This window comes from Salvia hispanica, chromosome 2 (assembly GCF_029641045.1).
Source record: "Salvia hispanica isolate PSC_SH4W2 chromosome 2, Shi_PSC_v1, whole genome shotgun sequence".
Classification (NCBI taxonomy): domain Eukaryota; kingdom Viridiplantae; phylum Streptophyta; class Magnoliopsida; order Lamiales; family Lamiaceae; genus Salvia; species Salvia hispanica.
This window is the reverse complement of record NC_142693.1, coordinates 31,173,070-31,278,218: the sequence shown is the minus strand read 5'-3', so window position 1 is coordinate 31,278,218 and position 105,149 is coordinate 31,173,070. Positions and strand designations below refer to the sequence as shown.

General features: G+C 35.8%; 16 protein-coding genes, 1 non-coding gene and 2 pseudogenes across 19 annotated transcripts; 8 read left to right on the top strand and 11 right to left on the bottom strand.

Annotated features, from left to right (window-relative positions):
• Nucleotides 1-4,329: 4,329 nt before the first annotated feature.
• LOC148932173 (uncharacterized) lies at nt 4,330-6,387 on the bottom strand. The gene is made up of 2 exons (XM_089065018.1): nt 6,309-6,387; nt 4,330-4,968 (listed from the first exon to the last, which is right to left on the bottom strand). The coding sequence occupies exon 2, from the start codon at nt 4,966-4,968 to the stop codon at nt 4,330-4,332; it is 639 nt and encodes a 212-aa protein (XP_088921144.1). The 5' UTR covers nt 6,309-6,387.
• Nucleotides 6,388-22,470: 16,083 nt separating this feature from the next.
• LOC125211682 (Basic-leucine zipper (bZIP) transcription factor family protein) lies at nt 22,471-25,226 on the top strand. Its single transcript, XM_048111578.2, has 4 exons — nt 22,471-22,995; nt 23,990-24,122; nt 24,200-24,284; nt 24,515-25,226. The coding sequence occupies exons 1-4, from the start codon at nt 22,610-22,612 to the stop codon at nt 24,889-24,891; spliced, it is 981 nt and encodes a 326-aa protein (XP_047967535.1). The 5' UTR covers nt 22,471-22,609; the 3' UTR covers nt 24,892-25,226.
• An 8,463-nt stretch (nt 25,227-33,689) lies between these two features.
• On the top strand, nt 33,690-35,304 carry LOC125220155 (expansin-A10-like). Its single transcript, XM_048122299.2, has 3 exons — nt 33,690-33,908; nt 34,108-34,423; nt 34,562-35,304. Exons 1-3 carry the CDS (start codon nt 33,758-33,760, stop codon nt 34,863-34,865), a joined length of 771 nt encoding a protein of 256 aa, XP_047978256.1. The 5' UTR covers nt 33,690-33,757; the 3' UTR covers nt 34,866-35,304.
• Nucleotides 35,305-35,756: 452 nt separating this feature from the next.
• Nucleotides 35,757-35,828, bottom strand: TRNAM-CAU (transfer RNA methionine (anticodon CAU)). Its single transcript has one exon. It is a non-coding gene; the product is annotated as a tRNA-Met (tRNA).
• Nucleotides 35,829-35,894: 66 nt separating this feature from the next.
• LOC125220150 (appr-1-p processing enzyme family protein) lies at nt 35,895-38,706 on the top strand. The gene is made up of 7 exons (XM_048122292.2): nt 35,895-36,254; nt 36,646-36,694; nt 36,798-36,900; nt 36,985-37,080; nt 37,180-37,254; nt 37,994-38,063; nt 38,440-38,706. The coding sequence occupies exons 1-7, from the start codon at nt 35,931-35,933 to the stop codon at nt 38,512-38,514; spliced, it is 792 nt and encodes a 263-aa protein (XP_047978249.1). The 5' UTR covers nt 35,895-35,930; the 3' UTR covers nt 38,515-38,706.
• A 1,086-nt stretch (nt 38,707-39,792) lies between these two features.
• Nucleotides 39,793-42,303, top strand: LOC125201871 (superoxide dismutase [Mn], mitochondrial-like). The gene is made up of 6 exons (XM_048100158.2): nt 39,793-40,145; nt 40,698-40,744; nt 40,825-40,950; nt 41,070-41,126; nt 41,645-41,722; nt 42,029-42,303. Exons 1-6 carry the CDS (start codon nt 39,866-39,868, stop codon nt 42,119-42,121), a joined length of 681 nt encoding a protein of 226 aa, XP_047956115.1. The 5' UTR covers nt 39,793-39,865; the 3' UTR covers nt 42,122-42,303.
• A 194-nt stretch (nt 42,304-42,497) lies between these two features.
• LOC125207640 (N2,N2-dimethylguanosine tRNA methyltransferase) lies at nt 42,498-45,169 on the bottom strand. The gene is made up of 6 exons (XM_048107069.2): nt 44,580-45,169; nt 43,937-44,137; nt 43,763-43,856; nt 43,427-43,627; nt 43,250-43,312; nt 42,498-42,996 (listed from the first exon to the last, which is right to left on the bottom strand). The coding sequence occupies exons 1-6, from the start codon at nt 45,146-45,148 to the stop codon at nt 42,859-42,861; spliced, it is 1,266 nt and encodes a 421-aa protein (XP_047963026.1). The 5' UTR covers nt 45,149-45,169; the 3' UTR covers nt 42,498-42,858.
• A 2,625-nt stretch (nt 45,170-47,794) lies between these two features.
• Nucleotides 47,795-50,594, top strand: LOC125202685 (NPL4-like protein B). Its single transcript, XM_048101134.2, has 2 exons — nt 47,795-49,020; nt 50,150-50,594. Exons 1-2 carry the CDS (start codon nt 48,040-48,042, stop codon nt 50,402-50,404), a joined length of 1,236 nt encoding a protein of 411 aa, XP_047957091.1. The 5' UTR covers nt 47,795-48,039; the 3' UTR covers nt 50,405-50,594.
• Nucleotides 50,595-54,800, bottom strand: LOC125202684 (alpha-galactosidase 3-like). 2 transcript variants are annotated; one of them, XR_007173151.2, is made up of 16 exons: nt 54,475-54,800; nt 54,073-54,131; nt 53,385-53,441; nt 53,259-53,293; nt 53,051-53,154; nt 52,873-52,945; nt 52,671-52,729; nt 52,534-52,599; nt 52,346-52,429; nt 52,075-52,139; nt 51,899-51,981; nt 51,625-51,715; nt 51,479-51,537; nt 51,213-51,353; nt 50,895-51,065; nt 50,595-50,794 (listed from the first exon to the last, which is right to left on the bottom strand). XR_007173151.2 is itself a non-coding variant. In XM_048101133.2 (15 exons), the coding sequence occupies exons 1-15, from the start codon at nt 54,684-54,686 to the stop codon at nt 50,958-50,960; spliced, it is 1,296 nt and encodes a 431-aa protein (XP_047957090.1). In that variant the 5' UTR covers nt 54,687-54,800; the 3' UTR covers nt 50,595-50,957. The 2 variants fall into 2 exon arrangements, 1 of the variants encoding a protein (XP_047957090.1); XM_048101133.2 differs by having other exon boundaries at nt 50,595-51,065.
• A 1,975-nt stretch (nt 54,801-56,775) lies between these two features.
• LSF2 (dual specificity protein phosphatase (DsPTP1) family protein) lies at nt 56,776-58,779 on the bottom strand. Its single transcript, XM_048107888.2, has 4 exons — nt 58,473-58,779; nt 57,556-57,761; nt 57,286-57,456; nt 56,776-57,197 (listed from the first exon to the last, which is right to left on the bottom strand). The coding sequence occupies exons 1-4, from the start codon at nt 58,729-58,731 to the stop codon at nt 56,994-56,996; spliced, it is 840 nt and encodes a 279-aa protein (XP_047963845.1). The 5' UTR covers nt 58,732-58,779; the 3' UTR covers nt 56,776-56,993.
• Nucleotides 58,780-60,090: 1,311 nt separating this feature from the next.
• LOC125207259 (adenine/guanine permease AZG1 pseudogene) lies at nt 60,091-61,867 on the top strand (annotated as a pseudogene).
• Nucleotides 61,868-62,311: 444 nt separating this feature from the next.
• On the bottom strand, nt 62,312-64,867 carry GRP23 (glutamine-rich protein 23). The gene has a single exon (XM_048099395.2). It carries the CDS (start codon nt 64,803-64,805, stop codon nt 62,601-62,603), a length of 2,205 nt encoding a protein of 734 aa, XP_047955352.1. The 5' UTR covers nt 64,806-64,867; the 3' UTR covers nt 62,312-62,600.
• A 66-nt stretch (nt 64,868-64,933) lies between these two features.
• LOC125212055 (CBL-interacting protein kinase 18-like) lies at nt 64,934-66,993 on the bottom strand. The gene is made up of 2 exons (XM_048112093.2): nt 66,913-66,993; nt 64,934-66,566 (listed from the first exon to the last, which is right to left on the bottom strand). The coding sequence occupies exon 2, from the start codon at nt 66,369-66,371 to the stop codon at nt 65,085-65,087; it is 1,287 nt and encodes a 428-aa protein (XP_047968050.1). The 5' UTR covers nt 66,372-66,566; nt 66,913-66,993; the 3' UTR covers nt 64,934-65,084.
• Nucleotides 66,994-68,077: 1,084 nt separating this feature from the next.
• Nucleotides 68,078-72,362, bottom strand: LOC125211253 (Haloacid dehalogenase-like hydrolase (HAD) superfamily protein). Its single transcript, XM_048111012.2, has 11 exons — nt 72,209-72,362; nt 71,980-72,117; nt 71,612-71,680; nt 71,386-71,487; nt 71,206-71,260; nt 70,263-70,336; nt 69,568-69,651; nt 69,347-69,487; nt 68,837-68,902; nt 68,580-68,689; nt 68,078-68,452 (listed from the first exon to the last, which is right to left on the bottom strand). Exons 1-11 carry the CDS (start codon nt 72,302-72,304, stop codon nt 68,284-68,286), a joined length of 1,104 nt encoding a protein of 367 aa, XP_047966969.1. The 5' UTR covers nt 72,305-72,362; the 3' UTR covers nt 68,078-68,283.
• Nucleotides 72,363-72,547: 185 nt separating this feature from the next.
• On the bottom strand, nt 72,548-75,301 carry LOC125209647 (WEB family protein At2g40480-like). 2 transcript variants are annotated; one of them, XM_048109241.2, is made up of 3 exons: nt 75,050-75,301; nt 73,793-74,247; nt 72,548-73,256 (listed from the first exon to the last, which is right to left on the bottom strand). In XM_048109241.2, the coding sequence occupies exons 1-3, from the start codon at nt 75,197-75,199 to the stop codon at nt 72,716-72,718; spliced, it is 1,146 nt and encodes a 381-aa protein (XP_047965198.1). In that variant the 5' UTR covers nt 75,200-75,301; the 3' UTR covers nt 72,548-72,715. The 2 variants fall into 2 exon arrangements, with proteins under 2 accessions (XP_047965198.1, XP_047965194.1); XM_048109237.2 differs by having other exon boundaries at nt 73,793-74,250; nt 75,050-75,292.
• A 7,680-nt stretch (nt 75,302-82,981) lies between these two features.
• Nucleotides 82,982-83,614, top strand: LOC125202655 (uncharacterized). Its single transcript, XM_048101102.2, has one exon. The coding sequence runs from the start codon at nt 83,056-83,058 to the stop codon at nt 83,491-83,493; it is 438 nt and encodes a 145-aa protein (XP_047957059.1). The 5' UTR covers nt 82,982-83,055; the 3' UTR covers nt 83,494-83,614.
• Nucleotides 83,615-84,456: 842 nt separating this feature from the next.
• Nucleotides 84,457-87,674, bottom strand: LOC125223009 (purple acid phosphatase 2-like). The gene is made up of 8 exons (XM_048125989.2): nt 87,390-87,674; nt 86,559-86,759; nt 86,348-86,459; nt 85,793-86,022; nt 85,389-85,527; nt 85,080-85,300; nt 84,815-84,936; nt 84,457-84,741 (listed from the first exon to the last, which is right to left on the bottom strand). The coding sequence occupies exons 1-8, from the start codon at nt 87,552-87,554 to the stop codon at nt 84,546-84,548; spliced, it is 1,386 nt and encodes a 461-aa protein (XP_047981946.1). The 5' UTR covers nt 87,555-87,674; the 3' UTR covers nt 84,457-84,545.
• Nucleotides 87,675-90,672: 2,998 nt separating this feature from the next.
• LOC125211882 (LOB domain-containing protein 15-like) lies at nt 90,673-92,018 on the top strand. The gene is made up of 3 exons (XM_048111842.1): nt 90,673-90,826; nt 90,923-91,205; nt 91,536-92,018. The coding sequence occupies exons 1-3, from the start codon at nt 90,813-90,815 to the stop codon at nt 91,878-91,880; spliced, it is 642 nt and encodes a 213-aa protein (XP_047967799.1). The 5' UTR covers nt 90,673-90,812; the 3' UTR covers nt 91,881-92,018.
• Nucleotides 92,019-94,627: 2,609 nt separating this feature from the next.
• LOC125192483 (phosphoglycerate mutase-like protein AT74 pseudogene) lies at nt 94,628-98,518 on the bottom strand (annotated as a pseudogene).
• Nucleotides 98,519-105,149: the final 6,631 nt, after the last annotated feature.

Sequence of the window (105,149 nt, the reverse complement as noted above, 5' to 3'; positions counted from 1 at the left end):
GCAGTGCTGTTGCCAAAGTCCAAACAATACAAACTAGTAAAATGTTTCTAAAGGTCCAGCTGTGTTTTGAACGGCCAACATTTAACACACAGTACCAATTAATAATTGTTTTTACAGGTGCAGCTGTGTTTTTTCAATATTTGGATTTTTCCACAAATAACATTGAATAAGTAAATACGTTTATATTTTTATTATTTTATTTTCCTTTTTACTCTTCCTCTTCTACTACTACACTACGTAAGTTATAAGTACTGTGTATTTAAGGGGTGTTCATTTTGTAAGATTGTATCACATGATTAAATATGTAGTATGTTTGGTTCATGAGATTCAATTCCACAACTCAATCCTATACTGATAATTATGAGATAATTAGTCATAGCTAACCCCATACGACTCAAATAATCTCACAACTCAATCCTATATTATAACTTGGTATTATTTTATCTTTGAAACCGAAAACCACCTTATAGTGTCAAATGTTAATTACACTAATTATCGTATACAATCAATATCTCATACTTGGTTTCACAAGCATATGATGTTCTTACTCATCGTGATCCATTTATTGTTATACCACATTCTAGTGTCAGCTAAGACGAGAACTGACTTCGGACTGATACTAGCGACCGTTTGCAATAACTTTTTCATATTTATCTAGTTTGAGAATATTGTTAATTAATTACTTCTACAGACTACAAGGTATCGACCAAAAAATCTTCTGTAACCATTAGTCTACCAATCAATCAACAACATAGAAGAACTTGTTTGCTCCACAATTTTCATTTTCATGAATTTAACCAACAAATAGTAATAAGTGAAACCCTTTTCACAAGAAATTTCTTTTCATGATTTTTAAGTAAATAAGGATTTGTATCAAACATGATTTTCTATATCTGTATACATACCCTAACAAAAGCAACAACGTCAGACGACAGAGTTAGTAACTAATAAAATTATTATGAATCTCGTGTATGATTCGTCCGACTTAAATACTAGTACTATTATGTGGAGTAAAGATTAACTACACAATACGCAGTTCGATTCTCTCTAAGAAAAAATAATAAGAAAACTCGAAAAATTATTTATAGTCAATAATAATCATTGAGTGTGTGGGCAGTGTTTGGGTCGCATGGGCCGAGATATGGGTGGATCTGATTTGAGTGGCCACGCTTGGGCCGTTGATGGGCTATCATCAACTGATCATGAGGTGAGTTGGGCAGGTGATGGGCTTTTGTTGTGGGCTTGGGAATCACAATTTGGACGTCATATAATCACATGGTAGATACAATATAACAGTACTCCCTCCGTCCCACAAACGATGTCACACTTTCCTTTTTAGTTTGTCCCACAAAAGATGTCACATTTCCCTTTTTGGAAAAAGTTCTCTCTCACATGAATATAAAAATTATATTTTCTCTCTCCATTTAACACACAAAACAAAATCTCCTAAAATCCTGTGTCGTCCCACAAGTGTGACATCTTTTGTGGGACGGAGGGAGTAATATATTACTCCCTCCGGGCTCCGTCCCATAGTAGATGTCACACTAGGGAGATGACACCGCATTTTAGGAGATGTTATTTTGTGTGTTAAATAGAGAGAGAAAATATAATTTTATAATTGATTTGAGAGGGAAAAACTTTTTTCAAAAGAAGAAATGTGACATCTTTTGTGGGACAAATTAAAAAGGAAAGTGTGACGTCTATTATGGGACGGAGGGAGTACAAGTGAACAAAATGTTCATTACAAGTAAATAAAATGTTTATGGTTAGTAGTTCTGTAATAAGAATTGATTATCAAATTGTTACGAACTTATAGAGGTGCGTTATATAATAACTCAGCCTCAAATATGTAACTATTACTTAATAATTGGCATTAGATCTTCAAATAAAGATCATGATCATTCAGTTCTAGGTATCAATACAGTGAATATAAAATGTCATCATCAATTATTCGCTATGCCATGTCATAGAGAAATTAATCCAGTCAACGAACAGTCAAAATTCGAAATCACAATTACGTCACAAAAATATCAAATAACCAAAATTACTCGCCAATTAATTCACGGACTCCTCGGATTAAAAGCATTAAATGCTAAAATCTAGGGTTCAAAAAGTGGGGCATTACAGCACCACTATTGGCCTCTGATCTGCGTCAACAAGCTGTTGTTCCGAGCTCAATAAAGGAGTGGGAACAAATATGCATGAATGTGTAGAGAGAATGGATATTCAGGTCCATGTTGATGAGCACAAGGCTGCATCGGAGACAACAAAGCAGGACCTTGAAGTAGGAATGGAAAAGAGGAGAAGGTTGTTTGAGAATGAGCTTAGATTAGAATCTGGAGAATTGGTTCAGAGAGGAGGTGCTAAACTAAGTGCATTTGTTGGAGATGAAGTTGCATATGTCCTTCTAAAAGATTTGATGAAAGTTGCAAGTATGACACAGCGATCAACATCGCTCGACGATGATGCACGGTTGATCCCTACACGCATTAACACATCTTGTTTAAGCATTCTCGAATGCGTTGACATGCTCCCCATTGTAACCCTGGAATATCACGAACACAGTGCTGCTTCGAAGTCTGCCATGACTCGTATCCAACCCAGTCCTCCATTGGTGATTTTGGATGCAGATGATGAAGGGAGACACACAATTATTTGGCGTGTGTTTGATCTAGGTGGAGATACCTCGCCTAAGTTGTTGTTTTCGACTCTCATAGTAGTGTCGTGCTTTCCACCTTGAGGACAAGGTGAATTTCAACCGTGGGGAGTTGATACGAGACCACATCTTCTATTTAGTGTTTTATTGATTTACGATATATATCGTTATAATTTCTTGTTCCTTAAGTTAGGATATTTAGCATTATAAATAGGAGCCTTCGTTATCTTTTAATTCATTCAATCAAGAAATACAATTATCCATACTTTATGTTCACGATTTTATTTCAATTATGTATCGTTATTGGTTTGATCGATGGGCAAAGCTCCCGCGACTACCTTTTACCCCTTCGCGATCGCAATCGCGACGCCACAATCTTGTTAAGGTAAAGTATCCCTTTAACAATTGTTAAGGGGCGAATTCCCTTAACAAGATATGGAAGATAAATTGGAGTTGCGAGGATACTTTGCCTCGTCGATCAGCCATAATCAAGAACAATTTTGCGTGAAAATAAAGAAATGATAAGAAAAAATATATTATTTCCACCGTGAAAATATATTATTTCGTGGAATGAATGAAGAGAATAATAATATCTCCTATTTATAATAGGAGTATTCTAACTTAAGGAATAAAAAATAGTCGTAACTTACTAAACAAGAAATAAATATGCTAGAAAGATATGATAATGCAATACCAAAATGGAACGTTTCTATTTTAAGAAAATAACCCAGAAAGAAAAGAGTTTCTCTTTCTTAGGAAAATGTAGATAATATATGATTTATAATCCAAATGGTAAATACTTGCTCACATAATTTATTTTATTCACAAGGTGCATTATCTTCCTTACCGACTATAAAAATATAGAGGTGAATTGGAAAAAGAATGACAAATTGGCGTTTTTTTGTGGAGAGAGGAGAGAACTCGGTTGTCTTGTGTGAATGATAAAATTATTTTTATTCTTTCATTCTTTTTAATAATAATTAAAGACATAATATATATATATATATATATATAGTCAAAAAAATCTTCTATAAATTAGAAAAATAAATCAAATTTTAACAATCATAAATAAAATAAGCAAAATAATAATTTGAAGATTATCAGCTCACTTACGTAATAAAGTTAAAGTCTAGGTACCTATCAATATATCTTTCTAAAGATTTAACCTATCAATATATCTTTTTAAAGATTATCAGCTCACTTATGTAATAATTTGCAACATTATATGTCAAGATTAAATATATATTGTGTTCGGTTCATGAGATTAAATCTCACAACTTAATTCTAGATGGATAATCATGTGATAATTAGTTATAGTTATCCCCTCCAACTAAAATACTGTCATAATTTAATCCTAGACGGATAATCATTTGATAACTAGTTTTAAGTCACCGCCCTATTTAAAATAATCTCAATACTTAATTAAAGATGGATTATCATATGATAATCAATCGTGAAAAACCAAACAACGCAATATACTACTATTTGATATCTTAAAATATATCTTTGTTAAACATATGTCTAAAAAAAAACAAAGCGAAGTGAGGTCTTAGTGTCTAACACAATAAAGCGAAGAAGAGAGAAGACTAATAATGGGAATATTGTCATGCGGAATCAACATAGTATCAAAACATAGAGGGCAACAAAATAATCTTTTTCAAAAACTCTCGTCCCTAAATCTCTCCCTCTTCTTTCTCCTCCTCCTCGGTCTCCCCAACACTCTCCCTATTCGGGTTCCATTCTTCCTCTAGAGTCTCCACCTCTTCGTCTTCTGCTTCAGCACTCACATGTGAAGGGGCCATCATGAGCATGTTCTCGATCTCCCTTCCCATTCTAGGAGGGGTCGAAGTACGGATCCCGAGCCTTGCTCTTTTGGGAGCGCGGGAGATATGCGGCTCCATGTCATAGCGATACTTCTGCAGGCGAGCTTGACCAGGTGGGAAGATCGGCGGAGGTGGGTAGCGTGGCGGTCCATCGCATGAAGCTGCTAACGCCGGAAGTAGCACTCCCATTAGGCCGCCCAAGTCTCCTCGCGGAGTGTACTCGGGCGGGCTATGCCACATGTATGGTTTTGCCGCTTTTGCGACCCATTGACTCCATGGGGGCGGTAGGGTGTGAATGAGCTTCACGATCCCTGAGTAGTGAGTGGCTCCCCCAAAAGCGTACGCGTCCATCCATAGGTCATAAAAGTTGGAGACATAAGTCAAGAGAAAGGTCCTCCCGTCCCACTTGTACCCCCGGTACTTCTCGACTGGGAATCTCTTGTTCCTTGCGTATCGGTTCCGCATCTGGGAAAATCGCTGGTTGGCCATCTACATAAAAGGGAATCTCATCGTCAACTCAAGGATAGAAGAAACAAAGAGGATATATGGCTCAAAATCAAAAGGAAGCTGGTAGTACGATGCATGCAAAGATGGATTTATGTACAAAACCAAAATACGGCATGATAAACATATTCGCATTTCATTTCATGGAAGACCTCTTTGATTGTTGTGTAATCAGTCACATGCGCATCCACCATTCACATTCCAATTATAGACTTTTGTATCTATTCTGGTCATTATTATATTCTAAACAAAGTTATTAAAAAGTAAAAATAAGTAAATACACAGTCAGCAACTGTTTTCCCACCTAAACAGTGTATCAGTGGCATTTCTGTGAATATCAACACAAATGCCACTTTATATTGATAGATTGACCCAAATAATTAAACAGGATCAATTAGGATAGTTGTACTTAAAAAGAAAAAGAAAAAGGAAAATTGAAGAAATATACTCCCATTCCAGCCTACACGTTTCGCTCCATTTAGAAAAAACACGTACTGCATACTCCCTTCACAATATACACCAATTCAAAGAGTACTCCTTATTAAAACTAAATCCAATTGGTATGAGGAATAAATAAAAGAAATACCCCCAACTTTACTTTTAGTCAAACACAAATATATTACTATTAAAGTAATAAACCATTTGACTATTACTCCATCCTCCACATATGCGTACTCCCTAGTCCCTACTCTCCACCAAAAAATGAACAGATCCAACAAAAATGGAGTTCCAAAACCCATCAGACTCAGTGTCGGATCCAGAAATTTTCGTTTAGGGGTGCATCAAACAATTATAGTTTTTTAATTCTTAAAAACACGAAGATGTGCATCAGAAGAAAATCGAAAAGATAAAAACAAAGAGAATTAAAATCCTTTTGAATATTTAAAAAATATATATAATGATAAAGATATAAGAAAATGGGTCAATTTTATTTTAGAAATAGGAAATGAATATGTGTGTCAATTGGATTGGTTTTAAATGCAATAGAAAAATCTAAAAAGAAAAAAAATATATGTATAAAATACATGAGTTGGAAAAACAGAAAAATAAAGATAGGTGCATTAAATAAGTTTCTATTTTCGAATACATTTTTGAATATTAAAAAAAAGAGAGAAAAGTATTGATATTACAGCTGCCCCTTTGTTCCAATGGATCCGTTTCCACCCCCGAAACAACCCCGCAGATAAGTTATAACTTTCGATCTTTAAAAGTTTGTTCATTTACTCGTTTTGCTTTGATTTCCCGATTATTAGATGAGTTTCAGATTGGGGAAAACGGCAGTGTACGATGCATGGAATGCGACAGTGTGTAGGAGAAGTGTATACCTCCGAGAGAACAGCTTTGTAAACTTGGTGAGTAGAGATGTGTGGGGGTTTTGGATGAATGGCCTCTGCTCTCACACACGTTTCTGTCACGGAAGGAAATTGTATGTTGAAAAGGAACTTGGAAAAAATCATCAATAATCTGTCGTTAGGGATTACCTTCCAAACAAGAATGAGAACGGCGAAAGGATGACGATGGGGCTGCTTCCGACCTCCCGACCTCTGTTGAGAAATTTCATTAGTAGGGAAGTGTGTAGTTTAGGAATTAGAACAATAAGGATAGAGAAGGCAGATTCGTTGAATTACCGCAGTCGTGTCAAAGGGGAAGGGGTCGGACTTAGTTCTTCTCAGCTACTCCCTTCTCTTCTTTCTGCAATCAAAGTTCCACAAGGATGAACACATAGGAGAAGGGGTTAGATGACAGATTGAAAAGGGATAGAAATTACCTCTGGTTAGAGTGGAAACTGGAAAGCAATGGACGATGGAGGATGCAGTGAGGCTATATGTGTGATACATACACAGACATGCAGTGCGCTGTTGCCAAACATTTAATACACACCCTCACTCTCTATACCAACTAATAATAGCTTCTACATCTGCAGCCGTGGTTTATTAAAAACAATATTTGGATTTAGCCAAAAATAACATAGATAAAGTAATGAGTTTATATTTTTATTATTTAGTTTTCCTTTTTTTACTCTTACTCTACTACTCCTCCCTCCGTTCCATAGTAATAGAGTCATTTTGCCATTATAGTACGTTCCATAGTAATAGAGCCATTTCCCTTTTTAGTAAAAGTCAACACTTTTTTCCACACCTACTTTACTCTCTCTTACTTTATTCTCTATTCATCTCTCTACCTTTTTCATTTTCCACTTTACTCTCCCTTTACTTAACTCACTTAAAACAATTCTTCTTAATCTTCATGCCGAAAAGAAACGCCTCCATTACTATGGAAGGGAGGGAGTACTATGCTACATAAGTTATAAGTACTATATTTAAGGGGTGTTCAGCTTGTAAGATGGTATTACACGATTAAATATATAGTGTGTTTAGTCAATGAGATTCAATCCTAGATTGATAATCATGGGATAATTAGTCATAGTTAATCCCCTTATGACTAAAATAATATCATAACTCAATCCTATATTATATCTTGGTAATATTTTATCTAGGAAACTGAAAATCACCGTATAGTGTTAAATGTTATACTCCCACCGTCCCACAAAAGATGTCACACTTTCCTTTTTAGTTTGTCCCACAAAAGATGTCACATTTCCTTTTTTGGGAAAAAGTTCTCTCTCACATTAATATAAATATTACTATTTTCTCTTTCCACCTAACACACAAAACAAAACCTCATAAAATCTCGTGTCATCCCGCAAGTGTGACATCTTTTGTAGGACGGAGGGAGTACTAATTATCGTATACAATCAATATCTCATACTTGGTTTCACAAGCATATGTCGTTCTTACTCATCGTGATCCATTTATTGTTATGTACATTCTAGTGTCATCTTAAGACAAGACAAGACCTGACTTGACTTCGAACTGGTACTAGCAACCGTTTTCGATAACTTTTTCATATTTATCTAGTTTGAGAATATTGTTAATTAATTGCTTCGACTAAAAAATCTTATGTAACCGTTAGTGTACCAATCAACAAACAACATAGAAGTATTTGTTTGTTCTACAATTTTCATTTTCATGAATTTAACCAACAAATAGTAATAAATGAAACCCTTTTCATAAGAAATTTGTTTTCATGATTTAAGTAAATAAGGATTTGCATTAAACATGCTTTTCTGTATCTATATATATACCCACTGGCGGATCCAGGAGGGGGCGGTCACCCCTTCCGCGCGCCGCCGCTTCCCCTTATCCCACCGGAAAACCTTCATGGTCGCCCCCTCCCTTGGCCGCTTACACTGCCCCGAAGAAGAAGGCCAAGACCAATTTTTTTTCTAGGCTACTAATTATTGATGTGCAGACCAATTCTTTTGATTATTTGAGGTTATAAGAAAAATTGTGTGGTATGAATGTCGGGGAGGAGTTTTCTCTCTACTTCTCTTTCTCTGGTTTTGAACGATAAAAATTTAAAAAGGGATAAGGAGGAGATGACTTTCCCATTTCATTTTTGACTTGGTCAAAATAATAACTTAACAGTACACTAATAGAGTAAAAACAGTAGTACTCCTACAATTATTTTTGTTCTCTTGTATGTATGGCAAGACATGGGTTAAAATTAGACAATTAAACCATGAATCATCTTAATTAGTTTAGTAGTAATAGTAGAATGTTTTATGATTTATTTTTATTTACAGTAGATAACTCAATATTTTTAATTTGTAAGACAATATTAATCCAAAATTAAACTTGGAACTAAAGTCATTTCGCTATAAATATCTATTCAATTATTTGCAAGCCATATTTATAGTATTTGAAATTAATGTGATAATCCATAATTCCCATTTATTCTATTATGTTTCTTCTTTTTTTTTGAAAGAAGAACATTGAAATTTTTTAATATTTTTTCTAATAACTAATCATGTTATTTATGTCAAATTTGATAGTCATATTATTTTTTACTTAATATTTCTACATCTAAAAAAAAGTCTCATACTTTGTTTTACCCGCCAATCGCTCTATATAGCCTCATACCGAAAGAATTTTCAAAATAAAACAATAATAATTATGTAATCCTCATGCTTAAATAAAAAAAAATAGTAGTATATCAAATAATAACCCATTATTTTTGGTGTATTTTGAGTATGTTTTTGTGAAACCGAAGGATAGAGGCGTAATGGTAATTCCGCCCCCTCCATTTTTCGTTTCTGGATCCGCCACTGTATATACCCTAACAAAAACAACAACGTCAGACGACAGAGTTAGTAACTAATAAAATTATTATGAATCTCGTGTATGATTCGTCCGACTTAAAAACTAGTACTATTATATGGAGTAAGATTAACTACACACTACCCAGTTCGATTCTCTCTACGAAAAAAATACTCCCTCCGTTCCCTCATAGTTGAGTCGTTTTTCCATTTCGGGAAGTTCCCTCATAGTTGAGTCGTTTCTAAAAAGGGAAAAAATCAGCACATTTAATGGTGATTTGAGCTCTGAATTAGAATCCCCTTATTACACTTAATTAACCTAATTAAACAATAAAAAAATTGAACCAACCCTAATTACTCTCATCTCACTTCTCCGCCTCCCCCCTCTCTCTCTAAGAACAAAATCTCTTCCTTCTCTCTGCAATTCAAAATTTCGTCGCCTCCCCCTTCCCGTCAAGAACAAGCATCTCTCCTTCCTCTCTACAATTCTAACCCTAAATCGGCTTCTCATTTCGCCGCCCCTCTCTCTACAACAAGGATCTCTCACTTCTCCCTACAATTCGAACCCCATCTATGGCGTGCTCCCCCTTACCGGCGCCGACGGTGGATGCCGCTCCCTTGTCGACGCCGACGGATGGTGATTTCGATTTATTGGAACTATGGTTTAATTTCGGATGTTGTAGTGATTTTCTGGAAAATTTTGAGTAATAAAGGCAGACCTTTATTTTTTTCTGATAATTTCTTGTTCAAAAATTAGGATTATGGATTGAATACACTTGAGTTCCTTAGCTAATTGAATTCCGATGACAGACCCCAAATCTAAGAAGTTTATATGAACATCAAGTTTGAAATTTTAAATATTTGATGGTGATAATATGTGAAATAGATGAAGATAGATGTTTACAGTTTTTATAGTTGCGTTGTTTCTTCTCACTCTTTATCAAATTAAGTTTGCAGTAGAGAGCAATGAAAAATTATGTGGTTCATTACATTTTCTTCTCTCTCTCGGATGCTGAAAAAAGAGTTTTAAGATTAATTCTATGAATGTGCATTTTAAAAAATCAAAGATTTTTTTATGTAAATAAAAGATTCAATTTTTACAAAAATGAAATTTAAATTTAAAAACATCAATCTCTTAATTTACTCTACTTTATTAGCTATTTATTTAACACACTAAACATTCTTTTCTTAGACTCCGTGCCGAAAAGTTCCACCTCAACTGTGAGGGAACGGAGGGAGTAATAAGAAAACTCGGAAAATTATTTATAATCAAGAATAATCATTGAGTGTGTGGGCAGTGTTTTGGGTCGCATGGGCCGAGATATGGGTGGATCTGATTTGAGTGGCCACGCTTGGGCTGTTGATGGGCTATCATCAACTGATCATGAGGTGAGTTGGGCAGGTGACGGGCTTTTGTTGTGGGCTTGGGAATCACAATTTCTAAATCATATAATCACATGATAGATACATTATTATAATAATATATTACAGGTGAATAAAATCTTCATCACAAGTGAATAAAATGTTTATGGTTAGTAGTTCTGCAATCAGAATTTATTATCAAATGGTTATGAACCTATAGAGGTGCGTTATATTGCTTAACTCATCCTTAAATAACTATTAACTCTAGGCATCAATAGTGAACATAAAATGTCAGTATTATGTCGATTCACAATATATTAGTTATAACTAATGGATTACTACAAATACATATTAATTTCTCTATTGGTATTTAATAATTTATATAATAATACAAAGATTAAAATAATTTATTTTTAGATAACAGTACAAAGATTTAAATAATTTGTTCTGAGATAATATATAAAGATTTAATAATACCAGAAAATTGTTTATCCTTAAAAATCATTAAAAAATTGTATAGAAACTTTCGAAAATCAAAGAACAAACATTTGAGATAATATGTGTACTACTTTTGTGCTATCTATATGCATTGTGAGTGGACAATTGTTCCACGTCATGGAAAGGTGCATTCACTAGCGGACACAAGAGCACACAATCGACTATCATATTGGAGGCAGTTGCTGACCAAGAATTGTGGAACTGGCATGTGTATTTCGGTGTCGCTAGGTCGAACAACGACATTAATTTGTTGAACGACTCTCCATTGTTTAACGAGCTGTGTGTCGGACGTTCGCCGAACATTGAATTTGTTGGAGCATATATACTCTTGTAGGAGTAATATTCATTTTTGTAATCTCCCGATTTAGAAAGGGGCACAAACCTAGTTTACAAATTGTACAAGGCTTTGTATAGTCTCAAGATAATTACTTTCACAACCAAATCTATCTTCTTATCCACATAGATGGTATTCTGATGAGTCGGTCAAATCAAGGATAAGTTTATAAGAATATCGATCAACATGTTAACTTTTCTCACTTCAGACAGGATCGTGGGAGGTACATCATCATTGTGATTCTTTATCGTTGTTGATTTCAAGCAATGTAGAACATGAATGTTATGTTGTTTCTTACTTTATTGTTAAAGTTTGGTGCTCTTGTACCAACAACAAGAATTTTGAATTAAAGTATCAATATTTTTGACATGTTGAGTTCAGCTCTAATTTACATTCGTCTTGACAATATTATCCTCTTGTGAAGACATTCTAGAATGGATTTCATGATATGCACTAAGATTAAATAGCAACAATAAAAAATCAATCGAATGGTTAATAATACGTTAAGTGGTGTTTTGTCGATATTAAACACACGTATGAATTCATGAAATCGGCATATTATAGTGCTTGTTTCTTCTCTTGTTCGTTGTCTGTAGGGATTTTGAGCTGTCCTTGGGTACTAGCTGCATAGTCTTACCAGTTGGGTTGTTATATCTTGTGCTCTCCTCACTTTTTTTTTTGTAATTTTAATTAGAGTTCTTTTGGTGCATCTTTTATCAAGTATAAAAAGAAATACTCAAATCAAAGATTAACCAACTGACATACTGTGAAAAAAAAATAAATAAATAAATAAATAAATTGAAATTTAATAACTCCACCGGTTAATGCAAATCCAGACATAACCTATTTTTTTTTAAAAATAACCATCAATCCGGTCAGTACTCAACTGGCTACATATAAATTTTGACCCGATTTGCACTTTACATGAATCTGTTAGTGACACGATCATATTCATGTAGTTACACTAGATAATGACAGAATAAGAGAGATAAAAAAAAATCAATAAAACCTAATTTCACTCCACAAAAGATAAAGAAATTCAAAATAATGAAACGATTATCAACAAAGTTCTCAAGGGAGAAGCTTACCCCAAAATAATGCTATAGATCTTCAATTCTATTACCATGGCCCAAACTCATCTCCTAAACTACCAAAGCACTTTTCTAAATGATGGCCTGGAACATGATTGTTCTACTACACATGGCAGTCTTCTCACTCTTCCATTCTTTTTAACTACCAGAGCACATCTCCTAACATGATTGTTCTGTTACCAGTGCAAAAACTGTAGCTTGAGGAGAGGTAGAGTTGAGAACTTTCATCAACAAAGAGGGTCAATATTGAATATTTCCGATAAAATATAAAATTAAATCAACAACAAAAATTTTATAGCCCTAATGAAAATGAAATGAAGAATATACACATAATCAATCATCCATAATCCATCCCATAAATTCAACATCCCAAAGTAAAATGAATCAAACTAACACAGAGGTTGGTTCCAAAATTTTAAAGCCCTATTCAAAGAAAATCTGTGTCCCTCTTTCGAAATTTTTAATCACTGTTACGTAAAAAGAAATGGTAAATCTGAAAACAAAATGACATAATATACTACACAAAATGTGGTGAGATATTCAGGTTTTCAGTCGAGAATACCTGATGATCGGCTGTTGAAATCAACTCTCCAGATTAGGGTGCAGTGGTCGCAGAAGAAAGATGAAAAGAGTTGAGAGAAAATCAGAGTGACCCGTTTTTTGTTATGACCCGCAATAGGATCCACGTGTTTTTCATTTTTGACCCGTAGAATTGAAATTGTGGATTTTGAATTCTTTCTTTTTAATCATTGAATTGAAATAGTGGAATTGATGGAATTGGAATTGGAATTCAATTCCAAATTCATAGAAAATTATGATACCAAACAGCAAAATTGGAATTAGAACTCCCAATTCCAATTTCATAGCTTGAATTCCATATACCAAACACAGCCTAAGTGGTGTTTTTGTCGACATTAAACACACGTATGAATTCATGAAATCGTCATATTAGGTGCTTGTTTCTTCTTTTGTTTAGTGTCTGTAGTAATTTTGAGCTGTCCTTGGGTACTAGCTGCAATAGTCTTACCAGTTGGATTGTTAAATCTTGTGCCCTCCTCACTTTTTTTTTTTTTTTAATTTTAATTAGTGTTCTTTTGGTGCATCTTTTATCAAGTATAAAAAGAAATACTCAAATCAAAGATTAACCAACTAACATACTGCAAAAAAAAAAAAAAAAAAAAAAAAAAAAACCAAATAAATTGAAATTTAATAACTCCACCGGTTAATGCAACTCCAGACATGACCTATTTTTAAAAAAAAATAATCATCAATCCGGTCAGTACTCAATTGGCTACATATAAATTTTGACCTGATTTGCACTTTACATGAATCTGTTAGTGACACAATCATATTCATATAGTTACACTAGATAATGACAGAATAAGAGAGATCAAAAAGAATCAATAAAACCTAATTTCACTCTACAAAAGATAAAGAAATTCAAATATATAGTCCATAAAAGAAGAAAATACTTTCTCTATTTCCCTAAAAAGATATATCATATTAAAATAAAGTTCAAACGATCGAATCATGTAAATTTATTGAAAAATAATTCGAAGAGAAAACGAGTCAAAATCATAAAAGGAAATAATCATGGACAATTCTCAAACTGAAACTATGCTCCCTCTGCACTCAATAAACATTGAGTGCGACGACGGCAAGTAATGCCTGCAGACGAACTCACGTGCATGATAATCATAAACAAACGATCCCCATTTGCAGTATGGAAGCTCGAAAAACACAAAACCTGCCCCTCCACTGCTCAGGTGCCGCAAAGGGCACTATCTCATCCATCATCACACGATTCCAACTGAATTTGCTTCCTTCACATCTCGACTCACAAATCTGCACAACTCTATCACCAGTCTCACATCAAAGGTAAAGTAGCGAAATGAGTGCTCATCTTCTGCAAAAATCGAACACTCACTTAAAACAGTTGGCAACGTGATTATCCGAAACACTTCATTCTTCATGTCAAAGGACAGTATTCTCGATGTAAAACCATGCCCTCCCATAAGCCAGTGCGCAAAGTGGCCATTCTTGCAACATGATTTTATGGGACTAACCTCGTAAAATTATGTTCTATAAGTGATCCTGCAGTCTACTGCTAACTCCCTCCAAGAATCTGTCGTCCTTGAATACAGTTGAGCATGAAGAAAACGGTGTTTAAGACACGTAAGCACCTGCACCACTTTGTAATCTTCGTCGAAACCAATTGCAACGGATCGTTGTTGTAACATCCCGAATTTCCGAACCCTAATTTTAGAGCCCTAGAATTTAATCTTGATTATGTGGAGTCGTGAATGCATTTATTGCATGATGTTATGGCCGAGTCGAGTCTAGGGTTTGCGTTGGAAGTTTGAAAAAGTCAAACTTATTGACTTGTGTGATGTGGCATGTGATTTATTAATTTATGTGGTACATTATTTGTTTAAAGGTGAGTGAAAATGTTAGGGAAAATTTCCATAAATATTGTGACCCTATTTTTTTTTCCTTGTTGAAATTTTCGAACCCTGGACCCCTTTGAAGAGGAAATTCTATTTTTCCGGATTTAATTTAATTCTTGGGATATTTATCCAAATTAAATCCAAGACCCAATTATTTTCTTATTTTTATTGAGAAAAATCGGCCCCCTTGTTTCTTGGTGATTTTCGAAAATCACCTATTGTGGGAAGGAATGAATTATTTTATTTTAGTTAATCCCTTATTTGATTTCCTTCTATACCTAGAATTTAAATATTCTACCAAATCTTTCCATACCTCAAGAGATCTTGCCTTATCTTATTTTAGTTAATATTAAAAATCCATGCCTTATTTAAAAGGCATAGGGAACGCCTATTTCAATCTCTTTTTAGGAGAATTCTTATTTTTATTTTGCTCCGTGATATTTTATTCTACTCCGTAAATATACCAAAACAAGGTCTTGGCTATTTTAGAAGCCTAATTTTCGAAAACTACAAGGGATTTTGCCCTAGAGTTTATTTTTGGTATTTCTTCTTCCCTACTCCATAATATTGATTTATTTAATTGTGGAGAATAAAATCTTACCAAATATTCTAAAGATCTTTTTGAGCTCTATAAATAAGAGAGACCCCTAACCCTATGCCCTATAATTTTCGCCCCACCCTAAGTACACGCCTCCATCTCCTTTCTCTCACTCTCTCAATTTTCTTCTACTTTACTCCATTAATCCTCCATCCTTTGTGAAGAAATAGAGTTAGAGCCTCAAGATTTTTGAAGAACCAAGTCTTTACTTCGTTTCTACCGTTCGTTTTTCTCTAAAAAGGTATTTTGTTGGTAAGTTTTTCATCTTCTTCGACTCCTCTTCTTTCTAACCGATTAATCGGTCTTCTTGAACCCCCATGCATCTTATTTGAGTGAAAGTGGGATAAAGGGGATATGGGAATATGTATATGTGTGTGGCGTGTGTGTGTGTGCGCGTGTCGTGTGTGTGTGTGTGTGTTGTGTTTGTGTAGTGTGTGTTTGATGGCTAAATATTCTTGTGTGACATATGTTGATGTTAGATCTAGATTTGAGATGCGAATGAAACTTGTGATTAATTAGTAATGATAAGTTAAATCGGTGGGAAAAGGGGAAAGTTTGAGACATGCATGAGTAAGAGTAGTGTTGAACCTAATTTGCGATATGTGCCTATGTGATTAAAAGGTGAAACTTTGGTTGCGAAGCCGGATAACGGAAAAGCGAAACTACTTGAAATCTAAGCAGTCGAGGTGGGCTTTACTCTAAAAACTCTCTTTTATTTTGTCAAAAATATTGATTGGTGTTATAAGGGTGGTTTAACTGTTATGTCATGCCTATGTATGTTTTATTGTGATATTGTGTGTCTGATGCCTGGTTTGTGAGTCCGCTCCATTGGGCTATATGGTTATGGATATGTTATGAATTCGGGCCTGAGTATAGGCCGCAAACCCTACCAGGCTGTGTACACGAGGGGGATCGGGAGCCGTCCTTGCTAGTCGGCCGGTCTCGTGGGTGAAAAGTGTGGCCACACTTTCGTCGCACTATGGAAAGATTGTGATTGATGAATTGTTGAGAAAATGGAGATTATTTTGACTGGCCAGTCTATGAAAATATATTTTATGATACTCGTGATATTTCTCTTATAACTGCTTAAAACTCGAGTTCACTTGGTAAGGGTGGCATAACTTATAAAACGTTTTGGCAATGAGCTCACTGAGTATTTCAAAATACTCAGCCTTGCATGTGTTTTCCTTATGTGCAGGTTGAATGACGACAGGCGGTGGCGGGTGTTGAGGATGATAACTAATTAAGATGGATATTTTGAACTTCGAGCTAGTTGTGTCTTCATACATAGCTATTCTTTCTCTTGGTCGTCTTCCGCTGAGTTTTGATACACTTTAGGATTTGTTTTTGGATGTTTGCAGTTTTCCTTCGATTTGAGGCCTTAGACTTTTCTTGTGGTTTTTATCTTGAATATTTTTTCATACTCTTGAGAATTTGATCTTTATTTATGATACCCCTTTCTCTTTCTTATTCGAGCTTCTAGGTTAAGTTGTTGCTTTAAATGCTCTGATAGTTCTTTTAAATCTCTTGGTCAAAATTCTTTAAATGAAACCCCAGCCCTTGTTCATTTCTTCGAGTCCGTTTGGTAGCAGTTACCGCATTTATTGTACCCTAGGAGAGCGGGCTGTTACAGTTGTCCTATTGAACATGAGGGGCCAAAAGATGTAAGTGGGAGATTCTTGACTTGGCCTAGAAAAGGATTGCATATAGCTATAGGAATCGTAATATTCCTGGGGTCAATGCAGATTAGACCCTTAACCGACCCAACTATCGTAGGTACTAATTCCCAATAGATGTTAGCATATTCATATGACATTAAATCCTTGTGGTTGTGTTGGAGTTGGAGATTTACTAATACTTTGTTCGGCTCAATACCCTCATGATTAAAAGAAATTTGTATATATATTGTGTCCTCTGGCAGGTTGTTGTCATTGAGAGTGTGCAGTTTTCTAAATATGAGAATCGATAACGTCGTGCCAGAATCTCCAGACAGTTCTGAGTCTCAACATAGATTTTATGGGCAGACGCAACAGAATTTCTATCAACACATCCTCTGTTATTGCTATGTATTGACTACTAGCAATGTGGGATCCATGATTTCCGGTTTGAGGGTGCGACATATAATTATAGCAACTTCGAGGCTTCGAGTCCGAGTTATCGAGGATGGCATTTCATCACTTAAGGATCAACCAAAACAATCAAGATTATATAAGGATATATCTGAATTGATACCTATCATTGTTAAAACCAAATCACCAATTTCATCGCAAAATTAATAAAATGATTAATGTACATACTACATTGTCGATACCATGAAAATCAATACCTGATAAAAATAAAGATCACATAAAATTTAGAAATTGTTTACCTCAGTGCTTTGAGTTTCTGTGGTTGTTTTCTTGTGGTTAGAATTTCGATTGTGATAAAAAAAATTAGAAACCTGCATCGTTGAAGAGTGTAGTTTATTATGATTTCCTATTTTTATGGAGTTTGTTTTTCTTATTCCTTCCATTATAAATAGTGGCATCATGAGAAAGATAAAGTCGAGATTGAATACAAGGCTTTCCTATATTAATTATATACTCCGTTAGTCCCAAAGTCATATTTGGTTTAGTCACGACTCACGAGACTCAAGAAATATAATTAAAAATAAGTTTGATTAAACAGGACTCGTACTCGCAGAGGAGGAACTATATTATATTATAGTAGAAATTATGAATACACAAGTTATGAATATACAGTCTATTTAGTTAGGAAAAATTATAATCTAGCTGAATAAATTCATTTAATTAGGAAAATCACAAGGTTGTGGGGTTATTCCTTCCATTTATATGATTAATTTATGGATTATGTGCTCGATTTATGAACTTTCTAGTCAATTATTATACATTATAATCAACTTTGCTACTTTTCACAAAAAATATGGTATTTTTTTTTAAATTTATATATCCAATCAAACAAACTATTCACTACTAATATAGTAGAAATATTACTAATATATTTTTTACCTAGTCTTATTGGAAAGTATTATTTTTTTTATCTAATCTTATTGGAAACTATATATTTATGATGGATTAGTAGGATTAACAAAATGTATTTTTTGTCTAAATCTTATTGAAGTACAAATAATGAGTAGGGAGATAGTTTTTAATATTATTTTGTTTGTAATTTTTTTTATTTTTATAAACTATTAATAATAATTTTTAAAAATATACTTTTTTTGCAATACGTAAGATAAAAAGTTGAATGGTGTAGATATGGGTTTTCCATGTTCATTACTTACATACACGCGAATGGGGCACTGGGAATAAAAATGATATAACCAAGCAAACAATTACTCCCGCGGTCCCACAAAGATTGTTTCATTTTTTTCATTTTCGTCCGTCTCACAAAGTTTGGCCTATTTCACTTTTTAGCATTTTTGGTAACGGACTTCGTATTCCACTAACTCATTCATACTGACATTTTATTATAAATATTCCACTAACTCATTCATACTCACATTTTATTATAAAGCTAATATATAAAAATAGGACTCACGTTCCACTAACTTTTTCAACTCACTTTTCATTACATTTCTTAAAATCCGTGTCCGGTTAAAGTGAGACAATCTTTATGGGACGGAGGAGTATTTATAATCAAGAATAATCTACGCAGTGGCGGATCCAGGATTGATAAACGGAGGGGGCGAAATATATATTAGTAGGTTGGTTTAGGGCGAAAATGACAATTTTTTTCAATTTTTAGGGCAACGTCGGAGCAAACGGAGGGGGCGGACATGGTAATTTTACGTCTGAATAAAAAGAAATTAGTCGCACGAAGGGGCGACCGCCACTGAATCTACGATTGTGTGGGGCAGGGGGGGGGTGTTTTACCGTTTGTTTCGCTTGGGCCGTTGATGGGCTATCATATAGTGCAGTGGCTTGGTCTGTTGGTCATGAGGTGAGTTGGATATGTGATGGGCCGTTATCGTGGGCTTGGGAGCATCAGAATTCAAACTCTTTTCTAAGAAGAAATAATTTTAATTTATGTACAAATTATTAATTACTAGTATGCGGCAATTGATATATGAATTAGGGGAGGTAATTGATTGCTAAGTAATTACCGATCTAAAATTGAGACTAATTTTCAAACCATTAGATTAGAAGATATTGTGGTTAATATAATGCTAAGTGTAATATATTATAAATTTAAATAATAATTAATTAAATTAAAAGAATATTAATGTCAAATTCAATGTGTAGTAATTATAACTAACTACTTTTTCTCTCCTCAAAATCATCTCAAATCTTTAAATTTACGTAACACTCTCAATTTAAATTATTTTTTCGCAAAAAATATATCAAATTAAAGATAATTTAATAAGGATTCCAACAAGATCTCAATTGCATATGTTCCGACGATGTTCGGGTGATGAAATTTGATAAATTATATTTCAATTTTCGTAAATGTTGATAAGCAGCTTTTATAACAAATGCAACAAAAAATCTCAATATATTGTAGGCAAAATCTCAATATTATGCATGTCCAATCTCAATAAAAATGTGTTGATATTTTCTTGTCCTTGTATTGATATTCTAATGTCATATTGTTGATATTTGTAATACACAATGTTGATATAAAAAAACATCCACGAAAATTATCATATGATAATATAATGACGATATTACCCTTTTGTTGATATTTTGTCTACTATTTATTGAGATTTGTGAGCTTTAATCTCATCCACTCATTTTAAAATCCAAGGATGGAGATTTAGTCTTGATTTTGGATTAGAGTGCTATAAGCATTAGAATAGGACGAATTAGTATGTTTCTTTTTTGAACTGTTTATAGTAAAATTATTAGTCACACACATTTATATCATGCTTATTTGTCTTATCGAGATGGATAGAACATCTTATATGACATACTACAAAAAAATTGTAAAATCGCAGGTTATTAAAGAAAAGCATAAGTTATCAACGGGTCGCAGCACAGTTGGCAGCGTGAAGCTGTGGTGACCATGAGGTCAAGGGTTCAAACCCCGCCACCCGCTGGGAGACTTTTAGCCTTAATCCACAAACCCCGCTACCCGGAGACTTTCGGTCTTAATTCGCAAAACCGGTACCACTGGGAGACTTTCGGCCTTAATCCGCAAATCCCGTCGAGCAGGATTAGTCGGATTCGTTCGCTATACATGTGGTTAAAACCCAAAAAAAAAAAGAGAAAAACATAAGATTTAGACATTTTTTTAAAATTGTAGTTAAATTTACTATATTTAGTAGTACTTAGGTAAAACATCCACTTATTGTTATCCTTACACAAAATAAATACTACTAGTAGACTCAAAATATTTTATTTATATAAACTCGTTATTGCAAATCTTCTAGTAATATAATCCACATACTAGTTCCATTTCATTAAAATTTAAAATAGGGGTGTTGACAAAAAAACCATATATTTTATTCAAATTCTGATATGTTTCATAAATTTGAAAATTATTTGTGAAATCATAAATTAACATTTTTCTAAAAATTTCTATATGTTTTCATTTGAATGAAATTGTATCTAAAGTGATATCCGAATAATTTAATGAGGATAACACCACCAATAAATTTTATCATTTTTCTCAACACAATGAGCAAATGACTCAAGCGTATCATCAATTTGAAATATGTGCAGTGCATCTAACCAACAACATACTGTAAAAAAAAGTTGAAATATTTTGTCATAAAATAATTGAGAAAAAAATATTAAAATCCATAGTTTTTGCTGCTGATTTTCAAAATTGTTGTATGACAAACCATAATTTGACTAAAATTCATTATTTTTCTAACAATAACCAAAAAAAAAAAAAGTCCTACCTAAATTCTAGGAATATACTTATGTATCATCCATAGCAGTATAGTTTTACGATTGACTGTTGAAGAAAATTCCAACAACTTATTTGCAATTAATCTGGTGTGTGGTAAGAGAGAACTAGACTTAATGACTTTACACAAAACACATGAATATTGTGAACCTCTGAAATTCCAATAGCTTATTTGCATTTAATGTGGAGTGTGATATGTGGAGAACTGTAGAAGCAAATAAATTTTACTTAATGACTACACAAAAACATGAATTTTATCTCTGACATCAAAGATTAACCAATTTGATTTCAACTCTTCCTTTACTAATTTTATTTTTTTAAAACGATAAAATATTTATCTCCACCCGAATTTAAGCTAAGCATTTTGTTGTGGTTTTTCCTAATTACATTTCGTTCCCATTTTCTTCCATATAATGCAAGTATTAATTAATGAAATCATCAGTTTAGGTAAAAGAACAAAAGATGTTAAAGTGGATAACATTATTTACAATATACCCTCGTGATGTCGACCTAATGTTTTCAACTTCGCCATTTCTAGTTCCACGAAATGTGGAATCAGAACTGACCAAGACGCTTCTAATTCAACGGACAAATTTTCTACAGTTCTTTTCAAGTTTTTCTGATTTTCCTTATTTTTTTTTTGCCGACGATTCTGATTGTATCACTAGTTTACAATTCAGATTAGCGGAACTACTGCGAAGTCACCCTATTTAATTATGACAATTCCATAACCACTGATCCGAGCAAAATCGTCGATTTTGTTTTACCAATCTTCCCACCGTTCTTTTTTGGGTTTTCCACGACCTCTTTCAATCTTCTAGATTAATTTTTTGATTTTTGTGATCTTTACTTATTTTGAACAAAATCTCTTGTTTTCTGCTCGACATTACAAAACCATAACTAGATGACCTAAAGAGCAAAGCCAGTTTAGATTCGCCTCATTTACGACGATTCCAATTCTAGATCCACAACCACGCAATACGATTTCAACCAAATCGACATTTCTGATTTAACCATGCATCTCGAACAATATCCCACATGGCAATTCTAAGACCTTTTGTGCAAGTAGCCCATGATTGATTGTAGCATGGCATAGGGCATAACCACTAGAGGGTGTTGTTCCCATGCACACAACCCCACACCATGAAATGATTACACTCTCAAAAAGTCCACCCAACTCACACACACACACTCCTTTTAGTCTTTCTTTTCTTTCCTAGTTCAACCAGAAACAGTTAAATCCACTCCCCATCATCCAACCGCAAAAAAGGTTCAATCTTTAAGATGCAAGATCCCAACTCCAAGCAGCAAATGCCGCCCCTCTCCGCCGCAATGCGCCACCGCCGCGCCCACTCCGAGGTCAACTTCCGTCTCCCCGACGACCTAGATCTGGGCTCCGACCCCTTCGACGCCCCCGCCGCGAGCTTCGACGAGATGGGATCCGAAGACGATCTCTTCTCCACCTACATGGACATTGAGAAGCTCAGCGCCGCTCCCGGATCTGCCGCCGCCGACGATGACGCCGACAAGAGGCCGCGCCACCGCCACAGCAATTCCGTCGATAGCAGCTCCAGCTTCTTGCTCAGCGACAGCAGCATCGAGGCCAAGAAGGCTATGCCCCCCGACAAGCTTGCTGAGCTCTGGACTATTGATCCCAAACGCGCAAAAAGGTGCGATCTTTACTCATTTTGTGTGTGGATTTGATCTGGGTTTTATGCTTGTGTTGGATCATGGACTCAAGATTGGATCTTGGGATGGATCTATCTCTGTGAATCTTGAAATTCGATGTGTGGATTTGAGTGATGTGTTTCTCTTTGTTATTGCTGTGATTGCATTAATTGAGTTGTAACAGTTGCTTAGTCTTTTCTAAGTAATTGAGTGTTGGGATCTATATTTGGTTTGTGGTGTAGTTAAGGTCCTTTTGGGTAAGGATTGCTGTGTGAATTTGGGCATTTATCTCAAATGTAGTTATTGCAAAGCAACCCTTTTGATGGCAAGGGTTTATAACTTTGAAGATCTTGATTGGTTTTAGTGGATGATTTGGAAAAATCCAGTCTTTTTCTAGGTAATGATGGCTATATTGTGTATGAGCTTTACTTATTGTCAAGAACATTAACTGCTTTAGCTGCGACTGCTCGTGCATTTTTCTTGTGTGGTTTGTGATGAATCAAGTGGTCTGGATTTGGTAACATACTTTAGCAGAAGAAGTTGTGACGAAAATACGTACTAAATCAACTTAAATATAGTAAAACCAATGTTATTTATTGCAGAATGCAAGTGTTTTCTTAAGGGATTAGATGTGGTCATGCACTTTGAACTCAGCTAATAAAACTTGGGGTTGGAAAATATCAGCTTAGTTATCAAACTGGATTAGTATGTCGAATTTCGGACGTGTACACCTTGCAATTCGGTAATCTTGTCTACTTTTTCCTCATTTTTCCAATTCTTTGGTGAACTTATGTAGGTATATTGCATTGATCGCTCAAGGGTCTTACTTTCGTTTCTTCCCGCATCCCTTCACAATCCACTCTAATATTTGTTGTCAATTTGTCAGAGTATGCTTGAAATGAGATGAGATGTGTTTTCTTATTCAGTTTTGTAGCTTGTGATATGCTTCATCATCAACGGCCTTTTATCGACAATCACAACCATTTTGTCGTGCAGGATTCTGGCAAATCGGCAGTCTGCTGCTCGATCAAAAGAAAGGAAGGCCCGGTATATATCTGAACTGGAGAGAAAAGTTCAGACGCTTCAAACTGAAGCAACGACTCTCTCTGCGCAACTCACTCTGTTCCAGGTATGTCTACTGGAGCAAAACATGTTACTACAGTCTTAACTTTACGATGTTTCTTATGCATTTGTTATCTCTTTCAGAGAGACACAACTGGACTCAGTAATGAGAATACGGAGCTTAAGCTTCGGTTGCAAGCCATGGAACAGCAAGCTCAACTACGCGATGGTAAATACTAATGCAGTAACAATCTTTCTAATGCATCAACTCTTGAATTGGGGAAGTTTTCATCTGATAAGTCCCTTAGAACTACTCGTGCCATCGCTCACAAGTACTTGTGCTTTGAAAGTTTGCTTCTTGATCCTTCTGAATTTAGCATTGATACAAGATTAGAGTTCTTAATGTGATTTAAAACGAATTTGAGATGAAATTCACTATATTGTCTTGAAAATATGCAGCACTCAATGAAGCACTACGGCAGGAAGTAGAAAGACTCAGAGTCGCGACTGGAGAAATGTCGACCACATCAGATACGTTCAATCTAACCGTGCAGCACCTTCCCTACAACCAGACCACATTCTTTTCCAACCAGCCTCAAGCTGGCTCAAACGAATCATTGAACACACAAATGCAGCAGTTTCACACACTTCAAGCCGGCATGTCAAGCCACCAGCAGCATGCCATGCTCTCTGCCAATCACACAAGGCAACTCTCCGACTCAATGCACCAAGACCCTCTCGGACGATTTCAAGGCCTTGATATCAGCAACGGAACCACTCATGTGAAGTCTGAAGGCCCCTCTATATCCGCCAGTGAAAGCAGTAGTACATTCTGATTTTCAGGTTCTTTTGATTTTTTTTATCCCCGAAAATCTGTTTGTTCATAGACTGACACCACCGCGTTTAACATCCAGAATCATCAGCAATCCACATTTTTTCATTAACTTTTTTTCTCTCTTTCTTTCTTTGGAGTTAACTGGTTGTTTTAGGTTCCCCCTTAGTGTTGTAGGTTTGTCGTTGTTCTTTGCGTTGGGAGCCGGTTAAGTCTTCGTTTCGTCTACATTTTGATTTATTCGTTTAAACTGAGAAATCATAGGTTGTGTTGTATGTCGATTGTAATGAACTTGCACATCAGTTTGTGTTGGTTTACTGATAGATTTTTTAATTTTTATGCTTTGCTCTTCACTCATTTCAACTGTTTGCATTTCATTTACCTTTTCAAATAGTATCATTTTTTTAGTAAGTGTAATCTACACTCAATCATTACACTCACATTTCATTACAAACTAATAGTACTAGTATAAAATTGAGGTTCACATTTCACTATTTTTATTTCACTAACTTCTCTTCATATTTTTAAAATTTGCAGCGAATTTTAAATTGTAGGCCGATGGAGTAATAACTAGTAGTATGATCTAAAGGGAAAGAACAATTAAATTCTCGAAATATTAAACTTTTAATAATTACATTCTCGAAATTTCATTACATAGTTGTTATAGTTTAAGCATTTACTTGCTATTTACAGTAGATTGAGAAATAATTGCGAAAGCGTAAAAGTACATTGGGTGTTGAGTTCTAATTTTCCCATTGGTCATTTGTTTTCATGTTTAATGTTGAAGTCTAATTTTCCCATAGAAGTCAGCCATATATTTATGATATTATCGATTACAGTAAATATATGGAATAAATAACACATGGTATTTTGGATGATAATAAATAATAATAATAATAATAATAATAATAATAATAAAATACGAAATAATATAAATATTTATTGTTGGTCGACCAAATAAGTTGTTAGTGTCTATATTGTGTGGCTCTACTGTGATTTATGCCCCACTTTATTAATAGCAATATTGTGTATCCAATTTACACTATAATGCATTAACTTATATGCCACATTTTGTAAATAGCATTGTGTAACGAATGCATGTGATATGCTACGACTTATACATAAATATTGAAGACTTTTTTTAATATATTGGTTCAAAAAAACAAAAGGAAAATGAAGACTATAATTGTAGCATTTTAATATGTCAGCAAAGGGGGCCAGCAAAAGCAAATAAAGGCATAAATAACCACCTTCTATTAATAATATCTTTCCCATAAATCATGGTAATGCCCATCCACTTGTTCATTGACGAAATTAATATTCATTAAATACGACGATATTAATTTCTATCGACGTAACATAAGTAATGCAGTTATATGTGATTTGATTGCCCAAAGACCACATAATCGATTTTGGTATTTGACGTGCTTTATAAATCATTTCTTTTTTTGATTTGTAGAAAAATAGACACATCTAAATTCTTCAATATTTAGGCAAATTATTTACAAGGAAATTACCCGTACCCGCACCCGACCTTGATATATTCGATTGAGTACCTGATACCTGATGAATATTGGGTCGAGTCGGAAATTATATGATGCTCGCTAACTGTTTCGACACTATTTCTCATAATTTGGTATTTTACCAATAAGCCCATAATTTAAAGAAATGTAGCCCTCATATAAATGTATCACTAAGAAAATTAATTACATGGATTGACAAATGTTTTTGAACCACCTACATAAGATCATTATGTATACGTATATGTTGCGTAGACCAAGAATTAGGACCCCAAAATTAAATTGGCTTGTAGCCTCACTAAGGGCCAATACTTGCCCTACCATGACCTAACTATATATATTAATTGCACATGGCAAACATAGGAGTTTATGCATTGAAATTCAATAAAATTAGTTTTCAACGAACTGATGATGGCAATGAGGTGATATATGTTCATGGATAAATTAGAAAATAATGAATTTTGTGTTTGATTAAAATAAGATATGAATCATATGCCTACATTCTACATGAGTACTATGAGAAACAAATAACTAAGTAAAAGTAGTAATAAATATGAAGTTGTCATTGTAAGTTTAATTTTTATTTTCTCATGTTGTGAGAAATGACTAGTAGTAGTATGTAAATTGTTTTTAGACAGATAACTAATTGGATTGAGTCTGTGCGATCCTTGTTGTTTTGGAATTACTCATTAGTAGAATAATCTTGTTGTGGCATATCTTTGCTCGTTGATTTAGGAGTGTTTAGTCCTTATTCGGTTGGTTTGTGTCTTTATCTTTGTTGTAGTCTCTAGGTTGGGAGTGTAGTGCATATGCAACTTTTGTGTTAGTTGCATTTGTTATTTTATTATTTTGGCGAAGTAACATACAAACATAAACAACAGTAAAAAGCAATAAAAATCAATGCATAAACAAAAACAAATATTATGTCTAAAACTAATGCAGAAGAAAAACAATATAAAAAAAAAAGCAAAGGAGCAGCACATATTTCCTTGCGTTATCTGTCAATTTCATTTACTACCGAAGAATAGGTTCCAAACGATAATCACAAAACACACGATGAAGTACTGAACAAACAATCGAACTAAAAAATATAGACAAAACACACAAAACAAGCATCCGAAAGTACTCATAAAAGCAAAAGACCCATAAATTGAGCCCAATTCATTAATATTTATAACTTGACCCTCAAAGTTAATGTCGAGTTAAAGTTTGTCTTGATAGCAAGTGTAGAATATTAGACAAACCTTTAGAAATAGTTCCCTCTGGTCCCTAAACAACGACCATTTGGATAAACTTCCCACATGCCTTTTTGTGGATCTAATTTGAGGCACTCGTGTTTTGTCTATTCAATGTATTTTCGACCACTATATTTTCACTTTTTTTTTTCTTTTTAATCATTAAAAGTCACTATAATTTAAATACATTGTTAGATAGGAATTATATCTGAGGTGACGGTTATCTACAATATCCAATGTATTTTTATATTACTATCAATTATTTTCTTGAAGACCAACTCAACTATTTTTCTCATATACAATAAAGTATTTAAAAAATATATTAACATAATTATCTCGTAATTTCCTGGAGTTTAAATTATGCAAAATTGAATACGACTTGGCACATCACATAATTTTAAAATTTAATTGCTAACATGGAATTAAAAATAATCAAATGGAAATGGATACTCTTCTAATATGGATCGATATGTGATCCAAATCACTATATATTTTTAGAATGTGATACATTAAAATTTTAATATTAGATCTACTCAGATTTTGTGAAATATGAATTTAAAGAAACGGTAAAAATTATCAAAGTTTATTATATTTTATTTTAAAACTTTATAATGTAGAGTATATGAAAAATCCAAATTTTAACTACATATCTGTCAGTCAGTTAAGTAATTAATGACCTTCTTTTTTTAGAATTTAAAGAATGGCCTTCTTTTCTTAGAATTTTAATGGTCATCATCATTCAATTTCACTGCCAAAAATAGAGAAGACAGTAACAAACTATAGTAGTGTGCGAATAGAACAAAGTTAGTTAGAGAGATATGTAATCAAATTGAAGGTACTGTTTCTTAGAGCATCTCCAATGATCGGCTAGCGACCGGCTAGCCGATTCGTCGCGCTGGCCGATTGACTAGCCGAACCATTAGAGTCGGCCAGCGCAAAATCGGCCAAAAGTTTGGCGTGCGCTGGCCGATCGCTCGGCGCTAGCCGATGCGCTGGCCGCCATTGTGGCGTGCCGATCGGCTAGCGCCGATTTTTGATTTTTTTTTTTTTTTTTAAAACCTATATAAACGCGATTTTCTCTCTCTCTAAATTTCTGTACAAGAGCAACATACGATGGACAACAACAACTAGGTCCAATACAAAATTAAGAACTAAAACAGAAACATGCATACCGTTGGGCCGGGGGCCCGTTCGGCTAGCGGCAAACTAACACAGATTCAAGGCATACTAACATTTTTTAATGTATTTTTTTAATAAATTAGTGAGGAGTAGAGTGGGGCGGTGGCTCGTGTGTGGAAGCCCGGATTTTTTTTTATTATGTAATTTTTTAAATTTTTAGTTAATGTACTTTTTTTATTTAAATAAAATTAACGAATTTTTTCCGTATATATGTCGTAAATTTAATTCCGTATTGTGATTTTAATTCCGTAAATGTAGTATTTTTTGAATTATTTTTATTGCGGCTGGCCTATGGCTGGCCTAAATCTGATGTGGCAGGTGGATTTTTAGTGCTACTGACGTGGCAGAGGGTAAAACCGTTGGCCGATTTCTGGCCGATTTCTGACCGAAGTACTATTGGAGATGCTCTTATATTCAAATTAGGATAAATACCTTAACGATATTTGGCTAATACCTCTCCTTGACAATCAATAGGAGTACGTAGTAGTAATATTTTTTTTCCATTTTTGTCGGTCAATAACAATTGGCATCATTTCGTTTTGACTTTGTTACAGATAAAAAAATTATCCCTTATATTATTACTTAATATAAATTTTTAGTAATATGGAAGAATCAATTTGTTTTTGACTTTGTTAGTATATTTTTTTTATCCCTAATATTATGACATTTATTAAAAATTTTACTTATATAAATTTTTAATAGTCTGAAATTAATTCGTCTTGATTATATTTAAATATGTAGACTGAAATTTTAAAAAAAATAACTAAATAAAAATAATAATAATAATAATAATAATAATAATAATAATAATAATAAATTAAAAAATGAATCATACTATAGTACGAGGCGGTTGGTGAAGGTGGCTTTCATTTGTAGTGGTTTAGGTCTTTAGGAAGTTAGGACATCTCACTTTTGAGAAGGCAACGATGATTCAATTTCCCTTGAGGGTAGGGTACTATGTAGGGCTGACAATTTTTGATACGACACGATAACACGACACGAATCGGCACGAAATTAATGGGTTTGGGTCAGAGCTTATCGTGTTCGTGTCCTTATCGGGTCGACCCATTAAGGACACGAAAATTTCGTGTCGTGTTCGTGTCGGGTTCGTGTTATCCGCTAACAATGTGTGTTCGTGTCGTGTTCGTGTTATCCGTTAACACATAATATTTTAATATTATTATTCTTATTAACACATAATATTTTAATATTATTATTCTTATTATTTCATTTTTCAATACTTATTTTCGTGTCATTAATAGGTTCGTGTCGTGTTCGTGTCGTTAATGGGTTCGTGTCGTGTCCGTGTCGTGTTCGTGTCTGAGGGTAGCGGGTCGTGTTCGTGTTCGTGTTTGAGGTTTTATTAACGGGTCGTGTTCGTGTTTGTTGTTATCGTGTTCGTGTCGTTATCGTGTCGACACGATAACGACCCGACACGCACGATTTGCCACCCCTAGTACTATGCATAAATGGTAAATTGTATATTCTATATATCTATGTTGCTTCAAATCGTAGTTAGTTATTTACGAGATGGTAAAAAATCTTATCTTTTTAACTAAGTTAAAAAAAACTCAAATTCTGCTTATTCTTTGGGATTTTGAAGATTAGATAGTACTGGAAATTTGTGAATTTAATTAAGTAGAATTATCTTTTAAATTTACAATACTAAACGTATATAATTGTGGAAAATTTTGTACGGCGGCAGAGAGAGAATCTCATGTCAAATCTTAAAGACTTAAATAATGGGAATATTTGACATGCTAAAAATGACAAGGAAAAGTCATATAGACTTAGTGATAAATATTTTGGGCTGTGAATTAAATTATGATCATATGTTTGCAAGATGCCCTTTGGAAAATACTTTAGAGAGAAATGCAAATTGAAGTAATATAATTAATGTTTTTCGGAAAGCTTTTCTGAGGCCATTGACTTAAGTAAAATATCTTTATACACTTATGTACAATGCTTTAGTAAAAGGAAAATACAGTATCCATTATGATTGTATTTCACTATAGTAGAAAAATTGCGGAAAGGATCACCTAATCCGGATCCTAATACATTTCCTACTACACCTCTCACAAACATATATGATCATTTTTGTATGAATTGTAGATATCATTAAAATCCGTGTCATTTACAATTTTATCTATTTTTTTTATCTAATAGTGGTGCTACTCTTTCTGCTTTTATTTTGTTCTACCTATTTTAGATATCAATATAAAAACTATAAGTGCTAGAAAAAATTACCACATCACAAAAAGAAAATCCATATAGCTTTCCACCGAATCACGCTTAATAAAGTTTAAGTTAATATAACAAACGTTAAAAAAGGCAACTTATTTTATAAATACCTACATTACTATCTTCGTATGTACATGTTAAATCTATATTTAATTATGCGTAGCATCTAGTAAATAAAAACATAAAAAACACCATTTTTTCATCAATAATTTTTAGTAGTACTATTTTAACAAATAATTTCCTAAACAAAATCTCTTCAAGGAAAAACGTGTAGGCACGAATATGTGGACTATGGATGTGGGTATACATAATTAAATAGTCATTTATTATGTATTTTTAGGTACAAATACTTTTCATATGTCAAAACTCAATAATAAATTCTATATTAACATACCATCCTTTCCGGGACTTGCATGTGCCCCTAACATGGTAGGCCCATTAGGTTCTCAAAATCTTTAATTTTATATTTCATTTCATTTTGTTTTGTGTGGAAAAATCTCAAATCTTTTTTAATCCGAATCTACTCATGATTATATGTATAATCAATGAATTAATCACCTAAACTGATTTTGACGGATGACAATGAAATCATACTTAATTTTTGCTAAATTGGTAACATTTTTTGTAATTAGGAGACCGTGGGGTCGACACGTGTGACGAATCTGACTCATTGTGATGCTTTTTTGATTTGGTTAAACTATAAAAAATATAATATTGTAATAATATTTTGTGAGTCTAATTTGGACTTTTACATGTTTAATTTCAATAAGCCGACCTGCAACGTCACAACTGCAGATAATAGCAAAATATTATTACTATTTTATTTTTATTTTTTATTTTTTATTTTTTGACAAATATAGTCAATTTTATAGCCTATGTATTACTATATCACATGAAGATAACCGACAACCTCTTTGAAGTCATTTTCACCAAATTAATTTTGTGCCTCATTTGTATTAATTAACAACTAGTCTGTTTACTACATATAAGTAGTAGTATTTTTCTGACGTTCGAATTAGGTAGGGCATCAAATTACAGATATTAAATCCTCCAATCAAGTAATGTTTAATTTACTTTAATTAAAAAGATTTCTTAATTAAGTGATTAAGATGTTACACAGTTGGGCACAACAGTATTATACTATTATAGATGTCATCAATTCATATAATTATAAGGGGTTTAACTGAAAAAAGTTTTCATAAAATAGAAAAAGCCTAAAAGGTACAAATGCAATAAACTAAAACTTGGATAATATAGAAAAATATATAAAGGGACAAAAAAATGCATATTCTAAAAGGGTCATTTATCAAAAAAGTGACTGAAGCGAGAATTTACCAAGAGTTTTTATAATATAGAAAAAAAAATACTTATAGTATTCGTCCTTTAAAATTATGATAACTAGGTAATTAATTATGAAATTAAATTAAATGTAATAGACGTTGAATATCAAAGTTTACAAATGATGGACCCATAACATAGAAAAAAGAAATACTTATAGTATTCGTCCTTTAATATTACAATAATTAGGTAACTAATTATGAAATTAAATTACAAGTAATAGTTGAATATCAAAGTTTACAAATAATACACCCCTACAAATTATGGTACTAAAGTCTCATATGCTCATCGTTTTCCACATTTTATTTCACTACCCTCTAGGATTGACTTTAAAACAACATTTGACCATCTTTAAATAATTAATTACTATAGTACTTTTTAATCTAGTAATTTTCATAAATGATTACACAAACACGCCCAATCCAACATAATATCCTCCCAATTAATATCAACAATATTTGGGGACTGGCAATGTAAATTGACAATTAAAATTGCATGTGGGGCTGCAATTAATTAGTGGCACATAAATTACAAATTAACAGAATCAATTAACGGTACAAATGTAAAAGTATCAGTGTATAAAGTTTACTATTAGACCTACTGTAAGAGTATTTATATAATAAATCATATTTTAACTTGGTTTGACTCTAAAATATATACTACTACTATGTAATAATGTAGCACTAATCAAGTTTGACTTCTGCTAGATATATACACAATTTCTTCCAACTCTCCAAATTTTAAATAAAAGTCTACCTAATTAATTGAAAATTATCTGAAAAGGTAATCGACTGATTATACAACTATTTATCGATCACTGGTTATTTTAAATAAAATAATATAGTAGCTAATTAACACCCATAAATCAATGAAGGAAAATTGACTTTTGTAATCTAATATTTATGAAGAGTCAAATAGTACTGCCAATATACTCACTCACATGCCGATGAGGCGTAATTTCTGGCCAATTTAGGCAAACTGAATTAATTGTGACAACAAATTTTCTAGTGTCACCCCCCAAAAATCAATGAAATAAAAATTGAATGAATTGATATAAAAGGAAAAATAAAAAACAGTTAGAGTTGCATGTGGTTGTAGGGTCAGTGAGATTAGCAGTTGGTAGTTCAAGTTGGAACAAATGCATGTGCAATATTTCTCCCAAAATATACATAAATTGGATTTGATTGTGGCTCTCAAATTTTCATTGTCATTTTCTACATTATAATATACTCACCATTTCTTATCTGCATTTTCCTCTGTATAAATAAGCCCCTCCATCACTCCTTATTTTGTACCAATCTCTCCATCTTCTCTTCCTCTTTCCCTCTCAAAAAAAGTTACAATCAATTTCTTCTCAATGGAATCCCAACGCCCTGTTGCCTCTCTCCCTCTCCTAGTCCTCTCGTTCGCCGCCTTTTGCTTACGTGGCGCTTTCTCCGGCTATGGTGGCGGTTGGGACAGCGCCCACGCCACTTTCTACGGCGGCGGTGATGCTTCCGGCACCATGGGTGAGTTTAAAAAAAATTAACTCACTATAAACATTTTTGTTACTTTGCATGAGCATTGCCCTACATTTTGGACCACGTTAATATGTCATATGTCATGTTCAAATCAAGGTCCTACTTTTTTATTTAATTAATTATTAATGAGCGATATTATTTGGAGAAGTTTTCAAACTGAGTTTTTTAACAATTTGTTTATTTGCAGGGGGTGCTTGTGGTTATGGTAACTTGTATAGTACAGGATACGGTACAAACACAGCTGCGTTGAGTACCGCTCTTTTTAACAACGGGCTAACATGTGGGGCGTGCTACGAGTTGACATGCGCCAGCGGCGACCGCAAATATTGCCTGCCCGGCACCCTCACCGTCACCGCCACTAACTTCTGCCCGCCTAACCCGTCGCTGCCCAACGACAACGGCGGGTGGTGCAATCCTCCTCGCCAGCATTTCGACCTGGCGGAGCCCGCTTACTTGCAAATCGCCCAGTACAGAGCCGGAATCGTCCCCGTCAATTTCCGAAGGTACCTTACCATTTCTTAATTATTCACCGTGCCATATTTACTGTGCAGTGATGAAATAAAATACGAAATTACACCATGATATATATAAGAAGGGATGATTAAATAACTAATGTTGACATGTGTAATGGTATGTGATAGGGTGCCCTGCCAAAAGAAGGGAGGGATAAGGTTCACAGTCAACGGACACTCGTTCTTCAACCTAGTCCTGGTCACGAACGTGGGCGGTGCTGGGGACGTCCACTCCGTCTCGATTAAAGGATCCAGGACGGGGTGGCAAGCGATGTCGAGGAATTGGGGCCAGAACTGGCAAAGCAACGCCAACTTCAACGGCCAAGCCCTCTCCTTCCAAGTCACCACTAGCGACGGAAGGACCCTCGTTAGCAACAACGCTGCGCCGGCCGGTTGGCAATTCGGACAAACATTTTCCGGGGGACAGTTTTAATTACTTAAGCCCAAATTACAGTTCAAAATGTCATTTCTTTGTCTTTTTAAAAAAAATTAAACTACTAGATGAGATAGATTAAAAAAAAAGGATTGAAAGTAAAATTGAGATAAATTATTAGTGTATATTGGCATAAAAGGGTGAGAGATTTGGGAGAGGCTCAAGTGCTGTGGTGGTAGGTTTGCACCCGCTTAGGCCGATATGTATGCATCGAATATCAAATAGGTGCATACTTTATTTTATTTTATTTTATTTTCCTTTTTATTTTTCATTTTGGTTTGAAAATGATATTTAGATGGTGGCTGTAGTTTGATGCTGCCATTGAAGGTATCTAATATGTATAAGTTTTCTAGATTTAATCCTTGATTCAGTGAAAATACTGAAATTGAGATTGATGTGATGAGATTTATAATGATACAATCATATTTATGTTTCATTACTTTTATTGGTGTTTTGCTTTTATTGCATTGAAGAATGAGTTGGTATTTCATTGGAGTTGTGAATTGAATAACAATTTTGAAATTAATAACAACTCTAACAAACTTTAAAAAATAAAAGAACAAACTATGTTAATTTGTGACATAGAACTAGAGTTGTAAACCAAGTAACAATTTTGAAACTTGTTTTTGTTTATGCAAAAAATAACTATAATTATAAAGAAATAAAAATAGTACTACTAGTATAAGAAAAACTAAGTGTTGGAGAGAGCAAAAAAAATAAATGCAAGCTTCAATGAATATGATGAAAAGGAAAAAACATTTTTAAAAGCAAAAAAAAGAAATGCAAGTTTCAATGAATATGATGAATAGGAAAAAACATTTTTTAAAAAAATTAAAGCAAAAAATAAATGCAAAATATGAAGAAAAAAGGAAAAAACATTTTTTAAAAAATTATCAGAGCCAGGTTTCGATCCTGGGACCTGTGGGTTATGGGCCCACCACGCTTCCGCTGCGCCACTCTGATTTATTGATTAAAATATTAATATTATTACAATACTAATACAATATGGTTTATCTGAAATTCACCAAAAAGGAATTGAATTATTAATTTATTATTTTGAAGCAAATGAGTCAGGCACTCTGCTCCAGAATCATCCGCTTTTTCTCAGTTCCAAATTCTCCCAAAACCCTACGCAATCCGTTCCGCCCTTTCTGCAAGAGCGATTCTCATCGGATTCTCACCGTCCGCCCCCTGCTGCGGCGCCCCTCCGTCGTTGCGACCCCTCGCCACACGCTAAGCGGCGGAACCACCGTCACAGTTGCATTTTCGAGGATGTCGAGCTCCGCCGCCGCCGATTCTGTCGCGTTTCAGCTGTCTCCGTCGAGTGTTCTGAAGATTCAGATGGGCGACATTACTCGGTGGTCTGTCGACGGCTCCTCCGATGCTATTGTAAGGCTTCCCCCTCTCATTCATTATGTGTGTGTGAATGTGTGAATTTATGTACAGATGAATGAGTTTTTATAGGAAATGTAGGCGATCGGTGGATTTGTGCTGCCAATTTTGGGGCTTGCCGTTGATTTTGTTGATCACATTGCTAGTATTGTTATGTTACCGAAATGCCTATGCTTTTTTAAGTTTCATGTTTATGTAATTTTTGTTTCTATGCATTCTGAATGAATTCTTATTTTAGGATTTTAGTTGTTTTTTAGTACTGTTATGGCAAGATTGGCAATGATCATTTCCATGTTCTGTTTTGCTTAATTTAGCCTTGAAGATTGTTTACTAGTATAACCTTTGGACTTAACATTCTCCAAAGATTGAAATTAGTCTCTCCTTACAGGTCAATCCAGCAAATGAACGGATGCTTGGAGGTGGTGGTGCTGATGGAGGTGAGATTCTATTAGTACTTTGTTTATGTCTTTTTTTCTAGTGAACTAGTATGATATTTGGTTATCTTTAGCTTATCTTTTATCTGAATTTGTATATTTCAAGCCATACATCGAGCTGCTGGTCCGGAACTACGGGAAGCATGCTATGAGGTTCCAGAAGTGAGGCCTGGAGTTCGTTGCCCCACAGGAGAAGCAAGGATTACCCCGTATGTGTTGCTGAAAACAATATTCTTCGCTCTTTTGTACGATTGGTAATGTGATGGATAAAGCAAATGTTTTCAAATGAATAGGGGCTTTCGGTTGCCAGCTTCTCATGTTATTCATACAGTTGGACCAATTTATGATTCAGATAAGAACCCTGAAGCTGCTTTGAGAAATGCATACAGGTACTTAGTTGAGCTCTGTCAATATCCACTTATTATGATTTGCAAGTTGAATTTCTGAAATGCTGAATTTGTATTTGTTTTGTGTAAAACTTGTTACAGAAACAGTCTACGTGTGGCGAAAGAGCACAACATTCAATACATTGCATTTACAGCTATATCGTGCGGGGTCTATGGGTATGAGTATTATCGTCTTAATGAAACTGTAAATTCGTGTATTACATCTAGATCACCTTTTATAATTATCTATATAAACATAATTTGTCTGGCTAAGTTTGCAACCTATACTTACAAGCTATGATGAACTATGTCATTTGCTCTGTGATTCTTCATCTCTACCTTTTCCTTACTAATTTTACTAACTTATTGTTCTTCAAGATATATTGCATATGTTATTCTGCCTATAAGAAATTGGATTTTTTTTTCATTTTTTTTATGTCGGCATGTTAATGTCAATCTTTCTCTAATTTAAAACTTCTTTTATTTAAAAATGGAACTAGGATATCAGCTTCAGTTGGATACATATTGTCATCTGAATAGGAGTATCCTTCATGCTGGTTTCTGACATTTTGGATTCCCTCCATCCACAGATGGTTTAAATAAAGTGGTTGTAGTTGTGTTTTTAGTGGATATAGCGATATAGGGTATGACTAAGGGTCCCGTCATGTAGAAATAAGAGCGGTTTTTGGTACAAAAGGTAGTGTGTATAAGGTTGAAATATGAAGTAGAGTGGGCATGTCTAAAAAGATTTCTGGTACTCTTTGTGGATGCCAAAATACAAATAAAGCAAACGCTGTATACTCCGTGGACGGAGGGAGTATTGTTTACTTCCCCATGATATATCTTTCTTAAGTTCATGTAGTCTGTTAAAGTGGTCTTCTCACTTCTGCTAGTCTCTTATACTCTTTATTTGCAGCTATCCTTTTGATGAGGCTGCCAAAGTGGCCATATCGACAGTGAATGCATCTGCTGGTGACTTCAAGGAGGTACTTTCTTTTTCACCAAGATGCCATAAATGCTTCTTATCCTCTCCTAGTGCTTCTTATTGTCAATATACGCAATTGGTTTGGTAAAGTAGGAGCCTTATATTGATTAGCTTATTTTCTAGTCCAGCTTCTTGTCAATTAACCTCTTGAAGTACAAGATTTTCACGCAATTGTGACTATAGGCTACCATCATTTTTCTCCCATATGAAACATGCTTAAGAATACACATAAGAAACTAGTGGAAGAATTAGTGTCAACATGATTTATTTTGTCCTTTCTCCGTTTTCTAAATTTAATAACTGATCTGTTTGATATACATCTTCCTTTATAGAAGTTTTATTGAAGTGATTATATTGCCATTTCATATGCTTTTCAGGTGCATTTCGTTCTCTTCTCAGACGAGATATACAATGTTTGGGTGAAAACTGCCAATCAATTGCTTAAAAATTGATGAATCCGGCACCGCGGCTATGCTGAATGGATATTAGACAGGCATGAGATGCTTGTTTATGAAGTTACTAAACTTGTGATGAACAAATACTCTCAGATCTATAAGATACATCCTCTAATACATTGTAATTTAGTGATTTTGTATTTGGTGCTGCTATTTACTACTATAAGCTAATAAATCTTTTATTTTTAAGTATGGGTGATATTCGAACTATTTTTAAAAGGAAAGTATCTGTTTTTAACATAGATCGTTTGCTAGTACTTATAATCATCTCATTCTTAATCGAAACCTTTTTATATTGGCATGTCTTTGTGGTGTGAAAAAATGACAAGAAAATAAAGCCACATAAGCACAACATTCTCTTTCGCTCACGCTGGCTTCTTTCTTAGACTGCCGAACTGACACGGTGGGATCTGCTGTCGTCTCCATATCGCCTCTCTTTTTCCCTCTTCGCTCTTCTTCTCATTCCCTACTCCCGTCCCCCCTCGAACAACTGTCGTGGCCTTGGCTTCGTTAAGGTTGTTGACGATGTCAGGGTCGCCTTCGGTTGCACACATCCTTTATCCAAGAATTCAAAATTGAGTCCTAAATCCCTATAATTATGTTCCGGCTTCCGAGAATTTGAGGATTGAATCCGGTTGAAAAAGCAACTTGTACAATCTTGGTGAAACTTAGAAAAGAAAAAATAACAATCTACTCATACATCTCTTAATTCTCTCTTAGCTAAATCACACGTACTTCTATTTTTGATTACTTTTAGGAGCAATATTGAAAAAACCTACTTAGATAAATTCAAGATGATAACCATTCAGTGAAAAACAAAAAGATGATCACATATTTATAAATTTAGTGAGGTTATAAAGTAGTTATTGACGTCTCTTCCAACAAGCAGTGATCATCTTTGATTTCTCTTCCAACAAGTGGTTATCATCTTATATTCGTCACTATCCAAATGGATATACAAGTTGATTTTTTCACATATGATGCTCGGAAGCCTTCCCCGACCCTCTACCGACTCGGCCCTTCTCTGCCCCACCTCCAACTTTGCCGGCAACCACCGAGCCAATTGCAAACATAGTTAAACTTTGCCAACGCCAAACAAACATTAAAATTGTTAGGTTGAAACATTTTCAGAAAATCCTAAAAAATACACTGAGACAGAAATAGTTTTAAAAAAATGGTTCTCTCCAAATGAAGTTAAAACGGTTACAGTAATTTTTGGAAATTCAGTAAACCGAATATACCTTTTTAACATATTCAAGATTTAAGCTCTCTAGTGTAAGGTTGAAAATTGAAATCAAATCTCTCTCTCTCTCTCTACATTTTTCCAGAAGAGTGAGTTGATACTCTAATGGCGCTCCGAACCCTAATCGCTAGAAATCCCATGAGGGCGGCAGCTCCTGCCGCCTCTCGCGGCCTCAAGACATTCTCGCTGCCCGATCTGTCCTACGATTACGGCGAGCTGGAGCCCGCCATCAGTGGCGAGATCATGCAGCTGCACCACCAGAAGCACCACCAAACTTACATCACCAATTACAACAAGGCCCTTGAGCAGCTCGACGCCGCCATCGCTAAGGGCGACGCCTCCACCGTCGTCAAGCTTCAGAGCGCTATCAAATTCAACGGAGGAGGTATGTTTACCTCATTTCCAATTACTCCCATTTCTCAATTTTCAGTCTTGATGTTTGGTTGCTTGAGTTGAACCTTTTGCTTAGGGTTTCGCATTTATGTGGTTTGATTCTCACATTTATTTGGTGACAATTCATTTTAATCCGTGCTTTTCAATCTGACCTAGTCATAATTTTAGGGGTAGCATTCAAAATCCAAAAGAAAAATGATTGCAATTTGCAAATTTTCTGATTGTTAGCCTAAGCAAATTTCTTAATTTCAGGAGTTATGGTAGTTACCAGTAATTTGAGCATCTAATTATGTAACGTATGTTCTTACTTTTTGCACGGATTGGATACAAATTTTAATTATTTCAATTCTCAGTTCCATTCTCTAACCAAAATCTTGGGCTAAAGATAACACATGCATACACCTAGACACATGTATACAAAACCTTGTTTTTGTTTAGTTGGGCGGGGAATGTAATGCCTTCTTTATCTACTTATGCTAGATATGTGGTTGTGGCCAAGCTAATCTTCCTAGCTCTAAAACCTTTTTTTCTATTTTTATGATAGGTCATGTTAATCACTCAATATTCTGGAAGAATCTCGCTCCTGTTCGTGTAAGTACACCAACTAATGTTTGATAGTTTTGCATTTCTATGTTATTGTTGAATTTTTTACTAGGTAATCTCTCTTTCAGGCTGGTGGTGGTGAACCTCCTCATGGTTCTTTGCATAAGGCCATCGACAGCAACTTTGGATCTTTTGAAGCTCTGATTCAGAAGATGAATGCAGAAGGTGCTGCTGTACAGGGTTCAGGATGGGTGGTATGGATTTCTCATTTCTATGACCATCATGTTTCAACTCATAAATAGTTGTGATGCTTCTGAATGGTGTAATCTCTTGCTAATTCATTTTCCTTGAACTAATCAATTGGTATTTCCAGTGGCTTGGTTTGGACAAAGAATTCAAGCGCCTGGTAGTTGAGACCACTGGAAATCAGGCAAGTGTAGTGGTTTTTGATTTTACACTCAACCCCTTCTGTTTCATTAAGTTCTCAAGTTTATCGAGTTGTAGATAAAAGTTACCTAGAACTTGAAATTAACATGTTTGCCCTGTCAGAACTTTGTTGGTTTGAAATATAAGTCTGGTGATTTCTTGTTTATATACATAGTTTGTGAGCAGATGACTTTAGGCCCTTGTCACTTGGTGTTGTAACTATTATGAATTTGTGTATCGACTATCATGGGCATGGGACTATTGCGGTTTTTTAGATTTTACCTCAGATGATATTGAATGTAGGATTTTGAGATTCCTTGGCCTAAGTAACTAAGTTTCCATCTTTTCTTATTGTGAAGGCGTGATACAGTCATTGGATATCTTAGGTTTTTGGTCAGGTTCTTAAATTAGATTATGAATAAGATGTGCCAGTGAGAATTTACTAGTATAAATCAGTCAATAAATTAATGACTCCTGACTTTTTCAAACTTGTGGTGATGCCTCGCCTATCTTCTGTTGCAGGATCCACTGGTTACCAAAGGAGCTAGTTTGGTCCCTCTGCTTGGTATTGACGTCTGGGAACATGCATACTATTTGCAGGTGCTTCCTCTTATTTGAATTGCTATTTGTACTAATATTAAATAACCTCACATGTTGACTAGCAGAATAGTAATGTGCAAAACTCTACTGCCTGTTCGCAGCTACTAATCGACAATGGCCACACAGTAGCTAGGCTTCTAATATTTTTTTTCTGCTCTTTATTACTACTATTCTCTTAACTACTTATACGTCTTAGTTGATTCTTTCTGCCCTTGCCATGTTGTGGTTTCTAGTCCAGCCGTCTCTTATCTCACAGGCTATACAAATCTTGGCACTGATGTCATTTCATTGCTTTGCGTTTTGCAGTACAAGAACGTGAGGCCTGACTACTTGAAGAATATCTGGAAAGTTATAAACTGGAAATATGCTAGTGAAGTTTTCGATAAAGAGAGTGCATGATCAATGAAGTTGTTGAGTTGTTGAATTTGAGAGTAATAAATTTAGTCTTGATGCTGAGGTGATCCTTTTTTTCGTTAGTATGATGTTCACTTGTTCCAGCACAGTTTGACATTGTATATTTTACGTTTCAGCAATAATGTCTACTCTCAGATTCTGTTGCGAAGTAACATTGTTTGTTTTCACTTTTCAGTCATTTAAGTTTCGTTTTGAATATGCTAAAGAAGCTATTTATATTACAATAATGTCTCACTTTGGATTCTCAACACTTTGCTGCCTATAATTCCTTTCCTGTCTTCAGCAAAAGTGCATTTTGTTACTTCTTGAACACAAGATAACGAGTAAATTTCAATAGAGTAATTGAACGGCAACACATAACTATCAGAAAAGTGGATTAATATGCAATGGCCATCGCCAATTTTGTTAACCGTGTAACAATGAAATTCATGGCAATAAATTTGAATGTAATTTTGTAGATAAAGGAAATTTGCAGCGAAAATCAATTTTGCATTTCTCCTCCCTGTCACCCCCAAAAATTAATGGAACATAACAAGATTATGCTCTGTTCCCTTCAAGATCAGCACTCCAACTAATACCATCTCCGAGGCCATTTAGCTTAGGCATATAGTCGAGGATGTAACTGCCACATTGGTGTGTGGTTGACTGCTACATTCTTGAGCGTCTTTAGAAGCCAACATATTTGGTTTCTTAATAACCATGCGATCCGAAAAAATACATTGCTATGCTTCAATGCAACTATGCAACGTTTCATCAGCAGCCTGTCGAAGTCCCTTTGCAAGCCTTACACAATCAACCATAGAGCAGTTTGTCTTGATTGCGTTGGTGGCAATATGTGACCTACTGGCGGCATAACCTTCCTATCGCACTCAAAATTTAAGATGTCAGTGATTCAGTTGTGAAAGTTGATTGGAGAAAAATATTAAAAAAAAACTAATATCCATGTTGATTGACTACACTGACAATATTCTTGAGGAAATAGTACAAACGAGAGGAGTTCATCTTTTAATTTCTATGATATGCTCCTCAGTTAGAAACACAAATTATATCTGGATGAACTAGACAACTGATGATGAAAGTAGCATTTCAGGTACTGTAGGAGTTTAGTACTACCTTGTGCAAAGCATTCAAAATAGTGTCCAAACGAGAGGAGTTCATCTTTGCTCGTTTTGATACCTGTTGCAGTAGCAATCAACAGAATGTTGTTTAAGAGACATACAAGTCGCATAGCACATACTCTTGACTCTTGAGAGGCCAAAGTCCACAATTAGGTAGAAACTTCATGAATACCTCATCCAGTTTGATGTACCCAAATGGCAACAACGGATCACTCTCATCAATCATAATCTTTAGCATAGTTTCCATACGTTTTCCTGTTCCATTTCCTATCCAGCCCCACTTTTCAGCCAAGTTCACCATGTCAGTTAAAAAAGAAGTCTTGTGAAGAGGCCCAGTCCAAAGGGGCCCTGAAACAACAAGTGAGCCAGGAATCTGAAAAAAAAACGAAGGACTTCAAAAAAAATTCCACCAAACAAGGCTGAAATTCAGGGTGTGCACACTTCTCAGCAGAAGATATGCCATACATACACTACAAAACCAAATTAGAGGAAGTTTATAACTGCATACATCATCGCAAGTGCATCTCATTTGACCGAGTTTATCCCATGAGATAGACTGAGAATTCCCACATTGAGTACAGTAGCTGATGAAACCATAATGCCTGCAAAAATAGCTAGAGGTAACATATCACATTGAAACAAAAAGCACTAACCAATAAACAAGATTGACAAAACTCAAAACCTCTTAAAGGGAAACTTGCCACGCCTAAGTTGGAGCATTGCTCGAAACACAGGGCCATGGTATGAGTAGCAGGAGAAAAGTGGAACCACATGATAGCCCAACACAGAAGCTTCACGCAAAGCACCACCTATAAGCATTCTCAATCCAATCTCATTTGAATATGGCATTGGCTTCACATAAGCTCCATAAGCAGCCAAGGTACTAGAGGATAAAAAATAATCTTTTAAGTTGAGATTTCATGATCCAGCTGAAATACAATGCCACTCTAAAGTAAACCAATAAATAACCAGAAATGCCCTTTATCTGCATTTACAAAGGTGGAAGAAGTAGTAAAAACTCAACCTCCCTCCATAAATAATAGTACTAAACTTTTATCACAAACAAACACAATGCGCACGAGATGAGATACCAATTATCACTATTCCAATGCAAAAAGATACCGCATTGCCATGTAAATTGACCCTTCACCCCACGAATAGAAACACCGAGAAAGTTCCTTAACAATCACATGCAATCTTATTTTCCTTGATCAGCCATCATTCACACAACCTATACAACTTCACCTGTAAAACTCTAAACTATTCAACCAACGTCGAGCTCTTCGATAAACAATATCAATAAACAATCTAAACACCAAACTTACTGCTGAGGACGGTGCCCACCAGAGGAGTATCCATCCGTGCAAGTGAGATACAAAAGCCCATCCAGCTTGACAGAACACATGGCAGACCTCAAGAAAGTGGAGTCGCTTCCAAAAGAATCCACATCAATCAAGTCAAAATAATCCCTTTCCAAATAACGTTCCGTCAGAAGCCGATTCGCGTCCAGGTGCTTCACCTCCCACCTCTCCCCTCCGACTCCGGCATTCCCCAAATTGGCCGAAATAAGCTCTCCATAGTCCGGATTCGCGTCGTTGGCCAGCACGAAGTCGGCGTCAGCTTCCGCCAGGTAGCGCAGGGAGCGGATTCCGCAGCCGCACATTGCGTCGAGCACCCGGAGGGCATTGTGGTCTCTCTTGTAAACGGCGGCGGCAAGCACGCCGAGGTCTCGACCGGTGGCGCTCTCGTGGCGGAAGAAGGTGCCGCCGGTGTCGAAAGAGTGGCCCCTCTCGGTTTGGATTTCGGATTTGCAGCATTTGATTTTTGGAGGGTTTAGGGTTTTGAAATTGAGAGGGATGAAAATAATTGGGGATTTTAGCTGAAGAGATAACATGGCGTGATAATTGGGGAAAATTGGAATTGCATATTATTTCAAACATTGTTTAAGATTTTATTTTTATTTTTCCATCAAATAAGCATTTTTTTTGTCTTATATAAAAGTAAAACATTCGGCAAATTATGTCATTTGGGTAGTTTAAGTGATCAAATGTCTATAACTAATTGAAAGAACCTAAAATTTTAGAAATCTAGTGGTCTAAAATTATCACAAATAATTTTTATTTTTATTAATTAAATAGAAAAAAATAAAAAATTTATTAAATTAAGGTTTTTGATGAAAATGTAAATATAGTATTTTGAAAATAGCAACATAATGCTTTGAGAGTATCAACATATTGCTTAAAGAATGACATTCTACATGTATTATATTGACATATTTTATATGCTATGTTGACATTTGTTGTTGTACAAAAAAAATAAAAAATTTTGAATTTTTTTTTAAAATTTTGACATCGGAATATACGTAAGTGAGATCTTGTTAGAATCCTTATGAAATTATCTTTGATTTGATATATGTTGTGCAAATAAATAATTTAAATCGAGAAAGTTATATGCGTTTTAAAGTTATGGGATATTTTTCAAAAGTTAGTTACAACTAATTTGTTGTAAATTGACCTTAATACCCTTACAGACGTTTTATGTTGATTATATTGACATTTCGGAGCTGATGATTTAGGGCATTGATTTGAATATCTAAAGGCTACTCCTTCCGTCCCCGATTAAGAGTCACACTTCTCCATTTCAGTTCGTCCCCAATTAAGAGTCACACTTCATTTTTACCAAAAATAGCAAGTAGGTCTCATATTCCACTAACTCAATTCACTCACATTTTATTATAAAACCAATACAAAAAAGAGGCAACATCTTTTTTGGTCCACAAAGGCAACATCTTTTTTGGTCCACAAACTTTGCCAAAGTATCATTTTAGGTCCGTGAACTTTGAAAAGAGTAAAGGCCAAATGTGGTTCCTAACATATGACCGTTTTATCAATTTGGTCCTTAACATTATCTTTTTGATTATTTGATCCCTCACAAATAAACTCGGACCCGAATCGTTCCTCACTTAACAGAACCGTCAAAAAATAGATGATGACAGCAATTTGACTATATTAAATTATTAATGGTACTTAATTATACCTAATTATAATTCTTTTCCTATTACCAAAATTGGAAAAAAGATAGTATCAGTTGCAAAATGAAATAAATAATTTGTAATTTAATAGGAAATAATAATTATAATTAGGTATAATTAATTACCATTAGTGATTTAATATAGTCAAATTGCGGTCATCGTCTATTTTTTGACGGTTCTGTTAAGTGAAGACCGATTCGAGTTCGAGTTTATTTGTGAAGGACCAAATAATCAAAAAGATAATGTTAAGGACTAAATTGATAAAACGACCATATGTTAGGGACTACATTTGGCCTTTACTCCTTTGAAAATATCATTTGAGGTCCATCAACTATGGGTTAATATCATTTGAAGTACTTTTTTACTATTTTCAAGTTTTTTCTGGACGAAAATACCCTCGATACCTTAAAGGGTATATATTCTTAATAAACTTATTATATACCCATATTTTTTATAAATATCTTTACAATATATTTTTGACGAATTTTCTAAATATAATTTGACTTTCAATATTATCACTTATTTTTGTGACATGCAAGTAAAATTGCTTCTTCAATTTTTTATATTAAAGAATTTTAAAATTAAATAAAGAACTTTCTTAGTAATAAAAAATTGAATAAGGATATTTTTTTGCATGTCACAAAATTAAGTGATAATATTGAAGGTTGAATAAAGAACTTTCTTTAATAATAAAAAAATGAATAAGGATATTTTCTTGCATGTCACGAAATTAAGTGATAATATTGAAAGTTGAATAAAGAACTTTTCTTTAATAATAAAAAATTGAATAAGGATATTTTCTTGCATGTCACAAAATTAAGTGATAATAATGAAGGTTGAATAAAAAACTTTTCTTTAATAATAAAAAATTGAATAAGAATATTTTCTTGCATTTCACAAAATTAAGTGATAATATTGAAGGTCAAATTATATTTAGAAAATTCATCAAAAATATATAGTAAAGATATTTATAAAAGAATATGAGTATATGGTAAGTTTATTAAGAATATATACCCTTTAAGGTATTGAGGGTATTTTCGTCCAGAAAAACTTGGAAATAGTAAAAAAGTACTTCAAATGATATTAACCCATAGTTGATGGACCTCAAATGATATTTTCAAAGTTCACGGACCTAAAATGACACTTTGGCAAAGTTCGTGGACAAAAAAAAATGTTCCCTTTACAAAAAATGAGTCCCACATTCCACTAACTTTTTCAACCAACTTTTCTTTACATTTCTTAAAACTCGTGCCCGATCAAAGTGTGACTCTTAATCGGAGATGGATTGAGTATTATTTAATTATAGTTATTAAGTATTGAGTTAACAATGTAACACTTTTCTTTCTTCTAATTTCTCATAATTGCATTAATTTTATTTATATTTTTCAATTTATTAAAACATATATTTCTTTAATTCGATTGATTAAAAATAAAACAATAAATACAAATTAAATGCAGTGTATATCGATAAAACAGTTTATAATTTATAATATAATCATAAAATCATCAGAAAAATCGAGAAGGAAAAGGAATTGGAAAAAGAAGAAATCTTTCCTAAATCTCGTCTCCTTCTTCTTCCCCACTCCAAACTCTTTCCTTCCTCTCCAATTATTCAATTCCCCAAATTCACTGCTTGGTATCCTATATATATCCATACTTCTTGCCGAAGAGGATACTAATTTATTGCACCAACGCAACACGCACCAACTGTTTGTGAAAATACCCAAACCGCTTCCCTGCACAGTTCAGCAAAGATGATGATCAGAATCCGGAGCCGCGACGGTCTTGAGCGGGTCTCAATCGACAACCCTCGCGCCACCGTCGCGGCGCTCAAGTCCGGGATCGAATCCCAGCTCCGGGTTCCCGTGCAAGCCCAGATTCTCTCCACCAATCAAAATTTGCTTCTTGCGAAATCCCAAACCGATCTGACCCGGTTCACCGACATGATCGACCCGAACACCGCGCTGGCCGCTCTCAACATCGGCCACGGCTCCATCGTGTATCTCGCCTACGAGGGCGAGCGGACGGTGGCGGGGCCGGCCTTCCACCCTTCGGGGTCGTTCGGGAAGAAGATGACGATGGACGATTTAATTGCCAAGCAGATGAGGATCACGCACCAGGAGAACCCCCATTGCGAGCTCGTCTCGTTCGATCGCGATGCCGCGAATGCTTTCCAGCAATACGTGAACGAAAGCTTGGCTTTTGCGGTGAAGCGCGGTGGTTTTATGTACGGGACGGTGTCGGAGGAGGGGAAGGTGGAGGTGGATTTCATCTATGAGCCGCCGCAGCAGGGGACGGAGGAGAATTTGATCCTTTTGAGGGACCCTGATGAGGAGAACCTGGTTGAGGCGATAGCTTTGGGGCTGGGGATGAGGAAGGTGGGGTTTATATTCACCCAGACGGTTAGCCAAGATAAGAAGGACTACACGATGTCGAATTCGGAGGTTTTGCAGGCGGTGGAGCTGCAGGCGGAGGGGGATTTGAAGGAGTGGGTGACTGCCGTGGTGAAGCTGGAGGTGAGTGAGGATGGGTCAGCAGCTGTGCATTTTGAGGCTTTTCAGATGAGTGATATGTGCGTGAGGTTGTTTAAAGAGGGTTGGTTTGAGCGGGATCTCAAAGAGGAGATTGATCCCAAGTTGTCGAGGATGACGAAGGACGTTGTGGTTGGAGGGAAGGACACCAAGGATGTTGACAATGACTTCTTCATGGTGGTTGTCAAGATTGCTGATCACCAGGTTAGCATTTTCTTTATTCATTTATTGATACTACATTGCGCCAGTTTCTCGGTATTAAACTTTGTTTTGGCTAAAGATTGGTTTGCTGGTGTGAATTGTATGTTAATGGTCTTGGGGTTTCATCCGCGTGAGTTTCTCGTGTAGCTTAAACAATGTGACTGTCTGTCCTTTTAGATAGCTAGCTTATTTGATCGAATACTTGAGTATGTGTTATTGGTTTGAACTACTATATAGGTAGACTGAATCCTGTGGATGAGTCTTCTAACTGATCCTTAGAGATCATGTTTTGGGAATATTTTCCAAAAGAAAGATATTGTTTTTAGTCTAATTCAGCCCTACAATGACATGATAAATAACTCTCAAACATGATTCTGTTTTTTGTTTATTGTCTCTCAACCAAAATGAATGTTATTTTCTTTCTTGCGCCAATACGCTTTTCAATCTAGTGAATTTTTTCACATTACAATTGGAAGATTGGTGTTGTGGTTTATTCTCTTTGACCAAAAGGATTTTCTCTCACTGGAGCACAACTTTCGACTTTGACACATTATCATTCTTGCAATACTTACAAATCATCACTGCAAGTTTTTATATTCACCCACTAACTATGTGATAACAATGTTGACATGGTGCCCACTAGCTACTTAGCAAATTATGCTAAGTATTCTTGTTGTTTCTAGCTCTTTTTGGCTGTTGGTTTGCAATTTTGTTTCACAGAATGCTGTTGTGTTATCTTGTTGGCTGCTTTCGCAGACTTGCTACACGTATTAGCTTGTTACTGTGTGCAAGGATTCTGGTATAGGGTACTTGAGACATTGTTATATTTCTTTGACTTAAGAGTTTGGTACATCAAATCTTGATATGACATATTCTCACCTTGGTTACTGCTGACAGCATATTTCTGGATAATGCTCTTTACATTTTAGATCTGCTGATGCATGTGAATTTAGCAATAGATCCAAAATAGGGCCTAACAATAGAATACTATTAACAGAAATGAATCATGATAATTCAGTTATATTATCTCCAGTTTTGTGACACACTGTTGGGAAAATCTTTGTGAAAATAGTATTTATGACATGTTTTCTTGATTTATAAACACTGATGACAGCTCTTGTGTTAATCTCAGGGCCCACTTTCTTCAACATTTCCTATCGAGAACAGGATCATCACAGTGACAATGAGGGCGTTGAAGAACCATCTGGATCGGGCAAAGAATCTCCCCTTTGTGAAACGGATTTCAGACTTTCATCTGCTGCTGTTGCTCGCGAGGTTTCTAGACGTGAACTCTGATGTCCCAGCATTAGCTGGGTGTGTGCAGACACAGTCCATAGTGCCAGAAGGTTACCAGATATTGATTGAGTCGCTGGCCGCTGCCTCTTAGATGGCTCTGAAATCTGAATCGAGCTGTGCATCGTCTAGTTCAACTCTTATGTTTATACTACTTTCTTTCCTTTGGTGGTCTGGTTGTTATTTATGAATATAGTTCATCATTGATATTTCTCTTTTACTTTATCTGGTGAAAATTGGGATCATTTGTTTTATTGCAATAAATTCAGCTGTTCCATCACTAATTCACTATAAAATTACATTCGAATTGGAATTAAGAGATGAAACACCATTCGTACAGAATCTTGGCCCAACTTCCCAAGTGTGGCCTTATAAAAGGAAATACAGAATCTTGTACAGAAACAGACCACAAAGATTCAATTGATCATGCATAATACACACACTACATGGGGAAGAAAACTGCAAATCCATCTTCTAACTCTACCTGCTTATTCATGGAATAACAACAAATTAACACAAACAGGTAACTCTTGCAACAACCGATATCCACAGCATCCGGCACAAAACCGACAACCAAACAGTACCTTATTCTTCAACACAGACAACTGCTAGAATTGATGTACCACGATTCTCAAAGCAGCAAGCGATTAACTAGACGAATAGGTCGTTGATGGGGTGAAAATGTACATCTCAGAAGAGTGAGCATCGACTCGAGCACTGAAAGAGGCCCTGCTGTTCTCTGATACATACTCTTTCTGCAACAAATATATGTTAATAAGAGCTTCAGTATATTTATAAGAAAACTCATCAACCTCTAAAAAATGAAGAACTAGTTCAATTATATATCGAAGACAACTAACTGGCAATGGTGAAATGTCCAAACTCAGATTATATCTACCCACCTTCCATAAGTCTCGAACAGAAACACTGATAGAAGACTCGAGTCCAAGTACATCCCATTTAACTGTGATAGACGAAGCTTTTGAACCTCTATTCCATAGAACGACAGCTAAACGCTGACCAGAGAGTGGGCCTGCCCACACCTGAAACCAAACTAGCTTGTCAATGCCATGCGTTCTTGAATATCCGCGGTTGCAAGGCATATCAAGGCACTAGATCACAAACTTTTCTGCTTATTGGAAGGAAAGAATGATTAACAATCGGATACCTGATAAGAATTATCGGGTCCATATGCATATACTTTCCTTCCTTGAACTCCTAGTGAATCTGCACGCAGAAATAGAATAAAAAACTTACTATTAACACAAAGCGCACACACAATAGGGGCAGCACAGCAGCAAAGAAACTTCGTACCTTGGTTAACAGCAATAACCTCCTCGTTACTAAGAATTTCTAATGTCTCTGAAGTGATATTTCTAACATCACATCCTATCAAAAGCGGAGCCTGAGAAAATTAAATTTGTAAATGTAAGATAAATGAGTAGTAGTAATTATTTTGTGCAGAAGGCTGCACGCTGTGAGATCGTTTTTCGTAAAAAGATGGCACATTTAGTAGGCCAGGGACTAGAAAAAATAAGGCTTCATTTTGGCCTAAAATGGCTCAAAACATTAGAGAAAAACAAAGAACCTTCATCAGAGCCCAGATGCTGAAATGTGCTCGATACTCCTCGTTAGTCATGCCACCGTTTCCAACTTCCAACATATCGGGGTCTGCCAACATGAGTAGAAATATACAAAGAATTACTATGCTTATTTCATTGTCAAATCTTGGCTCCAATGTACATAACAAGATCACAGTTTTACCATTCCATCCACCAGGTCCGGCATAAGCTGCCCACTTATCGTTGAGATCAGCGATTGTTGTCATGCTAAGCCAAATAGGCAAACATTAGTACATCGTCTTATTTTAACATGTGAATGTGAAGCAAGTGAATAATACTTTTAACATGGAAATAAATACAGTCGGCCTCAAACGAGAAGAATCATAGAATACTGAGAACTCTTTAGGTACATTCAGAAAGAATAGTTGATTTTCAACACATGAGGTGGTAAGAGTGAAGGGAGAGTTCAAAACCTTGCCCATGAATCATTGATGTCGTCAGTTGTCCGCCAACTGTTTCCGACTGTGCCAGCCCATAAGGCTGGGTCATCCACACCCCTGGTATTTTGTTTTTTGACAAAGCCAATTCTATATTAGTATGCAAATCAAAGTTAATAATGTGTAGGAGCAGGAAATAGGAGTGTTAAAGGTTATAAGACTACCATTCACAAAGCGAGTAGAATATCGAGCGACCAGTTTCGTTGAGGGCATCGCGCATTGGTGGATACCTGAAATCATAGATATACAATTACTCCGAACATAATGATGCAAGCATATAAAACTATATATAGAGACTCACCTTTTTTTTGGAGGAATGCCCAGATTGAAACAATTGTCATACTTCAAGTAATCAACACCCTAGATGGCAAACAAATATGAAGTCACATGTCAAGTAATCAACGTCATACACAACAAACTAAATAAAAGCATCCACAAGTCATGAAAACAGCAGCAGCATTGAGATGGAAGGAAGTTACTGAAGACTAAACACCTAAACTCACCCAAGACGCAAAGAGTTTGGCATCATCAGATTCATGAAAAATGGATCCAGGTCGTACTTGACAGGTGAAAGCCCTGTGGAATATTCATTTTTTGAAGACAATGAGAAACAGTGGCATCTTACAGTATGAAAGAAACACTTTTAATAACGAAAGCCAGGTGATAGAGAAATAGACCCACCCTGCATCCGAGTAGATACCTAGCTTCAGGCCCTTTGAGTGCACATAATCGGCAAGAGCTTTTATGCCAGATGGAAAAGTTTTTTCATCGGGAACTAGCTGACCCTGCGTATTTCCCGGGCATTCATGTAAGTAGGAACTCAAGGTGATCAATATGCCTAAAGTATAAAACCATTATAATGGACATAGTTTCCGAGATGCTTTATTACCTTAGAGTCCCGTGCCATTTCAGACCAGCAATCATCTGCATTTCATTATCGTAGAAAGTTAATTCTCAAGGAAGGGTAGCTGAGCAAACAGCTGTAAGATGAAAATAAATCGGGGAAATAACTTACCGATGTTTACGTAATCATAACCTAACTTGGCCAATCCAGTTGTAACAAGTGCATCAGCTGTCAAAACATGCAAGGCCACATTAGTATCTTCATCGGAAATTTCAAGACAGTTGGATTCGAAGAGAAAATTGAAATATAATTTTAAAAAAAGAAAGAATAAGCAACTCGGGAAAGCTAGATAATATTTCATGATACAACAGGGCAGAGTGGAAGGTGAATTCCATACAAAGTTTTCGAGTTTCTCAGGGAATATTTTGCAGCCTATGGCAAATCATCATTCATGCAAGCAAATTCTAAAATGAAAAGATGATTTACTTTGATTTGGAAGGGGAATTCAAGGATAATCTGAGACATGGTCACAGATATCAAGTCGAAAAAACAGTTACACATGCCCCCAAGGTACAAGCAAGTCGAAACTATTGTTTTCAAACAAATGTAAAATATCAACCAAGCAGTTCGAGCATATAGATACCATACTATATCTAAATGAGATCAGAACTCGCGGTATGCAAAAACCTAACCTATGCTCCCTCGAATAAAAGATATCTTTTCGCTATTGAATTACGTATAAAACAAACAGCCACATTTTAATACTCATTCATCTCACAGAAACTAGCTTCTATCATAGAAAAAATCAAAACATTCTCAACATTGATAGCATCACAACTGCAGCAAGAGAAAGCAGTACCTGTTTCTTTGATAACCTTTTCATTGATATCACAAGCAAAAAAGTTCCAGCTATTCCATCTGCTCCAACAAAGTAGTAAATAAATAAATCAGATATATATTGCCTCAACTCTAACATTATTTGGATGAAACTTATGCGTCAAATCAATCCATAATTTCGATTTTAAACAACCTCAAAAGGCAAAGAAAATCTAAAAGGGTAAAAACATTAGTACTTAGGGATCAAGATTTAAACTTGCAAACAGAAAGATCAAAGCTTTTCAATAAGCAAATACAACAGCCAGAAGACTTCCCCCAACCTCAAATTCCCAACCACCCCATTAAACTAGAGAATCATAAAAAAAACAATAAATTAACAGCAAACCATTGATAATAACAATAAAAAAGGCCAAAATAATGTTACCCCATCTGTGGAGTTATGCCCAAACCATTGTTCAGCTGCAGAATCCCATAGTTTGATGTGTCATAAATGTTACTAATGGGCTTGTCTTGACCTTTCAAGTAAGGATGCAGAGGCAGCACCCTTACACTTAGTGCCACTGAAATCAAATTTGCACAAACAACTGCTACAAGGATCCCCACAGCCATGGAATAATAATTGGCAAGCTTAGCCATTCAATCAAGCAAGAATCTTTATCTGATTTTCTCTCTCCCCCTCGATTCCTCTATCTAGAAATGAGAAGAAACTGTCTCTTAGAGAGAGAAAGCGTCGGAAAATCAAGATGTGAGTACTAATACTTATATCCATGCTAATATAAGCAAACACTGTATAATTGTTGGACCCCATTTCTAACTCAAAGCTTGTTACAATTAGAAATTTCATTGTTACTTTGGATAAAGTGGTTGATTGTAGAGTCCATGTGTATGCTAATTTGATTTTATATTTTCATTTTTTTTATTTGTGGATAGTGGTCTCCAGATAACCCGGTTGTGAACACGATTTATATTTTATTTATTTTATTTTAATGCTAGCTGTTTATACTCTAGTACTAAAAAAGGTTGGTTTTTTATTCAATAAATAATTGTTGCTTTTCTTAATTAAATCTAAAATTAAGTTTTTTAATTAGCATCATCAATGTAAACTTAAGGGTTCTAAACAAATAGGAGTATGATGTATTTGAAATATTCTTTATAAGAATTATACTATTCTTTTTGTGATTGGGATTGGTGAAACTCCAAAGAGGTAAGGTTAAGTGGAAATTTAGTGAATTATGATTACATGTTTAATCGAAAGAGTTTATTGCGTAGACGAAATAATACATGTGACCAATCAAGGCTTCTAGCTCATTCTTATACAAGTGACACGTACACTATAAATTACAATCGATTATTAACTTTAATTAAAAAACGATTTCGAGGGCTAAACTTTATGTTTTGTTATATTGTATGAGAGCAAAACGAAAAAATAAAATTGTCTTCCTACACAAGAATGACTATTGTTATTGTGGAAAATAATGACATTTGGATTGGATAAATCATTCCAAAAAGGACTTGACTTGTCTGTCTCTACTGATTAATAGAAGAAGATGATGACATTAGGATTGGATATTGGAATTACATGATATATGGAGTACAATTTAGTTAGTTTTAATTATAAGTTTGATCATTTTACAATGGTCTCATAGCTAAAAAAAAGTATGATCTATGTGTCTTCATTTTTTTTATTTATAGTTTCTATTTGGATTATTTTTTTAAATTGTTGAAGACAAAGTAAGACAGAGTAGTATGATATAGGATTAAAAAATAAAGACACACAATGCATCGAATTTTTTGATCATAGAATGATTGAGAAAATGGAAAAGGTTATAATATGATCAGCCATTTTTTAATTGCAGAATTGACTAGAAAAAGAATAAATTTAATCATGTTTTTGGCAATTTATCTGAATATTTGGTTGCTTTAGTATTTTGTAAAAGCTAAATAATAAGCTCTAGTATTTAAAATAAAGTAATTAATTATAACCTTCTTTTAAATTATTATTATTCAAACTTATCGCATTTAGCTTCAGAAAACCCATTTCATGACTAGACCATTAAAAAGAATTCCTCTATTTTGATATTTTTGATTGAAAATGATGACAATTGGATTAGATATGCAAGTTAACGTGTCCAATAATAATATGAGAATGTTTATAAACTTTATTATTTTGTAAAAGTTAAAATGATAACTCTATTTGAAATGCCTGCCTTGGTCATCTAATATATCATTGAATTATTTAATGGATATACTCTAGCTACATAATACTATATCATTGAATTATTAAATGGATATACTCTAGCTACACACTTATAATCAATATGATATTCTTTCACAAATAACAAAAGCATAGTTAATGGCCAATACGAATTGGCCCATTATAACGAGCAAACTAACTTATACAACCATTTAAATAATCTTTAAAACCAATAATACAAGACTTGGTGACAAAAATGGAGAAAGGACGAATCGGACCCACTATGAATAAATAATTTATATATAAACCCTTGTTTATTTATATTAGTAATGAATTATCAATATCATAATTCTTCTTTATTACTTAGGTGGCATGTGAATATACTGATTAAAATTAGGAAAAGCGGATGTAAAAATATTATATTCTTTATGCCTTATTATTGTCATTATTATGCAAAGAAACGAATCAAACTACTTAGAGATAGTGAGCAGAAATCGAATAAGACTATCAGTGAGTATTTGCTACAACAAAGACAAATAAAAGTCTTGCTGTATTGCTTTTATGGAAAATGTATTTCTAAAGTGTGAAAAATAAAGAGAGCATAGGTTCAAATTCAGCATCCTTAAATCTGCAGAATTGCTGTAAAACAAGATTTTAAATAAACGTGTGTATATCATTTTCACATGGAATGTCTACAATATACTAGTGTTACGTCTCGGTGCAATCTTCCGCTGGATACCCGACAACTCTCAAGTTCCACGAAGTGCACGAACACGATCCTGGATCAGTTGTCTTTCCCAGTCTGCAATGTCCTCAAAAGCATATTCAGGTAAACTATCGAGAGGCTCCTTCCAAGGGTCGTTCTTGGCAAGATCATATGTTGCTCCACGAATAGCCCGTCTGTTAGGTCCACACGGCCTCTTTGAAGTCAGCGCCTTGTATGCTGTGTCTAGCTGCTCCAAAGGCACGCGAATGAATCAATCAGAAACCGTTCCAAAAAACTATACAAGAAAGGCGTAGAATTTCTTCTGCCTTACTTACATCCATATTGCAGAACCAGAACATATAAGCAATTGCAACGGCTGGTGCCCTCCCCAAACCAGCAGTGCAGTGAACATACACTCGTCCCTTGCCCTCTGAAATCGCCCATTCCAACGAGGACACAGCTTTTGGCAGTCCATTTCTTAAAGAATCTGGATCGAAATCTTTTGCCTGAAATCATGCGATACACTGCATTATTCATCTCATCATAAACGAAGAGGATCGGATGCCTTGAAAGAAGACGAGCAAATTAGAACCAGATTAGCTTACAGGCCTTCTCATGTGCCGGATTCCAACTTCTTCACATCTTTTTATAATAGATCGAAGATCAATTCCCCAGTATGCAACATCACTATCCTGCTGCAAGTTGAGAATATACGCCACATTCTCTTCCTCCCTCAGATGATCGATGTCTTCAACCTTTTGAGGTTGGGATCCAACAATAAGATCCTCAGTTATCAGAGTATAGTTCATGCCTAAAGCCACAACACTCCGATCAGCTTCTACACATCTTAGCATTATAAAAAAAATCGAAACACATTGCTCCGTTTAACAAGACACCAAGATTCAACAGTGCCATAAAAAAAAAACAGTATGTATGATGCATCCAACCTCAAACCTCATTCTTGAATCAAACACACAATAGTGCTCAATGTAACACAGTTTTGCACATAGTAAAACAATAAACAAAGAAACCACCTAGAATAGTGCAGAACCCCTTGCAATTTTAGTCCATCTACCAAAATTAGTTTACTTCTAATAATGATGTGGCTCCCACTATCCTCTAACGCTACTTCATTTACTTTCCGTCCCCAAAGTCTCTATTTTTCGAGGACAGAAGAGTATAATAGTCAGTTGACATCATTTAGATCCACTTTTCTAGCATCAAGTCATGTGATTTAAGTCAATTAAGCCCAGAAAACTATGAGTAAAAGCTACTTTACGATCTATTATAACAGAATAGTTTAAAAAGAGTAAAACTTTCCAACACAAACAAACCACTTTGCCCCACCAGATTCTCATATGTTTCTTGTTTTTGAATAGGAGATAGTTCAACCAAAAGAAAACCCCTAAAATGCAATCCAATTGGAACAAAACAGCTAAAATGGAAGCAAAATAGCAAAATCACACAAACATGTTCAAGATTCCTCTTTTATCAAGATTGAAAATGAATTAATGTGACTGACCGAATTCGTGATGATACTCGTAAGGGTTCATCATCAGCTTCTTCATGGCGATGTTGTACTCATCCGTTTTAGTCGAAAACCCTTGCGCCGCTCCAACCTCATTCTCGGGAAGCTTGCAACAAATCCTGTGAGATTTGAAGGAATCCTTTGCGATTTGCTTTGGAGAAGAAGAGAAGAAGACGGCAGTTTTCTGCAATTGGGAAGGAGGTGAAAGCAGCTGTGAAGAGAAGGTGAATGGGGTCCTGCCAACAGCTTCCATTTTTCTCTTCTTCTCTCTCTCAAAAGATTGCTGTCAATTTTTTGTTTTTTGTAATCAGATTTTTTTCGTTATTTATAGCTTTCTACAACCACTTTTTTAGTGTAGGATTTTTATTTTTATTTTTATTTTTTTTATTTATCACAAGTGACGTGAAAAACGTGAAATTTATATTTATGGGTGTATACAAATGCATATTCTATTGTGAGACATTATTCTAATAAAATAAATTCATAAAAAAACATCATTGCATTAGGTGGTTTAATCTATTGGGGATTACTATACTATTTATCTTTGAAACATAGCTAATTTCGACTAGTATTATATAATGATGATTGACTATGTATTTAAGGGCTAATAGTTGAAAAATACTTCAATTTGACCCATAATTGATCGGCTAAAAATTAGTTGGGTCACTAACATCAGTCACTCAGTCTTGTGATGGTTAATCATTTGTTCGGTTAATAATCGAATAATTAGTCGATTAAAAAATTAATAATCAAACTAATTAGTTGATTATTCGATTAAAGAATTAACTCAAATCCCTAACCGTAGTAGCTTGTATTGAAAGTTGGGTGACTGGGTCGGATTATTTTCATATGGAGCTCCAGCTCATTCTGTTCAAATGGATTCAATAACATATTAGGTCAACTATATGACATTGATGTACAGGTAAATAATGACTAAAAGAGGAAACTAAATTTTAATGATGGATAAAAAACAGTCCTATGAGAAAAGAGGAGATGAATTAAATGATGAATCAATTAAAGTCATATGAGAAAAAAGTCATAGGGTATAAGAGGGGATGAATTTGGTTTGGACGGTAAAGAGTAAAGACGAATCACAATAAACACCACTACCAGTATACTACACTTTCATATGTTCATTATTAACAATTCATTTTTTTTAGATAATTTTTTTAAATCATAATTTTTTATTAACTCCTTATAAATTTAGCATTGTTCTATATTATGATGATATATTTCATATGATTCTTTTGTAACTAGCGACTTTATAACGACGAAAAGTACAAAAGTCACAAAAAATTCCATCAAAATTTTAATTGTGTAGATTTAGAACAATCGAGAAATATATAAAAGTTATGATTAAATTAACAAGTTTTAAAAGTTCAGACGTCGATCAAAAATTACTATAATTTAAGTAAAATTTTTACTAACATTTAAAATTATAGCCATCTACTAATAACATGATTAATACATTAATAAATTTTCTTTTCATTTTTTTATCACTTGTATATACTCAAATTTACATTAAAATTAAGCCAGCTAGCAAATAGCTATAAAAGATACTCCATATTCAATATAAAGGGTTTCAAGATCCTCCAAAAACCCACACTCAACAATGGAACTCGAATCCGGCCCACCACCGCCGCCGCCGCCTTCCTCCCGAATCAGCCGCCTCAACATCTACGTCGCCAAATCCCGCGTGGGCAAGCACTTCAAGCTCACCGAGCGCCGCACCTCCTTCACCACCGAGCTCCGCGCCGGCACCGCCACATTCATCACCATGGCCTACATCCTCGCCGTCAACGCCGCCATCCTCTCCGACTCCGGCGGTACCTGCTCCATCTCCGACTGCACCCCCCTCGGCCCCAAATCCAATCCCCCCGACCCCTCCTGCAAATTCCACCCCATCAACCCCGGCTACGCCGCCTGCCTCGACAAAACCCGCAAAGACCTCATCGTCGCCACCGCCGCCTCCTCCCTCATCGGCTCCGCCATCATGGGCCTCCTCGCCAACCTCCCCCTCGCCCTCGCCCCCGGCATGGGCGCCAACGCCTACTTCTCCTACACCGTCGTCGGCTTCCACGGCTCCGGCTCCCTCTCCTACCAATCCGCCTTAGCCGCCGTCTTCATCGAAGGCCTCATCTTCCTCTTCCTCTCCGCCCTCGGCCTCCGCTCCAAACTCGCTAAACTCATCCCCAAACCCGTCCGAATCTCCTCCTCCGCCGGCATCGGCCTTTTACTCGCCTTCATCGGCTTGCAGAGCAACCCCGGCATCGGCCTCGCCGCCTTCAGCCCCTCCACATTGGTCACCCTCGGCGGCTGCGCCGCCGCCGACAAGGTCGCGGTCGCCCCCGTCGAAACCCTAGCCAACGGCACCGTCGCTTTAATCCCCGGTGGCGCCGTCTCCGGCGACATCCTCTGCCTCCACGGCCGCATGCAGAGCGCCACCCTCTGGCTCGCCGTCGCCGGATTCATCATCATCGCCTATTGCATGAAGAAAAACATCAAGGGAGCTATGATCTACGGGATCATCTTTGTCACAGCGGTTTCCTGGCTCAGAAACACCAGTGTCACTGTGTTTCCAAGCACGGAAACCGGTGACATCAGCTTTGACTACTTTAAAAAAGTAGTTGACTTTCATGGAATTCAGAGCACCGCTGGAGCTCTGAATTTCAAGAGTGCCTCCAGCGCCGTTTCTGGGAGGCGCTGGCGACGTTCTTGTACGTCGACATTCTCTCCACCACCGGGATGCTACACTCGTTAGCGAGCTTCGCCGGGTTCGGGGAAGGGCGCGGCGGGTTCGAGGGGGAGTACATGGCGTTCGTGTCGGACGCGGCGGCGACCGTGGTGGGGTCGGTGCTGGGGACGTCGCCGGTGACGGCGTTCGTGGAGTCGTCGGCGGGGATAAGGGAGGGGGGGAGGACGGGGCTGACGGCGCTGACGGTGGCGGGGTACTTCATGGTGGCGTTCTTCTTCACGCCGCTGCTGGCGTCGATACCAGCGTGGGCGGTGGGGCCGCCGCTGATAGTGGTGGGGGTGATGATGATGAGGGCGGCGGCGGAGGTGGAGTGGGGGGATATGGGGCAGGCCATTCCGGCGTTCGTGACGTTGATGTTGATGCCGTTGACGTATTCGATTCCCTATGGTTTGATCGAGGGATTGGGACTTATATAGTGTTGCATTTGGGGGATTGGATTTTGGAATTCTTGCAAAGATTTTGGGGCGGAAAGGCAAATACCGATAATGCCGGGGTTAAAGAAGAGGTGGTTTGATAAATGTTGTTCAGTGCTGCTTAAAATTAGTCTTGCTCTCCTTTTACAAAAATAATCTGTTTTGTCAACCTCAATTTATAGTAGATAAACACAAATTTATCACCATTGGAACACATCTCAGAGAGGCAAATTGTTATTACATTCAGCAAACATATTTAATTTAAAAATCCAAAAAATATCTCTTGCTCTCTCGGTGAAAGCTGAAAAAGTTCTTTCTTATTTTCCCATTTCTGAATTCTTATCTGTATTTCAGATCAATCATCTTACCATTTCAATTTGGTCAACTTAAGCATTACAGACTGGGTTCTCATAGTAATGACAAAGTGAAATGAGGTATAATAACACAAGCCTCAAATATTTACCAAACTAAACAATATAAAAATCATAGAGTGAAGTCCAGCTTTAAATGAAATTAACACATAACTTGAAACTTGCAATCTCATCTTTCATTTTATTATGCTTCTTATCTCATCAACCTTGAAGTTCCAGATTGTTTTATGGAATTTCAAGCAGCAAGATTATGTAGCAATTTTTCACATTGAAAAGAATAAAGTAGAACAATCATGACTACAATACACAATATATTGATAAAATTATTATCATCAGTCACGAACCCTTTAATCCTTATACTGAAGAGTTTCAGATCAGAAATATACTCAAGAACATGGAGCTAGAATCATCTTTCCACCTATAATCAGCTACACAAAAATGACTCTAACAAAAATTTCTCAAGATCATGCTCTTGTCAATTTGCGGTCTCCATGGAGCCAAAGTTGCGTGCTCAAACAGAAAACTAATAAATACCTTTAAATACTTGAAAACAATCGAATTGAATTCAATCATCCGGTTTAAGTTAAGCTCCATTTCTCCCTGCCGCATAGCGGTACTCAACTTCCTGCTCTGGCATTGGATGTGAATGTGCCATCTCCTGCATCATTTGAGGCTGACTTCCATGTCGTGCAAACTGATTCGCATTACCTTGTTGTGTATGCTGAGTTGGATAACCTTGTTGTGCATTCTGATTTGCATAACCCTGTTCTGTATGCTGATTCCCGTAACTCTGTTGAGCATACTGATTCCCAGAAGTCTGTTGTGTATTCTGATTCCCAGAAGTCTGTTGAGCATACTGATTTGCAGAAGTCTGTTGAGCATACTGATTTGCATTAGACGTCTGCCGAGGATTAGCTGCTTGCCAAGGCAATGCCGGTGGTCTCCCCCCTTGTTCCGCCATTGCAGGGGGCCTTTCTGCACTTGATGGACCTCGTGGTCCTTGATAAGGACTCTGGTGTGTAAAGTTGAAAATATTCTCAATTTCCACCCGCCGACCCAGTCCATCAAAAACACCCAAGACAAATTCCTTCAGCAAAGGCGTAGTTCCAATTCCCTGAGTCATCATCTCTCTCAGCAGATTGGGAGTGGCATCAAAATTACCTTCCTGAACAAGGCCCCTTATCACAATATCATAGGTCATGACATCAGGCTTTGGTTCTCTCTCAGTAATTTTCGACAGAATTGGTAAACAATCAGAAGCTTTTCCCTTCTCAATTATGAAAGCAAACCACTTATTCGCGTAAGGAGGGATAATCCTCAAACCCGACTCAGCCATCTCTGTGAACTTCTGAATCACCTTCTCGACCCTGTCTACCTTAATGTACGCATCAATCAACGTCCTAAATGTATTAACATCAGGGACTAATGACTTCTCCAACAGCTGCTTATAGTACTGATCTGCTTCATCCATCATCTCAAGCTCACAGAATCTCGTAATTATATTGTTATAGCCAGCCACATCCATATAAAAAGGCTTCGACTTGGCTCCCTTACCCGTCCTCTTGAAAACATCCTTCGCCTTTTCAACATCCCCTTCCTTGAAGCACTCATTAACCATCATACTGATAGTATCCGAATTCACTGCTTGGAAAGTAGGCGGTGTGTGATCATCCAACATGCCATGAAACAACTCCCAAGCTTCATCTTTTTTCCCGTGCTTCAATAGCGTCTCCAGCAGCACATTTCGCGTAGCAGGCACCATCCTATACTCCCTAGCCATTAATTCCCGGTAAGACTCCATCGCCTCCTTTGTCCTTCCCTGCTTAAAGAACCAATCCATGAACGTCGCATTCACCACCCCATCATACACCGTACACCGCTCCTTCAACTCATCAAAGAACTCATTAGCCTTCTCTAAATTCCCCAAATTCAAGAAACCTAGAATCACATTGTTGTAAACGAGAGAATCCGCACCGTGGCCCTTGTGCAACATCTCGCGAAGCGAAGACACAGCGTCATCCATCCGCCCGGCGTTGACCAGCCCCTTCGTCAGGTGGCGATAGGTAACAGCCGAGGGGCAAAAGGGAGCGTTTTCTAGAATCTCTTTGCAGACTTCCAGCGCCAAATCGACCTCTTTCGATTCACAGTGAGCCGCAATTAGGTAATTATAGGAAATAATGCTGGGTACAATACCCGCCTGGCGGAAGAAGTAGTGGAAGAGGGCTTTGGCGTCGTCGTAGCGCTTGGCGCGGCACATCGCGGCGACAATGGCGTTGCAGGTGAAGACGGTGGGGCGGACGCGCTGGAAAACGGCTTGGCGGGCGACGTAGGAGGCGGAGTCGAGATCGTAGGCGCGGATGAGAGACTGGACGCGGTTGTGGAGGTTGAGGCGGGGGCCGACGAGAGCTGAGGTCGAATCGGGGAGGCGAGCTCTGTCGGCGGCATCGGCGGCGGAGGGGGGAGGGGTTTGGGGGTTGGGGCGGAGGGCGTAGAGAGGCGGCTCGATCCGGAGCCTGCGCTTGCGGCGGCGGCGTTCGGCGGCGGCTTCCTCTGCGGAGGAGAATCCGTAGGAGCGCTGCGAGATGAAGGAGGAATTTTCCACGGGTTGGGGCTGGGAGTGTTGAGCGGCGGCGGAGAACTGATTGGGGGTGAAATTGGTGGTAGGATTCGGCGGAGGAGGAGAATTGGGGATAGGGCTATCACTATTGGGGAAGGGGGAAGGGAAGGGGTAAGGATTGGAGGAATACCGGCGGACAGAGCGGCGGAGGAAGAGGCGGAGGAGGCTCATGGCGGTGGAGATTGTGTGTTGTGTATAAACCCTAATTGGACGGGAAATGGGGGAGGGTTTTAGAGGGTGTAATTATACAATGTCTTAATGCAATTGAATATTTTTCTCTTATATTTTTTATTTCTCCATTTAATTGATTTCAAAAATTACATTATTATTCATTGATAAGCTAATTATTTGATGATATTAATTACACTCAATCAACCTCTTTACAATTCATAAAAATTTTCAAAACAAAAATCTTGAATTCAATATTGTGTTGGAGGGTATAGATATACACTAGTGATGTTGTTGGTCTCCTAGCCAAGAACAAACTATATCCCCAAATGAAGTTTGTCTTAGCAAATGTTGGAATTCCATCAAATCACCACTAGATTTCTTCATCTCCACCAAATGGTATGAAGGGCCAATTCCATATATCTCCACATCAATGGACAAGCCCTCTCTCTTGGTACCTTCACTAGACCCGTCGAGCTTGAACGACCCGCGCTCCTTCTTCATCAGTTTGAACCCCGACTCCCGTGCCACATCCTCAAGCTTCGACACGATGCAAGAAGCTGACCTTGTTGATGTGAACCGGACATCATCCTTCTGGTCGCGGCTCACAAACAAACCGGACAGGTCAAATCCACTTGAGAGAGATATGATGTCAAACGCATTCAGATTATCCGGTCTTGCAAGCTCCGTAGCATCATCAAGCCCTAAAGGCCTTGCAACAACGCCCGTTTCTACAGTAGTAGCCGGCTTTTCCACGCATAACCCTGCCTTGAACCACGGATGCTCCATGATTTCTGCAGCTGAGATCCTCGTTTCGGGGTTGGGATCAAGAATCTTAGACAAGAGCCTCCTCACTTGAGGAGAGAACCAATGAGGACATTTGTAACTACCCTTGGCTATCTTGCGATACATATCCATGAGATTCTTGCAGTAGAATGGAAGATGGCCAGCGAGCATCACGAACAGTATCACCCCGCACGACCAGATGTCGGATTTGGCCCCATCGTACCCTTTCCTCGTTATAACCTCAGGAGCAACATAGGCAGGAGTCCCACACGTTGTGTGAAGCAAGCCATCTTGTCGTTTGGACTCTGCGACCGCGCTTAGACCAAAATCCGACACCTTCAAGTTCCCTTCGTCGTCCAGAAGCAGATTCTCTGGCTTCAAATCACGGTGATAGACGCCTCTGCTGTGGCAAAAGACAACAGCACCCATCAACTGCTGGAAGTATTTTCTCGCGGTTTCTTCCTTGAGTCTGCATTTGGCGACCTTCTTGAAAAGCTCGCCCCCTTTGGCATACTCCATCACAAAGTATATCTTGGTCTTGGTGGCCATCACTTCCTCGAGATGCATGATGTTCGGGTGTCTGACACGATTCATGACAGATATCTCGCGTTTGATCTGCTTCACGAGCCCGATTTTCATTACTTTTTGTTTATTAATACACTTAAGCGCCACACCCTGTCCTGTTACAAGATTCCTGCCATAGTAAACTTTTGCAAAAGAACCTTGGCCTAACATCCTCCCCACTTCATATTTCTTCATCAATATGTTCTCCTTGGTATCCATTTTCGACAAACACGAAACTGCAACACAGCAGTTTCGTATCCCCTCTTGTTCAAATCATCAACACAGACAACTCAATGTTCTTGCAGTTTCATACCCAACCATTTGAGGGAAAATAAAGCTGTAATCCTCAGCAAGAACATTCATCTTTCAGCATTCCAAGAGGGTTTGAATATCCTTGAAGACTAAGGAGAACATCTACATCAAAAAAAACATTAGTATTATTTTGTGACCATATAATCCCCAAACAAGCATTCTGCAAATCCAAAACCAATATGCAGAATTTGTAGGGTGAAATCATCTAAAAAGAAGATCTTTTGTTGACCCATTGAACACTATTGCTATTTTCTTGCAATACATTTGCAAAATATTATACAATCAAATTAGGCATAATTGATCACAAGGGGCACAACTTATTGAAATCTATTCAAAAGTATCCATATACATGCAATAATCTAAAATGAATCTCCCATTGAGACAGAGATTTGCAGTAAATGGAAGAAAACATAGAATGGGTTGTTGGGAAATGCGAAAAAAATGATACCTTGATGAAGATTGAAGCAGGGAGCGCTTCGGGTCTGTTAGATCCAAAGCCACAGGAGGGAAAAGATTGTATTGTTGAGGTGAACACATTTTTTTGCGGTTGTTGGTATATAAATTAAAAACTAACTATTTAAGGAATGTATCTATGTTTGTTTATAGTATGTTGTCATAAACCAAACGAGGTCTAATTTAAGTTGCAAAGTTGGGTCATCATAAAAAAAAGATAAATGACCAAATCACTTTGAATTTTGAACAAATTTGATTCATTTCGTAATTTTAAAAATCAACCGCAAAACCATGAATTTTAATTTTTGCTTAGTTTTCTCACGTCATCCAATTTAAGTGAAATTGTATGTAATGTGACATTTGAAAATATTCTACAAGGACAAGACCACCTTTGCATGTGTGCCAAATCAACAATATATTATACTAAATAGAAAATATATTTCATCATGAACAAATTAAGAAAAATGTTAAAATACATAGTTTTTACAACTGATTTTAATATTGTAGATGACAATTTTTTTTTTCTAGGGAACTTTAATCATCCAATAAAAGGGGTATTTTTTTTTAATTCCCACGAAGGGAGTGACACATGTCTGTGATGCGTCTCTGCAATTGAAGCGCATGTCCCTGATGCGTCTCTACGCATGTGACTTATGCGTCGCTTAAAAAAATACTTTTTTTTTGAAAGACGCATGAGTCTCATGCGTTTTTATGAAAGACGGATGTAGCTCATGCGTTTCTTGACGAGAAAAAAAAAGAAGTGTTTTTTTAAGCGACGCATAAGTCACATACGTCTTATAGAGACACATCACGGACATGCATCACTCCCTTTGTGGGAATTAAAAAAACACCACCCCTTCTATTGAATGATTAAAGTTCCCTAGAAAAAAAAAAGAATTTTCTCTATTGTGGACAGAGAATAATTTAAACAAAATTCATGATATTTTTGAAAATTCACACTAAATGAATAATTTCTTCTTTAGACAAAAAAAAAACAATATTTTTAATTTGCCATCCTCACTTATCTCTCCAATTATATTCCCTCCCCACAAGGTTCCATCCTCTTCATATAATTTTTTTGCATATTCAAAACCGAAAACGAGAGAGAGGAGGTATATATACATATATACAGCACTGCATATAAAAGCAACAACTAGAGGTGAAAAATCGGCCATAAACTATACATCTGAGACTGATGAAATGAGTATACACTTTGTACACACTGCAGAATATTTTTCCCTTTGCATCCAAAAAATATGAGACATTCAAGGACAGAAACACATCAGATAGGAGGAGGAGAAGGATATGCAATGCTGAGCCCTTAACTACAACACATGTACAAAGGATGTCGACAAGAGGTGCCGTGTCAGTATATGGTGTCGATAGTCAGCTTCCGCTTCGGAGGTGTTTTCTCCACAACCTGTTTCTGCAAGTCCATGAAGGTCGAACCTCTGTTGGCAAACAATCTCCGCAAATTGATCACAGAAAGCTCGTTAAAGCTAGCAACGGCTAGGTCAGCTTGCCCCAGTTGATACCTGGATTAAACTGAACATCATGAGCATGTCGAACAGAAAATGATTCTCGAGTTGCACAAAGTTATTAAAATGATGCAAATTGCTGGCATATCTAAATAGCATAGAGACAAATTTGTGGGTCACATACGCTGGGTGGGTTCCGATTAAAGCTACAGCCATCATGGTGCAATTATGAGCAGCTGTTATTCCCCGGGGGTCATCCTCGAATACAACACACTTTGCAGGTTTTCTGTCCAACTGCAACAATTTTAAGGTAAATAGGAGGGTTGAAATCTTAGAGAGCTGTGTTCGCACCAGCTTAAATATTCCCGTATGGAATATGTTAAAGTATTTTTGTTTTCTTAATCAGCAGAATTCCTAGACAAAAAATGCAGCTGAATGTACCTTAACAGATGCTGAAAGGAATCTATGGGCTAGGGAATCCATGCCGTCTTCCTCCGACACCACTGCCTGCAACTCCAAAACGGATACTTGAACTTTGATAACCAAGTAATGATCATGCATTTTAATCTAATGCATATCAGTTCAAGAGGTCATATAAATTTGGAGTGAGGTGTCATTTTCTCGATTTCCAGGTACAACATGCGGCCTAAAGGAAAGCATCTACATGTGAGACTAAATCCACACTTGTCCCGATAAACTAGAACTATGATTTGAACCAGATCAAGCTACGATGTACATGAAAGATCATACACAATGTTAATCAACATTGGACAGTGGCCAAGAGAAGAATATATTGAGCACTGTCGTAAAAGAACACTGTTAACACACATCCGTCCATAATTCGAATTTGCAAGTAAAAGCATATCTGTTAGCATCTTTGTTCCAGCGTTCAAGCATATACACAAACACATACACATTAACATGCACACACAGTCAGAGAGAGAGAGAGACCTGGAAATAATTTTTCAGGCCCATCCTTTCTAAAGTGTCAACCATGTTCTTACGGTCAAGACCTGAAACAACTGCACAAGGGATGCGAGATGTAGACAGAGCATCTAACCATTCCTTTAGACCTTCCACAGGTTCTGAAAACTAAAGAGAGGATACAGGAATTAATTGAAGTACTATATAAGAAAGCAAAGCACACAAATAAAAGTTATTGATCATCCTACTTTTACAAGGTTGTCATAATATAACTGAGAGAGCCTGGACTTCAGTCTATCTACATCATCGTCAGCCTGTTCCCAGCGCAATACCTATATTTTGTCGTAGAAAGATTCAGGACTTTGGTGGAGGAATTGAAACTTCAACAAAGTGCTAATTAATCTTTTTGCATAGACAAGCTTATGAAAACCTCCTTATGATGCTTCCAATAGACAATAGAATAACCTAAAGTAGCAGGCAATGGATTATTATACAGCATATTTCAGTCTGTAATAACTATTCATGCTTTGTGAGAATACCAAATAAGAACCCCCAACCCCAACTCCCCCCCCCCCCCCAAAATAAAAGAAGAAGATTAACATGCAAGACTGGCTGGATAGTTCAATTTTCGACCATTTGAAGCTTTTTATTAACTTAATCACCCAAAACAATGTTATAGAACTTATCCAAACACCCACACATCCCCACCGTTCTCTCCTTGCATAAACAAGGAAATGCAGACAACGAGAGAATGAACGTCTGAAATGTCTATAAATGCCAATTCATGGATTCACTGCCCTAGTCAGTATAGAGAGCATATAATGTATAGATGTAATGATTCTTCAATACCCAGTCAAATTAGAATATTATGCATACATTACGTCTTATTAAAAGCTGTTAATGACGAGAAAGAGCACATTAAATATCATCTTTAGACTCAGACCTTGCTTAGAACATGATCGGCACCAGTATAAAGCAAAAATCTTTGTATATTGTCATCATTAGGAATCTCCTTACCTGCAAAATAAGTGTTTTTTCTCAAATATATAGGAATGCACAAAAACCTAGTCGAGCTACATAAAGGCATCATTTCCTAATAAGGGGGCATCAAATCAAAGCACAGATTTTCCCTACTGGATATGCTAAATAGTTAAAACCATGAAATAAAAATGTCCTCAGTCATAACTAACCCTTGACCATCTTAGAAGCTCGGAACATTTTTATTTGTATGTATAATTAGTAGTGAACTTACAATACCTCAAACTTAATGGAGCTCTTCTTGCCTTCAATCCATACATTATAGAAAAAATCAATACCAAACCAAAAAATAATTTTCTGCAAGCATACATCCACTAGGCTACTTTAAAAGAAACATATTTGATATTTCACGTAACATCAAATAAGCAACTCCTTTTAGCAACCAAAGTTATGGTCCATTGAAGCCAATGCTATAGTAGCACCAGCACTAGATATCTGTAAACCATCACGACATAGCTCAGTGAAAAAGTTAATTTCCTAGCCGATACAACTAGGAAATCATTGCTATATCCTGAATTAAAGCATATAAGCAAGTTCGTTTACTATAAATGAAAAGGCTACATTCTTTATTCAAATTCATTGTGGTTATTACCACAAAGCTCATGTTGGATATTCCTATGTGCTAATATATCTAGTTGTTCAAGCACTTATCATGCATACATCCTAGGGATTGCTTCCAACTGTAAGTCAAGCACTCTAGTTTTTACACGTAAGAATCTGACACTAACGACAAAATAACTAAATAAGCAACTGTTATCTCAACTACAGACCGCTACTATGGGCCTGTCTTTCTAAACCTAAATCCACAACAATGAGAAATTAACCCAACCCAAGTCAAATGCCCTCACCTTCTTCAGATGCAAGTTGTTCCCAAGCACGCAATTTTAAGGCCTGGGTATCTGCCTGTAAAGAACCGATATATATTCAGTACAAATACATCCAATCTCCATAGTTAAAGCTGTACTATGTACAAAAGAATGCCATTCAAGTTAGAGGTCAAATACACATGATTATAACCAAAAGTTTACCACAACATCCCAAGAGAATATGAGGCCATAGGCTTCATCAGGCTTCATAGCATAGCGAATTCGTTGGAGGAAACCTTCTTGCATTCTATCATTTAAAAAATCCTAGTATGACACCAACAATACAAACCCATCAATTTTCAGTAACTGATTATCTGCTTGCTGATTTCCAAGAAAAGTGAATTGTAGAGAATAAGATGTGATGACAAATATACACCTAAAAACCTACCACATCAACTTTAAGGGGACCTTCAGGTCTAAATGTCTCAAAACCTTCACCATATTCTGCTCCAATTACCTGAAGAATTCAGCAAAATTAGTCCCCTGAGATATTAAAAACTTCATAATCAATCAATTTTGTCAGAATAAAATCCATGAATTAATTAAAATTCTCCAAATTCTCAGAAGTGATAATTCAAATTCAAATAAATTATAAAATCAACAAAAAAACTCAAATATACAGCTCAAAAACCTATAATTACTAAAAATTCTCCCCCAATTCTTCATTTCATGAAGCAATAAACTGCAAATTCGATGGAACTACGCGAACTGAAAACTAAAAGAATTAAGGGGGAACGGAAAAAGAGCAGAAATCACCTCCTCCATGAAAATCTTGTTAGGTAAATTGGGGAACCCGTCGAGCTGCCCATTTTCATCCGACCCGAAAGCGTTCGTAACCACTAGGGATTTACACCGGCGATGCTGCTCTTCCGCTGCGCTTGAGCGATTTAATCTCTGGCAACGACAGATTAAAAAGAGGCGAATGATTACGAAGAAACAAGTTAAAATAATAAATAGGAATTAGGGGGGAAGAAGAAGAGAGTACCGAGAATGTGAGTTTAGATGAGGGGGATGGAGAGAGAGGGGAGGCGGGAGTGACAGGTAGCAGAGAACGAGTGGTGAAGCTCATCGCATTCTCCATTTTTGGAAGGCAATCGAGCTCTGGAAGAGTCGTTAAAATACAGGTGATTAATTTATTATTTTGGGCCTTATTTTGATATTTAATAATTGGGCTTCTTTTTCTTTCTTTGTTTTGGGTATATAAATTTTGAACTTTATGAATATTCCATTTACTCGTATGGAGTATTATTTTTTCAATTTAATTTTAATTTAATATTTTTATGGATTGTGAAATTAGGTTAAAGCTTGTTCAAGTAGTAAGTGGTTTAAAATGAAATATTAAATCATAAAATTTCAAATTTTTCTCCAAAACAAATCTGGAAATAACAGAGGCAAGATTATACAACCAATTATGTTACACAATTAATACTTGGAAAAATCCCAAGAAACACTCAACATAGTAAAAAACAAAGAAGTAGTAGAAACATTAGTACTATGATTTACTCTTTTTCTTGGATTGCTTTGTAGGAATAGGCACTTGAATAAACCCAAATTTCTTCCTCTGCATGAAGTATTGTTTCTGCACATTCCCTTCTCCTCCTCCACCACCACTAGCCCTGCTCTGCTCCCTCAGCATCTGGCTCAGCGACACGTGCTGCCTCGTCATCACCTCGTCTTCCACCACCACCTTCCTACTGCTCACCAAGAAATCCGAGGACCTGCTCTGGTCCTCGAATTTCTCTGTAACAGGTGGAGGTGGCCGCTGAAGGCCACCCCCAGTGTCGATGAACTTGAGCTGGTCCGCCTGCTTAGCCTTCTGGGATAGGGATTTGAATTCCTCGAAGGAGAGCGTGATCCCATCGCAGATGTTTGATGACGGATGGTGGTTGGTGGTGTTGGCTCGGGCGAGGGCGATGGCCTCCACGGCCTTGGCCGCGTCCTCCATCTTCTTGGCAGCGTGGAGCCTCATCTCGGCCATCCGGATGCAGTCCTTGGTGCGGTCTATTTCGGCCATTGCCTCCATGACCTCGTGCCTGATGTGTTTACATGTTCAACGCACAATATTAACTACTTTCTCCGTCCGCGATTAATTATGCTACTTTTACTCGCTTAGGTTTAAGAAATAGTATAGAAAGATAGTAAATGAAAAATGTTGGTAGACTTTGTGTCTTACTTATATTAATTTTATAATAAATATGAGTGAAATGAGTTAGTGAAACACAAAGTCCATTTATTAAATGAGACAGTTCTTAGTAATTGGATGCGAAGACGGAGTATAAATCTAGATTTTATTATGATAGAATATAAATTGTCCTTAAACTATGCAAATATCAAACGCGATCCTCATTTTTTAAAAATATTCATAGACTGGTCTAACATTTAATGTAATATCGCTAAAAACAAGTCATTTTTTACTATTTCGTAACTTTTTGCGCTTTTGGAAATAGTGGAAAATGACTTTTAGCGATATTACATCAAAGGTTCAATTAAATTTCTAGCTCTTTCTTTTATTATTATCTGTATTTTCCGCAGTAAGTTAATAGACGATGACAAGAATTCCTAACAGTACCTCGAGGCCTCAGTCATCTTTTTAAACTGCTCAGCCTCGAATGAGGTCGCTTCCTGCTTGTTGTTTGACACGGTTAGAGAGACTTCGCGGTGGTGGTGGTGGTGGTAATTCTCTTGCATTTGAATCTTGGTTGCCTTGTGAAGCATGATTTGATCTTTTCTTAGATTCTTGTTGAGGGATTCAACCGAGGCTTGGATTGCGGCCAGATCAACTGACGTTCGGCTCAGGTTGAGCTTTGCCTGGTTCAGCTGCTCGCGGAGCATGAGGCCGGGCGAGGGCCATGTCGGGCTCTGGTCGTGGCGGAGGTCCGGGTTTAGGTCGGGGCTGTCGGGGATGAGATTCAGTTTGAGGCCTTCCACGAACCTCTTTGCAGACTCGAGCTCTTTCAAGACGTTGAGTGTTTGCTGCTCTTTCATTATAAGATCCCTCTCCAGTTGCATTGCATGCTCTTCGATCTTCTCCACATCGAAAACCTCAATCATGTTAGTCACACACTCACGAGGATCATACATCGATATAACTAGAGAACTGAAATCACTATATAAGTGTATAAGTGACTTGTTATTAGAGTGGGTCAGCGATTGTAGGCGGAGGTTGTAGCTCACCAAGTATTATATATAGAACGAAACAAAAAGATGACTAGCTCAACAATATATCCGAGCTTTAAATATGAAATGCTAATGAGTCAAATTTTCTATCACTAGTTGGTTTTGTTGTCCTGCTCTACTAACATAGGCCACACTAGTCTAAGGTGTATCAATTTTTTCTTTTTATCATTTTGTCACATTTCTATACTCCTTATAGTTGTGTATACATGTCTCACATTTTTTTTGTCAGTCATTACATGTACAAGTAGGAATTTATTTTTTACTATTAGGTAAATTGCCTCAACTAGGATTTACACTCTACTAGGTTTCCATTTACTTTTCTTTACATTTCTCTAAACCTGAGCATAGTCAAAATGTGACGGATATTTGCGGCCAGATTGAGTATATCCTTGGTCTTCTCTAATTTTCTATGATGGAGATGTAGCAATTAATTCATTCTTGGGGGGAAAATTTTTTAATGGAAACTTCAATGCGAGCTAAACTATTTCTCAAGAATGATCATAGTTTCTCTTTTTCAATCATCCAAGATGATAAAAAATCATGTCACATTTTAGTCCACCTATATAAATATAACTGTATTTCCTACACAAACACTCCAAACCATCACATTTCAAGTATTAAAAGAAGAAGGGAGAAAAGAAGCAATTACATTGGGCGGAGCAGCTAAGTGAGGAGGAATCCAATGGCCGCTGCCGCCGAAGTGGTCGACGGCCTCCTTAACGGACTCGAACGGCGGTGAAGTGTCAATTTCCACCCGGGCGGGGTCGATGATATTTTTGGTCTCGGCGGATTCCGCCATATATATGGGATGGTTTTGAGAGTGAGGAACTTGGAATTCAGAGAAATGGAATGTTCGTAGATATATGGAGAAAGTTGTGATTATTGGTACTGGAATAAATGAAAGTGAGCATAATTGCAATCATGGTGTTTTGGGGTAAAACAAGGGACCATGTTTAAAGGGAAGATAAATTATGAGTCTCTCACTTTCCATATTGTACCAAGGTTGGATAAAGTGAAAAAAAAAAATGAAAAAGAGAAATTCTTGGACCATTTGCTTTTAGAAAGATTAGAAATTTACTAATGTACTAGGGTAGATGTTATATGTGGTCCAGAGGTATTGTCACATGGTGTATCCAGCCAATTACAATGCAGAAATAACGAAAAACAAGGAAAAAAATTATTTATGCTATTGTGATTGACTAAACACACCGCGTAAAAATAAGTTCAGATTACTAAATTTTTGCTCCATGTATTAGCATAAAAATCTTAGTGAAGGAGACCATGTCTGATCCATTTAAAATCTTTAAATTGTGTGACCACTACTTTTGAATATCTCAACAAACAAGTTCATAAAGAGGTATTTTCTACTCCTTTCTTCTAGTAATAAGAGTCTTACTCTTTTATTGCAGCAGTTCGAAGAAATGTTAGTAGAATGTTGATCATATTTTGATACATTTCTTTTAAAATAAAATAAGTTAATATAGTTACTATTTATTTATTATAAAAGCGAAAAGTAGACTTTTATTAGTGGATAGATCAAAATAGGAAAATATGATCTTGGAAGGAGTAATAAGCATCACTATAAAATATAAGTATATGATTAACCAATCAAATATGTTGATAATTTTTGAAAAAAAAAAGCATGGCGGTGTGGTTTAACTTTATTATCTTTCTTAGGAATATAAACTAATTCTCACATTCGATAGACAAGAAATTGAATTGACCTAACAAACCCTACTAAGTACTAAACCACAAAAGCAATCTATATAGGAAATTAAAATATTCAATTCAATCCAATCCAATAATTCCTAAGTAGATTTCTAAGACAACAAATTTAGTTATCTTTCAAGATTATAAATTTAAAGAATGGGGTTTTGAGGGCCATATTGTAGTATGGTTGGTGTCATGCTGAAAAAGGCATAATGAACTTGCTAAACCACCTAGTTGATTTTGACTAAAGTTATAAAAGCACACAATAAAAGTAACCATACCACATTCCACTTTGTAATTACATTATTTGCAACACAATCAATGGAAGATATTACCTTTTCCGTGATTGCAGGAATTTTTGTTTAGTTTTGTTGAAATGTTACCTCTAATATATGGTGTGGACTTGGTGTCTATACTAGAAAGAAATGATTCCAATAATAGTATAATAAGGATTATGTGATAATGATAATAAATTAATAATAATAATACTATATTTTTCATTTCAATAGAATCGAATTATTATTACTACTATCATTATTTCATAATATGATTATTATATAATTATAGTAATATTATTATTTTAATTTTTCTATTTCATTCATATGCTGTTCATTGTTGTAAATATCATCCATAAGGATATAGTAACTATTTTATTTCATTTCATTCCATAAACACTCGTGTAGTCCAGCTCGAAATTTTCTTTAAATGAAAAGAATAATCACTTTCCTTACAAAAGGGTAAAGAAATTTAATAGAATTTATTTGTTTTGAGATTAAAATTTAAAAGAATTACCAAATGTTTACTTTGATTTTTCCTTTTCTTACACCTTTGTCTCTTTACTTTATGTTGTGTGTGCTTTCATCATTTCATCCTTTCTTTAACTTTTTCTCTCTTCTTCCATCATACTCCGTAGGAGTTTGTGAATTGTGAGTGTCGGCATTTAAAAGTTTTAATTAACTGTTTATTAATTTGATATAACAATTTCGTATCGTGAAACAGTTCAACAAAAGAAACCTCTCATTGTTATAATTTACATAAAGAAATTTTACTTATAATCTTGCAGTTAAATTTTTTCAACCAATTGAAACTAGTTAGATTACTAGCAAATAGTAGTAATTTTTTTTTTATTTGAAGGGGACGACTTGGAGCTTTGAAGCTTGTCGTGAAATAATTTAGAGAGATTGTTAATCGGGTCAATCCACTCAGGTTTAATTTGACCAATTCTATTAGATTGTTGGACTATTCAGCTATGGATAGTCCGGGTTAGTCAATCCTAATTCTAAATCTTCGGGTTTCAGTCTTACTCGTCGAGCAATGAGGACTCAAATTTTCCTATTTAACTAATAGTTCTACCATTGAGCCCAATCTTCAGGTAATTGGGCTAACATTAGGGCTCAATTAAAGTCTATCTTCTGCATATATATAATTCACAAATTTGTTATTATGGCTCTTTATAGCTTTCATATTAATACAATCAATAGCAAAGTAAGAGCTCAATTGAGACAGATAAATTGGTGTGCGAATTTGTGATAAAATTTAGTTTGAAATTGTTCTTGACTTTAGAGTCCATTGCACAAACATATATTCACCCGTCGCAGATAATTTGACCCAGTATTCTATTTCGTTCCGTCCTAGATAATTTGACCCATTTCACTTTTACCATTTTTGGTAATGGATCTCATATTCTACTAACTCATTCCTACTCACATTTTATTATAAAACTAATATTCCTTCCGTCCCACATAATTTAACCCAGTATTCCATTTTGGATCGTCCCACATAATTTGACACATTTCACTTTTAGAGCATCCCCATCCGTGCTCTTAGCTAAGAGCACGGAAGTGGACCCGGAACCACTTTTACTACTTGTCCTTAGCTAAGAGCACGGATGTGCTAAGGACAAGCTCAAGGGTCCCACCATTCTTTTATTCAATTTAAATACTTCAATTATTAAAAACATTTCTACATTATAAACATACATTAAAAATTAAAATTACATAATTAAAATCCTAAAAAATAAAAATTACATAATTAAAATCTTAAAAAATAAAAATTACATAATTAAAATACTAAAAAATAAAAATACATAATTAAAATCCTAGAAAATAAAAATTACACACGTGGAAGACTAGTCCTCTAACCCCAATTGCCTCTTGAGACCCCAGATCATTTGCTCATGTGTTGCAAGTTGCTTCGGAGTCATCTTAGACGTATCGTTCAAATAGAGTTGACCCAAGAGGGTCCACAACGTGTTGTTCGGGGGTGGAGGAGGCACAAAGGGAGCCGGAGCGGGGGCGGGGGCTGGGGCGGCTGGAGTCGGGGCGCGACGGCGGGTGGTGGTCGTCGCCTTCTTCCTTCCTTGCGGTCGGCGGGAACTGCTCGGGCCAGCGTCGGGGCTACCCAAGTTAGTTCCGGCAAGCTGAGTAGCCACATCATTGGAGGCACCGTCGGATAGGGCTACCGACCTCGACCGTTTACTGGAGGAGCTGGAGGAGGATGCTATTATGCCGCCCCTATACTTTGGATGTTGGCGCCCCTCCTGCCAACAATCGAGGTACTTGAACGGTTTGAACTCCGTGCGTTGGTAGGTCGCCAAGGCGGCAGTGATGATGTCGAGCTCGCTCGTGCCGCTCCCCGCCGACCGCTCTTCCTGGAGGTAAATCCCCTGTAACTTACCGATTGCCTCGTTGCATCTGAAGATGCAATTGCGCACCATACTCTCATTGCGATAGATGGTTCCCTCCGGCCGGGTTTCATTGTAAAGACGAGTGATGCGCTACCAATACGTTTCCCCGGTCTGGTTCGTGCCAACTTCCGGATCTTCGGAGACTGCCAAGTAGGCTTTGAACATCGCCATCATCTCACCGGAATGTACGGGGTGCGGGTGCCACAAACAGGAGGAGTAGGAACAGAAGTAGGAGTAGGAGTAGAGCTGCTGCTCCCTCCCGATCCGGGTTCGGGTGCCCACCCAAACCCGGAGGTGTTTAGGTCGTGCACCGGGTAAGGACGGTAGCTACCCGGAGCTTGCGAACCTTGGGTTTGAGGAGGGGCCGTAAATTGCGTTTTCGGACTAAATCCGGCCTTGGAGTCAAACCAATCGTGGTTCCAACCGCGATTGCCGGATAGGTGATCGCCGGAGCCGGACATTGTGTAGTGTGGTGGGAATTTAGATGAGAGAGTATGAGGAAAAGAGATGAGAGAATGTAGATGATGATAGAATAGATGAGAATGTGATTTTTTTTTGTGTTGAAGTGGGGGTATTTATAGATGAAAATGTGAATTTTGGGGGAAAAAAATTGAAAAATAAATTAAAAGTGGGAAGAAAATGGATATATTTTTTTTGGGAAGTGGAAAAATATTTTTTTTATTTAAAATCATTTTTTTAAATTAATTTCGCATTTTTTTAATTTTTTTTAAAAGCCAACGGCTATGCCGTTGGCGAATTAGGCGTCGCCACATGTGCTGCTTAGCGGCACGGACGGACGACACTGTGCTCAGCGGCACGGACGGACGAGCACCGTCCTCTTGACCGCTGCGGATGCTCTTACCATTTTTGGTAGTGGACCCCATATTTCACTAACTCATTCATACTCACATTTTATTATAAAACTAATACTTTAAAAGTATGACCCACATCCCACCAACTCTTTCAACTCACTTTCCATTAGATTTCTTAAAACCCGTGCTGGGTCAAAGTGTCCCAAATTATGTGGGACGGAGGGAGTACTTTAAAAGTAGGACCCACATCCCACCAACTTTTTCAACTCACTTTCATTACATTTCTTAAAACCCGAAAGTGAGTCGAATTATCCGGGACGGAGGGAGTATCATGTAATTTCTCTTTTTATCTAAGTGTGATGCATATAATTTTATCACTGTATAATTGTATTTTAAATGATAAAATACTTCAAATTTTCTTTATACAAAAGAAGTGCACGCTCAAGACAAAAAATGGCGATCAGTTCAGAACAAAACCAACAACAAAAAGCAACGTAGCAATAAATAATCCTTCCGATGTATTTTTAAGGCTAATGACTACGTAACAAACAGACATTTGGTAGCTAGGAAACTGGTTAGGAATGAATTAATTTTAAAAAAATGGAGATATATTTTTGAGGCCATGATTTGATGCCAAAGTGTTTGGTTTGAAAATTGATTGGAGGCAAATCTCGTATCAACAATTTTATACTGATATTTGTAAAGAAATCAAATCTAGTTCAATTAGGATAGTGAAGTAAGAGCATATGTCTGTTTGATGATTGGAGGAAGATTCGAGAAGTTGCTGTCTATAAATGGGTGAAATTATTCAACTTTAATGATTGTTTGACAAGTGTCACGTATCTCAAAATCAGATTGTTGGTGTATTACATCTATGATGGAATTTCCAATTAATTGTTTGAAAGCTAGATAATCACGAATTAAATAGTTCAACTACCTAGTGACTCTCAATTTGATGGACCATTTCGAAATTAATCACATTGAAAACTTTGCTTAATTGAACAAATAATAGAGATAGAGCAACCACAAAGTTGTGGGCACCTTAAATAGGGCGGGCAGGGGTGCGGGCCACGCGGAGGCCGAGGATATAACCGTAGACGGGGCTAGTAGTGCAGCGATGATGTGGCAGGACACGGTGAGGGTTTCAGCCATGTGTTGCATGGACGGAAGAAGGGGGCAACTGATCCTTTCAGAAATTGTTTGTTTTTTAAAAAATTTAAAAAATGAATGTTGTATTTTTTGTTTTATCAAGTTCATTCGCCGAGGATGGTGGCCATGGTTCAATTGATAGTGGAGGTCGGGACGCGTAGTGCATTGCCTGATTCTAGGATTTTCAACATCGACAAGCGTCTCTTCATGAAGATAGAACTCCTGGCCATCCCATGAGATCTCATCGAAGATATTTTGGCATACTCCACAACTGGTTTCGACCATAATATATGATTTCTATTATGCAACGTAGGAGTATTAAAATAATGGAAGTTTAGAAATCTTTAACTAAATATTTTTCAAATTTTGAATCATTTCCTTTTAGTTTACAAAGATAGTATAGTGATTTTAATGAATATACAAATTAAAAATGGTGAATTGAAAAGGTGAAATTATGCCTGAATTGTTGATATTATGGCTCGAATTTGAAATAGTGGCTCATTAAATTCCATTGCTTAAATTACGCTATGTACTTCACCTACATATTCATTGTATTATATGTATCACATCATCATTATTCAATCATACCAAAAGTATAAACCGGAATGAAATATACACTCCTTTGCACGTTTCAAAAGTTGAAAAAATAGTATGTTGAGGTTAATTTTAATTTTTAACTGTTCTTTTTCTTGTTTTCGTATATAAGTGTTGTGTTCCATTTCAGCATTTAAGACTATAATTATAATATTTTCTCTCTCTCTTTTTTTTTTTTTTTACTTCTTTGGCATTTTTCGTAATTGCTAATTGAAATATGCGTGCTTAGATTATGGTAATAAATAAATAAACAATGTCATACAGAAGATATATATTATTGTTATACTGAGCTCCATAATTAATGATCTTAAGGAAATAAATTAAATGGTACTCCATAATTGTAATTATTCGTACACGTGTCCTGGTATCTATTTGTAGACATCATAGCACATTGGAAATTAATTGTGAAAAAGCATTGTAAAAATGATATTAATATCGACCTGCAAAGCTTGTGTAATAATTTGTGTCAGCGGCACTGTTATTACATCCAATTAACAAAACATTACTACTCTGCCATTTATTCTGTGAATACATGACGTATATATGATGAAGTACAATCTTCTTTTACACATACATTAATGGATTAAAGGGTAGTTTGGGGATTTACATCTTAACTGGATTCAATTTTGGTATGAGTATTATGACTTAATTTACACATGATTGTACAATTTAATTTTAGGTATTTGTAAACATAAAATTGATATGATATGATATGATAGAATTCATAATATAAGAGAAATTTATAAGCGAGTTAGATCGACAAATTTATTGAGTTATTCACCGTTCAATCGAGATGGTCGACACTATAACTGCAACATTAAAATTAATATTATTACAAGAGACTCAAATTTAATATTTTTGAATTTAAACAATAATCACTTTATGTTATTTATAACAATTGCAAATATTAAAATTAAAGAATGTGACAGGATGAACTCAAACTTGAGATATTGGATTTATATATTAATGGATTCCAAAACCCGTTATATATTAATGGATTCCAAAACCCGCGATTCCCAAAATACCCTCCCAGGCCCTCAACACTTTCCCGTCAAAATTCTAATTTTACATATTGTCTAGTTTTAAAATCAACCTGTATGTTATTGACATATTGATTTGTGTTGATTTTGCAATCAATCTATTGATTTATTCTAATTTTACAATCAATCAACCTTTCAGCATTCATATAGCTTCATGATTTACTTACGTGACTGTACGATCAACAAACATCAATAAAATAATTTTCATTTCTTGTTTTGAGTTTATATCAAGCCATGTTAGCACGAATATCTTTGTTGATTGAAAAATCAGAATAAACCAATAATTTAATAATTTAAATGCGAATTTTAAAACTGATATACAAATCAAAATTTAGCAAAATTTTAGCAATTGACATACAAATAGCCTAGATGAAATGAAAAAAAAAGCCTAGATGAAATGAAAGATATTTAAAAGCCCTAATTAGTTAACAAATTAAAAAGAGTTTACATACCATATATACAGATGCATGCAACAAACAATACATATTTGAAACATTGTAGTCAAATATGCCCTACCTATTTAATGCACCTATGCCTTATAATACAATTATACAATCCCCTTATAAATATCAACATGGGATCTATAAATTTTCATATTCCAACAACTTATTCATAGACTTCTCGAAACCATAACTTTAAAACAAGATTCAAAAATTCAGGAGAAATGATGAATGGTGTACAAGAATTCCCATCAACTCTTCCCAAAAGGTACAACTCCTCCAAGCGTGTGGGCGGCGAGGCACCAATCACGGTGCTGTACTACGGCGGTGCAGCCGGCTCGGTGCCGTTTCTGTGGGAGTCTCAGCCCGGGACGCCGAAGCACAAGCTCAGCGATGGCCCTCTCCCGCCCCTGACCCCACCGCCCCAGTATCGGTCGAGAAATCTAGCTAGTAGCCCTAGCTTGAAGAAGAAGCATTATTCCAAGATTTTCAACTCCATCTTTGCTAGGAAGAAAGCCACCGCGTCCTCTTCGCCGTCGCCGTCGTATTCGTCCTCGTTTGAGTACGAGGTTGGAAGAGATTCACCAACGTCAACGTTGTGTTTTTGCCCCATGAAGAGTGTGAAGAAGGTGGTGAAGTCCATTGCAAGTTCTAAAAATTGAATATGATGTTTAATAGTGGAGTATTTTTTATTTGTACATTTACGTGTTAAATTGGGAATTGTGTTGATAATGTCCTGGTTTTTATGGCAAATGAAATCTAAGTGACATGGTATCCAATCAAGATTTATAGTTTGATAAACTTAGTTTGAGTGAATGCACCGACACATCTATCTCTTTCTCCTTTTTCTCTCAATGGCATGTCTAAATTTTTTAAGTAATGAATGACGGACGGAAAACGGAACTGAACCCCAATTCTGAAGGTTTGTGCCGACTATGATTGGCTCTGATAGTTCCAAAAACCGAATTTAATATAGTTTTTCAGCCTTTAAAGGCAGGTGATAGGATCAGTCATTCCGAAGTGATCTATTGATTTACTAATAAGTAATTACATGGTGGTTTCGTCTCTCACTTTATTGTAAAATACCAGATTGATTTGTTATGCCATAAGTATCTTATATTATGTTGAGTACAAATGTACAATTCGACAATGGATTTGAGTAATTGGTTGAAAAACTTCGCTTGTATTTATGTAAAAGCGAAACACGAAAATGCTATTGGCATATTCAATTGTTATTTTACTTCAAAAAAAAAAGTTACCCGAAAATCCAATTTTTCCGTTCATTTTATTTATGGTAAAAACGGGAGTACTATCATTTTAAAAATTTGAGTTAAAGACTAGCATTGTCCTAAGGAAAAATATTGCAACGGCTGATCTACTGCTCATAGACAGTGCTTAAATAAATAGTACTACTCCTTATTAAGTGGCTACAGTAAAATAATTGGGACATACGACATAGCAATTATTGTGTCTTCTATATTTGCAATTTTTTTTTGAAACTCCATTAAATGATTATTAATGCTTTACTAGTACAGAAATGTTTTTGGTAGGTTAAAATTTTAAATTCACTAAATAATTTATTAGTGTGGGATAATTTCCGTTTATAGGTAAACCAGACAAACAAGTAGTGTTGCACATGTTCTCTGTTTATTATTCGAATATCTGAAGATATTTTGTGTTAACATACATTACAAGTGGAACTCACCAACCTCAGTTAAGCAACTGAACTCTTTCCTGCCATGGTTTTCCAATACCGATTAACTAGCCATAAGGAGTCGGCTTCCACTGCGAAACCATCCTGATTACGATGCCAACCGAAGTAGGCGTGAGTCCGGTTCTTTATGTCAAAAATGCCATGGCCGTAGCTGGGTTCGCGATAAGCTGAGTACGCCGGCTGTGGCTCTGTCATCCTACAAGCAAGATGCAAACGAGTTCGATCAGTTTCCAAATCGATTATTTACACAACATTCAGCTTTTACATACTCGTATAGTAAGCCCTCTTGATTTCCTCCGTCTCCAATGGTGATATAGACCGGAGCAGAGTCGTCACTGATAGGAGTGCACAGTCCATTCACCACGTTGTACTGTATGTTCGATATTCGCTCCTGTATGAGATGACGTGATGTGAAATTTGGTCGAACTCGGATAGTTTAGCCAAGGTTGAAAATGTAGCATAGGGAGATCAAATGATCAAAGTTATGAATCCAAGAATGATCTCTGCTATGCATGAAGAACATTAGATACTTACAGATCGCTCATACGCGTGCACGTGACCAGCAAAGACCACATCGACTTTGTACTTCACGAGGAATTCTTCATACGTGACTCGCATAGTCTCTCCCTCCATATAGTGATGAACATAGCTGCTATAGAATGGACTATGCATGAGTACAATTAGCCACGGCGTTTCAGTCCTATTCACTTTTGTTAGCTCGTTTGTGAACCACTTATATTGAGGGGTATATATCGCTGCAAAATAAAAATAAAAGTTAGGTGCATAAGATGGTGGTGGAAGATACTAAAGCATGAAGTTGATTTGAGATGCTGAAATCCATACCATAAGCTGAATACGAAGATAGGACAATGATGTAGGCCGAAGCTCTCTTGATTGAGTACCAAAGAGGAGACGTGCTATTAGATGCTTTATATGGTGTCCAATATCGGTGTGTGAATGGCTTGAAGGGTATAGTTTCACCCTACAGAAAAATGGTTTATTCAGTTCAAATACATGTGAAACTTATGAGAATTAATGCAAATAAATATGCATAGATATTAATAATGCAATCTAAGCAATTATGAGAGCTCTGTAAATTGACATAATAACAAGACTATGCACCTCTCTACTTCTATACTAAGTTACAATGAAGGCGAATCATTTCCATATAATGGCATTGTGACCAACTATAAGAAGCAAAACATGACATCCAAGAACAAAAGAACCAGCTCAATAAAAAGACGTACTATGTCTGGAAGATAATCGATTTCATGATTCCCAGCAGTCCAGATCCATGGTTGATAAGCCAAATTTCTCTCTACGAATCTTCCCCATGTATCCCACCTTGTGTTGTCATGCAACGGATAACTATCCGCATATGAGAGGTCTCCAACAAACAGGATTGACTGTCCTTTTGCAGGGTTCATCTCATAATGAGTTACTGTCTGATTTGAATTGCGAGTCTGACCCAGATCACCTGCTCATGATGCCACATAGACTGGCTTCACAACAGAACTGTAAACTTCATAGTGCATTTACTTTTATTCTTTGTCGTTCTTTTTCATTCAAATATATGTCAACCAAGTGTAGAGAAGATATAATATGCTTGCTTCCTTAACAAACCAACAGAGTATCATTAGCTTATCAGGATATGGGGTTAACAAGAAGGTCATTCAACAAGAATGATATTTAAGACAAACGATAATCATATTCCATTTTCTTTCTACATTATTCTTTTTAATCTGCCTCTGACATGACTATGTAAAGTTTCCACAAACAAAGAAATGATGTCCGAGACATACCTATAAGCCCAAACGTATAAGGAACATCAGGCCCTGGTCGGGGAGGTGTGACGAACCAAAATTCCCGTGTCACGTTCCCACACCCAACAACATAGTAGTATTTGGTATCAAACTGCATTTTCAGCAAATCATTTGGAGAATCAAAACCTGCTCATTGTAAGACTACAGACCAAGATTCATCAGTTAGAGAGAGTGGTCCAGAAAGGCCTACCTCCAAATCATTGATTGTGCAATGATGAATGTAACCAGAGGTATAATTGTAATACTTGTATCTAACAACATCGCCATTTACAGTTTTCTTATGCTGGCTATTTTCAGCCCAGTACAGCACTGAAGTGGAACCAGCTTCATCTGGTGTAACCCACGATACAATGACCCCTCTGCCTTCATGATCTCCTTGTGTTATGTGAACCTTCAAAACCGGAACAAGCATAAGTTTGAAGCACAGAGATTATAAATTGCATCATAGTTATAGAATTTCGTTAACTGCTAGACATCCAACGAAAGTAATTTGTTCAACAAAATTTTGCTTGCATCAATCCGATCTTCTGATACATCACTAAAATAACACTTTCTAAACCCAAAGTTAAGGATCAAAGGCAGTTATATGGGACTAGTGGATTAAATGTTTGGAAATGTCAATATAAACAAATACTCCATATATCCAATGGAGATTCAAGAAAGTAAACATTTGAAACAGTATAATAATAACAAGTATAATGAACAATCTCATTAAATTAAACCAATCACTATGTATGAAAGTGTATATATATGCACTAGACAACAATAATAAAATCAACCTAAAAATAGAAGCAATGTTAATATCATTGACTAAATTCTTCCCCAAATTTCAATAAATCGCCAGCTCACTGGAAGCACAATACGATCTAATCAAATCGCAGAAATCTCACTCCGATCAACCTCGATTGTATCAATACTCTTAAAATAATCGGACATTTACAACGACTAAAGCTTAGAGTAGATTATGATTATCTCAAATCGACACAAAACACTACAAAAAAGCTCGATTTGAGTGTGTTACCTGCTGAGGAGCATTATAGCCACGAGGAACGCGAAATACATCACTGTCGAGTGGCATATCTGTGGCAATCCCAGTCTCGCGCACATAGCTGCTGGTCAACCCAGCTTCACACACGCCCAGGAAAATGCTCACCACCAACAGATGCACAAATCTAGGGAGAATCATCTCGACACAAGAGTATTTTACAAATTCAGTGATGATCTGAAAGAGGTGAAGGTCTCGAAATCGAGGTAGGAGCAGAGTAGAGCACCAGCTGAATTTAATTGATTATTTCAATTTTGATTCGGAATATTCATTAGGAATAATATTAAGTTCGTTTTGAGTCTTTTAAAGAATTTTTTAATTCTATATTCGAAAAAATAAATAATATAAACAAAAATAAAATATTATCTGTACGCGAATAGGAGTCCATTTTCTCATTTTAGTCCGCCCGCGAATAAGAGTTCCGATTCACTTTTACCATAAATGATAATAAGATCTCACATTCCACTAACTTATTTTATAACTCACATTTCATTTAAAACTCATTTATACAAGTAGGACACCTATTCCACTAACTTTTTTCTACCCACTTTTCTTAATATTTCTTAAAATTTGTACATCTAAAAAATGAGATTACTATTGACGGACGGATAGAATATACATTTAAATGGTCTAAGAAAATCTAAATGGAATATACATTTAAATGGTCTAAGAAAATCTAAATTTCCATTTTTCAGTTATGTAAACAACTACTACTCGTTAAAATGGAAATATAGTTGAATGGATAAGGTGGCATGGGACAAATATGGAATATATGTGAATTAAGGATTATTTATAAAATGGTGAGTAAGAGTCTAGAGACATGTCGACGTCATATAAAAATTAATATATTCACATACGTGTGACTACATTATCGTCATTTTTAAATTTTATCACGAATTATCGATTTTTATCAAATTTATACTCAGACTAGAAACTATATAGTCTTATGACTATATCCTCACATGATAAAATAACATTGTCTTGATTTTAATCCTTATCAAATTGAACCAAAATATCATTCAGATGATGATTAAGTTAATAAATTCAGCTTATAGGACTATTGCTTAAGCCCAGATCAGGCTTAATCAAGCATTGAAAAAAAGTCAGCCCAAATCGAACTTAAGATGATCATTGGCCCACACCTTGAGCCTATGGATAAAAGTCGGTTCATCTATTTTTAAAAATAATGTTTTTAATGCTTTTATGATGTCAATTTTTATAGGAATTCGGAGTGTTTGAAAATTTATATTGTGATATATTTGATTAAATCTGCAAATTTTTGGGATATAACTAGGCAACTTAATTAATATCAATGAATCAATCTTAATATCCAAAATCAATCTTTTTTCTATTTAAATCCCCAATAGTATAAAATAAATCCACATATATTTTTTCAAGAAACAGCTAAGACTTGGACTTCCAAGACTACTGAAACTCTAGAAATTCAATTTAGGGTTTCCATATGAAAATAAAAACTAAACAATTGAAAGATAATTATACTACCTCCTTCCACAAAAAATAAACAAAATGTAAATGACACGAGTTTTAATGCTCAATTGATAAAGTAAGAAAGATGAAAAATGCAGTGGAAGTAATGTTAATAGATTATGGGTTCTACATTTAAAATAATGTGTAGGGCTAGTATTTGTTTAAAATTTTTTATGTTTAGAATTAGTCTAATTTTTGTGGACACTCCAAATAAAATTAATCTATTCTTTTTGGGTGAAGTAGTTATATTTGTTTATCATGATTCTATTTTATTAGGAAGAATTCCTTCAAATACGGGTCAAACGAGAACCCATGGTGTCATTTCCTTAAAGTTTAAGCAAAAATTCATGAATTTTATATATACTCTATACATACATACACTTAAAATATTTCACCTACATTGTTACCACCAACCATGAAAACACATTCCACAAATTCACACCCAAGCAAATGATGTATATTAACCTGGATACTTGTATTTAGGTTAATTAGTCTATGTGTTCTTCAAATTCTCTCTTACCTCTACATTTTTCTTTACTAATAGATATGTAAGTAAGATTGATTTTGATCCTTAATTCGGATGTGTCACGTTTGATGTGCACCGGGTACACTCATGTTAACCACATTTCACAATTTTGGTGCAATTCGAAACTAAGACATTTGGCTTTAGGAATACTACTTCACCACCAAGTTATTATATTTATGATAATTATTTTATATAAATTACAATAATTTATCCATTTATAATAGACGTAGATCATACAAAGATTAACGGATAAAATTGTTTTATAATTCATCGAGGATCGATGAATTTTGGTTATCAAATTGATCAAATAAAATTTAATTTTGATGCAAACTAATTTGGTGGATCTGAAGTTGAATCTCATGGGTTTGATGTCTATTTTCAAATTCATATTTTCAGAGCAAATTCATCATTTTATATAGATTTTAAGTCATTATGTTTCATAGCTCACAATTAAAAATGAGGTTTCTAATGGAAAAAGGGACATGAAAATGATAAAAAGTGGGAAATTTTAAGTTAAGAGAGGATTGTGACTTGTGAGATTCTTATATTCGAAACTTGCCATTTGGAATAGTGTAGGTGAGATGTCCAAATTCTATTAGCAAAGTGCTATATATAGCCACAAACTTTGTAATAAAAAATTAAGTCAGTTTTATCTTGAAGGTGTTCCATCCTTTTCTGTGACAATTACCTACTGTGCTTCACTTCTTTAAACAAGACAAATAGTTAGTGAAGTAATCACATGATTAGCAACTACAACTGCTACAATTTCATGGATAAATGACTGCACGAGATATATCATTTAACTTACATTTTCTTACACCCAAATAAATTTTACATTTCATAAATAGATTGACAAATTAAACCCCGCTTTTATTACGTAAAAGCCTCTACCAGTGATCTGAATCGCCTAACAAAGTTGAACATGCTGCAAAAGTCAACACTCAAGGACTCGCACGTGTGAAGAGTACAAAAGCTTGTAATCCCAAGGGTTTGAATTGATGAGTTTGTGTGTGACAATAACTATTGTTGATTATCATCAAAATTTATCTAAAATCATAATTTTATCCTATAGATGATTAACATTGAATCCTCGTACACGCATCATCATATGGGAGGGCCACAAACACTACTATTAACTGCTAATGTACAAAGAAGCTTAATTTGATTTTTCATTTTCCTAATTTTTCATTTCCTAATCACTTTGTTTTGGAAGTTTGTATAATGAGCTATGGACCATCTTTTTCCTCTTTGTCTTGCCTTTTAAGCACTCTTAACCATCTCTCTCTTTAAATCACCTTTCAACCCTTCATCTCCCTCTCTCTCTCTCTCCCTCTCTCTCTCTCTCTCATATTCTTGCTGGCTTTATTAGCAGATAGCATGCCTGAATGTCCTCAGAAAGGTCACACACACACACAAAAACTATTTCATACATAAATGAGTGTAAGAAAAATTGTGTTGATAAACATGTCCTAATAAAAACAAAATTATGTTGCAGGGAGAGATTTGAGGAGATAAGCAAGAAGATCAAGAGAGAACTGGATGGCGCGGCGGGTCACCATTACCACCAGCACCACCACCCGACCCTCGGAGGAAGGAGACACATGCTGGGGCATACCGGAACCCTAAACACCACCACCCCCTGCGCCGCCTGCAAACTTTTGAGGCGGCGTTGCGCTCAAGAATGCCCCTTTTCTCCATACTTCTCGCCCCACGAACCCCACAAGTTCGCCTCTGTTCACAAAGTCTTTGGTGCTAGCAACGTCTCCAAGATGCTCATGGTAACTAAAAAACCCTACTTCCCTGTTATCCTGCTGCCATGATCTGCTGAGATTAATTCTTCTTTTTTTTCATTATTTTTTTAATAAATTCCTATAGAAAGGAGGAAATTATTCCTTTGTTCTTTTTTTCATTATTTTTTTTAATAAACTCTTATAGAAAGGAGGAAATTACAACTGAAGTCAAGAGGGCTCGAACTCGGCACCTCATACAATAATGTCTAAGCACCTTGCTGCTAGGACAAAGACTATGGACCTTAGATTAATCCTTTTACATTACACATGCTGCCATGATCTGCTGAGATTAATTTTAATTCCTTGTGTGCTACACAGGAGGTGCCCGAGAGCCAGAGAGCAGATGCAGCGAACAGTCTTGTCTACGAGGCGAATGTGAGGCTACGGGATCCGGTGTACGGGTGCATGGGAGCGATCTCGTCTTTGCAGCAGCAGGTACAAGTCTTGCAAGCGGAGCTGGAAGCTGTGAGGAATGAGATCTTGAAATACAAATACAAATTAGAAGAATCTAATATGCTTCCATCTTCTCATGTATCGTTGCTCTCGTCTGAGGGGGTTTCGGTTGCTGCGCCGCCTCCTTCTCCTCCCCCGCCTCCGCCTCCACCGCCGTTTCCTCCTGACTTTAGCAACATCTCTACTGAAAATATAACATACTTTGGTTGAATTATTAGGCCCTTCCATTTTATTTTACCTCACATTATCGATCGTCAAGGAAGGGAGGAATAAATAGATTATTGGTGAATTTTTGGACTTGTTGAATGATTTACAAATATATCTATATAAACTTACACTTGCTATCTATATTATTCTCTTTTGTGATTATTTAATTCTTTGGTATATCTTCTATCTCCTTTAATTAACCCCTTTTGCTAGGTAAGTAATTTTTGAGTTTGATAGTTGAGAACGTCTTACCAACGAAGCTGCGCCTCATCGTCGTTTACAAGGTGGAGTTGAGCATAGTAATGTTTCATTGTGTATGTTGGGAAGCCTAAAAGGTGAGATTTAGCATATCTTTTCAATCTACATAGCTATAAATAAATAAAAATATAGGATGGATTTTGGTGGAAAATTTTATTTTGGTAGAAGCAAGGAAAAAATATCTTCTATTTATGCAATAATATTTCTCTATGATTAATTTTTCATGTATTCCTAATTTCCAATCATATTATTTTCAGAGACAATCTTATGTGATAAAAATTTAGTGGTTTATATTAGTTCCTAGGTCCTTGATTACTGTAGAACTCAGATATATATGCCTATAATAATGCTTATATATGATTATGTTTTTGTATATATTACAACAATGCTTCACTTTATAATATTTGTAGATCTTACAAAAATCAATGATCCAGATTAATTTTCAATTCCTAAACTAAGAAATTAGTTTGTTTGATCATATCCTATATAATACTCCTAATTGATTTCTTTTGTAGTAATTACAGTAGGAAGATGAAATTACACTCATGCACATACATATATGCTGTGAGTATACATAATATAACACACATCCCTATTAGAATAACAATTATGGATGAAATAGTTTAGTTTCATGCATCAAGAAATTCTAAAATTGTGAAATATTTCAGTATATAAATTGGTTAGTGACAACTTTCTCTTCTATCGCTGTATTGAAAGAGGGGGATACCACATCAGTTTCAGTTGAGAGTCATTATATGTATAATTGTTTATTAGAATATTTATGTGTAGAGTATAGATTCTAGACTAGATATATAGAGCATTGTTGGAAAACAAAAAAAGATCAATTTATTGTACTTAAGAAGGGATGGCTTGCCTTCAAGAATTGTATTTTCAGCAACCTATATTTGCTTATTTCTCACATTATAATATTTTTCGTTATTTGCTTATACTCACATTAGTTAATAATGCAAATGATATAAGAAACAAATTTAAAACACATAATAAATATTTGTATGAGATTGGTTCTCCAAACATTGTTCTCTTACTTAGATATATTCAAGAAAATACATGAGACTGATTTGGCAAAATTTTGAGTAAAAACGAGGGAGATTTGTACAAGAACGAGAGAAAGAGGAATAAAACAAAAATGAGAAACCTACATGTTTATGTTTTGATGTATGCGAGTTTTTGTTTTGATTAAAACATGCATTTTTTTTTGTTGTACGCATATTTTTGTTTTATCGCATGCATGATATTTTGCCAATTTCACCACTTTTTTTTTTAATAGAAAAGGATCATTAATAGTTCCCCATCCAGTGCCAGTTTCACCACCTTCTTCTTGTTCCTCTTGTTCTTCTCCAATTTGCTATGAACTCCCGACGATTTCCACCCACTCTAGCTAGCCCATTGCCGTATGCAAGAATATCTAACCGGGGACGTCCTCCATTAGACCATTACCGGTGTCATTACATGATTCGGCCTCTCAAGTTCATAACTTATAGCTAGTTCAATTTTTTCACTAATAAAGTATATGTATGTTCTCTCATTTAATTAATAATCACATGTAGTGTTTATTGCTAAGTCATAATTTATAATACTCGCAGTACTATTTAGAATAGAGGGTGAAAACGAGGCATGATTTCCCTACAACCAACAATAGTAGATGTAATATTGTAATCCCTTTCTTGACAGCTAAATATAACCATGTAGACATACTTGTATTTTCTTCATTAATTTGGCGTGTAGATATCATCAACCTTTACAACTAGTAGTAGGGGAGGAAAAGGAACATATAATTAAATAATTATGGCTTGTGGAATAGCTTATTGGGACCTTCATTATATTTCCCTTCCCACTACACATAGAAAAAAATATATTTGTTTTATGAATAATTAATGTATTGAATTGTGATTACATGTGTATGTGTAAAGACTAATTCAAACATCTCTCACATGGAGATGGTGACTGAATTTGGTCCAAAGTCCAGATTGCTTGTAATTGTAGCATCATGCTTGTCTTCACACAATTACCCATGAATTTCTGTCTACAATTAGTAATAGATATTATATACTCCGTTTGTTTAAAATAACTTCTCAACTCATTTATTTTCACTTTTCAGTTTCCAATTCATGCTAGCAAATGCACCCCAATGACTGATCTTTGATACACTTAAGATTCATAAGATATTGGCATCTTTTTATTGGTCCATATGTTAGTCTAGCAGTTGACCAAAATGTTTAAAAAACCGGACATATAAGCAAATCGGAAAACTATCGATTCATAGTTTAATATACGAAAGATGACATATTTATTCTTTATAGGCCTCCTTTATGGTTTGACTCTAATGTGATCTAGGAAAGAACCGACAAATAAAACCTGAAAATGAATTTATAATTACACTTAACTAAAAAAGAAATAAAAGCATAGAAGCCCAATTAACTTCTAACATATCTAAACATAATCTCTGTAGCGGATATATGGGCCGGGATTGTTTACAATGTGGCCGATCGTTGACCTCGAGGTCGAATAATTTGATCCTCAATCATCTCATCCGATAGTCCCCATATTTTGAGATGGTCTAGTTGATGGTGCGAAGCAAGACTATATTCGCCATTAGGCCCGAGCTCTAGGACTAGGTTTTCACAGTTAGTTGGATTGATAAGGTCTTCAAACTTATCAACAGTACAGTTGAACCATTTCATGAGACATAGAAGAATAGTGATGCCATGTGAGACTACTATCAAATTCATTTAATTTCCAAATTTGTTGGATTCCATGTCCCTCCATAGCCCTTCAACAAAACCTGGAAAATAAAGGAAGTTAGCTTATGACATTATACAATAAATTGACGAAGTTGTATCAATGCGGAATATATATTCTAAATATCAATTGAATTGATCGTAGATGATCACGAGATGAGGTGTTAAAATGTGTATAGAATGACTAAATTGAAGGTAATCAATGAAACACTAATTTTTTGAAAACTAAAGTATTTTTATTAATTATAATCTGATTCAAAACAATGAAACCAGCTATTTATAAGTGGGTAGGAAACTCTAACTATGGACTAAAAAAGAAATAAAACAAAAATTAAGAAATTAAAAATAACTCTAAAGTAACATTAAATTTTCTTCTCTTTTTTTCGCTCTCTAAACGTCCAAATTTCGTAGTACATTATGGTGTAGCACCGTCCGATGCGCGCCATCCTGACATTAATCTTTTGTATCGACAATTTTGGTAGTTTTACAATACTCCCTATGTGCACCAATATTTAAATAGTCATTTTTGCCATTTTTGGTTGTCCATGATTTATTAAATCATTTGTTTTTTTCCACTTTAGGTATGCGGTCCCCCACATTCGACTAACTTTTTACAATCTAAATCAATTACTCCCTCCGTCCACGAATAAGAGTCTCATTTCTATCCGGCACGGATTTAAAAAAATGTAAATAAAAGTGGGCGGAAGAAAATTAGTGGAATAGAGGTCCACTTATATATATTAGTTTTAAATGATATGTGAGTGTAATGAGTTAGTGGAATATGAGGTCTCTTTACTATTTATGGTAATTATGAACCGAGACTCCTATTCGTGGAGACCAATATTTAAAGAGTCATTTTTGCCATTTTTGGTTGTCCACGATTTATTAAATCATTTGTTTTTTCCCACTTTGGGTATGCGGTCCCCCACATTCGACTAACTTTTTACAATCTAAATCAATTACTCCCTCCATCCACGAATAGGAGTCCCATTTCTATCCGGCACGGATTTAAAAAAATGTAAATAAAAGTGGGTGGAAGAAAATTAGTGGAATAGAGGTCCACTTATATATACTCCCTCTGTCCCATTAAAAATGCAACGTTTTCCTTTTTTGGTTGTCCCATTAAAAATGAAACGTTTCCTTAAATGGAAACAACTCTATCTCTACTTTTTCATCTCTCTTACTTTACTCTCTCTCTTCATTAACTCACAAAATAACACTGCATAAATCCCGTGCCGATTCTCAAATGTTGCATTTTAAGTGGGACGGAGGGAGTATTAGTTTTAAATGATATGTGAGTGTAATGAGTTAGTGGAATATGAGGTCTCTTTACTATTTATGGTAATTATGAACCGAGACTCCTATTCGTGGAGATCAAAATGGAAAAATGGGACTCTTATTCGTGGACGGGGGGAGTATAAACTTAGTTCTAAAAATAGGTCCTACATTCCATTAACTTTCTTCCTTTACTTTTCTTCACAAAGTCAACTAATTTGTTAAAATCCATGCCGAATCAAAATGACTCTTTAAATGATAGATGAAGGAGTAAGTTCTTTCTCTTTAATTAGGTTGTTAGTCTCATTTTCCGAACAACACTTCAACCATTTTAATTTTCTATTTCTCGTACATTACCAATTTTGCATTAAAACCATAGTCTTCACTGGTAAGACTCTTTTTGTTGTACGGTGGTAAAGTAATAATCATCTGAATAGAGAAACTTACTAGCTAGAAACCCTGTCATAAACATCAGCACCGGATTCACCATAAGGAAATCTGTAGAAGAACCTCCCATAACTAATCTTTTCTCTCCTAATCTTCCTCCTCTCCTCCACATCCTGATAATTCCCACGATGTTTTTCCCTCAATCTGCACTCTTCTCGAACTCCGATGATCCAATCCTTCTCGAAGCTTCCACCTCAGCTGATGATCACCTCCGCGGTCTCCCTAGTTTTACTCGTCGGAGAGACGTAGAACAGAACCTTCTAACATACTTGGATTTTACATGGTTTTAGAGGGTGGTTATGTATGAATTTGATAATATATTGTCTATTATTGGACGTGTTTATATCTACTTCTCTATTATGTTGGTATGTTGACCATTTTGTTAAGAATGTGTAGAAAAAGGTACAAAATATGTGGATGTGCAGAAGCCTTGGTTTGAGACAATATTTACTGGATATTTTGAAGTCCAATCATCCCTTAATGCATATCAATCTCTTCGTCTTCGAAAGAGCTTCGCGTGGGTATCTCGCACGCCTCAATCGGAGTTCGGTAGAAGAAGTTATGGCCGTTATACGAACACTGTGCTGTCCAGAAATTCCCACCGGCCGGGTGAATTATTGCCCTATAATTACACCCGGCCGGGTGGCGTAATTAAGCTTGCGAGACTCCAGAGAGTACCGAAGAATTCCCACCCGGCCGGGTGAATTTCCAGTGGATTAATTCCACCGGGCCGGGTCAGTCAATCTGACGTTTTTCAAAGCAGAAAAGCTATTTTTGAAGAGGGGAATAAGAAGGAAGAATTAGGTCAATTCTATTCATTCTCTACAAGCGACAAAACACTCTCCTCTCTTTGTGAAGAACTCTTGGAAGAAGATTGAAGATTCAAGCTTCAATTCCTCCGCCAATTGCGATTCGCATCATGATTTCCACTGTTTTTCCTTGTGTCTATTTGTTTTCTACCATGAACATGAGTAGCTAAACATCTTTTATGTAGAATTCTTGGTGAAGATGCATTGATTTATAGTTTTAATCCAATTGACTTCGTTTTTATCTTGCTCTTGCAATTGTTTGAATTATTCTTGTGCTTTTTCCTAACAATTGCTTGATCACCAATTGGGAGTGTAGGGTTTCTTAGAATAATCGGGAGATGAAATATTTAACCTTGAAAGAAGAATAATTCACTCCTTAATTCAATAAAACTCGGGAGAGTTGAGGTTTTGAGTGGGATCTTTAATCTAATCGAACTATTAGGAGTTAGGTCTAAGAATTAGAAGGGGACTTCAATTATTACACCTAATCTACGGATTTCTCACCTCGGGAGGGGGTTTAATCTATATTTGTGGTTGATTCAACAATTCTGGAGACTTTAAATGGTAAATCGGTTTCAATTGAGTTAGGCTATGAGTTGTGCATCGGATCCTTGAATTCTGCATATTTCTCTATCATTTTCTACAACTTGCTTCTTTGTTTTCTTGTTTAAGTGCTTATTTTAATCTCTGTTTTTATATGCTTTAAGTAGTTGTTAGTTTAAAACCAAAATTCTCGATCGTCTGGATAGTAGTTGAAATTGGTTCGTGGTACTTAGGTTTACACTTAATTGTCTCTGTGGGATACGATATACTCTTGCTTGCTATTTGTTACAATAACCTTGTACACTTGCAGGTTTTATTTGGGTAAAATAAAGTTGAGTCACCTTCCACCCCTCGTTTTCCGACACGATCTCCTTTATTCTGCGCCCCGTCGCCTGAGCTTGCTGGGTGCCTTTATTGTTCACCTTGATCTTGTGGTTGGGGATGTGTTTGAGGACGGTTCGTCCTCTTCCACCCTAGTCTCGCCATGGCGCATCAGTATGATGCACCACGGAAAGTGTTCCACCTCCGATGAACGGTGATGGTTCGACATTTTGATTTGTGTGTAGGGATTTCAGTTTTGTATTAATGCCTTCCTGAAGTGAGATGGAAAAAAGTTAATGACGCCAAACACCTATGACATAATATTTTAAATTGAAACGTCGGATGAATTGATTTGTAGTATAGATTATGCAAGCTTCAAAAATTTTGTACCAATATGAAACATTTTATATATATGAATTGTGTAATTACTCAATTTTTGGTATCTAGGTTGGAATTAGTTTCGACAGTAGAGTCATGTTAAACTATTTTTTTCGGATTATTAAGCTAATCTTGTGATTATTTAATTTGGTATGTTTGATAAGTGATGCAGATGACTTAACATCTTTCATGTTTTGATATGCAAGGTACGTATTGTGTTAATATAAATGGACAAAATCATATTACTAAAGCAATCAACATGAATTCATGTGAACTGGAGAGTACTTAATTAAATAATCAACATGAATTATCTTGGTTAGAGTATCAAGGTGGTTAAATAAATCCACCTATTTGGTAAGTTAAATAAACGAACAAAACATGAACAATAGTGTGGGCATGCTCGAGCAGGATTAATAACACGGGCGTGCTGTTAATTTATCTGACAAACTAAGCAGTAAGTAGAGTTATGATAAATAACATTATATTGTTAAAATATAGCTACCAAACGCATTTTTAACGTGAAATGTTTATGAAGATTTACAACTATTGATGAATTTTAAGTAGTGTCTATATATGTTTATTGTGTCTGTTAAATGTATAGGCGCGAATTGAGCTATAAATTTTTGATAAATATAAGAGTGAACTACATAAAAAGTCTCTAACGTTTCCAAAAGTTACACTGCAGGTCCCTAGGAGAAAAAAATACCTCCACATAACCCTACCCTTTTACGTAATCACAAATCGTGTTTTTTCGGTCTATATTGCCCTTAAGCCCTAAAAGGGCATTTCGGTCGTTTCAGCTCACTGTCTGACATTGGCGGCCTGCATGCGCTGCGCCATCTACTTTCATGACGCGAGCGATTTGTACCTCGGGTGTTATTCAACAAAAGGTTTTGGACTTCGGGTGTTATTCAACAAAACGTTTGTTTTGTTTTGTACTTCATTTCGTGTTCAATAAAAAAGTGTCCTTAGAACTTAGTACCAAATGTGTTCAAAACTCTTAGTACTAAAAAACCCTTGAAGAGTGTTACCATTCCATTACATTAGGAAAATAATTACAACGCATAACAACAAAATTACAATCTTCATATTTCGGACATGTTGGTGGTTTTAACAATTTCTAACTTAAGACCTACACATTCTTCAGTCTTCATGCTCAATTTTAACCTCTGCTCGTCACATTCCTCACTTTTCATGCGCAATTTATCCTCAAAAAAACCTTCCACAATATTCTTGCATCGGAGTTGTTCTTCAAACTTGTCTCGTTCGACCTTGATTCTTTGGAAGTAAGTGTCTTGGCTTGGCGATAGACCCGCATCAAACCAACGAAAGAATCTGCAATCATCTTCCTTCCATATTGGACAACGATAGTACCGTAGACCAGGATTAGTAGCCGTCCTAGATGTCACTAGCTCAGCCTCAAGATCATGATTACAGTTCACAATCTCTTGACGAGACCAATTCTAATTGAAACTTGACCCATAAGATTGAGAACTAGAAGAAGACATTGCAACAATGATCTGAATTGAAAATTAAAACTAAAAAATCAGCAAAATGCCTAAAAATTAGAACGACGCAGACTAACACACATAAACCCTAAATTAAAATGAATACAACCAAAATCAGCTGCAGGAACACACAAAAAACATCCTACATTTTACCGGTACACATAAACCCTAAATTGAAATGAATACAACCAAATCAGCTGCGGGAACACACAAAAACCATCCTAAATTTTACCGGTCACAGTGGAACTTACCTAATTTGCGATGTACGCTTACCGTGCTATGGATGAATGAGTGAGCAATCGACGGTAGGTTTACAACAATTTCAAAAATCTTCGAGAGAGGGAGTAAACGACGGTAGGGCTGGTCAGAGGGAAATAATTTTGTAGTGTGAGAAACGAAAATGATAAATAAGTGTGAAAAATTATGAAGGATACCCAGTTGTATATCATCGAAAATTTGAGAAATTTCAAATATGATGACATTGCAGAGTTTAGGTCTGCTGCAAGGCAGTGGAGTAGGTGTACTGCTTTTTCTTATTTGACTAATATGCCCCTGATGGCCTTTGGGCATTTTCGACCGAAAAATGGCTACAAATATCCGATTTGTGATTATGTAAAAGGATAGGGTTATGTGGAGGTATTTTTTTTCCCTAGGGGCCTGCAGTGTAACTTTTGAAAACGTTAGTGACTTTTTATGTAGTTCACTCAGGTAGAATTTGCAATCTAGTTTCTTATTTGTATTGGATTTTTCTCATACAATATATGTGATAAATGCAATTAGGGATGTCAATCGGGCCGGCCTATCGGGTTTCGGGCCAACCCTACTTAGGTTGCGGGTCAATCGGGTGCGGGCTTGCCGGGTTGTGATTTCTTTCGGGTTGTAATTTCTTTCGGGTTGTAAAAGTTCGGCCCTAATCCTAAAAGCTTGGGTTTCGGGCTAGCCCGACGGGTTAATCGGGTTGCTACCGATAAGGTTAAGGCTCGAACAATCAAATAAATCATGATGAAAATTAGTTATATTTATAAAATATAAAATATTTAATTATGATAAATTTTATATATATGCTTAAACTCAATCATAAAATACTAATATTTGTGATATTTCGTGTAATTTTAACGCATGATAAAAAATTAAATATTCTTTTAGTGAGATTAATTTATTTAACAATTATTATATTAAAAAAAATTTAATATATAATTTATATATTTACCATAAAATTGAAAGTTATCTTTTTTTAGTTATCTATGTCATAAAATTAGTCAACGAAGTGTCGAATTAGGAATAAAAAATTAAAAAATATAAATTTTACCGGGTTATCGGGCCAGCCCATCGGGTTTTCGGGTATGGCCCTAACGGATTAAGGGTTAATCGGGTGCGGGCTTATCGGGTTTTATTTTTATCGGGCTAGGAATTTCCGACCCTAACCCTATAAATTTAGCGGGTTATTCGGGCCAGCCCACGGGTTGCGGGCTACATTGACATCCCTAAATGCAATTGGTAGAATTTGCAATTAATTCACTTTCTAATTTGCATTAGATTTTTCTAATACAATGCAATAGGTAGAATTTGCGGTAATACAATTGGTAGAATTTGCACCTTAGTTTCAAATTTGTAGTATTAGATTTTTCCAATACAATGTACTATAAATGACATTTATTTAAAACGGTCCAATTGACAAAATATCTACGTACATTAGAGTTCATAATTTTAACTTTTACTACATTGTAGTCCTTTTAACTTTTAAGTATATAACAAATTTAAGTCATCAACAAATTAAAAAAAAAACTAAACTCTAGTGCATGCCAAACACCAAATCTGATTCATTGGATCAGTAAGTCGACCATCTAGATTATATATTTCATGCATGTAGGAGTATCATTTTGTAATATATTTATGTCATTATAGGGGTATATTAGTCATGATAGTTATCGATTGCATATTGCAATTTGCATGTTTGTCGCAAGGATTGTGTCAGAAACTATATTTTGATTGTTGTTCTTCATTTCAAAGAAACTATATTGCATGATATTTTGTACTCCCTCCGTTCCACAGTAATAGAAGCGTTTCGTTTTAAGCTCTCGTTTTGAAAAAATGATAATAAATAGTTAAAGTGGAGAAAGAGTAAAGTAAGAGAGAGAATATTGTAGATAAGACTCTTCACTACAATTTTCTCTCTCTTACTTTACTCTTTCTCCACTTTAACTATTTATTATTATTTTTTCAAAATGAGTGCTCAAAACGAAACGCCTCTGTTACTATGGAACGGAGGGAGTAATATATTTTGATTGTTGTTCTTAATTTCATCCGCCACCACAATTTAAAAAACTAATGTTAGAATAATTGAATGAACAATTACATAAAGCTCTCTATGATGATTAACCGAGAACGACGGAGAAGGAGATAAACTGTAGAGCGGAAGCGTACCTTGATCCATAACGAATTGAACGGTAGAATTGCTTTGCAGCGGCTATGGATCTTCCAAACGATCAGAGACATTCTTCGCAATAGTCTGCCGAGAGAATACAGAGATATCGAATGTTCTTCTGACGTCTGGGGACCATAACCCTAGCTTATATTTATATTAAATATAAACTCCTTTATTTTCTATTCGGTCCCTCATCAAATAGAAAATCACTTTATGGTATCTACACTTATTTCCATAACAATTAAATACACTTTAGCCCAAACTTTAATCTTTATTGGATCACTTTAATTGGGCAACTGAAAGATAGCCATACACATTAAATTAGTCATGTGGAAGCCCAAATTTCTAACAATCTCCCACTTGGGCAACACATGACACCAAATAAATGTGCACAAACCGAACGAGCGCTCAAAAGTGCTATCACATAGTGTATTTCCGAACAATCTTATTACCAACCATATCGACATAGGACTAAAGGGGCAGTCACCATATTTTTTCATGATTAAACCCATCAGTAATCACATATGCAAATATAATCAACAACAGATCAATTATGGAGTGTAGCATGAAAATTTCATGCAAGGTGATCATACATGCCTATTTCCAACTGGTCCTCCCAAAGTGAGATCAAACCAAAAATAATGGACAAAACATAATACTTTATTTCTGCAGAGAATAACATGAGTTTATAACTTCATGTTCAAAACACAATATAGAGCAACAACCCTAACTACTCCCACTGAACGGAAGTACCCTTAAACAACATAACACCCATTTGGCTACATGCCCATGAAAGACCTTGGGTGATAGTCCCTTAATGAGCGGATTTGTCATCGTCAAATCCGTTCCCTTATGCTCTATATGCATTTGTCCATTCCGAACTCTTTATTTAACAACCAGGAAGCTCTTGTTGTTTTAGAATATAATACTGCAGAGTTATTGTCACAACATAACTTAAGTGGTCTTTCAATACCTTACAATATGCAGCCTAGTGACAAAATTTCACAGTCATATTCATTAACTAGATGCCCCAAAACAAGTTACGAATTCTGTCGTCATGGCAGAAGTAGCTACAAGTGTTTGCTCAACACTTCTCCACGAAATGGCTCTACAACCAACAGACACACGTAACCTAAAATGGATCCTTTACTGTACTGGCATCTAACAAAATCAGAATCAAAATGCCTAAAGATCTCTCCAAATGATCTGATTTTCTGTATGCGAGCATGTAATGCTTAGTTCTCCATAAATATCTCATAACCCGTTTTGCTGCTTCATAATGATCCATATCGGGTTATTGAAATATCTGCCCAACATATAAGCAATTAAAACCAAATTGGGTCTAATACACACTTGAACACACATTAGGCTCCCAATCATCGAAGCATATGGAACCTTCTGCATTTTCTAAATCTCAAGATTTATCTTAGGGCACTGAATGAGACTAGATTTGTCTCCTTTAGTCATAGGGGTATTTCTTTACTTGCAATTATGCATCTCAAATACTTTAGGCACCTTTTCAATATATCTCTTTTGTGACAACCGAAGAATATCTTGAGAGCTATCTCAATTTATTTAGATTCCAATTACAAAAGAGGATGCATTTGCTCCCACTGAACTTGTGATACACACAACCATCAATAGCATTCTTTCTGAATCCAAATGAAAGAACTGCTTCATAAAATTTGTGGTATCATTGACGAGAGTCTTAATTGAGGTTGTTGAGATTGACTTTAAATGATATCATCCGCATGAGATTGAATGTTTACAACAATATCATCTTGAGGTTCTTAATATGCTTCTTCTTCAATGATAGTAATTAATACATGATCAGTGTCAGAAGCAGTAGTAGGTGTCTATACAGACTCCTCCTCAAAAGTAATGTTCCTTAACACATTCTTCCCTCCAAACTCAACATCCTCAAGGAATACTATATTTCTCGTCCCAAAAAATTAGTTCCTTTTGTGGGATCATAAAATTTAAAAACCCCTAAATTTTTCTGGAAGACCAAAGTGAGAATATATGCTACAGTCTTTAATGCCTCTCCCTAAAGCGAATGCGACAAGGAAGAATGATAAATCATATTCTTTCACGTATCTTTAAGAGTTTTATTTCGTCTTTTAGCTACATCACTCATGCTAGGCGATCTCGACATGGTGTACAAAAGGACGATCCTACACTCTTCCAAATAGAAGGCAAAAGGTATTTGACATTGTTCACCTGAGCAGTCATTTCTATCGTAGTATTCGCCACCACGGTTAGATTTGACTTTCTTAATGCCTTTGTTGAGTTGGAGCTCAACATCAGCCCTGAATATTTTGAACTTGTCTAAAGCCTCAGACTTTTAATAGATTAAATGTAGGTGCCCAAAACAAGAATATTCGTTTGTGAATGATATAAAATATTGTTGATCATTCCAAGAAACCGAAGTGAATGAACCACAAATGTCCGTATATATCAATTCTAAAATGTATGCTCTATTGGCACCTAAATTCTTAAGTTTGGTCTGCTTTCCTTCCTTTCCTTCGATACATTAAACACACAAATCA

Bases quoted from the DNA above. Each gene is read 5' to 3' on its own strand.
- LOC148932173 (XM_089065018.1), bottom strand. From the start codon at position 4,968: ATGGCCAACCAGCGATTTTCCCAGATGCGGAACCGATACGCAAGGAAC.
- LOC125211682 (XM_048111578.2), top strand. From the start codon at position 22,610: ATGCAAGATCCCAACTCCAAGCAGCAAATGCCGCCCCTCTCCGCCGCA. The intron at 22,996-23,989 runs GTGCGATCTTTA...TTTGTCGTGCAG, and splicing joins GATCCCAAACGCGCAAAAAG to GATTCTGGCAAATCGGCAGT. The intron at 24,285-24,514 runs GTAAATACTAAT...GAAAATATGCAG, and splicing joins GCAAGCTCAACTACGCGATG to CACTCAATGAAGCACTACGG.
- LOC125220155 (XM_048122299.2), top strand. From the start codon at position 33,758: ATGGAATCCCAACGCCCTGTTGCCTCTCTCCCTCTCCTAGTCCTCTCG. The intron at 33,909-34,107 runs GTGAGTTTAAAA...GTTTATTTGCAG, and splicing joins TGATGCTTCCGGCACCATGG to GGGGTGCTTGTGGTTATGGT. The intron at 34,424-34,561 runs GTACCTTACCAT...GGTATGTGATAG, and splicing joins GTCCCCGTCAATTTCCGAAG to GGTGCCCTGCCAAAAGAAGG.
- LOC125220150 (XM_048122292.2), top strand. From the start codon at position 35,931: ATGAGTCAGGCACTCTGCTCCAGAATCATCCGCTTTTTCTCAGTTCCA. The intron at 37,255-37,993 runs GTATGAGTATTA...CTTTATTTGCAG, and splicing joins ATATCGTGCGGGGTCTATGG to CTATCCTTTTGATGAGGCTG. The intron at 38,064-38,439 runs GTACTTTCTTTT...TATGCTTTTCAG, and splicing joins CTGCTGGTGACTTCAAGGAG to GTGCATTTCGTTCTCTTCTC.
- LOC125201871 (XM_048100158.2), top strand. From the start codon at position 39,866: ATGGCGCTCCGAACCCTAATCGCTAGAAATCCCATGAGGGCGGCAGCT. The intron at 40,146-40,697 runs GTATGTTTACCT...TTTTTATGATAG, and splicing joins TATCAAATTCAACGGAGGAG to GTCATGTTAATCACTCAATA. The intron at 40,745-40,824 runs GTAAGTACACCA...TCTCTCTTTCAG, and splicing joins AGAATCTCGCTCCTGTTCGT to GCTGGTGGTGGTGAACCTCC.
- LOC125207640 (XM_048107069.2), bottom strand. From the start codon at position 45,148: ATGTTATCTCTTCAGCTAAAATCCCCAATTATTTTCATCCCTCTCAAT. The intron at 44,138-44,579 runs GTAAGTTTGGTG...TTTATCCTCTAG, and splicing joins GGTGGGCACCGTCCTCAGCA to TACCTTGGCTGCTTATGGAG. The intron at 43,313-43,426 runs GTATTCATGAAG...CTACTGCAACAG, and splicing joins GGTACATCAAACTGGATGAG to GTATCAAAACGAGCAAAGAT.
- LOC125202685 (XM_048101134.2), top strand. From the start codon at position 48,040: ATGATGATCAGAATCCGGAGCCGCGACGGTCTTGAGCGGGTCTCAATC. The intron at 49,021-50,149 runs GTTAGCATTTTC...TGTTAATCTCAG, and splicing joins TCAAGATTGCTGATCACCAG to GGCCCACTTTCTTCAACATT.
- LOC125202684 (XM_048101133.2), bottom strand. From the start codon at position 54,686: ATGGCTAAGCTTGCCAATTATTATTCCATGGCTGTGGGGATCCTTGTA. The intron at 52,730-52,872 runs GTGAGTTTAGGT...TTTGCCATCTAG, and splicing joins CCAAACTCTTTGCGTCTTGG to GGTGTTGATTACTTGAAGTA. The intron at 51,716-51,898 runs GTTCTTTGTTTT...TAATTTTCTCAG, and splicing joins GCATCTGGGCTCTGATGAAG to GCTCCGCTTTTGATAGGATG.
- LSF2 (XM_048107888.2), bottom strand. From the start codon at position 58,731: ATGGAAGCTGTTGGCAGGACCCCATTCACCTTCTCTTCACAGCTGCTT. The intron at 57,457-57,555 runs GTAAGCTAATCT...GCATGATTTCAG, and splicing joins TCCGGCACATGAGAAGGCCT to GCAAAAGATTTCGATCCAGA. The intron at 57,198-57,285 runs GTAAGTAAGGCA...CCTTTGGAGCAG, and splicing joins TCTGGTTCTGCAATATGGAT to CTAGACACAGCATACAAGGC.
- GRP23 (XM_048099395.2), bottom strand. From the start codon at position 64,805: ATGAGCCTCCTCCGCCTCTTCCTCCGCCGCTCTGTCCGCCGGTATTCC.
- LOC125212055 (XM_048112093.2), bottom strand. From the start codon at position 66,371: ATGGATACCAAGGAGAACATATTGATGAAGAAATATGAAGTGGGGAGG.
- LOC125211253 (XM_048111012.2), bottom strand. From the start codon at position 72,304: ATGGAGAATGCGATGAGCTTCACCACTCGTTCTCTGCTACCTGTCACT. The intron at 71,488-71,611 runs GTAGGTTTTTAG...GTGTCATACTAG, and splicing joins GTCCCCTTAAAGTTGATGTG to GATTTTTTAAATGATAGAAT. The intron at 69,652-70,262 runs GTCTGAGTCTAA...GACAAAATATAG, and splicing joins CCGATCATGTTCTAAGCAAG to GTATTGCGCTGGGAACAGGC.
- LOC125209647 (XM_048109237.2), bottom strand. From the start codon at position 75,199: ATGGCGGAATCCGCCGAGACCAAAAATATCATCGACCCCGCCCGGGTG. The intron at 74,251-75,049 runs GTAATTGCTTCT...TTCGATGTGGAG, and splicing joins ACTTAGCTGCTCCGCCCAAT to AAGATCGAAGAGCATGCAAT. The intron at 73,257-73,792 runs GTACTGTTAGGA...TAAACACATCAG, and splicing joins AAGATGACTGAGGCCTCGAG to GCACGAGGTCATGGAGGCAA.
- LOC125202655 (XM_048101102.2), top strand. From the start codon at position 83,056: ATGATGAATGGTGTACAAGAATTCCCATCAACTCTTCCCAAAAGGTAC.
- LOC125223009 (XM_048125989.2), bottom strand. From the start codon at position 87,554: ATGATTCTCCCTAGATTTGTGCATCTGTTGGTGGTGAGCATTTTCCTG. The intron at 86,760-87,389 runs GTAACACACTCA...CCGGTTTTGAAG, and splicing joins GCTATAATGCTCCTCAGCAG to GTTCACATAACACAAGGAGA. The intron at 86,023-86,347 runs GTATGTCTCGGA...CATCATGAGCAG, and splicing joins TTATACGTTTGGGCTTATAG to GTGATCTGGGTCAGACTCGC.
- LOC125211882 (XM_048111842.1), top strand. The intron at 91,206-91,535 runs GTAACTAAAAAA...TGTGCTACACAG, and splicing joins ACGTCTCCAAGATGCTCATG to GAGGTGCCCGAGAGCCAGAG.